Source organism: Pipistrellus hanaki, assembly GCF_964339955.1.
Source record: "Pipistrellus hanaki genome assembly, chromosome: 7".
Taxonomy (NCBI): Eukaryota; Metazoa; Chordata; class Mammalia; order Chiroptera; family Vespertilionidae; genus Pipistrellus; species Pipistrellus hanaki.
Window position 1 is genome coordinate 67,858,670 of NC_140509.1, and position 144,179 is coordinate 68,002,848.

At 38.2% G+C, this 144,179-nt stretch overlaps 2 protein-coding genes across 4 annotated transcripts; both read left to right on the forward strand.

Moving 5' to 3' along the window:
- The first annotated feature begins 22,700 nt into the window (after positions 1–22,700).
- HBS1L (HBS1 like translational GTPase) lies at positions 22,701–93,184 on the forward strand. Of its 3 annotated transcripts, none has more exons than XM_084889501.1 (18): positions 22,701–22,895; positions 26,752–26,817; positions 30,950–31,069; positions 32,498–32,692; positions 62,982–63,078; positions 65,139–65,401; positions 65,862–66,027; positions 68,867–68,984; positions 70,744–70,890; positions 71,842–71,916; positions 72,443–72,560; positions 73,210–73,278; positions 77,412–77,516; positions 80,639–80,729; positions 81,745–81,853; positions 88,354–88,454; positions 91,215–91,359; positions 92,514–93,184. In XM_084889501.1, exons 1-18 carry the CDS (start codon positions 22,853–22,855, stop codon positions 92,523–92,525), a joined length of 2,040 nt encoding a protein of 679 aa, XP_084745627.1. In that variant the 5' UTR covers positions 22,701–22,852; the 3' UTR covers positions 92,526–93,184. The 3 variants fall into 3 exon arrangements, with proteins under 3 accessions (XP_084745627.1, XP_084745628.1, XP_084745626.1); XM_084889500.1 differs by having other exon boundaries at positions 22,709–22,895; positions 62,970–63,078; XM_084889502.1 differs by lacking the exons at positions 62,982–63,078; positions 65,139–65,401; positions 65,862–66,027; ... (9 more) ...; positions 91,215–91,359; positions 92,514–93,184 and adding an exon at positions 33,975–36,029 and having other exon boundaries at positions 22,707–22,895.
- Positions 93,185–97,168: 3,984 nt separating this feature from the next.
- ALDH8A1 (aldehyde dehydrogenase 8 family member A1) lies at positions 97,169–116,961 on the forward strand. The gene is made up of 7 exons (XM_084889503.1): positions 97,169–97,374; positions 102,780–102,927; positions 104,484–104,639; positions 106,366–106,515; positions 108,165–108,421; positions 109,479–109,640; positions 115,813–116,961. Exons 1-7 carry the CDS (start codon positions 97,237–97,239, stop codon positions 116,263–116,265), a joined length of 1,464 nt encoding a protein of 487 aa, XP_084745629.1. The 5' UTR covers positions 97,169–97,236; the 3' UTR covers positions 116,266–116,961.
- Positions 116,962–144,179: the final 27,218 nt, after the last annotated feature.

Consider the following 144,179-nt stretch of genomic DNA (forward strand, 5'->3'; position numbering starts at 1 on the left):
ATAAACATTTAATGAGGACTTACTATGGGCCAGGCACTTCGATAAGTCTATTGTCATACAATTTCTTCATTTGCAAATAAAAAAAAAAATCAACCTCTTAGAAACTGAACGACTTTCTCAAGGCCACACAGCAAGTATATGGCAGGGGTGGAATTCTAATATTCAAAAAGTATAATAGAGGTTCCTGTCTTGAAGTACTTGAAATTTTATTGGAGGAAAAACCATGAATTCCACACATCAACTATATTAACAGAGTTATATAGCACAGAACAAACTCGTGTCCAATTAATGATCCAAAGAGTGAATATCTATGGCCTGAGCTAGAGTGATTAAATCTTAGAAGAGGTGGAAAACCTGAACTGACCCTTGAATGGTGAGTAGGGTTTAAATAGTGCACATGTAAGGGAAAGGTGTTTCAGGTAAAATGAAATGCATCAGTGAACTAACTGCCAATGCAGGAGTGAACATAACTGAGTTTAGGGACAATAAAACACCTGGGAATATATTCATGATCATTAACAACTGGCATATTAGATGGTTTAGGGCATAGTACTAGATAAGTTAAAAATTCAGAGGCATTTGGCATGTGATACGAGGGGTCAAAGAGGGCAATCAAGGCCCAAGTTGGTTGATAAAGGCTTCATGAATGAGCTGATTTCAGTTCAATTCTAACAAATTCCTAGAACTTAAATATGCATAGAAGAACAAAAGAAGAATGCTGTCAGTAAAGGCACTCAAGGTTTATGTTTTGTTTTTAGGGAACAGCATTGCTATGGGTCTTTTAAAAGACACATACATATATTTTTCATTATCTTGCAGATTCCTGGCTAAGGGGATTGTGTTTTTTCAGTCAAAATGTATACCATTAAAAGTTTGGAGTTGCTTGTCAAGAAAGACAGACACAGACAAAGACTTTGTTTTTGTAAAACTGGCAGAAGAGCTAGAGTTAGAATCATTAGGAGGGCTATTAAGATAATTAAGCATTGGCATGTGAACGGGCAGTGGGAAAAGAAAGGATAGATGGAAAGATCTAAGGCCCAGTTGGACAGGGGTTGAGGAGGAAAGGGAAAAGGGAAAAAAGGTGCTAAGATTCCAGTCTGCTAACTAGCAGCCTCAGGGCATCTTGGTCATCTGCATCATAATTTGTAGTATTCACTGGTCTCCATATTCATGATGTTAATTCAGTCTTCAACTTTATTATGAACCTATGGAATATTGATCATTTTTTCTATGTATGAAATAGGAAACTGAGAGGTTAAACCTGGGACCCAGAGGCCAGGCCAATAATGCAGTGGACACAGGAAGTTAGTGGTAGGGAATGGTGGAGATTGTGAAAAATGGGGAAGCACGGATCTTATTGTCCATATTTCACAGATTCTATTTGTTTGCATTTTAACATTCCTGAAATTGGGGTGCATCTTACAATCCTATAGTCGCTGTCAGTGAGCAGTTGTAATGTAGCTGCCATTGCCTGGGCATGCACGAACTTGTCAGAGCTGTTTGTGTTATGATTGATTCAATTTAATTACATGCATTGTTGACACTACATGTACTGAGCTTAATTGTCACATATAATGTCTTTTAAAAGAGTATAATATTATTTAGCCTTGAAAGTGTGTGCAAAAAAGGCAGGTAAGCAAAGCACTGGGACATACATTTGATAATGGCTGCATTCATGTTCTATTGCTTCTATAACAAATTTAAAGAAACTTTGTGGCTTAAAACAACACAAATGTATTATCTTATGGTTCTACTAGAGGCCTGGTGCATGGATTTGTGCACTAGTGGGGTCCTTTGGCTTGGCCTGCCGGTATCAGTGCACCAGCCTTCCCTGCCAGCTGGTCGAACTCTAGCCTGCTGTCCAGGTAAATCCCATACAGCATGAAGTAGTGTGCAAAGCAGTAGGCAGGAGGGGCGGATCCCTAGCATGGCCCTGCCGCATCTGCCACTGTTGCCACTGGGGCACACATGGGGAGTGTCTGTAGGAGAGGCTTGCACTGCTGCAGCTGCATTCCCCAGTTGTTAGCTGAATTCCTGTCTGTCAGCTGAGAGGAGCTCCCAGTGTGGGAATACACACTCCATCACGGGACAGCTCCTATGTTGAGTGTCTGCCCCTAGTAGTAAGTGTGCAGCATAGCTACCGGACGGTCATCCGGTTTTCCAGTCACTTAGGATTTTATATATAGAGATTAGAGGCCCAATGCAATCCTATAGTCACTGAAATTAGGGTGCCTCTTACAATTCTATAGTCACTGTCATGAGGTGATGATTGTAATGTACCTACTATTGCTTGAGCATGCATGAACTTGTCATAGTTGTTTGCATTATGATTAATTCAATTTAATTACATGCATTATTGACACTATGTGTGCTTACTTGTCACATATGATGTCTTTTAAATATACTAGTAGAGGCCTTCCTTTCCCCTGCTGCCAGCACTGGCTTCCCTCTGGCACCCAGGACCCAGGCTTCCCTCACAGCCCCAGCTACATCCAGAAGGTCGTCTGGAAGGATGTCCAGTCTAATTAACATACTGTGCTTTTATTATTATACCTAGATCAGAAGTCTGACACAGGCTTCACGAGGCTAACATGAAGATGTCAATAGGGCTGCCTTTCTTTCTAGAGCCGCCAGGAGAAAATATGTCCCCAGCTTCTAGGGCCGCTCATATTCCTTTGGGGCACATGTCTCTTCCTCCATCTTCAACACCAGCAGCAGTGGATTGACTTCTCAAAGTACATTTCCTAACCTTTCTTCTATATTCACATTTCCTTCTCACTCTGACCTCAGCTGGAGAATGTTCTCTGCTTTTAAGGACTTGTGTAACTAGGTTGGGTCTACCTAGTTGATTTGGGATAATCTACCCATCTTAAGTACTTCACTAGTAACCTAGATCTTTACATTTTTAAAAAATATATTTCTTTATTGATTTCAGAGAGGAAGGAAGAAGAGAGAGATAGAAATATGATGAGAGAGAATCATTGGTCAGCTGCCTCCTGCTTGCCCCTTACTGGGGATTGAGCCCCAAACCCAGGCATGTGTCCTTGGCCTGAATCGAACCTGGGACCCTTCAGTCCGAAGGCTGGTGCTCTATCCACTGAGCCAAGCTGGCTAGGGCGATATTTACATTTTTATACCTTAACTAGAAGTCCAGTATGTGAAATTTGTGTATAGGAGGTGGGGATGTCCATCAGCCCAGCCTGCATGTTCTCTAATCTGGGATTCCTCTCACAATCCGGTACTGCTGGCTCCCAACCACTCACCTGCCTTCCTGCCTGTTTGCCCCTAATCACTTCTGCCTGCCAGCCTGGTCACCCCCTAACCACTCCCCTGCCAGCCTGATCTATGCCTAACTGCTCCCCTGCTTGCCTGATTGCCCCTAACTGCCCACCCCTGCTGGTCTGGTCACCTCTAACTGTCCTCCCCTATAGGCCTTCTCACTCCCAACTACCCTCCCCTGATGGCCTGGTCACCCCTAATTGCCCTCCCCTGCAGACCTGGTCATCCCCAACTGCACTCCCTTGCAGGTCTGGTCCCTCCCAACTGCCCTCCCCTGCTGGCCTGATCACCCACAACTGCCCTCCTCTGCCGGCCAACTTGTGGTAGCCATCTTGTATCCATATGGGGGCTGCCATCTTTGACCACAAGGGGGTAGCCATCTTGTGTATTGGAGTGACAGTCAATTTGCATATTACTCTTTTATTAGATAGGATCTTCCTATCTGTAAAGTCTCTTTTTTCCATGTCAGCTAATCATATTCATGGGTTCAGGGGATTAGGATTTGGATGTCTATGGAGGCCATTATTCTGTTTTACCATGTTCTGTAAAGCAAATATTCATCTTTTGAGAAATGACCACAGTTCCATATTTTCTTGCAATACTTTATGGGACCCAAAAAAATAGGTTATCACAAAGCAGATGCAACTAGATTGTATTTGGTTACTGAGATATTTGCAGATTTTATTGTAAGCCAAGCAGTGCAACTAAATAAAGGAGAAAGTACCTAATCCCTCAGAATGGACATAAAGTATTTCAAAGCCAAGAGGCTATCCTGATAGAGATTTAGAATAGTAGAAGGATAATGATTTTCTAGACTATTTAAAATCTGGGCTGCATAACTTCTCACTGTTTTGGTGTCTGCATTTGTTCAGTATTTTTTGCCCAGTTAAATTCTTACCTATTTTATCCTGCCTTTATTAGAATTGTAAATTGCCCTCTTTTGGCCCCATGACCTCTTACTGTTGTGAGACTAAAGGAACCAGACAAGCTTTACAAGTCGGAGTACGTGTTATTCCTGGGCAGAAGTACGTTACTGACAATTTCCAGTGTGGGTGGATTTTAGCTTCAGAAGGATGACTATTTTCCAGTTTGACTTTCTATCGACATCAAAGACTCTATTGTCATATCTGCCCCCATTTACTGCCTCAGCCTTGTATCTATTATAAAATATGTTCTCAACCTTAAGATCTTTTACACAGGTCTTGCTTCATATATTTGTTTATTAATAAATAAAGGCTTTTTGAGTACATACGTGTGCTAGAGGCTTCCATATATGTCAGTGTATGGCATTAACCCTGAGTGTGTCCAGGAGGTGTATATCCTGTTACTGGGAGCTGGGTCTCATTTGCTCCCAGTAGTTTTCACCAGGTTAACACTCGCTCCAGCGATAGTCTAGAATTGGTTCCATGTGCTATTGGTTGTACCCAGTAATCAATCTCATTCCAATTTCAAACTCAAAGGTTGGCTAACATGGAAAATATTGAAAGCTCTAAAGATCCTAGTAAATGTTAGAAATATTCTAATACATATAGAGCCTCCCAATGCTTTTAAGAAAAACAATGGTCATTTAGTTATTTGGCTTCTGGTGCATTTTTTAGCAAAAAAAAAAAAATAATAAAAAAAATCAATATTAATTCTTAGTCCTATTAGTGTGAGAGTTGCAAGTGATTAAACAAACCATGTTTTGGAGCTAAATCTCTAGCTCCTATAGATTTTCTCAATAAATAAGATCATTCAATAAATGTTAGCATAAATACATGACTGAAAAGTAAAATACTGTTAGGCACTGCAAAAATCTAAAGAGAAGTCGCCTGTTAGGTTGTGAGGAAATAAATAAATAAATAAATAAATAAATAAATAAATAAATAAATAACAGATAACCTGTTTATGCAAATTTCCAATTCCCCTTCCAGTACTTCTGCACCCACTGAGCCTATTTCTACTGGGCTAATAAAGGATTAAAGTGCTAGCTTCTGGAAAGCTGGTTCACCAGCTCACCACCGGCATGGGTAATTTCTATACCTCAAAGGAATAAATATGCACTATTCCCCAATTAATATTAACTCACTTCATCTCAGCTGACCCCAAGCCCAGTAGGCTGAGCTATCACCTTAAGAGCCTGTAAGATTGTAGGCAACATAAAGACCTGCAGTAGTTAATAAATATATATGGAATGCCTGCTACACACTGTGGGTACAGTGATAACCAAAGTCAAGTACAGTACCTGTTCTCACAGTGCTTACAACTTGGTAGTGGAGACTGATGTTATTCAATGAAGAACATACCTAAATGTAAAATCCAGTGTGGTAAGAGCTATGAAGGAGGTATAAATATTATAGTTACGAGCATGCATGACAGGAGGAGGTGACCTGGCCAGAAAGGAAAGAAAGGCCCTTCCTAAGTGATGATTACCTGAGATTTAAAGAAACAGCAGGATGTAAATAGGTAAAACTGGGGAGGTACACAGTACTTGACACACAATAGATGCCCAATTAAGATAAATGGTGGCTAAATGGTGTCCTGCTCATGTACTGGAATCTCTCTTCAACCTTGATAGTAATTTTCTGGGAAACCTGGGTTTCTTTCAATTTCAAAAGCATCTCATTCTGGGATAAGAACTAGAGGTGTCTTTTTGGCTTCTCTATTGTCTCTTTCAAAAACTGTTTTCCGGGTCCGTTAGCACCTGCTCACTGGAAGTCCTCCAGCACTGTGTGAGATCATGTGATAGGAGAGACATGTCCTTTAGCTACACACCAACCACACAAGTAGCTGTGGTTTGCCTAGTTTAAAAAAATTCTACTTCAAAAGCCCAGAAACTGCCAGGCTCTGGAGTTGTTGTGACGCTGCCTGTCTTTATGTCTGGCTGTTTGTTTCCGTGTGTCCTGTGACTCTTGTTCTGTCTTGTCCCTTTGCCATGTGGTTTTCAGAGGTAAAGTTCTTTCAAGGAAAAATCAACAACCACCACACGATCATTATTAAAGTAGTGGAGCTTAAGGTTTGTATGTAATTATATGTGGGATATCAGAATATTTTGCTTAAAGAAATAAAGCATACTAATAATATTCAAATGATGGGTTGAGAATAAATTTCCTTTTCCCTTTCCAAATGTGGCTGAAGTTAAGTAAAAATAAGTGTCATTGTTTTTTTGAACACATCATTTAAATATACAGATACTTAAGGGTTTATGAGTGCCTGGCATGTTTAAGTGAAAGTCAACTGTGCCAAGCAGGAACTTAACATGATTACCTTTGAGGCTTTAAAATCCAGAGTGTAGAACCACAACAGTAAAAACAGACACAAGGTGTGTAATATAGAAACACAAAATTGAGAGACTTTATAAAATTCATAATAAACTCAGATCCCAGTCAACCTGGAGGAAATCTATACTGTAATAATAAAAGCATAATATGCTAATTAGGCCAGACATCCTTCAGGACGACCTTCCGGACAAAGCCAGAGTTGCCAGAGAAGCCTAGGTTCCCGGTGCTTGCCAGCGGCCAGAGGAAAGAAAAGCCTACTTTTGCACGAATTTTGTGCATTGGGCCTCCAGTTATTACGTAAACAGAAAGAGAAAATGCATTAAGAGAACTATCTTGTGGGAAAGCAAAATGAAATCAGTTAAATTTGTCTGTCTGTGGCATGCTTGCATATGCAGAAATACATTAAAGCATAATTCTGAATTAGGTGATCTTGATAAGGTGATTCTTAGAGTGAAGTCAATCCATGGCAGCACATCCCTCTGTGCCTGTCGCCAGGGGTAATACTGGAAAGAGGTGTGCCAAAGATGTCAAGTCAGCATGTGCCATCCCAGACTCCCCTGCTGAGGGGCTCCCTGTGGGCCCCTGGAAGGATAAGGCAGATATGAAATTGGCCAGGGACCCTCAGGCCTAAACCAAGAGCTTAATTGGAAGTGATCTTAAAGCCTGGCTTATTTATTTGTGCGGAGGAGGGAGGTCCAAGTTTGACTCAAAGACATATACTAGTGTTGCTGTTTTAAAAAGTAATCCTCCTCCTCCACCCCTAGTTTATCCTGGATAACCTTTGCTTTGACAACCCAAAGCCAATAACCTAGATTGTTGTTCTTGAGAGACATAAGAAATTTTTAAAAATAAGCCACTTTTGCATAGTCATTAACTGCAAAGAATATGGTTTATGCTCTTATAAATAAGTGATTTGAAGCATCCAATGAAAAGGGAAGTGATTTGGATCACAAAAACAAATTATGCTTTTCTTTATTTTACTATTAGAAACACTACTTGTACTTAGGTTATTTTCATGAATATTACATTATCCATAAAATATATTGATTTAAATAAATATTTATTTTTTCTTCTGACTAGATTAAGGATTCAACAGTTATAACTGATACCTACAAAATACTGAAGAAAGTATTCTTCAGATTTTTAAGCCATCATATTTACTGATCAAATGTATGAAAAGACTAAAAAAATTATGATTGTATATATCTTTCACAGAGGAATCAAGCTAGTATCTTCAGTGATTAGACTGAAAGGTTACCTCAATAATAGTCCTAGGAATTCTGAATATTTATAAGAACACCTTGCAGTCTGGGATTCCTGAAGTAGAAATTATCTCTAAGAATGTACTTAGCATTAATTTTAAGCATATTCTTATATAAACTCTTTGGGTTATAGCAAAAGATGAGGAAATAGAGTAGTTATGAGAACTAGATACTAGAGCAGAATAAGGACATTTCAGGCAAAGGGGTGTTAGATAAAGGGAAAAAAAAGGAGTTTCATTATAATTATAAGAATTTAAAACATAAAAAATAAATAATTAGCTTGTTTCCACAGTCCATGCTGTGTCCTTCTCTATGCCCTCTTTTGAGACAGTTGTCATTGCTTCTGGACTTCCCTTTTCATTGGATGCTTCAAATCACTTATTTATAAGAGCATAAACCATATTCTTTGCAGTTAATGACTATGCAAAAGTGGCTTATTTTTTAAAATTTCTTATGTCTCTCTATTTTTTTTCCTCTCTGCTATGTCTTCCAGATAGTAGCTGTTCTAAGAACCTGCTATAAATCAATCTTATGTGTCAAGCCTTAGGAAGATAACTTTAGCATGCTGTTGATGGCCCCGCAGACGATCTGACCATAATACCTCTTTACTTTTATTAGAAAAATATTTCAATATTTCTTCAAAGGACAATGAAGTCTATAGAGCAACAAAAGTAGACTTTTAAAGTGATACCTAGTGACATAATGAATAATTTCAGATTGCATGCAACACTAAAAGCATGTATGAAAGAATGTGATACAAGGAGATACATGGAAACCATGGTCATCTCATCACCTGTCGGAATAGTTTTCTTTGTTTTTGTTTGTTGTTTTTCTTTTTAAGAAAGTAATAATGGAATAAAGGTAGACACCAAAGTTTTAAAAAATATTAGTAACAGGTAAAATAAATACATTGTTGTATTTGAGTAAATCTTATTGAATAAGTCATAAAAAGTCTGGTAATTGAATAACAAACTGAGTAACCATAGTTGTATGTTCATTATGAAAATTCAAAAAAGACAAATACTTGGATACCACTTCTCACAGCTTTAGGACAAATAAAAGACAAAGCTTCAGAAAGAGTAAAGGAGTTTTTACTGTATAGTAATAGGTCTTTAAAATTTTTTAGTTTTCAGAAAATATATTATGAAATCTAGAAGTGAAATATTAATGTACTATATATTCCTCTCCTGAAATAGATTTTTCCTATAGATCTGAGAAACCCAATCAAGCTAGCTTAAACAAAGCGCAGATGTACCACAAGTTCACCACTCACCTGTTGTTATATCCATGTCATTTTATGCCATTACAAGTGAGAGCTGCAATCAACATCTTTGTTCATATATCCTTATACTGGCTATGAAATAGATTCCCAGTTCTGAGATTGTTGAGTTAAAAATGTATGTACATTTTAATTTTAATAGAAGCTATAAAAATGTTTTCCAAAAACATGTTTTTAATATGTCCTATTAAAGTGTCCTATTAAAGAATGTATAGAAATCACATTTCTAAATACAATTTCTCTGCATCATCACCAGTAGTAAGCTTTAGTACTTTTAAATCTTAACGTTATCTGACAGAATACAATGAGATCTGTAAAAAACTACTAGAACTAATAAGGGAATTTATCAAGGTTGCAGAATATAAAGAGTCCATATAAAAAAAATCAGTTGTATATCTTTACATTAGCAATAAGCAAGTTGAAAACATACAAATAACAATAGCTTGAAAAGCATGAAACACTTTGGGGTAAGTTTAGCAATATATATGGAAGAACTATATAATGAAAATTACAAAATAGTTCTCCTCAAATTGATCTATAAATCCAATACAATCTCAAACACACTAGTTACTTAATAGCAGTTGTAGAGGGCTGCCTGGGAAGGCACATGGGCAATTTTCTTTAATTATCTTTAGCTGAATTCAAGGTGTAGGCAGAGCCACGCCTTAGCAAATGTTTTCCCAAGATGGAGGACATCTTGTCAGCTTGGCCTTTCTATTGGCAGGGGCGGGACTAGATATGTAAATCCAGGTATGCTAGGGCCTACTGAAGAATGCAAATAAGTTGGTGTTACTTCCTGGTATTGGGGGTATAAAATAAATGCATTGGAAGGGGTTGTCGTCTTCTTCCTGCCTCTCCAGCAGCCAGGATGGCGGCCCACCCAGCTCCCAGCTTAAAATCTATCTCTGTGTCTTCTCTCTTTATTTCTATTACTCAATCCCTGGCTGCCTCCACTTAGAACCAATTCGTTCTTCTCTCTTTCCATGCGGAACACGGAAAAGGGAGATCCCCGCCATGCTTGGTCCCCGCTGCATCAGGCCCCCGCAAGTAGTGGCCATATTTGGATAATTAAAAGTAATTTCTCATAATCAGATTGTATCAGAATGTTAAAACATAATGCCTAATTTGCCCTAGGAGTTAGTAGTCAAATATGAATACCAAACACTGTTTGATACAGTGCAAACTAAATTATTTGAAATGAAATACCTAAACATTTCTCTTAAAAAATAGGGTAATTTTACATTCTTTGTTAGTCAGAAAGAGTTCCAATATATACCACTTGTCATAATTATTAATAATGTTCTCTGTCACTCTCAAAACTACTTTGATTTTGATGATAAAGTATATGGTCCTCTTAACTAATAGTAGTGTTTTAATTTCACTACATTAAGCAAAAAAGTTGAATGAAATTTAATAATAATTACCTGTTTTTATGTTAAATTGCTATATTCTCATGTAACGTTTTATTTCCCTTGTTTATACTGGTTAGGGCAGTGGTTGGCAAACCACAGCTCTCGAGTCACATGCGGCTCTTTGGCCCTTGAGTGTTCTAATGCCACTTCTTCAAAATAGACTTGCCCAGCCTGAAAACTGACTTCTGCGCATGGGCCACGAAGTTACAATCACACTGTAAGTGTGCACCCGCACGTGGTATTTTGTGCAAGAGCCAGACTCAATGGGCCAAAGAGCAGCATGTGGCTCTCGAGCCTCGGCTTGCCAACCACTGGGGTAGGGCAAAAGTAAGTTTACAGTTGTGGGTACATGAAACGCAAAGTTAATTCTTATATGATTATTTATTAATTATTGTATTATTTTTTTATACAAACTATAAACCTACTTTTTCTCTACCGTGTGTGTGTGTGTGTGTGTGTGTGTGTGTGTGTGTGTTATTTTCTTAGTGCTTTCTTTAGGGCTTATCATTAGCATGTAAAATCTTTTTTTTTAAGTAACAGTGATTTACATTCAATAGTATACAAAAATTTTGCTTTAATATAGCTCTGATCCCTCCACTTACATTGTGCTGTCATTGTTTTAGAAATTACATCTTTATAGATTATAAGTCCCTCAATGCAGTCACATGATTGTTTTTTATACAGCTGTATTTTAAATCAAATAGGAGAAAAAATGAATTACAAAAATTGTACATATGCTGTCCTTTTTTATTCACCCATTTTTATAATTTCCTTTGCTGGTGCTTTTTTTTTTTTTTTAATATATTTTTATTGATTTTGTACAGAGAGGAAGGGAGAGAGATAGAGAGCTAGAAACATTGATGAGAGAGAGTCATCGATCAGCTGCCTCTTGCACACCCCCTACTGGGGATATGCCCGCAACCAAGGTACATGCCCTTGACAGGAATTGAACCCGGGTCCCTTCAGTCCCCAAGCCGATGCTCTATCCATTGAGCCAAACCGGTTTTGGCGTGTTTTTGTTTTTTGTTTTTTTTTTTTAGCTTCCTATGGATTATAATTATTGTCTAGTGTTCTTTCATTTCAGATTGAAAGCATATTGTTGGTATTTTTTATATTTTGTTTATTTTATAATGTCTTCATTTTTTGAAGAATAGTTTTGCAAGGTAAATAATTCTTGGTTGACAATCTTTCTCTTTCTATACCTTGAATATGTTATAGGTGTTTCATACTTCCAATGTCTCTGGCTTTCATGAATTCAAATGTTGTTACTGAGGATACCTTGTACATGTTGTTACTTTTATCTTGTGCTTTCATAATTATTTTCTTATCTTTGGATTTTGACCGTTTGATAATGATTTACCTAGGTCATAAACTCTTTGAGTTTATTCTACTTGTATTGAGCTTCTTGAATGTGCAGATGGCTTTTCATCAGATTGGAAAGTTTTACACAATTATTTCTTCAAATATTTCTTCTGCTTTTTTCTCTCTTTTCCTTCTGGAACTTCCATTATTATATCTATCTTGGTATAATTAATGTTTTCCCACATATCTCTAAGGCTCTATTTATTTTTTCTTCATTCTTTATTCCTCTCTGTTCCTTAGGCTGGATAATCTCAAGTAATTTATTTTCAAGACCACTAATTTTTTTTATTCTGTTAGTTCAAATTTGATATCAAATACGTCAGTGAAATTTTCATTTCAGTTTTTGCACTTTTCAACTCCAGAAGTTCTCCTTGGTTCATTTTTCATAATTTCTACTTATTTATTGATATTTGTTACTTGATGACACATCATTATCATACTTCCCTTTAATTCTTGAACATGGTTTCTTTTAGTTCTATAAGCAAATTCATAATATTTAAAGCCTGTATAGGCAATTCGATGTCCTATAAGTAAGCCATACATTTCTATTTTGTGTCTTGTAATTTTTTATGTTGAAAATTGGACATTTGAAATACTATAATGGGGCAATTGTGGAAATCTTGAAACCCAAGGGTTTATTCTTGTTGTTACTTCTGTTTGTGTATTTAGACTTCCCAATCTCATTCTATGAAGTCTATTTATTTTGTTGAGTGTGGCTCTTAATGTCCCTGCTCAGTTAACTTTTGGTCACAGCAAGCAATTGGTCACAGATTTTCTTAAAATGTCTTAATTAATAAATTTCTTCCCTTTGCTGAAGGGTTCTGTGTGCATGTACACTTATATGTATATGAGTGTGGAGAGGCATACTTTCAACTCTAAGGCAGAGAGTTTTTATTATGTAAAGAGGATTACTTTTATACCATATCATGCACCTTCTGTGTCTTAAGTTAAAAATCAATGTAAAAATCTCCCAAACATTTTTATATAACAAAACTCGATGCTCCTTCTCTAGCCTATGCATTCATTGCCTTTGTTTTCTAATTTTAAAAAAAATGACTGTCTTACTGCGTTCACACATCAAGGACCATGTGGCAATGCTTACAAATAACCTTCTTTCTACAGAAAAATACTTGCCATTCACAGAAATAAGTATGTTATGCTTACATTAGACTAGAGTGTAATAATTGAGCAGGCAGAAGTCTTGAACAGATTGTCTATTTAAATATCATTATTAGTACAGTATAAAAAAAATCTTACAGGGAAACCATGCTCCCAACAATTCACTATTATACTGCAATATGCCCTCTGGCATATGGAGTGGCAATGTTTCAGAATGTTTTTAAGTGTGCTGTTGCATTTGATGTCTTTTTGTGTATACCCCAAAGCATGATTAGACTTTAATGTTGTTTAGATTAATAAAAATTCTGAAGACACTAACTATGAAGAGCATCCATAAAGGCTTATTCCATCTAATTTAAGTTTAAAAGGTTTTAAGGGAAACTCATGTTTAGAATTTGATGGAACAGCTTTCATGTTTCTTTTCAGAAATGTTTGCACACCACTGTTTATAGTAAAACACATGCTTAATGCATAGAAGCTGCTGGCTTTTGCAGTTCCTTATGTATGAGACTAAGTGGGAGAACGGCTTCCCCCCAAATAAAGATTATTGTAATTGCAAGCATGATATTAAATTAGCTTCAATATTTGTGTCTTTAGTTTCCCATAATTAGTAATGTCTAATTTGATTATCATATATTTTGACTGAATCAAAATTTCATACCAGGGATGTGTATTAGCAATGGGAACCTACAAAGGTTTCTGAATCTTATCCAAGAGCTAATGCTTTAAAAATTATTTTACTATTTCAATCAACCTATTTATTAAATAAATAAACTTTATTCTTCATAAATGTTGGATTTCATCTATTCATTTTTTAATTCAAAAAGTACTTATTGAGCCGTAGCTGGTTTGGCTCAATGGGTAGAAGGTCAGCCTGTGGACCAAAAGGTTCAGGTTCTGGTTAAGGGCATGTACCTCGGTTGCAGGCTCCTCCCAAGTCCAGGCCCTGGTCGGGGCTCCTGCAGGAGGCACCTAATCGATATGTCTCTCTCAAATCGATGTTGCTCTCTATCTTTCCTTCTCTCTTCCACTTTCCCTAGAAATCAATGGGAAAAAATCCTCGGATGAGAATTAACCACACACACAAAGTATTTATTGAGCATTTTTCATGGGCCTGTAAATGTGTAAGGTATTAGGGATATCACTGAAAAAAACAAAACAAAAAACAAAAACAAAAAAAAAACAAGATGTTTTCTGCTTTTGACTTCTAAAAATAGGCACTAAAATTGTTGGGTTTAATTATAAGGAAAATTGTAAGTTTATAGCTGATGTATTTAATCAAGTTTATGGAGTTGGAGGCCTTTCTGAAGGTGAGGTTTAAGTTGAAACCTGAAGGAGGAATAGGAGTTGAACAGGTGATGGGAAGTGAAATGGGAGAGTGCAGGAGGAAGTGGGGCAGTGTGAGTTTAACGGGGAGTGGAAAAGAATGTTCCAGGTACCGAACAGTTTCTATTCAATGACAATATTGTTTTCTCTAGACTGCAGTCTCCTCACAGTTTTATATTATTTTTCATTTTTTAGTTTGTATCTCTAGCTTCTAAAGAGAGGCTTGCCATATAGGAGATTTTCAACAAAGGAATGAAAAATACATGAGTGAATGTTTTCCCTTTTTCCAAAATATTGAACCTCACTGATTTTCCTGGTGACCAAGAATCCAACTATTAGGCACTCATATATTTAGGTTTTAGGAAGCCCAGGTTAAAATCCAAAGATTCCCCCCCCCCCCAAAAAAAAAAAAAAAATAATACATTGAGTCATATTCAGTCAATAATTTAAAAAATGTGAAACATTACTAGTATTTGAGAATTGTCTGAGGCACTAGAGGTTTAGGACTTCAAAGAAAAATCAGATGTCATATTTAACTTTACCTAAAACTTTCAAATATAAAATATCAGTATTATTTGCTCACTCTTCTGAAATGGAATTAGAAAACTTTGCAGCTAATTCATTGAATATTTATTTGTTTCCATTTTAAATGGGTATAGGAATGGAAAGCTACTTATTAGTCTATATGTTAATTTTTCTAACAAGATTCTTAAAAAGCTAATTAGTGAAATGTTATTCTATGAACATAATAATAAAAATAACATATGACCTCTTTCTCAGGTCTATATAATCTAATTTTTATCTAGACTAAACAAATAAGCACAAGCACAATAACCAACCAACCAAAACAACTCCTTTAGTTAAATTTCTAACTACTTAAACTAGAGTAAGTAACAAAAAAAGAAGGAAGATAAAAAGGAAAGAAGGAAGGAAGGAAAAAGGGAAGGAAGAAAGGAAGGAAGGAAGGAAGGATAACTTCTCTTTCTGTCACCTAGTATAATAAAATCAAGTCAGGGTCAAGCAAATACGTATAAGAAAAGTCAGGTGAAGAACAATTATACATTTACAAAGTAAGGATAGAGAGCTTAATGTACTATAATTAAAAAATATTAAGTCTCTAGGAATAATAGACTACCCTGACCAATATATCCTATATAACGAAAGCATAATATGCAAACCAACCGAACAACCAAACAGCAGAACGGCAATCTAGATGGCCACCCGGGACCACACTTTGACACCCACTGGTGCCAGGCCAGCCAAGGCAGGTTCAGTGCGATTGGTCGGGGTCCCAGCTATTGCCCCATGATCACCCTGCAGAGAGAGGCCCAGGCCACTGGCTGGTGGGGAGATCAATCAGCAGGGAGCTGTGGGCTCCACGATGGCCCCAAAGAGGGAGGCCCAGGCCATCAACCAGAAGGCTGCTGTGGGTGGGTGGGGCCTTCCTCTGCAAGGGAATTCCTGGTCCTGGGTGCCAGAGGGCAGCCAGTGCCGGAAGCTGGGGGAAGGAAGGCCTACTCTTGCACGATTTTCATGCATTGGGCCTCTAGTCAAATAATAATACTCTTACTTTATTGTCGATCTTGTTTCTGAGGTAGGGAGATGCTGGTTGAGTAAATTAGGAAAGTGTGACTTTGGGAGGCTAGACTGCAAACTTTCAAATATGTTATCTTAGAATAGTTTTGCTTTCAGAGGAACAGTTTCTTATGTAAAATTGGACATAGTTAAATTAAAGTGTCCTATTAAAGAATGTATAGAAACTAATCTTCACTTTCAGTTATAGGTGATTGGACTTGGCCAATAGTTTTTACAGGTAAAATTATATTATAATATATTCAACCATAACTAAATAAAGATTCTGAAGCAAAAAATTAAAATTAAAAAAATAAAAGAAACTGGGAAATAATGTTGGGGAGATGGAATACATTTTCTATAAATATAGTTAAGAGAAAGCCTTTTCTCCCCATGAGTATACAAAATTGACTACAATGTTTGAAGCAAGGAAGAGTTATATTTTTAATTTCAAACATGGGATTTGAGAATGAATCAGGACAATACGTATAACCTCAATTTAAAAATAATGATAAAGTCCAAAGTAAACAAAACCTTGCCTAAGTTTTACTAATTTCTCGGGCAAATTGATAGTTTGTCTCTTTGTACTCATGTAATAAAGTCTTAAAAAAAAAAAAAAAAAGAAAAAGATGACCTTTTGCCTGGGTGTTTTAAAAAAATGTTTCTTCTTTTCATCTTGTGGCTAATGCTTTCCTATTATCAAGACATTGCATGTTTTTTCACACCCACCCAGCCCCATCACATTATTTTTTGGGGGTTGAGGTCTGAGTGACAAGTACATTGATACAACTGAATCATCCTTCTGCAGGCACGTCTTTATTATCAGATTGGTTTTCAAGTAGATTTGCATTTTAAAAGTGCATCCGTTGAACAAGATTAGTCTTTGCAAAATATGACATTTATCCTAGCAATGGATGATAGAATTTTACACTTTAGACATGTGAACCAAACCAGATAGTACGCTGACATGTTTTTAAGTAGTTCCTTTCTTTCTGGTTATCAGATAAAACCAGCCAAATGAAGCTGAAAGGGTGTTATCATGAAAGTTAACTGGATTAGGGCCAAGTTTCTACCCTCCTAAGATGCCTGGATTTTCCTACAACCAAGCCAAGTTAAGTCTTGCCTTAATATAATGGAGAATTCAGAAAAACTGACAACTGAGAGGTGAAGTAAAGAAGCAAGCAGAAGTTGACGTTTTCTTGATTTTCTATGGTGAGCCTAAGAAGCATTCTGAAGAGGACCAAGTAAAATACAAGATAGCATTAAATATACTGTTGAAGTGTATTCCCGAATCATGATGCTCCATAAATATATATCACTAACAAAACAAAGATCTGAAATGTTATTACTTGAAATAGAATTTAGTCAAATAAAAATTTTTGGTCACTTGAAATGTTATTACTGGGGAAAATGCTAACAACTTAAATATTATTAGTATTTGTTGAGGGATAGTTTGTGGACTTTAAAAAAATCTAACAATTACATGATATCTCATAGTGTGAACAACTCCAGACATATTTTATTAGCTTTTAAGGAAGTTGAGCCCTACCTGGTTTTGCTCAGTGGATAGAACATCAGCCTGCAGACCAAAGGGTTCTGGGTTCGATTCTGGTCAAGGGCACATCCCTCAGTTGCAGGCTCCTTTTGGCCCACGCGTTGGTCAGGGTGCGTTCAGGAGGCAACCAAATGATGTGTTTCTCTCAGATCAATGTTTCTCTCTGTCTTTCCCTCTCCCTTCCGTTTTCTCTAAAAATCAATGGAAAAATATCCTTATGTGAGGATTTAAAAAAAAAAAGAAGTGGAGTGAAGTATGGCTTTCCTTAAACAGCAGAGGATTTAGGCAGGGAGAATAAAATTTTTAGAGTTGAAATTTGACCAGGATGTGAGGATATTAGCACACCTTGCTCTTGACATAATGTGTAATCTTTAATAAATACAAATGTCTGAAGGGTTCAGATTTTTATTTATTTTCCCGAAAAGTACTTCCTTTTGCTTGATGGAGAAATAATATTATAAAACAATAGCAAAACAAACAAACAAAAAAACCATGTGCAAAGTATGCAGGCCTTTTGGAAAGTTCTCTCCCTTAACTTCACAAAATCCTCACAGATACCTTTCCTTCTCCTAAATTCTCACCTTCCTCCTCCTCCTACCACATCACATATCTCATTGGCATATATTATGCAAAAATGTATGGTCAAGGATTTAGCTCACATTTTGGTTTTCCCCACCTAAATTGCTGTAATATCAGTCACTGGATGTCCCACCTACCTTCAGCACTGGGCATGTCTTAACAGTCATTAATATGGCATCACATTGACTTTCGATTTTTCTTCTTTCCCTCTGGTATTTTAGAGCAGGCAAAATGTGAGGCAATGTTATCCCCACATTCAGAACATATTAGAATACACACATCTGTTTTAATGTATGTACAGGTAAGTGTAAGTAAGTGATAACCTGTTGATAGTTAATTTAAAAGGAGAGAAAACAATAAAAATTTAAGAGGCAAATAATATTGGAAATTATCAATTTTTAGAAGTCACAATTTGGCCAACAAGCTCAACAGGAAGAGCCAAATATAGACTGAATTATCTCTCTCTCTCTCTCTCTCTCTTTCTTTTTCTCTCTCTCTTTCTCCTCTCTCTCTCTTTCTCTCTTTTTGCTGGGCTTTATATCAGCCCTCTTTCTTCTTCTTGCTCTGAACTCTTTATATAGAGATGTTGCCTTTTGTCTGGCTCTTTCTGAAAAAGAACCTTTAGAGCATGTACTGATGCTTAGGGAGGGAACATTCCAGTAGGTGATAAATGGGGAATTTAGAAAGAATCTAGATCATTGTGAGCCATGGTAGACTGAATTCTAGAGTCCTTAATGTCAAAGAAAATGTCCAGTATTTAGGGAAACTAAATACAGTATTTCATTTATCAGTATAAGCAATGACTAGAGAAAACTTTGTCAAGAAGAAATGCATGTCTTTTTCTCAAGATTCTTTTTTTAATAAAAACTTATCTTTATTGTTGGAAGTATTATAGATGTCCCCTTTTTGCTTCCTTTCAAGGAGCAACTTGGTTGAAGGGAAAGAATCACTGACTGTAATGTTATGAGTTCTGGTCTTGTCCAGGTTACTAATAGTAACTATATGTTAGGGTTACTCACTTTACCCAAATTTGAAGGGACACATGAAAATATAAAGTAAACAAAACACCCATCCCCCTTCATGAATGAAGAATATGCTGGAAAATATTCCCATTATAATATGTTTTTTATGTGATAGAATTATTTGTTTTCATGATCAGTAGAATAAAGATGGCTAACATTTATTTAACACCTGCCATATTTTAAAAGCATTGGTTTGTTTTGTTTTCAACATTTTAGGAGGTAGTTCTGCGTGGATGTAATGGTCCCCAAATCTATACTAATAAAAGGATAATATGCTAATTAGAGTGGGCATGTTCCAGAGTCTTCCATATAAAGCCACAACAGCAGCTGCGAGAGTCAAGGCTCAGGCGTGGCTTTGAAGGGCTGAGGCTCAGGTCAGCAGTGGCAGCAGCAGTGGGGTAATGGGGGCGGTGTCTTTCCCTGATCTGCCAGGTTGCCTCCCACAGAGGGGGCTGAGGCAGAGGCAGATAGGGATGATCAGTCTGGCAGGGGGGCAAGGTAGGGGTGATCAGGCCACAGGGGGCAAAGTGGGGTGATCAGGCAGGCAGGCAGAGGGGTTTAGGGCGATCAGGCAGGCAGGCAGAAGGGTTAGGGGCAATCAGACAGGCAGGCAGGTAAGCAGTTAGGAGCCATGGTCCCAGATTGTGAGAGGGATGTCTGAATGCCAGTTTAGACATTCAAACTGGCAATCGGACATCCCCCGAGGGGTCCCAGATTGGAGAGGGTGCAGGCCAGGCTGAGGAACACCCTTCCCCCTTCATGCATGAATTTCATGCACCAGGCCTCTAGTCTAAATATAAAACTCTTCTATTTTTTTTCTTCTCAAGAATCTTTCTGTTTTATGAAGTTCATGACCTTACCAGTGCCTTTCCAAGTTTTTGATATGTTCTGCATTAAGCTCTATAATGCTACACAGAAATTAAAAATCACCCACTGAATCTTTGAAGATCGGGTTTCAGCTTCCCTGAACACATCCTTGTTTGTTTAGTTATGCTGTCATTGCTTCTGTCAAGCATGGAATCCTGGACAGCCTCAAGCCCCTTTAGAGCAAAGCTTTGTCTTGATAAAGGACCTGTTCACTGTTTCTTGCCAATTTTCACTCAAATTTCTGCCTTAAATTTAAAAAAAAAGAAAGAAGAAGAAAGGGATAAAATGAATAATATGTAAAGAAAGTCAGGGGAAATTCCATAGAGGAGGGTAAGAATATTATTACATCAGGCATAGGGTTATAGAACTAATTTAAGAAGATCAACAAGAAAATTAAGTCATCTGTTTACAGATTTTATAGATATTTGGCAATAATAATCAGGACAAAAATATTTGTTATTAATGTATAACCACAATCACAGAATTGCAAAGGACCCCGAAAGGACATTTCTATACACCTAAATCATTTTATAGTTTACAGTATATGCTTTACTTTTCTGGATATTTAATTAGAAAACTCTAACACTTCCTTAATGAGGTGTTTAATGTCGCAATTATTTATCTTCCCTCCCTCCCACTTTTTCTTTCCTAATGATTAAGGTCAGAAGTTCCCATAATTTATTAAAATTCTTATGAGTGTTTAAGTAGTTACCAAGAGAAACAACAGAAAAATTTAAATTTAAATTGCTCAGTTTAAAATAGAAAATAAGGAACAGACTTTACTCTGGGAAATATTGATGTATTGCTGAATGAATTCTAATCCAGATATAGAAAAGTTCTTAGTTGGCATTCATATTTTAAAAACAGGATACTATGAAGGTATAAAGGAAGCACTTGAAATATTATATCAAAGATGTTTTGAAAATTTAATTGAATATTCCCCCCCCCCCCCTTTTTTTTTTTTTTTACTGTGGTATAACATATACTACAAGTTGCAGAAGTCTTAAAAATACAAAACAGTAAACATTTACACATATATAAAACCTCCCTAGTGATTTTTCAATGCTATGTGGATTCCTATTAAATGCAGATATCATGATTTATTGGTTTATTATTGATAATCATTTGGCTTGTTTACATCTGAGGGCTACTGTGAATAACATTTCTAACATTAGTGTACATAAGCACTAATTTTTGTTGGGCATGCATTTAGGAATGGCACTTTTGGGTCACAGGGCACACATACATTTGGTATTTGAACAACTGGCCAAAGTTTTTCAAAGTGTTTGTTCCAATGTGCACATGCTCTAGCCATGTTTGAGACTTCCACTATTTACACAGTATTCCTTGCCACTACTCACTATTGTCAATCATTTTCATTTTAGTCATTCTGGTGGGGCAAACCATATTTATTTTATCTGCATTTTTTTTTTATGATTAGTGGATGTTTAGACCCTTTACAAATGCTAAATGCCCATATGTATATTCTCTTTTGTGATGTATCTATATGGGACTTATACTTATTTAAAAATTAGAGGCCCGATCCATGAAAATTCATGCACTGGAGCTCTCAGCCGGGGCTGCCCCCTCTCATAGTCTGGGATCCCTCAGGGGTGGGAGGCAACCCCGCTATCAGGGGAAGGCTACGCCTCATCACACCTATGCTGCTGCCAGCAGCGTGAGCCTGGAGCCGGCCCTGGGAGGCTTGGCAACTGCCATCCGAGGCTTGTCCATGCCTTGGGCTGGCCCTGGTGGAACTGAGGGGACTGGGCACCATCTTGTGGCTGTGGGTGCTACCATCTTTGAGGGCATGATGGCCAATTAGCATAGTCCCTCCTTATTGGCTGTGGATGCCACCATCTTTGCGACTGCATGAGGATCAATTAGCATATTCCCTCTTTATTAGATAGGATATTTTTTATTTGGTAAAAATTTGAGGGGGTACATAAGCTTGTTTGTGAGATGAGTTCTTTGTGAGATATAGTATGTGCTGGATATATCTTCTTCTGAGCTGAAACTTGCCTTCATAATTTTTTAATGTTGTCTTTTGATGAATAGAAGTTCCTAATATTTTATTGAGATATAATTGACATATGATACTGTATTAATTTTAGGTGTACAACATAATGATTTGATATTTGTATGTATTACAAAATGGCCACCACAAAGTTACTGAAATATCTCAACAACATTCAACATTACCATAAATGGCCTTAGATGTGTTATGTCTAAAAAGCTATACTTAATACTCTTAGCATGTTACACAGGATTGTTTGTTAATGAATGCTCAGAGAATCATGGAGATAATCCTTTATGTGGCCAGATAATTGTTTACTGGATGTACTAATGCAAGAGTCATATACATGAAACCATGTATTACATGAAAGCCTGGTGATTTACTGTAATCAGATTTTCAATTTAAAAAAGAGCATTTCCACTCTCTCTAAAGCTTGGGCTAATTCTTAAAAATATACGCACAAGTTTGTTAGTGCTTATTATGGGCCTAACACTAGGCCTCAAAGACAGAGTGCCAGCATGCAGTCAGCTTTTTCCATAGCTTATCAGAAACCAAATCTGGAAAATAATCTGGAACACGGGTGTAGGTCTAGGATACTTTCTACCATAGTAACTGTTGGTCCAAGTCAACACATTGTGAGCAGCGGAATTCCGCCTCTTTGGAACACCTGTCAGTCAACCCCGCCTGTAGGCGGGGCCACGCCGAAAAGGAACCGCCCAGCTGCGCGAATGCGCATGCGTTCCTCTGGAGGAGCGTGACCCTGAGAGGCCGCCGTCTCGCGCAGTGCGCAGACAGGACGTCCGGCGTGCGCAGGCGCACGGCGCAGAGGCCTGCCGGAAGCCAAGATGGCGTGTCGGTGTTGTCCTGGCCGCAGTTGGCGCCTGGTCAGTTTCTGAGCGGGTGTTTTGGAAGAGGCTGTGGCGGACGCCCTCTTCGCCGCCATGGCCCGGCATCGGAATGTTCGAGGCTATAACTACGATGAAGGTAGGGGGAGAACTTGTGCCGCGATGTCCTGTTCTCCGTCTCAGGTGGAATCCCAGCGTATTGACATCCCTAGGATCTGTTGATTCCTCGTCCGTGGTGCATGCCTGGCATTCAGAGGAGGCTGGGGAAAATAACAGGCTGTCCGCGTGCCGGAGAGAATGGCACTGTTTTACGTCGCGATGTCTGCCTTTGGGGTTGAGCTTATTGAGGGGAGGGGAGGTGCAGTACCGCGTCAGGTTCCGGCGGGGCTGGGACCCGGGTGTTTGTGCGCGTAAAGCGTCGTCACGTCTCCCTCGCATTGTTTCCTCCCGCCCTGCCTGCTTCTGGCTCCCTTTCCCGACCCCCCAACCCCCATCCAAACATGCCCATGAAACCTTGCTTGTTTGTAACACACGGATTGACCGACTTGATGGTTACATCCAACTGTTTCAACTGTGCTAGTGTTACATGGCAAATCTCTTTTGTGTTTTCATACATATTTAGAGCAGAATCTGGCGAGCTCACTGTAATTTATTTTCTATGAGTTTCAAATTAACTTGGAAATGTAGGGGACGGTGGAAAAGATACCTATGAAAAAGACCCAAAGAATAAGTCGATTAGGTGATCTTAGGTGTATACTTAGTTCTTGCTTGAAAGTTCTCAATGTAAATGCATTTGGGGATGTGGGGGTGGGGGAAGCAGTAGTAGAAGAAAGAAGGCTTCGAAAAGGACTTAGGGATTTTAAAAAATGAAATAAAATGTATTTGAATGTTGTCTAGGAGTTTTAAAAAAAGAATTAGTTTAGGACAAACACAACATCTCTAGGCAGTGGATAATTATGGGCTACGCTAAGCATACAAATTATAGACAAGTTTGACTGAGTGCAGAAGAGGAATGAAGACCCATTGCTTTGTAGAGTGCAGAGAATGTAGTATGCTTGATGTGTTGGTGGTTATTATTGGCACTCCCACGCTCCCAGTAGATTATTGTAGAGCTATCCATAGCATCCATATGCTCCCACCATACTGGAGGCTAACATTCTGAACCGCTTTTGGAAGCCTCAGCCTGGCATATGTATATGTGTATGTATATGTATCTGTTAATGTTAGGTTCCTAGAATGGAGGCGGTTGTTAAGTATTGCAGTGGATATAAGTATTGCATGTCGACCATAGTTACCTAGACATGACTTCAGCCTGGGATGTATTTTTGCAGATATGCTACAAAACACACGAATAGGCCTAATTTCTTTAATAAAGTAATTAATTTATTTAATAATTTATTTCTTTAATAAGTTTTACTTCCTCAAACATGAATAATTGTTTATTCTTCTTTAATTGAATGCTTGGTGTACTGTTCTAAGCTTTGGGGACTGATAGTAAAATGTTTGAGGGAGCCTAAAGGGGGAGATGAGCAAGTTACAGAGGATTACAGTGAGTATGAGAAGCTACAGAAAGTAAGCTATGTAAAGTAAGAGCACCTCATTCAGAGTGAGTTGGAGGAGTAGAGTATGAATTCCATGTGAAGGAAAGCTTCCCGGGGAAGTGCTTGGCCTGAGGGAGGGAGTGATAAACTCCTGGTCAGGTTGTCGGGTTTCTTTGGAACAATTGATGACATCATAACCAAGCTATTCCTATAGAATAGGAGGTTCACCCCCTTTTCCTTACAAAGTTCTACTCATTTTAAGGGTCCAGTATCTCTCTCTCTCTTTCCCAGTTAAGCTTTCCTTTGTACTCTCAGAATAATAATTTTAAAATTCTCAAAACTAATATACCTTCATTAGAGAGAGTTTATGCTCCAAAACCTATTGGTTCCTCTATTTAACTCTCCACTTTGTTCTCTGTAATTTGGCTAGCACTTAGCTATTAATTTAAAAGTGCCAGAAAGACAAAGTCCATATATTTGATATTTACTCCAATAGCCACCACATTGCTTACATGAAGTAAATACTCCCAAAATTTTGTTGAGAAAAAGATCCACTTTACAAAGATACCAGGAATGAATTCTCTTTATCTTTCTATATTGTGGTACTTTTAGGGTCAATGTCAGCATTGAAAAACAATGGAAAAGATTCTTTCTGTTTTTATATCTAAAAATATTTTTTTGTGAATGGCTCATTTATTTGCTAATAAGTTATTAACTCAGAATTGTGATCTAATTTATTGAATTACACATGTTAATCCAATAGTAGCATTTGTTTATTTTTTTCTTTGCCATAAACAGTTGGTCTTAGAATTAGAGTTCCTGCTTCATGAATACCCTCAGAAACTAGCTAACTATCCTTTGGAACTGGTTTAAGTATTATATTCCTGGGATTTTTCCCTAGCCACCTCACTCCCAATACATGTCAAGTCAAACACTTGCTATGTGTGTTTTGTAATTGCCCATTTTTTGTCTTCTCTGGTTCATTTCAGGTTTGTGAAGATCTTGGGAATGTGCCTATTACTCACTCTTGTACCCCAAATGTCTCTAATGGTCCCTGAAATAGTGCTAGTATTTGTTGAATGAATGAAATACTTTTGCAAACATTTATATTCTTTGTGGGTTTTTATTTTAAATTGCTTGATTCATTTATAATAAAACAAGTTTAAATTTAGTACCAAACATGTGCCAGGTAGTTGGCTAGACAGAGTCTTGCCCTGAAGAAGCTTATCTTGTGGAGTGACACAGGTAAAGTGCTTAAAGTGCTTTGAAGACTTTGAATTCCAGGAGTGTGCTAGACAGTAAAAAATGATGGGGGTGGTGGGATGGGGGTGGGGAGGGAAGAGAGCAGGGGTTGCTGCTTATACCCAGAGGGGTCAGGGAGGACGTATGTAATTAGGTGGCATTTCAATGGGAACTTAGCCAAGAGGAGGAAACAGCCTTAAGAAATTTGGTTAAAAAACATATTCTAGTCAGTAGAAAAAAGGCCAATAAGCCTGAGCAGAGTGATTTTGAGGGAGTTTAGGATAAGCTTGTTTTCATAGATTACCTTGTTCTATGAAAATCTACATGAAGACAAATTACTCTCTTGGTCTGATTTTGTATTTGAATGTTCTCTAGGAGTTTTTTTTAAAAAAGTTAAAATTAGTTTAGGACAAGCACACCATCTTGTCCTAATTATGTGGATAATTATGGACCATGCTAAGCATCATACAAATTATAGACGAGTTTGAAAAAAATTCTTCTATTTAATTTTTTAAAGTCCCTAAGTTCTAGAATCTACATGAAGACAAATTGCTTTCTTGGTCTGATTTTACAACCTGTGCTTTGGAGACCGATAGTAAAATTAAAATTAGTTTAGGACAAGCACAACATCTCTATTAAGTGGACATTTATGGGCCATGTTTTAAGTTATATGAAAAATAAATGCTTTGTTTTTAGAGAGCATTGGTGAAAAAAATGAATGGATTTTATTTGGATATTTGTCAACTCCAGAAAGCCAATTTAAGTATGTGGTCTGTGGGATTACTTTTTGATCACCTGAGGTGAAAAATTGGACCAAATTATCTTAAAAACTGAAGAACCATGTATGTTCTATCTATAATAATTTAATAATAAAAGCATAATATGCTAATTAGACCGGACGTCATTCAGGACATCCTTCCAGATGAAGCCAGGGCCTGAGGGAAGCCTGGGTCCCCGGTGCCAGAGGGAGGCCAGTGCCAGCAGGCGGTGGAAGAAAGGCCTACTTTTGCACGAATTTGGTGTATAAGTGAAGAAATTCAGTAAATATCTCTCTTTTAGGTAAAATTTTTAGAGGAAGTAGACAATCCAAGTTCCTTTAATTTTGATGAACAATTTAATTTCTTTTGGAAAGAATCCAGATACTTTCTTGTTAATATCTAAGAATATATAAAGAACTTGTAAATGAATTTATCTCTTGTGTTTTTATTTTAGATTTTGAAGATGATGATCTCTATGGCCAGTCTGTAGAAGATGATTATTGTATTTCTCCGTCAACAGGTGAATTTTAAAAATAATTTGATTTTCATTATTTGGGTGTTTAAAAATGTTAAGTAAGTATTAGTGTCATTTTGTCACTAGAGTAATTCCATAAGACTAATATTAAGTAATATTTTAAAAAGTAATTATATATTAACTTTTAAGGGTGAAAAAATAATTTCTTTAGCTGTGAGTAGAATTTAAAATTTTGATTACATCACTTTGCTTTAATCAATTAGAAGAAAACTCTGAAAACTAGCTTTTCTAATATTCTTTGAAAATGCAATTAAACTAAATTGTATTGAAAAGATAATCTTATCTAAAACTAAAATTTCTGAAGGCAGACAGCAGTTTATTATATATTCTCAGGAATATTTTGAATATTAGAAACATTGATGTGTTATGCATAGAATTTCCTTTATAGTATTTTATCTTATCCACTGTTAATTTGGTAAATAAACCAGATAAATGTAGTTCCAACTTCTGATGGAGCCATAGATTAATTTGGAGTTCAGATTCCACATGAGAGCTGCATCTTCTGTCTAATCTGCTGAAAGTTTGCTTTTTTGCCACTGTATAAAAAAAATATTCATGTGTTCTTTGCAGTAAGACTGAATCTTTAATCCAGACTCTCCTCTCACTAATTTCTCAATAATACATTTGTCTTTAAATTCCTTTTTAAAAAAATATATTTTTATTGATTTAAGAGAAGAAGGGAGTAGGGAGAGAGATAGAAACATCAGTGATGAGAAAGAATTATTGATCGGCTGCCTCTTGCAAACTACCTATTGGGGATGGACCCTGCAATCCGGCCATGTGCCTTTGACCCTAATCAAACCCGGGACCCTTCAGTCCTCAGGCTGATGCTCTGTCCACTGAGCCAAGTGAGCTAGGGCTGTCTTCAAATTTCATTCTACTCTGTAAACAGTAAGTTAAAAATATCCTGCTAATTTTACTATGCTATAAAAGGGAGTGTAATTAAACATAGGTTCAGCATAAATACTGGTATAATTCATAAAATTCATTTTCCACAAGTTTAAAAGATTTAATGTGATTAACATTTTTATCACTCTGCCTTTTTTTTTAATACTGTGGTCTGCTAAGTTGTCCTATAGACCCATTACTTTCCTTAAACCTGACCTGTCCTATAAACCTGTACCACATCATTCATTCATTCATTCATTCATCCATCCATTCATTCATAAATTGAATTTATTGTGGTTACATTGATAAAATTATGTAGGTTTAAGGTGTACAATTCCATAATACATCATCTATAGTGTGTTCACCACTCAAAGACATGTCTCTCTTTTTTTTTAATGTGTGCAATGAACTCTGACATTTTCTTTTTTTAAAATATATTTTTATTGATTTCAGAGAGGAAGAGAGAGGGAAAAATATCAATAATAAAGTGAATCATTGGTTGGCTGCCTTCAACTAGTCCATGCTGGGGATCAAGCCTGCAAACTGGGCATGTGCCCTTGACTGGGATTGAACCTGGAACCTTTCGGTGGCAGATGCTCTATCCGCTGAGCCAAATCAGCTAGGAGGTCATGTCTCTTTTCATCATCATTTATTCTTCCTTTACCCTTTCCTGCCTCTCTCCACCCCTATTTAAACCTGTGCCACTTATAGACCAAATATGTCTCTTCTAACTTTTTGGAAGTCTTTCTTTATTTATAAAACCACTAGTGGTCTGGTGCACGAAATTCATGCACATTAAAAGGGGATTAATTAGAGGAAATACTTTAATATTGCTATTTGCCCTTTCTCTATAATAGAAGTGTCAGAGATGAAAGAAAATTAGTAAAATGTATATGAAGATCTTCCTCCTGTCAGAGTCTGGGACACGCTGTGGGACCCAGAGTCAAGTCCCCACACACCCGCGCCACCTCAAAATCATGCTAGACCCAGACTCAGCTGGCCTCACCCCCATTGGGCGAGATCCAGAACTGGCTGGCCCCACCCTAGTCAAGCCCCATTAGGCGGAGGGCGCACCCTCAGGTCCCTACTGATTGCTCGTTAAGGCTTGTTACAGGAACTCGGCCTCTGTGGGTGCAGCCATCTTGTGTTATGGAGTCCCTGCCTCCTCTGTGAGTGCAGCCATCTTGATCATTATGGCATGACAGTCAATTTGCATATCCTCTCTTTATTAGATATGTCTTCTAAAAGTTGTCTTAGCACTTCCATTCTTCCTGTCGTTGTCTTTCCTGTTACTCTGAAATACATCTAGCTCTTAAAAAATAAATAAATAAATAAATGTGAGATATAAATATAAATATAGATATAAATATAAATATAAATATAAATATATATATATTAGAGAGGAATGGGGGGTGGGTGAGAGAGAGAAAAAAAAAAGATAAATGTGAGAGAGATACTTCTGTTGCATGTTTCCTAAACATGCCCAACTAACTGGGGCTGGGGATCGAACCTGCAACCCAGGTTTTGCTTTATTACTTTGCCTTTGAAGTTAAGAGAAGATACTGTGGAGCTGGGTCTCAGACCTCTGAGGAGGTGAACACTGCATAGCTGGCAGGTGTTCCCCTGTTGGAAGGATGTCTGTGAAGCTGGAATCAGTCTTTGAAGAGACAGTTCTAGCCAGCTGGCTGATTGTAGTGTCAGAAGATGTAGGTTGGGGGCGTGTTGATGCTGTTTCTGGGAATTCACCTTAAAGAAGCTGATATTAATTGATGTTACTGGAACAAACTGCTTCTTTAAGGTGAATTGTTGCTCAGGTGACTGACTGGATAAGAAGCAAAAAGGAAAGAAGCACATGTTTTTCTCCTCCAGCCTTCCAGTCTTCCTAAAAGAGAGCCAGCTGTCCAAGAAGAAAATATGTGTAGGCTTACCCTTGGCATCAGGAAATAGAGTATAGAAAAAGTCTGGTTAGAAGCTGAGGGGTGGCTTGATCTGCATTTCTTTAAAGCTCATTGGGGTTTCAAAAGACCACCTGTAGAGATTAAGGATAATACTTTTGGGTTCCTACAATTCATTATCACCTTTGACCTGGGTAGATGATGTAGCAGGATAATTAGATAGGAGATTAAAAAAAAAATCTCTTGTACGAGATACTAGATTGAAGGCCTGGATTGAAGGCCCTACTTGGCATATAGGTAATAACTTTCTGAGAACTTTCATGGGTGACAACTTTCTGAAGACATGCACAAAAGTCAAATGTAGTTCGTTTTCCTTATTTTCATGGTAATAACTTTCTGAAAACATGCACAAAAGTCAGATGTGGGAATGCTAAGCAATAGACTTCCATGTCACATGCTCTTCCAGAAAGCCAAAGGATATAAAATCTCTAATAATACCTTGCCTTTAGAATATTATGTTGATATTTCTATCCTTCTTCCCTATTCTTTAATTTTATACCTTCACAATTGAACACAGTCTCTAAGAATTGAACTCAAGTCATCTAGTCAAGTCAACACTTTGGGCATGCATGATATTTTCTTTTTTGCTCACTTGTATTTTGTATGTGATATTCATGCATATATTGGCACTTTGATGTTTTGTCTTTCCTCCTTTTAATGAAATATATAATACCCATTTACATACTGAAACTGTGCCGGTACTACAGAGTAGCAGAGACTGAGGTCTGAAAGTCAAAGTTTAGGAATATGATACTAGTGTACAGTTATCAGTGTGTGATTGAAAGAATGAGTTGTTCAAAAGTTAAGACCTATGATTTTGGTCAACTCCTGGGTTTAGGCAAATTAGCAATTTTTGGAAATTGAAGACCTAGTCTGTTTAATATTTTCATAATTATACAAATAAGCAAGTTTGATATGAGGTTTGGAATATTTATACCAAAGAAGAGAAATTTTTAAGGAAGATAAAATAGTAGACAAGGATGAGAGATTAAGAAAGGTAGTTTTTGAAAACTAGAGAAAGTAAACTCAGGGTAATGGTTTTGAAAATAGGAGGAGATAAGGAAGATGATTATAAGAAGCTAATGAGTAGTTAGTAAGGACATTTGAGAAGGTTTGGGGGAATGTTTTGTCTTTGTTTTTATCCAATATTATAGAATATAGATTAATGGCTATATATTAGATCAGAATCCTTAATTTTTGCTTTAACTTTTGTAAAAATAAAGTTAATGAGAAATGACTATATAAAAGCATTCTTCAATCATTTTATATTCTAGCTGCTCAATTTATTTACTCACGACGTGACAAACCTGCTGAGCCTGAAGAATATGATTATGAAGATCTGAAAGAATCCTCCAATTCTCTTTTGAACCATCAGCTAAGTGAATTTGATCAAGGTATAGTAAAAATAGTCTGAGTTTTTTATCTGAAAACTAGAGGCCCGGTGCACGAAATTCATGCACTAGGGTATGGGGTAGGGAGTGTCCCTCAGCCCAGCCTGCACCCTCTCCAATCTGGGACTCCTCAGAGGGATGTCTGATCGCCGGTTTAAACGGGCAGTCGGATATCCCTCTCACAATCCAGGACTGCTGGCTCCCAACTGCTCACCTGCCTGCCTTCCTGATTGCCCCTGATGGCTTCTGCCTGCCAGCCTGATCAACCCCTAACCAATCCCATGCCAGCCTGATTGATGTCTAACTGCTCCCCTGCCAGCTGTTTTTATTTGTTTATTTTTTAAATTTTAAGTTCAAATTAACACTGTGCAAGTGTCCTAGTTAATGTTTTAAAAGAGACTGTGATTTGCTTGAGCTGTTAAGGAAAATGGGTAGAAAACTTTGCATGGGTCATATCCATGTACATTAAGTGTCAAGATAGAACTCATAAATGGTAATGACATTGGTTCTGAATTTGCATCTTTATAATTATCTTAAACATTTAACAAAGATATTTGTATTTAGATTTTCCTCTATTGTATAGTAGATATTAATGTATACAATTAAATTTTTTTTTAAGCATTAGTCATTGTTATTTAGGAGACAGTTATTACAGTGATTTCTTAATTAATGAAATTTTTCCTTTGATAGAGAAGATGGGTATGTTTGGATAAAAATATAAATCATCTATACTAATAAAAGAGTAATATGCAAATTAGTAACAGTGCCCTCCAGTAACAACTGAACAGCAGGCTGCATGGAGTGACCAGGCTGGCAGGGGGTTTCGTGAGGGACGACCAAACGACTGACCAGCCCAGGTCAGCAGGGGGGTTAGCAAGGGACCCAAATGACTGAACAGTAGGCTGTGCGGGGCAATCAGGCCAGCAGGGGGGGCAGTGAGGGGCAACCAGACCAGCGGGGGTGGGGGGAGGGGGCATGGGGATTACCAGGTTGGCAGAGGGGGCAGTTGGGGGCAACCAGGCCAGTGGGGGGAGCAGTTGGGGGTAACTAGGTTGGTGGGGGGGGCAGTTAGGGGTGATCAGGGCTGGCAGGGTGGGGGGCAGTTAGAGGCGATCAGACAGGCAGGCAGATGAGCAGTTAGGAGCCAGCAGTCCTGGATTGTGAGAGGGATGCCCAACTGCCAGTTTTGAAACCGGCATTTGGACATCCCTGAAGATGTCCTGGTTTGGAGAAGGTTCAGGCTGGGCTGAGGGGACCCCCCTCACCCTGTGCACGAATTTTGTGCACTGGGTCTCTAGTTATAAATAAGTTGTAGAGAGAAAAGGAGAGTTGAACATCCTACTATGGTTTCAAATTCTTTCAGGTTTGAAGATTGAGGGTTCTTTCATGATATCATTTAGCATAGCTTTTAATTATTGCTGTCTGTTCTAGCTCGTCTTTATTCATGCCTTGATCATATGAGAGAGGTATTTGGAGATGCTGTGCCAGATGACATATTGATTGAAGCAGTTCTGAAGAACAAGTTTGATGTGCAGAAGGCTTTGTCAGTGGTTCTGGAACAAGATAAAATGCAGAAATTGAAGGTCAAGAATGAGGGAGCAATATCCACGGGAAAGACAGCAAAAGGTATGCTTTTACTTGTTCTCTTTTAGTTAATGTTTTAAAAGAGACTGTGATTTGCTTGAGCTGTTAAGGAAAATGGGTAGAAAATTTTGCATGTTACAGTAACTCATTTGGTTTTCTAGTTAGTGAAATTTTAAGCTTAGTGCTCTGTTCCCTCTGTCAAAGCCTTTTTGCTCCTCTGCTTGCTTTTATAACTAACAGGATATAAGGGAAATTAAGTCCTATTAAAAACAAGACAAGACACTTCAGCCTTTTGATAGTAGCTTAGAGAGCTTTTAAATTACTCTTGTTTTTTTTTTTTTTAACTCTAATGGTTCAGGAGCTGGAAATTAATAACCCGACAATGTAAAAAAAAAATCCCTTTATGCTTATAGTATTTACAAAAGCAATTTAGTTTTATTTAACGACTTAACTGCCATGATATTTTTTCTTTAATTTAGAAAGGTCTGCTGCTTGTGTCTATAGATGCTTATGGCATACAGATGGTTAAATATCATAAGTATCAATTATATTACTCTTGCATTTATAGCCAGATGTTTAATTTTAAGTTTGTAGAATTTGTGGTTAAATTTGGGTTCTAGTTGACATAAGAAGGGAACTGAGGTACTTTTATAGTAACTGGTATGAGATCTATCAGTAGGAACATGATGATTTGCTAATGGGTTGATAATTACTGTAAGCTGAGGACTAGACTTTTGCCACAACAAATTTATATGTAGTCTGCTACCATTCAGTAAGGGTGATTTTTATTTTCTTTAAAAATTGTGTTTTAATTTTGTGGTAAGTGCTTTTAACCAAATATGAGAATGGTTCTGTAATATGTCATCTATATCAATAGTTTATTCCAGATCATTGTAGATCTTGAATTATTAGAATGATGTTTGCTTGTTTTTAATAGATTAAAAATACAGAAAATGAGCCAACTTCTTTCCATTGACTTTTAAGACATTTTGAATTTGAGACATTCCTGACTATAACTTAAGTGTTAGAGCCTCACATTATAAAATTTATGGAAATAAGAACATTAGTTAACTTGGTACTTATTTGTATATGTCAATGGACAAAGTAGGAAGGTCACTTTGGATAGTTAAGGTAAAATTCTCTTATTGATTTTTAGAGTGTTCACTTTTTGTTAAATAATGATCATTTATCACTTCATTCAAGTCATAATCAAAGAAACATTTAGTAATTAATGCCTCATTTCATGTTTCCTTTTGGTTGCTGTGACTATCTTCTGCATATGTGAACCTATTCATCTGAAAATTAATGGCTCTTGTAAGGTAAGGAGTCTTATTATCTTACTCTGAAGTTTCAGCTGATAATGTTCAAAGCTCTTGTCCTCAGTCTGAAAACCATTTGGATTGCAGTAGCAAATCATTTGATTTTTCTGGTCCAGTAGCAAAATGTGGATTATATCATAATTCCTCAGTTGTACCAAGTCACTTTTTACTCCATAAAAAAAAGAAACTTGACAGGCCTAGAAGTGAAAAGAAACTAGAATCATGTAAGTTAAAAGAGCTATCACTAGCTGAACTAATTGATGATATGCCAAGAGATTCTTTTAAAAGTCAGCCATCTGTCAGATTATCATCTACAGATAGTCTGGAAAGTCTAGTTTCAAAGAGTCTAGATGCCAATTTGTTAGGATCTCATGCATCTGAATGTGTCCCCAAAGATGATTCTGCTTTCAAAGGAATTCCAGATTTAAAATCCTTAATGATTAAGAACACTACACCGAATAACTCTTTATTTATTCAAAATAATTCACTACCTGATTTGCAAAACATTCCATTAAGAAGCAGTTTAGAAAGTTTAAATAATCCTTTGCTCCTGACTAGCTCATTGGAAAATATGGCTCTTGATAATTCAAACGCTCATAAAGTGACTGAAGTTGGAAACATTTCTTCAGTTGAACAAAGTCCGAAGAATTATATTTTAAAAAATGACAATTTGCAGTTTTTCCAATGTGGAAGTCCATCCCTAGCTGAACTGTTTCAGGACCACAAAGAAAACAATCCAACCCAATGCTGTACTTTATCTGATCTTTGTAACCAGTCATCTGCCAGTTTGGGATCCTTTCCCCTATCACAACTAGCAAATCGGTGTATGTCTTCAACTGGAGTATCAGAATTAACAGGATCTCTGTCATCTTTGGCATTTCATAAAACTACTCCTACAAGAGACTTTGAGAATTTGTCACTTTCTGATTTGATTGCAGAAACCATTGATATAGACAGCGCTCAGAATAAAAAAGATTCCGTTAAGCTCAGTTTATCTGAAACGAGGTCACCTGAAATAGCTTCAAATATTGACCTTAGTGTTCTTATAAAAACTTCAGATTTTGTTCCAAAACCTGTAGTAGACCAATCAGTTGCTCCAACACCAGGAACTAAAGTTCTGAGTTCAAAGCTAGGGAAACATTCCATTTCTGCTAAGGATAATAAGAAAAACAATAAAGGCTCTCTGAGTAGGAAACCACCCTTTTCTCTGTCTTGGACCAAGGCCCTTGCTGCTAGACCTTCAGCTTTTGCTTCAACACTGTGTCTTCGTTACCCACTGAAAAGCTGCAAGCGACGCACCTTTGACCTTTATAAGACTTTTCTTTATAATAGACAAGTTCAAGACATAAAGGACAAAGAAATAAGTCCTCTTATAGCAATAACACCATTTGACTTCAAATCAGCATCTCCTGATGACATTGTAAAAGCTAATCAAAAGAAAGTTTTTACTAGAGAATAGTCACAAAAAGGAAAACTTGATAACTGTTGTAGAGCGTTTTATTTTAAAATGATTTAAAGTCTTTATAGAATGACTTTATATTATGAATTTAGGTTGTGATTTTCATATTAAAATTGTCTTAAGTTGATAAGTTTAGTTGATATGAATTTTTGCACTGAAATTTCATTTTTACTCTTTTTTAATGATAACTGGCTTTATTTAAGTTGATAGCTTATACTGGGTGTATGTTTACAAATTGCATATGAAAACTTGATATTGTGAAATCAAATCTCAGATACAATATTTTTGTTTGAAGCATTGAACTTTTTTACAATGAGACATTTTCTTTTATAAAGTATTTTTGTGTTTTGTTTTTAAATAAAATGCTACCATTTAGGATTATTATAGTTTAGTGATGAATATTTTTCTTATATGTGGTATAGCATAGCTGAGACAGAATTACATTTTAAAATATTACTGGTATCATTCCAAGTTTCATTTTTTTCTGGAGGTGAAACTAAAGTTTTTCTATTAGAAAAATCTTTAAATTCCTGACTTTTCAGAATACTGTGGAGGTTGTTGAAATACATTTTTTTGATGAAAATAAAAATTCTTCAAGGGATTGTGTAAATATTAAAGTTGAATTAAAACATAAAGTATTTTTATATATTTTCAAGACCATTTGTCCTAAATGCATACTTCAAAATAAATATATAGAAAATTTTTAAGTATGTTTGTATGTTCTTTGAATAGATAGTTTTATCTGATCTCTAACTTTTTTACTATAAGTAATGTGGAGTTTTCCTCTTTGCTACTGATAGCTTTGCATGCTATATAAGTTTCAGCAATGCCAGACCAAATAAGAGCTCTTTTGAACAGTAGTACAAGTATGTAATTTTCCCCTTAAAACAGTTTTTCTAGCAATCAGAATCTCACTGGGGAAATTTTTTCAGAACAGATATTGTGGCTTCACTTGAGACGTGGTCAGCTGCTCTCTGAGGGATGGCATTTGGACATGTATATTTTCAAAATAGTCCTATGTGATTCTGATATGTTATTTCTGCTGAGGAACTACTGCCTTAGAGAAAGAAATAAGTAGAATGAAAGGAACTAAATACTACTAATGCTTAGAATAACATCTGACCAACTGGAATTCATAATTCATATTTTCTAGTAATCAGGAATACCAAGGAAAATTTCTGAGTAGAAATTATGGTCTTTTACATACTACTAAGAGGATGCTGGTATTATATTATTAATATTTCCTGAAGAAAAAATAGTATTTAAAATATTATGTCTTAATGAAAATGAAGTAGCTGATCTTTTTTTATTTATTTATTTTTTTTACCTTTTTTTTTTTACCTTTCTCTTTATTTCCTATTAACTAAACTGGCATCTTAACCTCTTTTTCTCTCTTTGGCTTAGAACCCTTCTTTCTTGAACTTTCCTTCACTTTTTATTTTTTATTTTTATCATATAAGTAGTAATAACTATTCTCTCTTTTTTATACACAGTATTTAATTTTTTGTATTCAGTGGGATGTCATGCACCCAATTGTCACACCAAAGATAAAATTAATACAGTACATTCTGATTATTTACCTTTTAAATTGACCCTGAATCTCTGTGTGGCCAATTGCAAATAAACAAGTACACAATTGTATATTCAGGAAGGACTATGTATCAGTTTTCTGTTTCATACAAGTATATATTTGGTTATAAAATCAGTTTTGTGGTAGCTTAGAAATTGTCTTCTGTTACAAAGATAAAGAAAGGGCTGAAACTGGTTTGGCTCAGTGGATAGAACGTCGACCTGCGGACTGAAAGGTCCCAGGTTCGATTCCGGTCAAGGGCATGTACCTTGGTTGTGGGCACATCCCCAGTGGAGGGTGTGTAGGAGGCAGCTGATTGATGTTTCTCTTTCATCGATGTTTCTAACTCTCTATCTCTCTAACTCTCCCTTCCTCTCTGTAAAAAATCAATAAAATGTATTTTTTTAAAAGATAAATTAAAGGTAATGTTGTCTGGACAGAGATAGATGAGTATCTTTATTAGGTTTCTCTTATAATTATATAAGGCTCAGTGTATATAGATGTATATTATAATTTTTAGTTTTTAGGTAATAAAAAAGATGTAACTTTTTGAGGGTATGTGTACATTTTTATAAAAATTACATAGAAACAATGATAAATCTGAGGTTTTCTTAAATCAAGTATGAAAACATGCCATAATTTATTCCATTAGAATTTTTTATATAAGGTTAATATTTTAGAATTGTATATTAATAATTTATGTATCTGTAAACATTTTAGGAAACAAACAGCCTGATTGTAAGATATTCGTTATTTAGACTTCTTGCTTTCAAAAAGATAAAATTATATACATTTTTACTTTTTAGGACTCACATAGAAACACTGTTATAGGCTATGGTGAATATGAGTAATGTACTTGACAAAGATGGCAGTAGAAGGTAAAATAATTGATATAGTGTACATTTCTGGTGTTGACATGCCTAGTTTATATGACTAAAGGAAAGCATTTAGTTGTAGGAGATGTGAACAAAGATGATTCTTAACTCTCAAAAGGTGGGGGATTTGAGTCCTAAACACACAATTATATTTATTATACTGTGGCATACATACATTACATTGTTCAAAGCTGACATCTTTGCCTTCCTGGTCCAAGCTGCCACCACCTCCTGTTTCCTATCTTTATTAGTTGTACCAGAGGCCCAGTGCATGAAATTTGTGCACTCGGGAGCAGGAGGGGCAGAGCGTATCCCTCAGCCTGGACTTTGAGAGGGCACAGGCTAGTCTGAGGAACCCCATTGGTGCATGATCAGGGCCAGGGAGAAATGTGGGAGGTTAGCCAGCCAGAGAGGACTACGGAGTGCTCAGCTCATCTCATCACCCCAGCAGTAGGCTAACCTATCGGTTGGACCGCCTGCCCCCTGGTGGTCAGTGCACATCATAGTGACTGGTCATCTGGTTGACTGTCCCCTGGTTGTCAGTGCATGTCATAGGGAGCAGCTGAGCTGCCTTAGCATATCATTAGCATATTGTGTTTTGATTGGTTGAATGGCTGACCAGATGACTGGACACTTAGCATATCAGGCCATTATTATATAGGATTACCATCTTCTAGTTGTTTAGGCCAGAAATCTAGCTAAAATAATCCTTCATTTCTCTCCTTCATTTACTTCTTATAACTGATTACCAATCCTATTCTTTCTGCTTTACAAATAAGCAAGTATATGTATGTACATATACAGTTGATTGTCATTTGTGTAGTTATATTTTGTAAAGTCATAAATTAGTGAACACTGAATGAAATGTGCGAATACTGAATCATTGCTCCTACAGGGTTAGGTTCCTGTGATTGGTCACAACATTTTTGTCAAACAATTTAATAAATAACCTTAATTTATCTATCTATTTAAAGATACTTTAATATATATTGTTTATATATTATTGGTTCATTAACTTTGAATTCATAGCCAATAGCACTATAACTCTTGCCTGAAGATTATCTTAACACAGGGGTCCTCAAACTTTTTAAAGTGGGGGCCAGATCACGGTCCCTCAGAGAGCTGGAGGGCCGGACTATATGAACTACTAATTCCTACTGTAACACCTCGGCTGCGCTCACTGCCCAAAAAACCTGGCGGGCCGGATCAGACTCCTCTGCAGGCCGCATGTGGCCCGCGGGCCGTAAATCTTGTACTCATCAGGCCCATCATAGCTGCCTTGTTCTTGGGGACACTAAATAGTGCTTTAGCACTATTCTTGGAGGCCATTTTAATCAGCAAAATTATAAGCTAAAATCACAGTGAAAAAAAATGTGGCACAATCAAGTCATGAAAAGGACACTTGTATACAGTATGAGAACTGAAACAAGGCAGAGTGTTACCTTGTGCGACCTCAGCTGAGATGGTCAAATATTTTGTTCCTTTGCACTTGTTTCTCTGAGTAGCTGTGAAAGTGCCGCAGGTGACCTTAGGGTTACAAATAAGTTTTAGCGGATAGGTGAATTAGCAAATTTGGTATCTGTGAATAATGAGGATTTACTGTACGTTTTTCGACTCGCTACACTCTGTCCTATTGCTGCGTCTTCTCATAAAGCCCCTTAGCTTTGGACAAAGTTACTGAGACATTTAACTGGTTTCTTTTCAGTTTATTTCCACCAAAACACTTAGTGTACTTCCCAAAATATAGCTTTAATTTTCTATTCTCTTGTATAAACACTTTAAATTATTTTATATGACCTTTTCCGAACTGGTTTCTTTTTGTGTACACTACGCAAATCCACCCAAGAATATCTGAGTTTTCTCTGCTTTTCATCCTCTCTCTTCCACCATTATTTCCCTCCCCCTGACTAATTGCTCTTTAGATTGTAGTTTACATATCACTTTACTCCCAATCTTGTGATAAGGAAACCTTCATATGTACCTGTATTTCACTCTATTCCTTTTATAGTTCCTGTATTTAAGTAGTCCCTTTCTTTTGTAACCCTGCTTGATTGTTCCTCACATAACTTACATCATCTGCCATTGTGTGTGTGTATAGTTGTTTTTGTTTATTATGTATCATCACTGCAGAGATTTTATGTTTTCTCTGCCGTATTCCCAGCTTAGAATATGTTTTCTCTGCCGTATTCCCAGTTCACAAATGCAGAAAATGATTTAAAGAAAAAAGTGAGTCTCATCCCTGTACAGTTTCATATTGTTTCCCATGCGGAGCTATAAACACGTCTGTAAGCAAATTGTTTCTTTATTCTTCTAGAAACTTGACGTGCATATTTTATATATGTGTATGTATATAATTTTTTGGCACTCTGATCATTAGAAAAAAATTAATTTATATTTAATGAGTGAGGCTGACTGCTTTATCATATACTTAAATTACTTGTATTTCTTTTACTTGGAACTGTCTATTCCTAATCTTTGCCCATTTTTCTGCTAGTTATATTTCATGACTTTTAGGAATGTTTGTATGTATTTTATATATTTATATTTAATTTATGGATTTAAATAATAAGTAAATACATCTTTTGTGATATACATGGAAAATACATTTTCTGATTGCCATTTTTCAAGGTCATTAGAAGACAAATTGTTAATTTTAAATTTGAATTTATCAAATCTTTCATGGGATTTTGTTTCAAAGTTCCACTGTACTATAATATAATTTTTTAAAAATTATTTGTTTCTTCTAATGTGTTTGACAAGTTCATTTGTGGTTTTTAAAATATTTGAGTCTTTGACCCAGCTGTTATTAGGGGGAAAGTTAGGAATTCACTTTCTCTACTGGCATTATTCCTCTTTCCAATAGATGTATTTTTCACTGTACCTGTTATTGAATTACACATCCTTTTTCTCTTCTAATCTGATGATTTAAAATGCCATCTTTGACATATACTAAGTTCCTCCCTGTTTCTCTATTTGGTGATTTATTGTTTTTGTTTTGTTCCATCCTAATACCACATTTTTAATTACTGTAGCTTATTATTATTATTAGGTTTTTAATATTTTATAAGCTATCTTTTTTTTCTCTCTTTATTTTTTTGTTTGTTTTTTTGTTAATTCTCACCCATGATATTTTTTCCTTGATTTTTTTTATATAGTTTGGAGCACAGTTAGATAGCTGTATTTATTTACATTTTTCAAGCATACCACTTTTACAAAATGGATTAGAAGGTTTACCTTAAACTAGACAATTACAGAATCAGATAACTTTTATTGACCACTTATTTTATAGTCATTTTACTAAACCAAAATTAGGAGGTCAATAACATTAAAAGGCACATGCTGTTTTTTAAAAAAACAAATCTATTTACTGTTATGATACGACATACATCCAAAGGCATATTTATGGTGTCATAAAATAATTGTACAGTGAGAGCAGATAGAAGAGTTGCACTGGATATTTTAAAGTGAAAGGGAGGGGGAGAGACCAAGAGAAAGAAACATCTATGTGAGAGAGACACATCATGATTGCCTCCTGCACTGGCTGTTCATGGCTGGCTGGGGTGGAGCCTGCAACCAAGGTATGTGCCCGTGACCTCAATTGAACCCAGGATCCTTTCAGTCTGCAGGCTGAAGCTCTGTCTACTGAACCTGCTAGAACTCTATCTATCTATTTATCTATCTATCTATCTATCTATCTATCTATCTATCTATCTAAATTTCCCGAGTTATTGCACATGGCTCTTCACATATGAGCTTTAGAAACAGCTTGTTGAGCTACTGAAAAAATCCAATTGTAATTTTTATTGAGATGTTTAATGTTATAAAAATATTTTTGGAGAAAAATATACTGTCTTCATAGATGCAAAAGGCTTTAGACATTACCTTATTAAATGGATTTTCTAGTATTGATTTAGTCTTGTAATTTTGGAACAATCCTAATTGCTCATAATTGGTTATTCTTTTAATTTGATGAAACTTATATGTTGCTAAACCAAAAAAAAAAAAAAAAATTAACTTCCATGTCTAAAAGTCTTTTTTTTTTTTTTTTTTTAAAGGGTTTAAGCCACTGCTAGCAAATAAAGAGACCTGTCTTGGGACATAGAGTGTACACCACCAGCAGTGTGGCTAGATAGGAAAGACATGTCCATCATCCCAGAATTTTGCAGCATTTTTAAACATCAAGTGGGCAGGCGACAAATAAGTAGTTCTGAAAGGTTTTACATTAGCTATAGGTGAGGGGGATGGAAGAGAGTAAAGCAGTGCTAATTCTGGGAAAACACCAGCAAAGTCCACAAGGAAGAAGTGTCCTCCCCTTCTGCTGTAATTTTAATTTAGAACATCTCAGAATTTCGTTTTTGTCATTGCTAATATTTTACTTAAGATTATTTTATCTATTTATAAAATTAATTATAGTTGTGTTATTTGTGATTTTTTAAAATAGAACATTTAGAAAGTTTTTCTTTGTTCTTATATAACTTAAAGGACATTGAAATTATCTCATTATAGGATTTATCCTCAATATTCTATGGTCAATTTTGAAGATTTTAATTTTCTTGGAAAACCATAGTCTCATACTTTGCTACTCCTTTATTTCTCATAATTTTTGTTAATATTTTCAGTTATTAGATAAGGTATTTGCCTTTATAACTTTTATACTATATTTAAACGTCGATTAACTGAATTATTAACTTTAAACAGCTATTTAATGAGTCCTGGCTTTAAAAGTTGAGCTCATCAGAGTTATACTTTCTCATACTTGACCTCTTCTCTCCCTTTTTCTCCTGATATTTTGTCATGTTATTTATTTATTGCCAAGATTATAGCATTTTCATTTTATTCTATATTCAAAATTTCTTTAGTTTTAAACCAACTATAGTTACTTAAAAATTGATTGATTCTCATGATTAGGCTTCTGTTTGTCTCTTGTTTGACATCTGTTCAATCTTCACCTTCTCCTCCCCTAAGATATACATGTTTGAAATACTCCTCAAGTTGTTAAATATATGAAAATGATTCTGTGACCTATATTTGCATGTCATAAACAGATCATAGTCTTTGGTCCTTCTTTGCTTCTGGTGCAGACATTGCTGTACCATTTATTATTATTGCATTGCTCCTAGTCCTGTGCTGTTTCTAGTGTGGCTTTTACTTCTGTAGAAGTTCCCTCCTCTCCATATTTCTCATGAGCTCTCTGGCATACTTTTGAACTTGCTGTTGCTTTTATCTTTTATCACCTTTTCTTTTATCTCTCTGTGTTTCTCTCTTTGGGAGAAAAATAAGATAGAAACATAGAATTGGATAGAAGCATCTTTGCTGTCTCTTTAACTGGGTATTTTTACCCGTAGGATACTTGATAAGATTAAATCCTTTTTACTTATGAAACTAGGTTGATTTGAAAGCCTTGCTATTTCTCTCTACATATGTGATAGGGCAGACTTTGTCCCAAAGGGCTTAGGTATAATGATTCCACTATCCATATCAACCAGACTTTATCATGACAATCTACTGAAGATTATGGAAGGAAATTTCTTTTATTACTCATTTAGAGAAATTTTCAATATTTTTATATTTTAGAATGAGAACTTTATATATATATATTAGCTTTTTATCACTTAGTAAGTTGGAACTCTAATTTCTGAAATATATGAAATGTTGGTATCTTTTTTTTTAAAATATGTTTTTATTGATTTGAGAGAGAGAAAGGGAGAGGGAGAGATAGAAACATCAATGATGCAAATCATTGATCGGCTGCCTCCTGCACATCCCCTACTGGGGATTGAGTCTGTAACCTGGACATGTGCCCTGATCAGCAATTGAACTGTGACCTCCTGGTTCATGAGTCAACCCTTAACCACTGAACCACACCAGCTGGGCTGTTGGTATGTCTTCGTTTTGTTTTTTTTTCTTCAAGAAATATTTATTGAATCAATATGTGAATACATTTATTTAAGTTACATTTATTCTAAATAGTGTGTTATGATTTTGCTGGAAAAAAGTTAGAGTATAATAAGTTTTTAAAGTTGATTTAAAAATTTTTTTTAATTGTCTAAAGTTTTACATAAGTCTCCTTTTTCCCCAATTGCCCGCCCCGTGCCCCCCACCCCCATCTCCCAAGCCATTTCTACTCTGGAAAGCCCCCACTGCCCCAGTGTCTGTGTCCATTGGTTAAGGTAATATGCATGCATATAAGTCATTTGGTTGCTGTCATCTCCCCTCCCCTGCCATTATGTCTTCTTAACTTAGATAGTATTTTGGTTCATTCATTAACACATATAATATTGAAAGTTACCAGTATTAAGTACAAGTAAGCTTAGAATGGGTTGACAGTATACTTTTGTGATACATTTATGTGAATGGACTGCTAAATAAGTGAATATTTAGGGAGTAAAATCGTGGGGAAAACTTGGACTTTTCTGATGGTCATTTCTTTGCCATCTTAAACCAACCAAAGGGAAAACACTCCCAAAACTATAAAACTAAGTATCAGAGTCTTATTTGTTATTTCACACACACACACACACACACACACACACACACACACACACACACAAAACAAACAAACAAACAAACAAAAAGCTTGAAATATATATATAGTATTGTTTGAAAGAAACATTCTTTGTAGAAAAATACTACTTATGGTTTAAAGTTTTATAGTCAACATTAGTTGAAAGAGAAATAGTTTAGATAAAATGAACATTATTGTGAGAAGTGAGGTTGAACTCTTGATTGCTGTTGAACCTTTTTCTGAAATTGGGTTTATTTTGATTATTTTGGAAAAGTAGTTGATTTAAAATGAGTAAGCATTAAGAAAAAATAGTTACAGATATGGCAAAGGAATAATGTAATTTAAATTTAACATTTTATACAGTTCTTAAAATTGATATTTTTATTGCCTCACCATAAATGTAGCCAATACTTTTTTATATTAATCAGACCATTAAGAGAATTGGTTGTTTATTTTTGTGTTGGAGGTTTTGGTAATTATACTTCAGTACTGTACTGCACAATTGATCTATTTTTGAAAAAGTTTGCCTTTACAATACTCGTTTGCTCATACTGTTTAGAAAACTATTGTGCCTCATTTTCCTTTTTCTTTGAATTTTATCTGGTTTTCCATTTAAGCTTTCATTCAGAAAATAAAGTTTAATTTTACAAAATGAGGATATAATTATTTGGTAGCATTGTTTTGCTAGTTTTACAGTGTCAGCAGTTTATTTAACTTCACATAGTATATCTGTTTACTGCTATTTTAATATCTGTAAAATATTATTTATATCTAATACTCAAAGTTGATTCTCAAATTTTGAGTCCTGATGGCAGGTTGTTCCCTGGAGAAGGTACAAGAAATTAAAAAGATCCAGCAGAGCTGTAAACACTTCCAACAAGATTATTTTTTTCTACTTGTTTATTGTTCTGTGTCTCTTTCTTTGATGTTACCTGAGTGACTAACTGGAAGAGAGAGTAAGATTTTTAGGAGGAGATCTAACTTCTCCTTATCCTTATTCTGGAAATAAGTCTTTGAATTTGCAAAGTCTATAATATGAATAAATTGTATGAGAGATTATGAATACTTATAAATCCAAATGAACTTTTTAATAATGTACTTATACATTTTATTTTACAAATGAACCCTCTTTTGTAGGCATATTTAACTGCAATTTCTTAGGTGTTTTAAATGTATTTTTCTTAGCTAAATTGGTAAAAAAAAAAAAATTTAATCACTAATTTTGTGCAAGCAATTATGTAAAATAATTTTATATATACAGAAAATTAGAATCATTTGACTTTCTGCTTTAAAATTATGTGGGCTTTTGAAAGGAAGTGGTTTATTTGAGTGAAAAAAAAACTAGTTCAGAATGTTCTCAGATATCTCTTAAGATTCTCTTTGAATATACACCTACACTGGAAAAACTGAAACACTAATTGCTTAATTTAAAAATAATTTGCTACAAACTCAAAACACCTTATCTTCATAACAGCCAGACCATATTTGAATTTCATGAATGTTAAGTGCAGAGTTTTCTTAATTTCAATTATGTTTTTTTGACCATATAAATTGTAATCAGATTACATCTGTTTTAATGTACTTGCTTTTTTTTAATGTATTTTTATTGTTGCAGAGAGGAAGAGAGAGGAGGAGAGATATAGAAACATCAATGATGAGAGAGAATTATTGATTGGCTGCCTCCTGTATGCCCCCCACTGGGGACAAGCCCAGGATCTCCTGGTTCATAGGTTGACACTCAACCACTGAGCCATACCGGCTGGGCTGTACTTTCCTATTTCATTCCAAGGCAATTATAAATCTTTTAAAATATTTTTTGAGTGCTTGGTATTTTAGTAAGGGATAGAAAGGAAGGAAAAGACAAAATTCAGTTTAGTCAGGATTTATTGCATGTTTACTTTTTATCAGAAAATTTGTGGTAGCCATTGAGAACATAGATTTAAGTCACAGACTTTCCCCTAGGCCTAGGGCTTTATAGTAGTCCTTCAGGGGTTAGGTCTGATTTAAGAACAGTACCCGATACAGCCAGGCGTTTTCTCACTGAACGTGTTACCAGTTTCTTTTTGTTGGCTATGTTTATAATCTGTGCCAGGAGTTGCTATCTCTCAAGGGAAGTGAATTAATAATGTTGAATGTAAACAATGTGTCAGACTTTGTATATGTTTTATTTGGTCATTATGAGACTGTAAGAAAGATTGAAGAAACTGAGGCTCATATAAATAATTTGCCTTAATTCCATATGACATGAGGCAAATTGTAACTCAAACTGAGTTCTTTTGCACTCCAATGTCCTTTTCATTATATATTACTTGTAACAAAATTTTATGTTAAAATGATTTGACCTTGTTTGTTTTTTGTTAAGTATCTTAAGCATAAATGCTGGTTTGTTAGGGAAACCAGCTTTTTTATTAGTGAGATATGTAAAAGCTAATTTGAAGTATTTTTTCTGCTAGTATTAAGAGACTGACATTCTGCTGAAACCGGTTTGGTTCAGTGGATAGAGCGTTGGCCTGCGGACTGAAGGGTCCCAGGTTCTATTCCAGTCAGGAGCATGTACGTTGGTTGCGGGCACATCCCTAGTAGGGAGTGTGCAAGACAGCTGATTGATGATTCTCTCTCATCGATGTTTCTCACTCTCTATCCCTCTCTCTTCCTCTCTGTAAAATATCAATAAAATATATATTAAAAAGAAAAAAAGAGAGACTGACATTCTTAGAGAATGAGTATCATTTTCTAAATACTTACACATTAATAGTCCTAAGAATTGAAGTCCTTTTTTAGGTTATTTACTTTTATTCAGTTTGTAGTCTTGATTCCTTACTTAAACAACAGTTCTGGTTGATTTAAAATCCTGAGTAATTTTTTATAGTTGCTTGCACAGTGCCATTTTAAACACAAGATTCAATAATTAATATATTTACATTTATTGAGTTTATGTTTGTTGAGTAAAAGCAGAAAATTCAAATAAACCAGTGGAAGGAAAACATATAACTAATTTCATTAGGCAGAATTAACTACTAGCATTTTGATGCTTTTAAGAAATAATAGTAGATCCTATTAATGAACACTTAACTTCACACAAAATATTGTACTTAACTTTTATATCTGTTACCTCATTTAATATTCAAAATATAATTTAGAGTAAGGATTATTTTTATCTTAGTTTTATAGTTGGAGACTCTGATGCTCAAAAATGGCTAAATATCTTGCCAAAGGATAAAAAACTAGCCAATGGAACTAACATTCAGAATAAAATGCTTCTAAAGCAAAGCCCTCCTCTCTTTAATACTTTATGTGTTTTTCACATAGACAATGTATTTAAAAAAAAAATGTGAACACTTCACTTTTTAAATCCCTTTTAACGTAATCATGACCTACTTACAATTTTTAAAAGAAAACTTGGTAAAATTTTATTTTTAATTGTGGTAAGATACACATATATATTGTACCATGTTAACTTTTTAAGCATACAGTTTAGCAATCTTGTGTATATTCACCTTGTGCAATATGTAAAAGTTCTGAAGGGTAACTTAACAGTTTATACTAAAACACCTAAAAATGCCCATACCTTTTCATCTTGGACTTTTTCATCTTGCAAAACTGAAACTCTATACGCATTCAGCAACTCTTCATTTTCCCCTTTGCCAGCTCCTAGCAACCACCCATAGACCTTTATATATATATTACCAACTAGAGGCCCGGTGCATGAAATTCATGCACTCGGGCAGTGGGGGGGGGAGGGCGCATCCCTCATCCTGGCCTGCATCTTCACACAGTTTGGGAGCCCTCGGGGGGTGTCTAACTGACAGCTTCGGCCTGCTCCCTGCCCAAACTCACCAAAATATTCTGAATGGGGAATGGGCTTAAGCTGGCAGTCAGACATCCTTAGTGCTGCTGCAGAGGTGGGAGAGGCTCCTGTCACTTCCACTGCATTTGCCAGCCATGAGCCTGGCTTCTGGGAGCTCACTGACCACCAGGGGGCAACTCCTGCATTGAACGTCTGCCCCTGGTGGTCAGTGTGTGTCAGAGTGACCGGTGGTTCCACCGTTTGGTCGATTTGCATATTAGCCTTTTACTATATAGGATAATTTTAGGTTTCATAGTACTGTAGTCCATTATTTCATTGAACCCAACACCTATTATAGGAACTTTAGTTTTTCAATTTATTATTTTAAAAAACTTCAGTAGACATTTTGTACATTTGTGCATTTTAAAAATTATTTTTTAAAAGATATTTTACAATAGTATTGTTAGAAAAAAAGCATGGGTATTTTTAAAGGTTTTAGTACACATTGTGAAGTTACCCTTCAGAAAGATTGTAGTAATTTACTTACAATTTATTGTTAATTATAATAATAGTGATAATCTTATAAAGGGTATTATATTCCACTCCAGGACTTTATATTCCTACTGAAATTTTCATTAATAGAATGGATAGCAGTCAAAGATGCTTTATGCAGTTTTTGGGAGTGGGGTGGACTTGTGGTGACAGTCATCTAGTATATGTCCCTGGAAATTGTATCCATGGTGCATGATGTATGCTGTCATAGGTTGGCAGTGTCTAGAATACCATTTATGAGCAAATCATACCTAACTTAGAAGATTGTGGGTGCAGCAAAATAACCCATGTGATGCAGTTAGCACAGTGTGTGGCACATAGAAAATTATCAACAAGTGATAACTGAACTTAATTCAAGAAGTATCCTTTTATTACCACCCAAGGAACAAGTGCTATTAAAAAGTGATTATATTAAACTCTAATGAATTGAGGTACTTAATAGTAAATGACTTCTACTGACTGACTGTTTTGGGCTTTAAAAAAAATCACGATTTTATAAAAAATAATACCCTTGGGGATTATCCTCATTCTTTGCTCTTAGCCATTTAAAAAATAAATTTTATATTTATTGTTGATGTTTTATTTGTATATGTTTTATTTGGTCATTATGAGACTATGAGGATGATTGAAGAAACTGAGGCTCATATAAATAATTTGCTGAAAGTATTACAGATGTCCCCTCCTCCCCTTTAATCCTCTCCACCCTGATCCTATCCCCTCTCCATACCTTCACCACACTATTGTCTATTCATGGGCCACACATATAAATTAATTGGCTAATCTCTTTCTACCCCCAGCTTTCCTCTGGAATATGTCAGTCTGTTGCATGCTTCATTGTCTCTCAATCTTTTTTGTCAGTTTATATTGTCCATTAGATTCCACATATAAATGAGATCATGTGATAGTTGTCTTTCTCTGACTGGCTTATTTCACTTAGCATAATATTCTTCAGGACTCTCCATGCTGTCTTAAAGTGTAAGAGGTCCTTTCTTTTTTACAGCTGCATAATATTCCATTGTGTAAATAAATATACCACAGTTTTTAATGCATCTGCTGATGAACTCTTGGGCTGTTTCCAGATCTTAGCTATTGTAAATAATGCTGCTATGAACATAAGGGTGCATATATCCCATTTTTAACAACCTGATGTAGATTTTTCTGTGTTATAGATGTTAACCTTTTATTAGTTGTACGAGAGGTCCAGTGCACGAAATTCGTGCACAGGTAGGATCCCTAGACCTGGCTGCTGATCAGAGCCAATTGGAGCCTTCCAGCTGCTGACCAGGGCCTTCCTTCGTTCCGTGCCGCCTTCTGGTGGTTAGTGCATGTCATAATGAGCGGCTGAACTTCCAGTCAGTCCAACTCCTGAGGGGACAATTTGCATATAGCCTTTTATTATATAGGATGCATTGTAAATAATTTTTCCAAGTCTTTTTGTTTTCTTTGCTTAGTCCTTTTTATAAAGAAAAATTTAAAAACTTTATATCACTCTCATTTATAACTTAACAGATGAAATAAATAATAACAAACCTCAACCTCTAGGTTATACCTATTTTTGGGAAAAATTATTATATTCATTTTTACACTTAATACTTAATTCTTCAAAATTTATTTTTGTTTAGAGAAGTGTCAAACTTTTTTAGATTTTCATTAGAATTTTAAAGATGCACCAGTGTGTATGTTATGGCAGGTAGTGTGGAAGAGGATGGTAGCTTTCAAATAGATCCATATTTGCATCTGACTCTATCATTTACTATCTGGATGATATCGGCAAAATTGCTGAGACTTGGTTTCTTTTTCAAAATGGCAGTAACGTCTACTTCAAAGTTATTTTTTTTATTTCAAAGTTTTACGATAACTTATCCTTTAACCCAGCATTTACCATATAATAGTATCTTAATACAATGTTAGTTTCCCTTCATTTTACTAATTGCTTTAAAAGTAATTTTAAATTATTAAATAATTAAATATTTCTGGATATTAAATAATATTGGGTATTACCAAGTCTTTAACCATGAATGACTTTTGGTCCCATATATATAAATTCAACATGATGTCTAGAGATATAGTGTATGACTTATTCAAATATGTTTACGATTATTCAGGTACAGTAGTCTCTTCCTGTCCTTAAGGTCTTTGAGAAATGTTCTTTGAGAAATTCTCAAGGCAGAATTTAGGAAAGAAATTCAGAACTAGGTTGAGGTAGGATTAGGTTGAATCTGTGTAGGTCTTTGTGTGTATCCATGTGTGAGTATTTTATAGTCACTAAAATAACAGTGAAAATGACACCTAAATAATGAAACTATTAGTGAAATTTAATACCTTTTTAGATTTTGTTAATACAGTTTAATTTTTATTTATCATTTGTTGCTAGTTGGATCCCATCTTAAAATTTTCAACTTTCTTATAAACTTTTCTTATTTTAGCTCATGTGCATACTGTGAGACTTTTATTTTTCCCCTGTACCTTTTCCTCTGTTCAATTCAGTGTTTTTCTGATTTTATGACTAGAAGTTGCTGAGTCTCACTGTTAGTATCCACTGGAATTTGGAAGTGCACATGTACTGTGTAGACTGCTAGGGTTTATATTCCAGCTGAACCACTTAGCACTTTACTTAACACCCTGTATCCCAGTTTCCTCATTTGCAAAATTAGGATAATAGTTCTTATTTTCTAGGGTAGTTGTGATATTAAATTGATATTAAATGAAGTATATATTAAACCATTTTAGCATTTCTTGACCCCTAGTAGCTCATTAAATTTAGGTTATTTTGTATTGTTGAGATATTTCTCAAATATACGTTCTTAGTTTTGCCCCTAATAACATCAAGCCTAATTTAAGACGTGACAGATTAACATCTTTTGTGAGGGAGATGCTCAAGGGTAGGTAATTGCAGGGGATAGGGGTTTAGATGAGATCTCTTAGGAAGAGTGTATAGTAAGTGAAACGGGAGGCCTAAGGAAGAATGGTGAGCAACATGGATATATTTGTGTAGTATTTTTTAAAGGGTTTGATTATATACAGTTTCAGTAAAATAAAAAGGTTTGATTTTGTAGGCTGCCCTCTTTCTGGTCTAACAAAAATTTTATCTTAGCACTAAATATTTACAAATAATATGTAAATGGTTTCTCTCTCTCTCTTTTTTTTTTTTTTTTTTTAAGAAAAATGATTAGTGGCACAGTATTGCCTTTATTCCTAAACTCTTGAATTCCTATTGATATAGAATGGTCATAATATCATAATTAAAAATTATTTCCTACATTAGATTATAAATTGTTTATATACTACCTCAAGGTATATAATCCAGTCTAATATACAGGTTGAGGTTTGTTAATCCAAAGTTTATTAATTTTTAAAAATTGCTGGCTCAGTTATAGTTATAGAACATTAAACTGATCCTAGTGAATCTTTTGGGGTATAAAGTTTTTTTCTTCTGTAGGATATGGATGCCGCATGATGGATTTGATGAGGCAAATTATGCAATAAAGGATGTTTTACAGTGAAAAAATAATTCTTACTGAATAAATCACAGTGCAGCTGTAATTTCTAAGGAAGTGGTTTACTCACTATAGCCTGTTGATGTACTTTCTGAATGTACATCTGGTAACTAGAACTTAAATGTATAGTCAGATTCATTGAAATGATTTCATATTTGAAGTCGTTTTTCACTGAAAATTTAACAATGATTTCTTTGAATTTTTGAGAATCTTTTCTTTGCATGTATCAGTATGTACTAGCATATTGAAAATTTTATAGGAATAATATGACTGATAGCAAAGAGTGAACTTAGTTAGAAAATTTTTTCTTTTTCTAAATAACCTGAAATGTTTTTAGCCCAAGGTGTTTTGATCTGAATGACTTTATATTGTGAATCTGTTTTATATTAAGTCTATTGTGAATTTATTTTGAATATTTCTCTTAATCTTGTAAATATAAAAAATTACTTCCTCCTTTTGAAATATTTCAAGTCACTTGTTAACTTTTTTTCTCAATATCAAGGTAATATATTCTTAATGTAGATAAAGGGGAAAAAGTTACTCATGATTTTCTCATTCAAAGACAACAGTCTTGGGTTTTGTAATATTTCCTTCCAATGCATTTTTATTCTTTGTGTTATTATGTTTTTTATGTGCAATTATTGTATATACCATTTTGTATCCTATATTTTTCCTCTTTTTACTTTACATCTTTGTCTATTCATCTATCTGCCAATCTGCACACACATTTTTAAATGTGGAATCATTTTTTAGATCCCAATTTGATTCACAGTATACTTTTAAACATTGATTAAGAAATTATAGAAGGCATTTTTTATTTACCACAAAAAATAGTGTTCACATCTTTATTGGTACTTTTCAAATCTGAAATTACTTAAATGCCACCAGGTATAAAAGCTCACTTTTAAAAAATGTCCTTAGTAATATTTATCATGTTTAGTTATGGATTTTATATTTAAAAACCCCAAACCTTGGTTGTTTTTTTATTGGATTTAATAATATATTTCTTTAAGAACAGTTTTCATTAACTAATATTCTATTTGATGTGGATGATAGTATTAAACAGTCAAAAAATTTTTAGTTGATATCATTAGTGATTACTGATACATATGTGTATAGGAGAGAGATTCTTACTGAATAGGCTAAGTAGTTATTTTTTAAAATAGGATTATGAGGCCAGGAATCTTAAGACGTCATCTGAACTAGATTCCTGATTTGTGGCAGATTTTCAAGCATCTTTTTTAGTTATTAACTTAAAACCAGTCAACAAGTGGCAAATAGTTATAATTTGCAAAGTATGTTAAACTGGATTAGACGAGTTGTTTAACTTATAAGAATCTCACTTCATCTATAATAATTAGTTTTATACACTGTAAGTCATTTTTAATCATTTTTTTTTCTGTCCCAGGACCTCTGATAAATTTAACACTTTCTTGTCAGCATCATTATTTGCCAGTGACAATGATTTTCAAAGGGGAAGAGGCAATATATCTTTGTTTGTTATTTTTTGTCTGTTATTTTGATCCAACATCTGCCAAGCTGAGAATCACTGTCTTAGATAATATATTACTTTTTTTCATATATAATGTTATCAAATATTTGAGTGACTAGTATGTACCAGGTACTGGATTGGATACTCTGGAAAATATCAAAAATTCCCTTCTGGTGCTCACAGGTTAGTTGGAGAGGTAAGGCATATTCTTTATATGGGTGTTTTAAAATATAAATGGAAATAACTTGCTATATGAGGATATACAATAAAGGCCTTTTAATCTCAAGTCATAACATTTTGGACTGGAGCTTTCATTTTTAAGAATTTGAGATTATGAACTAAAATTGTTATAATTATGCTAGATGCATGCTTTATAACCTAAGTATCCCATTCCCCACCTAAAATCAGCATAAGCAAAAGGTAAAAAGATAGTATCCAGATGTTATTAGAAACATCAGCGTAGCTTTCTGGCTTCCCATCAGAAATTAAATTATAGTAGCAATTTTTTCTTTATTAAGCAGAGAATGATTTAACTGCTAAGCTCTAACTATGTATATTCCTAGGAGATTTTTAAGATGCAAATATTAAAACCAAATCAGAATTGGTGATTTTATTTACTATTATCAGAAGTATCTGAAATCATGATTAGCCTTATCAAAATCACAAAATCATGATGTAGACAAAGCATTGACATTTTTTTTTTAAATAGGAAATTTATTTTTATTTTTTATTTTTTTGTTAATCCTCACCAAGGATATATTTCCATTGATTTTTAGAAAGTAGAAGGAAGTAGGAGAGACACACAGAGAGAAACATCAATGTGAGAGAGACATATTGATTGGTTGCAGATTTGGTAAGGGTCTGCAACCAATATATGTACCCTCGAGCCTGCAACCAATATATGTACCCTCGAGCCTGCAACCATTATATGTACCCTTGACTGCACTCAAACCTGGGCCACTTCAGTGCATAGGCTGATGCTCTATCCACTGAGCCAAACTGACTAGGGCAAGCATTGACATTTTATAGAAATACTTGATTAAGCAGTTTTTATATACATTTAGCTTCAAAACAAACCTGGTTCATTCTTATTGGGAAAATCTCTTCTATGAAGCTCTGAGGAGGTATACCAGACACAGTGGGAAGGGGAGGTGGGTGCCTTGGAAGTAGCCTGAAGAAGACAAGAGAAAAATTTCCTGATTAGACATATGACCTTTAGACACATACTTAATTTTCATCTCTAAGATAATGGGTTGAACCAAATAACCTCTTAGAAAAATAGCCTGCAAAACTGCATGATTATATGAATCTCAGTTCCTGTAAGGACTTTACAAGGAATGTGAATACTTACTTTTCTGCCTTCCTCTTAATCAGAGTTCCTTCATTGGCTGCCTTCTCCTATCGCATCCATTCCCAAGCCTTAAGTTGCTTTACATATTTTAATGATGCCCTCATTTCTTCTTTGTAAACTTGATTATCAAGGTTTCTATCCAATTTCTGTTTGTCTTTGAAAGAATCTCAAACCTAATATGTTTTACGTTCATATCTAATCTAGAGTCCTCAGGATTTAGATTTCATCTATTTTTTGTGGGTTCCCCCCCCCCCCTAATATTTAATTCATTGTCATTATCTCTTAATGTATGTCTCTCACGCCTGTACCCTCTTATTCATTTTCTGTGCTCTTGTACTTGCTCAGCTGCAGTCATAGCATTTGTGGTCTGCAAATTTATCTTTTCTTGGTGTTTTCTTTAAATCTTGTCTGTTACATCTAGTTACCTGAAAATAGAGACAATTATTCATCTTTGTGTCTCCAATGCCAAGAACATGTTACAATTTATCTTGAAAAATGGAAAAACCTTTAATAATATCTAGGCACTTTAAAAAAAAATTTATTTCAGAGAGGAAGGGAGAGGGAGAGTGAGGTAGAAACATCAGTGATGAGAGAGAATCATTGATCTGCTGCCTTCTGCACGCTCCCTAACTGGAGATTGAGCCCGCAACCAGGGCATGTGTCCTTGATGGGAATTGAACCTGGGACTCTTCAGTCTGCAGACCCATGGACTGGACAAAATCACATAGGGCTTTGGGCACTGTTTTTTGCTTTTGTTTGTTTGTGTGTTTGTTTTTTTGTTTGTTTGTTTTAATCTTTGGTGGAAATTACCAATTATTTAGGAGAAAGCATTTCCTCTGTGGATCTCTATAATTTCACATTACATAAAAGGACCATCCAAGAGGAGTAATATCCTGACCAACAGACTTCTCTTAGTTCTCCAGAATGTATTTTCCACCTGGTGATAACATAATCATATCCTTGCTAGAGAAATCTGGGAACTGTCCTTTTTCTCACCTCCCTTTATATAGTAAGTCACCAAGTTACCTAGTAATTTCTTAGATATCCCTTTCTCCATTGTTCTTTAATCAGTCCATAACATTTCTTACACATATTACTATAACAGTTTGCTGACTGCTCTGCCCTCATTCTTGCTGCCACAATCCATTTTCTATTCTATGGTTAAGAGTAAGTTTTAAAAGCACAGTATTCCAATGCTTAAATTCTTTTTATGGCTCTTACATTTCAAAATCAAGTGCTTACATGTTGTCCATGGCTTAAAACCTATCTTTATGTCTCACCACTTCATCTCTCACCCTATGTCTCAGCCATGCTGACCCACTGGCAGTAGCAAGCATTATGTTGTGTCCCCTGATCTTACTTTCCTTATTTTTCCCCCTCTTAAGTTCATGAAGAATCTTTTGAAGAAAACCTGGCCTGATTTTTTAGTATGGGCGGGCTAGTCCTTTTTATGTGCATCCTCGTGTCTGCATTATAGCAGTTCACATGATAAAAATATGCTTGTGTGGTATCTCTTCTAGGTTATGCTTGAGGATAATAATCACATCTTATTCTTTGATCTGTTTATCCCATTACCTAGCAGTGTCACATTGCTGGCATTCCCTCGTTTCCATCATGAATTAATATGTGTTTGCCAGAGAGTACTTTGTGTATGTACATTCCCTGGTGTCAAATGAGGAAAAGAAAGTTGGCATTTTGGTGATATCAGAGACCCGAAAATTAAAATATACCAGGCATTGCTATAAACACTTTACATATATTAACTCATTTAATTCTTTTATTATTAAGTAGGTTTTAGTATTGTTATTTTATGCATGAGGAAACTGGGCACAGAGGGAAGTTAAATGATTTCCTTGAAGTCACATAACTACCCTGTTTCCCTGAAAATAAGACAGTGTCTTATATTAATTTTTTCTCCCAAAGTTGCACTAGGTCTTATTTTCAGGGGATGTCTTATCTTTCCATGCACTAGGTCTTATTTTCGGAGGATGTCTTATTTTCGGGGAAACACGGTAGTAAGTGGCAGAGCCTGGATTCAACTCAGGCTGTCTGGCTGCAGAACCTACTTTACCAGAGTAACTGGTGAACTGGCAGTTTTGACATGTAGTGGTTTTCGGGTCTCTCCTGTGGTTCCATAAAAGTATGCAAGCAAATTTACATCTGCTTTATTTAGTGTTTTTGCCTCATAGGCTTGGTAAATCTTTGTGGAATGAATCCAAGAATGTTTCATCATGTAGTGCTGAAGTTGGCCTCTTTGTTTCATGTATTACCAAGAAGCCTGGCTTCCTCATATTAATAATTCTCATGAAAATAATGATAATGGTAGGACATTGTTTCATAAGAGTTGGAAAGCAGAGAGATGCCATATCTAACACTAAGGGCCTAAAGGCCTGACTTAAGTAGGTGGGAAAGGAAAAATTTGAGAAATATTTATGAGGGAAAAGTCAATATAATTAGTGTTAATTGGATGTAGAGATTTCAAGAGAAAAGGGAATCAGAAATCAGTGGCAGGTTTTAAGTGTGGCTGGATGGGAAAAGACTTCAGAATGTCTTTTGTTGACAAGAGGGTGAGTTTGGATGATGTATGCATTTGATATGGTGAGGATATGTAGGGTTTGTATTATACATTCAATTCTTTTGCTAATAACTCTTCAGAGCAGTAGCTCTCAACTGAAGGTGATTTTGCCCCACAAAGAGACATTTGGCTATATCCAGAAACATTTTTGGGATGCTGCTAAACGTGTTGCAATGCAGAGGACAGCCCCGGACAACAGAAATATCCTGCCCAAAATGTCAGGTTGAGAAATCTTACCCAAAGAATACAAGAAGGGCTTGATAGACTTTACCATGATTTTTTTTTTTAACCTAGTAAAAATACATGTTCAAAGAGGTCACATATATAATTCCCTTTTAGTTTTTCACCTTAATTTTTTTAGGAATTTATCAGAACATTGACAGAGTTATCAGGAAATGATTTAGTTTGTACACATTAACTATTTGGGTTATGGAAATAGAGAAATCGAAAGGATGCAGTCCCTGCTGTCAAGGAGCCTGAGAGTCTAAACAAGGGGATTGATTACTTAACACAAAATACAAAATTGTTCAACCTGTGTGCTGCAAGAATTTTTAGAACATGCATTACTTGATTAGTCAGGGTCACCTCATTTCCTTTAGATTGTCAAGTAAAAAATGATACCTTCCAACTCAATAGCTTCCAGTGTGAATGAATAAAAAATTATACCTTTTTTGGTGTGTCACAGAATTTTAGTAATTTATGTGGGCCATGGGATGAAAAAGGTTGAAAATCGTTGTTAGAGCATTACTTTCAGTCTTACTAGAGCATTCTGAATATAAAGTTGTCATTGAATGATTGATTGGATGAACTTGAAACTCTGTTTCAAATCATGAACTTTCCAGCTCAGCCGGTTGAAACAGTTGGTTGGAGCTTTGCCTCCTGTACACCAAAAATAATAAATAAATAAATAAATAAATAAATAAAATACATAAAATAAAAATTAAAAAAGGTTGCAGGTTCAATTCCAGGCCTGGGTGCGTAAAAGAGATAGCCTATCAATATTTCTCTCTCACATCAACTTTTCTCTCTCTCTTCCTTGCTCTTTCTCTCTCTAAAGCATGTATCTCAATAACAGTCTCATGTGAGGATTAGAAAATAAAACATGAAATTTCTAGGGGATGTTTTCAGTATTATGTTGTAGTCAGGATCATTGATGGGAAGTGTTGGGTTGTGGTACACTAATTCTGAGTGCTATTGCTAAGTAGGTTTTTACTTTATTCTAAGAAAAAATCGAGAGAGAACACATTCCTAGAAGTATATAATAATACTTTTTTAATTTTATCTCATTTCTCCCTACCAGTGGTGTTCTAGGCTGAACTCTAGCCAACAGTGTCAGATAGCGTTCTTCTCCAACCCCTTGCTTTGGCAGCACTAGATGCTAATAAAAAAGTAGAAATAGCCTGACCAGTGTGACTCAGTGGTCATGGCACATGCCCGGGTTGCAGGCTTGATCCCTGGTAGAAGTGTGCAGGAAGCAGGCGATCAACGATTCTATAATTGATGTTTCTATCTCTCCCTCTCCCTGTCTGAAATGAATAAAAATACATAATTTTTTCAAAAGGAGAAATACTTTTGCTATTCTTCCCTCCTTCTCTTGCCCTCCATGTCCCCTCTTCCACTACTTTCTCTTTTCAGTCCTCTTGCTGGTCCTCACCTCTCCACTCCCCCCCATTCCTGTCTTCCCTTTTCTCTGCCCCATCTTTCTTTGTTGTATAGTTTGACCTGGTCTATTGATTGCTCACTTTTTCTAAGGATTTTTTAAAAAATTATTACTGGTTTGTTGGAGCTCTTTTATTATATTTCCCCACATACTTTATGTCCACTTGTGGTATCCTTAATCATGGAGAAATTTAAAATTTTTTATGTAAGACTCATAAGTCTTTCCTGAATTTATAAGTATATTTTTACAATAACTCTTTTTAAGTTCATATTTTTAATCAAGAATTTATATGATATACCATAGCCTTTTCCCAAAATGAATAGCCAATATTCCCAATACAATATTGGATAACCCATCCTTTTCCATTGATTTGAAATATCTTTGCATATACTGAATTTCTGTTTATAAATGTATATAACACATTCCTATGTATCCCTGTATGTTTTCCCATATACTCAAGTATTATTGTGATATATAACAAATAAAAATATATTCCTATTAATGGGTCCATTTGTACTTCATTCAGATTCATCAAGCTACTCTTGTGCTATTACCATGTTAATTTACTTCAGTTTTATAGGAGGTCTTTTTGTTTTTTTGTTAATCCTCACTTGAGGATATTTTTCCATTGATTTTTAGGGAGAGTGGAAGAGAGAGGGAAAGAGAGAGAGAGAAACATTGATGTGAGACAAACACATTGATTGGTTGTCTTCTACATGAGTCCTGACCATATGGGTCTTCTACATGAGCCCTGACCATAACATACAAAGCACATCCACAAAGTACCATATTGTCCAATAACATACATAGGTTATGTATGGGCCAGGGAGGAGCCTGCAACTAAGGTACATGCTCTTGACTGGAATCGACCCAGGACCCTTTGGTCCACAAGCGATTCTCTTTGAGCCAAACTGACTAGGGCTATAGGAGGTCTTGATATCTGGCAGTGCCTCTATCATGGTTTTTAATTTAAAATTTTATTGATCATCCTGTCACATTTACTCTTCCAGATGAACTTCAACATCAACTTGGTTAGTGTTCCCCCCAATAGTCCCATTGATTGGATTTTGCACTTTTGGGTCTTTTGTGTGTGTGTGTGTGTGTGTGTGTGTGTGTGTGTGTGTGTGTTGTTATGTACTCCTTAAACTTACTTGTATGACACTTAAAATAAATCAAAAAACAAAACACAACTGGGTTCAAGCTGAGGTATGGCACACTTTTTGTGTTACTGTCAATGGCTAGGTACATCTAGCATTTGTTGGCCCTGTCATCTATAATCATTTTAAAAGGATAAGTTAATGGGTACAGCACTATTCAGTCAAATTAAAAATAATTACAGTAAACATGTACTGACCACAAACTTATGATTTAAATTATTTTTGATTTAAGAGTTTTCTGGCAAGAATATTATATGAACAATGATAATTCCGTAGAATGAAGGTATCTTTTTTTTTTTTTTTAGTTTTGTTTGAAGAATACTAGGCATTTTTCCTCTAAGAAAAGTCTTGCACTTACATAACCACATATTTGAAATACTACATCTTGTGTTTGATGTCCTATAAATAAGAATCACCAGAATCAAAAATAATGTACTGCATCCTGAGAAATACTATAGGATCACATTATTTTTCTCTATGCTTAGTGACCTTTTATGTTATTTCATGACAAACCTACTTTTTTTTTTTTAAAGTCAAATTTACACTATTTCAATGTACTAAATGTTTAAGTGGGTCAAGAAATTTTCCTCATGCAAAATGATTGGAAGGTATTAAAATTAATCTTAATGGGAAGTGGGAACATATCACCTGGATGGAGACATTTTTGTGCTTTTATGGTTCTTTCCCCCTATTCTTTTAACTGAGGCCAAAATCCACAGTGCCTTTTTCTTGCCATAGTCCAGGGGTCTTCAAACTACGGCCCGCGGGCCACATGCGGCCCGCAGAGGAGTCTGATCCGGCCCGCCAGGTTTTTTGGGCAGTGAGCGCAGCCGACGTGTTACAGTAGGAATTAGTAGTTCATATAGTCCGGCCCTCCAGCTCTCTGAGGGACCGTGATCTGGCCCCCACTTTAAAAAGTTTGAGGACCCCTGCTAGTCAATTAAGGTGTCCTCCCGCCAGCCCTCATACACAAAACATCAGGATAATGCTTTCAGTTTCCTCTTTCCTAACCTTCACTCACCTTTCACACCTTTCTACATTTGCTATAATCCAAGGAACTGTGTTTTTTATGAGAAGCAAATACCTCAATGTTTTTCTAGTATTTTTCTTCTTCCTTGCCTTACTTCATTGACATCCTTTCAAACTTCAGGGTCTGGAAAAACAGCTTTGTTCTTTTTGCTGCCTTTCCCAACATTGCTATTCCTTAATCCTTTTTACTTTATTTTAAAAAAATCTTTGTTCCCTTTAAATTCCTGTCTTTTTGCCTGTAGCAACCTTATATTAGTCCTCATGCCCTCATCTACTGGCTACTTTTTCTAATCTATTGAAGACTTTGGCAGCAGGTTTACAGTTTCCTTCTTACTCTAAACTCTTCACAACTATTGCTTGCCTGTGCATCACTGTGGAAAAATCACGTCTGACACCCTGGACTTTCAGTTCCTTGACTGCCTCACTTCTAGTGACCTTCACCTCTCATCAGCAATACACTAATGCCCCCTCCACCTTCAACTACCTTCTTTTTCTGCTCTTCTTGCACCTGTTGGGTAGAAACTTAACCCTGAATGAAGCATTTAATAATGTCCTCTTTGTGCCTGGTCCTGAGCTGAACATTGCTAGGGAAAGTCACAGAGAAAGGCAGATTGATTCCATCATAAATTCATTATTACAAGTCTTAAGTGGGCTCTCAATATTATCCAACAGTCCTCCTAATTTTTAAATATTCAAATCATTCTCCTTTGTGCAACTATTGTTGAAAACTTTATTTGCTTCACCAGGCTTTTTACTTTCCTCATTTATCCTCAGTCTCAGCAGGCAACTGGCTGCTTGCTATTTCTTGTTGAAAATTATAAAGTTACATTCTGAGCAATTCCATGAATTCGTGTGTGTGTGTGTGTATTAAAGATCAAATATGCATTAAGTCTTACTTGGATGTAGCTCATAATTTATCCTCCTCCATGTTCTTAATTCACTTTTTCTACAATGACCTTTCCTCCATATTTATAGATAGCAGATGTCTTACTAAGTTTATTATTGTGTGCAAGTAAAATAAATGCAGTGTTCAGCACAATTCAGCAGACTCTCAGCTTTCTCATCAGATTATAGGTATCACAGGATTAAAAATAGTTTAGCCATCTGCTAACTGACCAAACAGTTTTAGTATTGTGAAAGGGTGTGGTGGGAGAGGGAGATAGAGGGTCTGTGTGTATTGTCTGTACAAGGTGCATTGTAGAAACCGCCTCGTGACCTCTTAATACTGAAACTTAAGAGTCAATTCAAAATTAGGAAGAGATTTGGTGGAGGTTAAGCCCAGCAAAGGCCTGATATAGGGGATTTTCCAGAATAGGGTATCAGAAGAATTTTTTTTTCAGCTTTTGAATATTTCATTAAAATGTTTCAAAGAAAAGAATATGTGTTTATAAAGACATGAATTCTATGAAATGTAATTTTTATTATATATTTAATATATATATTTCTAGAAATGAACTTTAATTAAACTTTTGTATTTTACTCTTTAATTAGGAAAATCAATAGATTCCCAGTCATCTCGAAGCGAATGTGATATTGTGCCAAAAGTTGCTAAAATGACTGTATCTGGAAAGAAGCCAACCATGGGATTTGAAGTGCCTGGGTAAGATTTATAACCCTTCCCCCCACTTTTCTGAAATTAGTTTGTATCCTGTTAGACTATCAGAAAATATATTATTAACATTGAGCTACCCACAGTCTTCAATATATCATAGTACAAAAGAAGAGGATAAGAAATTAGACTTAATTCTAGACTTACCCATGTATATAACATAATCTGTCTCATTATCAATTTCCATATTTATTTAAATTAAATTATTTATAGCTACTTTAAAAACATGATTTTGTGAAATCTAACACTGTTGAGATAGGGACTCCTTGTGCCACTAGATGGCATAGTAAGTAGCATTTAGGAATTACTTGCACGGGATGGGCAAAAGTAGGTTTACAATTGCAATACAAATATTGTAAATAATGCAATAATCCTATATAATGAAAGTCTAATATGCTAAGTGTCTGGTCGTCCATTTAACCAATCAAAGTATAATATGCTAATGATATGCTAAGGCTACTCAACCACTTTCTATGACCTGCACTGACCAGAGGGCAGGCAGTTGATGGGTTGACCAGTCGCTATGATATGCTCTGACTGGTAGGTTAGCTTGCTGCTGGGGTCCAGCCAATCGGGACTGAGTGAGATGGGCCAGGCACTCCCTGGAACCCTCCTGTGGTCCCTCCTTGGCTGGCCCATCTCCCATGTCCCTCCCTGGCCCTGATGATGCACTGGTAGGGTCTCTTGTCCTGGCCTGTGCCCTCTTGCAATCCAGGACCCCTCAGGGGATTGTTGGAGAGTTGGTTTTGGCCCGATCCTGCAGGTCTGGCTGAGGAAACCCACTGGTGCATGAATTCGTGTACTGGGCTCTAGTTAATAAATAAGAATGATATAAGGATAAACTCTGTTTCACATACTCATAACTGGTTTTAGAGCTAGCTCTGGGCATTCAGGTAAATGTTTGCAAATTATAGTCTAAATTTGATCTCACTTAATTTAGCCTGTTGGAATTTTTTAAAGGATGGGAGCATTTTTTACATTAGTAAATTTTTTTCCCTGTAGTTCAAGATAAAACTAATTTAAGCATTATTAAAAAAATGAACACCAAAATTGGCTATTGGAGATTTTGCAAAGCAAATTAAAATGGGAATGGATATGAGGTTTTTATAAAGTTATAGATAAAACAATCTGACTCTTTCCTGAAGTATAGGATTAAGTGTGGAGCATATAAAAATGCCCTGAGAGGGAAACGTGACTTGCAGTTTAATCTATTCTTTGTCCTAATTCTATTTATCTATAGTCAATGATGGAAATGTAGGGCATATCACAGTCTGGAGGGTTAAGTCACATTCTTTATAGCTATCCACAGGATAGCACTGCTACAGTTTCCACGTAGAATAGTCAAAGAGGCATCTTCATTGTCAAGGAGAGAATAGATTAAGCTAGAATGGTCTTGTTTCTACTTTATGTGTCTGAGCCCCTTGCTAGATTCTATGCTTCTGAGAGTAGTAGAAACTTTCTCATTTCTATATCATCTTTTCAACATCAGTGCCTAGTATGTGTTGTAGTTTTCAGTAAATCAATCAAGTATTTTTTGAATTGAGACTCCTTTGCCAAAAGTATTAAGAATATGTAGACATTTAGAGGTAGCTCCCTTAAAGATAGTTTAAGCAAAAGAGATTGTAAGTCCTCTTGTTAGAATAAGTTAGGGGTAAAACTAATTTTTCTTTACTACTAATTTATCTCCAGGAACACATTTTGTGTCAATCTTTTAAAAATGCCCCCTTTATGCCATCTGTTTTGATAGGATTATATGGCTAAGACTATGGGATTAATTAGACTTTGAATTTCAGTTATTTTACAGGATATTTTCTTCTTATCATAGTTTTGGTAGACTGTTTTTCTTCTGAGATCTTCCAAGTCTGTATTTGTGTGGTTTGGGTCTAGCTACTTATCATTTCTACCTTAACAGACTCTAACCACTTAGCAGAGGTCATTTTTAGTTTGCAAGTATAAGGAAGATGAAGAGAGGACTTCTCTGCCCTTCTGACATTATAGGACATCAGTTGAGTTGGTTTTTAACACTCTTTTCCTATCTCTGCTTTCTTTAGAGTAACAGCTGAAGAAAATGGTCATGTTTTCCACACACCTCAAAAAGGACACCCTAGTGACGATACCAGCTTGGCTTCTTCTGATGCTCTCGATTCCGTTTCTAAATCAGCTGTTCCACCCCACACCATTCAAGCATCAGAGGAGCAGAGTTCAACACAAACACCAGGGAGAAAGTCTGGCAAGCTGAAGCAGCAGATAGATGTCAAAGCAGAGCTGGAGAAGCGGCAAGGAGGGAAGCAACTCCTCAACTTAGTGGTCATTGGTAATGTCCTTTGCCCCACTGGACTGTCAGTCAACTCTGCTTCAGTCTCACAGCTTCCTAGCTGCAGCATGGGAACTTGTTCCACTCTGCGTCTCTCTATGGGTTAATAGACATGAAGCAAGGGGGCATTGCATCATAATGCTTTCTAGTCACCCAGGGTGAAATAATGCCAACTTACCAAGGTCCTTAGACTTCACTGTGACCTTTTCATTTGTGACCATTTTGAAAATGGCATGTCTTGTTGACAATTTTAATTTACAAAGATCAGGAAAATTCTCCTCTCTAAAAAGACATGCTCTTTTCCCTCCACTTAATTGTTTTAAATATCATTTAATAAAAATTGGTATTTATTACTCTAAACACTGCTGTGAACTATTGAGTTCCATGTTCATGCAATGCCTCAATGTGAACAACATCTGGAAAATGTACCTAGTATTAATCCTGAATCAATTTTCCTTAGGTCATGTTGATGCTGGGAAAAGTACTCTGATGGGCCATATGCTTTATCTTCTGGGTAATGTAAACAAAAGAACTATGCATAAGTATGAACAAGAGTCTAAAAAGGCTGGCAAAGCTTCGTTTGCATATGCATGGGTCTTGGATGAGACTGGAGAAGAAAGGGAAAGGTAGTCACTATATTTCAAAATTTTCAGTTTGAAATTATATCTTAATTAAGTATGTAAAATGTGTTGAGTATATGTGAAACACCATGAAATATTTTAGACTATTTTTAGAAAAAAGATTTCTATTATTTGGGAAATATTTTTACTGTATTTTTCATTACTACATACATAATGAATCTATATGTTTTTACTCTTCCAATTTCTCTGAGAATAGTTTAAAACGTTCTTTTAAAGTAAAAATGCTTAGCTAATAATTTACTGAGTGACATTTCTGTTGTAACTTCCCTAAGTATATGTCAAATTGCCTTGATTTTGAATTAAAATTATGAGTAAGACTTTTAATTTTATGTCAGATTATAAAGAAAAGGTAACTTCTTGTAGTAAAATGTCTAGCAAATGCAAATGACCAGACTTAATTTACTTTTATACTTTTTGTACTATGTTTCATGAGACAAAAGTCAGCAAGTGACTAAACCTATCTCCTACCATATAGTCTTAATTAAGTCAGTTACTTCTTCTGTATCTCTTACTGTTTTCAGTGCTAATATTGGGGATATTCTAGCAGGAGAATGCAGCCAGGAATACTCATAATATTTCTTTTGAAGCCTTTTTAAAATGGTGATATATATCCTGTTAGAATTGTAGGGATGGAGGAGGCAGTGGCACCTTTGTGAGGAAAGAAAGAGAACCTTAATAATTAAGTGAAATGGCAGATGTGTCAGCTGTCTCAAAATAATTACTTTTAAGACCTGAAGTCCTCTGAAAGTCCTGAATCAACAATGGTTATTCTCTGTGCCTGTGTCTTCATTCTGAATGTGACTAGAGAATATATTTGGGTTTTCATGTTTTTTAAAAATGTGTATTTTTTTCTTGGACTCTTGGATAGTCTATATTATAATATATAAGGTAATTCTCAGTAAAGGGGATATTAATATTCCTTAGCTGTTTTGATAAATAGGAATTTATGTTACAGTGTTTTTTTCTCTTATAGGTGTCCCTTTTATTCTATGTATAGTATCACATGCTTGTTTTCTAACCTAGTAAGAAACGTTAGTGGAACAGCTGCAAATTTTTAAAAAATTTATATTGGAAAACAGTGAAATTTATGTGTGATATCAGAAGACTAAACAAATTTTTATTTACCAATTTACTGTGCAGATTATTAAAGTGTATATATATATATATATATATATATATATATATATATGCTTGTGTCATCTATTAAGTATATAAACAAATTGAGGACGCTATAAGTTAGAATGACTTGTGTGAATTTTCTTAAGTGAGTTGAACTGGGAAGAGACATAATAATCTCATTCCTAGAGTAAATATTTTTAGTGGTTTTTAAAAGAATAGATCTTCTAATTATCTGTCATATTTCTGCTGCTGCTAGTTCTCTATTATTCAGCATGATGCAATTTTTAGAATATTCCTTTATTCTGTAGCTAGGAGAAACTTCCAGATATAGAATGGGAGTTTTAACTTGCTCTTTTATGCTCCTTAATAACATTTCAAAAATACAATGTGTTGTTTCTCCCAGCATGTTAAATATTTGTGAATCCTCCATTCTAATTATGTTTGGAACAAAAATTAGTAAAATTAATGACATCTTTAGGCTTATAAATCTAGACCAGAGCTGAGTGAAGATTATATAGTGGTCAAAGAAGTCTAGGGAGAATCTTGGAATAAATATCTCATCATCACTAATCTAAAAGCAATTATTTGGGGATTATTAAATAGAATGAAGAATAATTTCAGAAGTTCAAATAGCCCATGGGTTCATATTAAACTAGAATGGGTTGAGTAAGGAGACCATAGTTACCTTACTGTTAGGGTAACCATGTAATTTATCATTATTGTTGTTGGGATACTAGGTAGTAAAAGGAGGTGCTCATTCATTACTCTGGATTATTCTGGGCAGAACAGATAGGCAATTACCTAGTTCATTGCCCAACTGATTTCTAAATTCCTGAAGTCTAGAATGACTTAGTACCTTTGCAGACCGTCCCTGGGCTTTCTTATAACCCGAATCTGCATTTGTGTGGCTGTCAAGAGGCACTGTATTTGGTCTTTAAGAAGGATGAAATGGGATGTGAAAAAAAACCCCATCTTCCTTAGTTTTTAAAAAATGGGGCCTCTCCTTTAGTATCTCCTGTTTTCTAATGTGTAACATACTGACTGGTCTTACAGATGAAAGTTTCCTAAGTTTGTTTCTATAATTAGTGAAACATAAACATAAGAAGGTGAGGAAAACTACCCCCTGATAGTGGTCATTCTTCATTTTACCTTTTCTTCATTTTACTGTTTTCTTTTTTGGAGATGTCCCCACATATCCTCCTTTGTTTCCAATCTACATTGCTTACAAAAGAAAAAAAAAATCTTTGCTGCATTCACACTTTTAAAAAATATATATATTTTATTGATTTTTTACAGAGAGGCGGAGAGGGGGATAGAGAGCTAGAAACGTTGATGAGAGAGAAACATCGACCACCTGCCCCTTGCACACCCCCCACCGGGGATGTGCCGGCAACAATTGTACATGTCCTTGACCGGAATCAAACCTGGGACCTTTCAGTCCTCAGACCGATGCTCTACCACTGAGCTCTACCGGTTTCGGCTGCATTCACACTTTTATTTTAAAGTTTTATGGGTGTAATTTGGTCACAGCAGAAATTTTAGCCCAAATTGATAGCTTAATTTCTCAAAGTAATAGGCTATATAATCAAATCCCCATTATTACTTAAAAATATAGACTGTCATTTAACTTAAATTATGAAATAATTTAATCCATTACACTGATTATTTATATAGTGCATTCTAACCATTTTATGTTTTCTTTAAGGGGAGTAACAATGGATGTTGGTATGACAAAATTTGAGACTACAACCAAAGTTATAACATTAATGGATGCTCCAGGCCATAAGGATTTCATTCCAAATATGATTACCGGAGCGGCCCAGGTACCAGATATTTCCTTAATGATAGTGCACTACATGTATATAAAATTTCCTGATGCTGATATTGTAATTCTAGGTTATAACGTTTAAAATTTTAACTTTTAAAAAGTTAGAAAAAAGAGAAATATTTTTCATGACCTCTTTATCAGTACTTCATAAAATGTTTTCTAATTCATTACAAAGAAACAAACATGTAAAAGCTATGAATTTCTTTATAGTAAAAACTAGAGGACTGATGCATGAAGATTAGTGCAAGAATGGGCCTTCCTTCCCCTTGCTGCTGGCACTGCCTTCGCTCTGGCCAGAGTCGCCTTTCCACCTTCCCACACTGTCCAGAGGCCCGGAGTGGCTGGGGTGGTGGGGAATGCCTGTGTTGTCCCCATGGTGATGACGCAAATGTCCCGCCCTGCCCCTGGCTGCTCGGCGCCTGTGTATGCAAATTAACCCACCATCTTTGTTGGGTTAATTTGCATACCCATTCCTGATTGGCTGGTCTGTGTCATGAAGGTACAGTTTTCACGAAGGTATGGCCAATTAGCATCTTACTCTTTTATTTGGTAGAGGATAATGATAAAAATGCTTGATGAGATATACATTTCATTTGTTAAATTGGAGTGATGATTTCAACATCTGCCTTTTTGCAAGTCCTATATACTCAAGTCCTATATATTCAGAGTGAATTTATGCATAAATAATGAAGGTTGGAAGTTTTCCCCCTATGGTTTATTTCCATTCTTTATAGGATTAAAAAGTAATTAGTTTGTAAACTTACATGTAACACTACATATAGGACATTAATTTTTTTAATAACAGATGATTATTGGAAAATATGGAGAGTTCAAAAATTTGCCCATGCCACCTGACAAAAGTGTGACATCTGTTTTAATTTTGTTTATATTTTTCCTCCTGATATTCTAATCTATACTAATAAAAGGGCAATATTGTTAATTGGACTGGATATCTTTTGGACGTCCTTCTGGACAAAGCTGAAGTGGCTGTGAAAGGCCAAGGTCAGCCACCACAGCTGCAAAAGGCATGTGAAAGGCCGAGGACAGCCATGGCGCAGGAGAGGCAATGGCATGGTGGGCCTGGTCCGGTCCCACCTGTGCCGCGGCCCCTCCTTCAGCAGAGGCAGCGCTGGGAGAGGTGGCAGCACCATGGTCCCAGAGCCTCCGCAGAGGCTGTATGGTGTGCGACTGCGATGCCTCAACCTCGCACAGCTCCTCCCCCAACTGGCCTGGCCCCTGATTACCCACCCCACCAGTGGGCAGGGGGCAGGGCCAGTGCTAAGAAGAAAGGGCTGAGAGTCGGCAGCCTCAATGGCTGCCAGTGGCAGCAGCAGCGGGTTGATGGGGGCAGGGCATTCCCCCTGATCGCCCGGTGGCCTCCCGCAGAGGGAGGCTAGACTGTGGCTTAGGCTTGCTCCCATAGGGACATCCCCTAAGAACTCCCAGAATGTGAGAGGGTGTAGGCCCTGTGAGAGACCCTCCTCCCCAGTGCACAAATTTTTGTGCACTGGGCCTCTAGTAATATAATCAAATATGAAAAATTTTTTATTCTTTATTATGCATGCTGGTACTCTTTTAACTGAAAAATTGTAAACCATCTGTGTAATTCTTTTGTTATATTTGCTTTGTTGTTTGGTGTCAGCTTAGAATCTGCCTTTCAGATCTGACCAATACACAATTAGCTGAAAAATCTGCCCTTTGAATTAAAATTCTGTGACATTAATTTCCAGTTTTGATTGTTTTCTCTTCCTTAGGCAGATGTAGCTGTTTTAGTTGTAGATGCCAGCAGGGGAGAGTTTGAAGCTGGATTTGAGACTGGGGGACAAACGCGAGAACATGGCCTCTTGGTTCGTTCTCTTGGAGTAACACAGCTTGCAGTTGCAGTCAATAAAATGGATCAGGTATGTAAAGGGTTTATGAGGATTTTAGATGATAATTAAGATGTTATTCTTCCATATTGGGGACCTTAGATGTCACTAGTGTATTTTAAAAGTCCATTTGCTGTATCTGAAAAAGAAATTGTTTTCCAATTTGATAAATAAAACATGGTATTTCTTTTCCTAACTTGCTTTTTAGTATTTACCATAATATGTAAATATACTTTATATATTTATTGACCATTTATATTTTTTCTTTTGGAATTATTTATAAATTTGCTCATTTTTAATTTTTTTTTCTTATCAATTTGTAAGCATTACTTATTAGCTTAACAATAACCCACAACCTTCGGACCAACTATGTAAGCATTACTTATTAAAGATATTGATTTTTTTATTTTACTTGCTTGATCACATTTTTATCTATCTTCCCCTGTATCTATCTTAATGCATTTCATTTTGATATGAATTTCCAAGTAAGTTACAGATATTGTTACCCTTACCTCTAAATAATACAGTATGCATTATGCTATCTAGAGTTCATATTGCATATATATTTTTAGTCTCTTTGGTTTTGTATTATTTTCATCAGTTGGTCCAAACACAATGTAATAAATTATCCATTTTTCTCCCCAAATTTGAAATCACTTTTAATATATACAAAAATGTCTGTGTGTATTAGTTTGTTTCTAGGCTTTCTGTTGTAAAAATTACTTTTAGATCATATAAATAGTGAGATCTTATATTCTGAATTTTAATTTTAACCAGTTAACTGGCACGATATTTTGAATTTAGTTAAAAAAGCATCTATGTATAGATGCTTATGGCAGTTAACTGGTTAAAGGATTTTATATTTAATAGATTTTATATATTATAGTCTTGATTATTTACATCTTATTGTATAAATTTAAATTTTATATTAAATTCAGCCTGTGTCTGAATCATAGTTTTAAACTTAAATTGGATCTTTATCAGGTTAATTGGCAACAAGAAAGATTTCAAGAGATTACTGGAAAACTTGGGCACTTTCTTAAGCAAGCAGGTTTTAAGGTAAGGTAATTTTAAATTTATTTATGTAGTTACTTTCCTTAAGTCTCATTTTATTATTATGAGAGAAAAAACAAATATGTTGGTGTTCTTGTTAAATATCATGAATTCTTTTTGTTTTTGATTACCCTGGTATCATGTATATATTATATCTTAGTTCTTTGGATTACGTCACCTTAAATTGCAAATTGTAAATTGGCTTGGACTTAATACAAGTAAAATACTTTTTTTCCACCTATTCAACTAGATGTATGGTTTACGGCAATCACAAAGAAAAGTGGAAAACAATAGAGAGGAATTTCTCCAGCAAAAATGTCAAATATGCCTATGTTGCTAAGTAAAATGCTTGGCATGTTTTGGAACGTATTTGTGAATTTCCCACAAAATCAAAAAAGTTGAAAATATTGGATTGAGATCAGGATTGTAGTACTATGATTTCTATTACTTTTAAAAAAGTACATTATTGTTGCTTTTAACTTTTTAGAAACGATGTTGTATTAAGTTTCATATATCCAATCTTTTCTAATAGGAAAGTGATGTTGCTTTTATCCCTACAAGTGGTCTCAGTGGTGAAAATCTAATCACTAGATCCCAGTCGAGTGAACTTACAAAATGGTATAAAGGACTTTGTTTACTAGAACAAATTGGTAAGAATATTGCCTTGCTAATTTTGAAGCATTATAAATTTGCTATTAATTATTGTTTAGAGTTCTTTATGGTAGACAGTGTTGTGTGTGCAAAAGCATAGGATTTGTAATTAGAGGAGCTATGTTACCAGATTTGAAATAAAATGCAATATTTATTTTTTTATTTTTTAATATATTTTATTGATTTTATACAGAGAGGAAGGGAGAGAGATAGAGAGTTAGAAACATCGATGAGAGAGAGTCATCGATCAGCTGCCTCTTGCACACCCCCTACTGGGGATATGCCCGCAACCAAGGTACATGCCCTTGACCGGAATCGAACCCGGGACCCTTCAGTCCCCAAGCCGACGCTCTATCCATTGAGCCAAACCGGTCCCGGCTAAAATGCAATATTTAAACTAATACTTTTCCTTATTGAATTAATGAGGCTAATATCTACCCTACCCACCTCACAGACTGTTGTTGACATTAAATGATTTAATATCCGTGAAAACATTTTATAAACTACAAAGTATTATATGAATGACTGTCAATTTGCTATTTTTATATTTATAAAAAATTATTATTTTCTAAGAGAGATGGGGCTTTATTGGGAGATGAGTCAAAAATTACTTCTAAATTAAACCTAGCTTTTTTGCCATTGTTTTAGATTCCTTCAAGCCTCCTCAACGATCTATCGATAAGCCTTTTAGATTATGTGTATCTGATGTTTTCAAAGGTAAGTGCTACTACCTCTGCAGTACTGTTGCAGTATGACCCCTGCCTTTCTGTTATCTCCTGACCTCTTTTCTTGGACAAAATTATTATATTGTCTTTCAGATTCTCCCTTCTTTATGCCAATGTGAGGATCACTGCCAAATTTAAGGGGCACAGTACTAGTTTCTTAACTCCCCTGCCCAGAAAAATCTTCAGTTTACTCACTATTTCCCCGTCTCATTTATTTTTCAGGTATGAAAATACTTTATCCTTTATCTTTCTAGCCTCATAATTTTTTCTCACAGTAGATCCCCTTAGTTTCTGTATTCTTCAACCAAACTGGATTGTTCACTATTTCTTAACCACATTGGAGGGTCCCTATTGCCACAGTGCCTACCCATGGTTTGTTCTCTCTCTTTATTCATTTCCTATCTATCTGTAGGAGTCTGGATTCAATCAGGATATATCTACTACACATAGGTAAAATGGCAAGTTCAATATAAAGAATTTTTAATGTGATGAAAAAGAGTGATATAAGATACTAGGGGCCCAGTGCACAAAATTTGTGCATGGAGGATGGGGTCCCTCAGCCCAACCTGCACCCTCTTCAATCTGGGATCCCTCAGGGGATATCTTGCTGATGGTTTAGGCCTGTTCCCCATGGTTCTCTGCTCTCTGCGGTCCTGCCTGCTTGACGCCACTGCAGGCCCTGGTGTCAGCTCTCTGTGGGGGCCCTGCTGTCTACTTGCTCACTGCAGGGCCTGCTTGCCCCTTGTTGCCAAGGCCAGGGGCAAGCAGGGCCCAGCTGTCTGCTCCCCCACAGTCTGCTGTCTTCTCGTTCGCTGTAGGGGGCATTCCCACCCTGCGCCTGGTTGCTTGTGTGCACGTCGGCTTGGAGTGCCTGCATCCCAGGGATGTCCTCACCCTGCCTCCGGCTGCTCGGTGGCTGTGAGCATAGGCTCAGAGTGGCCAGGGGCATTCCAGGACCCCTGCTGCTCCAGGCTTACATGTGGGCCTAGAGGCTCAGAGTAGCCTGTCTCCCGAGGACGCCCTGCGTGTGTAGGCCCTGGGCCTACAGGCCTAGTGTGCAGACCTACAGGCTCAGATGGCCTGAGTCCTGAAGACACCTGTCTTTGGGACCCAGGCCTCTTGGTGCCGGCACACACACAAGCAGCTGCCCTGCCTCTGGCTGCTTGGCACCTGCATATGCAAAGTAACCCACCATCTTTGTTGTATTAATTTGCATACTAACTCCTAATTGGCTGGTAAGCGTCGCAAAGTGATAGTCAATTTGCATCTTTCTCCTTTTTTTTTTTTTTTTTTAAATATATTTTTATTGATTTTACACAGAGAGGAATTGAGAGGGACAGAGAGTTAGAAACGTCGATGAGAGAGAAACATCGATCAGCTGCCTCTTGCATACCCCCTACTGGGGATGTGCCCGCAACCAAGGTACATGCCCTTGACCGGAATCGAACCCGGGACCTTTCAGTCTGCAGGCCAATGCTCTATCCACTGAGCCAACCGGTCTGGCAGCATCTTTCTCTTTTATTAGTGTAGATAAGGAAACTATGTGGTACCCTATGGCTGAGGGAAAGTACCCAAACACAGAAGGTACAGACATTGCTGGAGGAGGTGGTATATTAAATACCTAAGAATATACCTCACTTAATGAGTGTGAGACCCTATCCAATATAATAAAAACCTAATATACTAAGTGTCGGTCGTCCGGTTGGCCATTCAGCCAATCAAAGTGTAATAAGCTAATGATATGCTAAGAATGCTCAACCGCTCGCTATAAAATGTACTGACCACCAGTGAGCAGACACTTGACTGGTCGACCAGTCACTATGATGTGCACTGACCACCAGGGGGCAGATGGTCCGACTGGTAGGTTAGCTTGCTGCTAGGGTCTGGCCGATCAGGACTGAATGAGACAGGCTGGATACACAATGGAGCTCTCTCACGGTCCCTCCCTGGCTTGCCAACCTCCCGCATTCCCCCCTGGTGCTGATCATGCACCAGTGGGGTCCCTTGGTCTGACCTGCACCCTCTCGAAATCCGGAACCCTTTGGGGGATGTCAGAGAGCTGGTTTCGGCCCAACAGCAGAATGACCAATTACTATGACGTGCATTGACCACCAAGGGGCAGATGCTCAAACCAGGAGCTGCCCCCTGGTGGTCACTATCCTCTCACGTGGGGGAGCGCCACTCAGCCAGAAGTTGGGCTCATAGCTGGCGGCATCCTCCCAAGGGCTCCCAGACTGGGGGAGGGCACAGGCCGGGCTGAGGACTCCCCATCCCCCTACCGAATGCACGAATTTCATGCACCAGGCCTCTAGTATAGAAATATATAACAAGGAAATGGAATAAACAATCTTATAAACAGAAGGATGTAACATTTATATATTTAAAAAGTTAATACAGTAAAAATGTCACTTGTCCTCCATATCTCCAGAGCAGGCAGTAAAGAGTGGATTTGGAACTGAGAAGCAGTAAATTGATGACTGGCGAGTTCACCAATCACATCCTCTGAGGTGTTTCTCTGTGTTCTCTGTATCCTCTGTCATTGCATTGCTCATGCAGTAGTATAAGTGTCTGAGTGCTGTCTATTTCACTTAGATTGCGAACTCCCTGAGGGCAAGAACCATCTGTTCTCTCTCTGCATCTGCAGGACCAGGCTCCTAATGCGGAATAAATGTTTAATAATGAATGAATGAATGAATGAATGAATGAATGAAGGTGTCTCACAAAAATCATTTTAACTGTTCGCCACAAGTATCGGAGCAAGCAGCGAATCTTTTTTAATTCAAAATATTGTGGCAGTTAGCTGGTTAAAAAGCCTAAATTTATTATTGTTATTAGCTTCTAACATTCTGGTAGTAGAAGAGTATATAAGGTAATGCTTTCCAAATTACTGTTATCTATTTAAAATACAAGAGGTGCTTAAATTTCTTTTTTGATTAGCAATGTTTGCTGACTATTTTTTCATCTCCTACTCTGTCTTCTGGCTACTTCCTGGCTTCTGACTACACTGCTCTCCTCAATACGTTCCCACTGATGTTACCAAGTGATCACTTGGTTGCCCAAGTCAATAACATTTTTCAGTTCTATCTTACTTCCACCTTACTTGAATTTGGTATTACTTCTGAGAACACTAGTCACATCTGCCTTAAAACTTTTCTCCCTCGGTTTCTGTGACCCACTTTCTCCTGCTCTCCTTTCTATGTCTTTGACCTCTCTATATCTTCTCTGTGCTCCTCTTCCTCTTGTCTGTTAACTAGTGTTCTGTTGTTTCAGTCCTCTTACTCTATATGCTCCTTTTGTACAGACATGCATGAGTTCATCTGCCTCTAGTGTCTTGATGCTTCCCAGATCTGTATCTCCAACCCATCTGTTCACATTCTCTAGATAAATGTACTACCTGCTCCTGGACATCCTCATAGGGAATGTGCTCCCATGGCCCCATTCTTAGGGAATTTGGTGTGACTGATGCCCCCTGGAATGCGTCTTTCCCACATGTATGTCTTGTAGACACTTCATTATTTCATGTGGTCCCTGGAAATTCCCTATAAATGACACTAGGTCTTAGCACATCCCACATGTGGTTATAACTCTACACTTTTGCATATGAGGTTTTCTGGGTCAGCAGTGTTTTCCTGCTTCCCCTACCCATACACACAAGTTACCTGGTGATCTCCTGTGCCCAGCTAAACTGTACTTGTTCCCCCTCAACATGGATTCTTCTATGTACCTTTTTCCATTTCTAAGTGTTCATTATAAGTAACATTTGTTTCTGGACAATGTAATTGTTTTTGTCTTCCTCTTCACTGGTGTAAACTCCTTATGGGTAGGTGATTATATTTTTATCTCTTTATCCCCAGAGTGCCTGGTACTTAGTAAACATTCAATATATATTTGAAGAAGAAATGAATTTCCAATTTTTAAAAATAAGAATATTTTTATTTGTAAGAAAATCAAAAGTAGAATGTGTTATGCCATATTAGTAGATATTAAAAATTCTGAGATTAACATTGATGTTCATTGAACTACAGTTTTATATATAACTGCTAGGGAACTAAATAGAGCTAATAGCATTAATCATCAGATTGCATTGCTATGTGAATCATTATAAGCTTTGGGTATGTTTTACAGATCAAGGATCTGGATTTTGTGTAACTGGGAAAATTGAAGCTGGTTATATCCAAACTGGTGACCGACTACTAGCAATGCCTCCTAATGAAACCTGTACAGCAAAAGGTATTCCTCTGCAAAATTCTTCTGCTAAATAACCCTTACGTTGAGACGGCAGATTTTAAAAAGTAGTGCAATTATTTACTCTAGAGTAAATAACCTCTTACTGAAATTGTAACTGACTGTCAAAATGATACTAACTGTTGAAGATAAAAATGTGAAAACATTAAACGATTTTTTTCTGTTGTGACTGTGTGTGTATATATGTACCTATAGCATTCTAACTATGGTAGCATTTTTTTTTTTTTGGACACTGATGTGAAAAGTCTGTTTAGGATTTAGCCAGATGTAGAGACACCTGACAGATACATTTAAAATAGTATTCGGTAGCAGAAATTAAGTCCAACTTAACTGGGCACTAAACATACCCAAAGCTTATAATGATTCACATAGCAATGCAATCTGATGATTAATGCTATTAGCTCTATTTAGTTCCCTTGCAGTCTGTTGTTTTGAAATGTATATTTCAGAATCACTATATGGTAACAGCTTTGATCATGTTTATACCCCCCCAAAAATTATAGGGAGACCTAAGAAAATAAGATGTAAATGTAGAGAATCCTGATGTTGAAAAGAGAAATTGTGAGCTATTGTAGTTTAAAGTACACCAATTATTGCTTTTGTACATAATCTAATACATGACCTTTCATGATGGCTGATGACTGTTCTCATCTTCTAATCATTTGATCTTACATGTATACATGTTATTATTTTCTAAATTCTGCTTACATGTTATACTTACCTTAAGATTAAATTTTTCAACTAAGTCTCGGACTTCAACTTAAAAATGAAGATCTGTTTATACTATAAAGTAATAGTATTTGTAACAATTTTAAACTAAAGTGTAATCTACTGGGAATGTTAAAAATTTTTTGAAATTTCAGTTCTTCTGTTAATCTTGTTTATAATTTATATCCAGAGTTGTTTATAAATTTGAATGTACATTAAAAAATTAATTTGCTTATTACTTTAAAAGCTAATTTTCTAATGATTAGAAGAAATTAATGAATATGTGTCTAGATAATAGTGTTTAACCTACATTTAAAGATGAATAGGGGATGAAAGATAAAATTATTTCCATTTTACTTTTTTCTTTTGACTTGCTTAGGGATCATGAAAATTCTGTTTAGATAAACAATAATACATATACATTTTTTTTAAAAAGTTGCAGGTTCAGATATCTTATTTTTTAAAATGATCAAGAGCTACAATAGTTTTGAAATACTGATTTATGTTAGCAAGCTTTTTTGAGAATAGGAAGTGTTTTTTTTAATAACCAGTAGACATGAATTAAAACCATGTTTTTAAAATTATCCATGGACCTTACAGATTGACTACTTTGTGACAACTTGGTCACTTCTGAAAGTCCCACATTCTATGCCTTACTCCTTCCTGTCACTTCCCTTCCAGAAAAACGCTACCCACTTGTCTTTAATTCACTGGTCTTAAAGAGACACTGTATCAGAAGCCCCTGGAGAGTATAGCACCCTCTCCTGAGAGCTGTGCTTCTACCTCAGCATGGAGGCTCTCCGTTCTCAATTTCTAACCCTGTGCTTTGCTTCATTTATTTGGTTGTTTAATGCATACTTCTATCTGAACACTTTAGGTGCTACTGTGGCTCATTAACCAGCTGTGTCCTAAAAGAGAGAAGTGACTAAATCTGCAACCAACAAGTGGAAATTCTTAATTACGTTTTTGCCTTATTAACATTATCAAGTGCATGGAGTGTTGAAAAAGAACTTTTTTTGTGTGTAATGTCTGTCTAGTGAAGAAGGTCTTCAAGAAGATAGATATCATATATAGGATAGTATAACATGTCTGGGGGCAGAAAATTAGATTATATATTATCTGTAGATTTTTTATATGGTTAATTGAACTTCTGGTATGAATGCCCTTCCATCTTAAATTAAAGCAATCTCTAGTATATGTTAAGTAGCTAGCTCCTTCAATGCCACATTTCATAGAAAAATCATGGCCATTTAAAATCTACATTTAAAAACTAAATGTAATTAGTTGAAAATTTAGCAAATATTCCTTAATATCTGAATTGTTAACAGTTTTAGAGTCAAGGACCTCTTTGATACCTTGATGAAAATTATGGCTCTCTTCTCAGAGTAATTCAGATGTGCATATAATTGAAATTTTGAATAAAAGTATAGGTTGTTTTAGAGCCCTTAAAGTTCTTGAATTTTCAAAAAGTTTTAAAGAAACTCGCATAAGTGTATTCTACCTAGGAAAAATAAGTATTTTCAGAAATATGTGGGTAAATTATAATTTCTAAAAACATGTCATTTAAGAACTATTCCACAGTTGTTGCCTTTCATACTGTTTTCATCACAAGACTAAAGTCCCAGTGGGAAGGAGCTTACCCCATAAACTTAACCCATGGAATCATAAAGTAAGATATTACTTTTAAGTCTTTGAATAAGGCAGTGGAGCATTGCCCTTGCAGTTGTTCTCCAGGCTAATTCCTAGGTAGTAGAGGTATGTGGCAGCACCTGGGATCATTTTTAAATTAAAATTTTACACTATTAATCTCTTTTTATATAACCAGTTATCACTGTGCATCTCTCTGTCTCTGGGCAGCCATTCTTTTGAGACAAGAATTAGTGAAAGGGTCTGCCACGAGCACATCTGACTGAGCAGTGATGCCCGTGGCTCCTTGGTGAACACTGGCGTTGGTTTAGGTGGTTGTCTAATTCTACGTAAAACAAGACTAGACAGCTTCCCCAGTCCCATTTTTTATGTTATTAAAAGTAATCGGAGCTGTATTGTTATACCTACATCCATTAATATAACAAAATATAACAAAATATTTGAATGGCGCCTGTTTAGTTAATATACTCAGTTGTGTAAATGAGTTTAAAATTCTTGATTGAAAAAACAGAAATCAGCCTTTTATGGACAAATATAAGTCACTTTATGTTTAGGGTGGTTTGCCAGGGGAGTCAAGTGTAGAGGAAGTGCGTCTTCCTTAGCATTCACAGTTACTCTTCTCACTCTCGATCCATTCATATTGAAAATGATGAGTAGTGACTGATGAGGCACAAATCAGCCAAACTCTCTTGGTTGTTATGGTTCGATATTGAGGTGTTTCATTGTATTCTTTGGTTCTTACTCATTTCCAGGAATCACTCTGCATGATGAACCTGTTGATTGGGCAGCAGCAGGCGATCATGTTAGTCTTACGTTGGTTGGGATGGATATCATCAAAATTAAGTGAGTGAAAAACGAATTTAATCAACCATTGTTTTAGATATAGGACCTCAAAACATATACATTTTGCATTTGACCAGTTCAAATGAAATAATAAGTATTAATTCTGAATTTTATTTTGGCCAAAATCAGGCACTGTGGAAGTATAAGAATAATAAGCAAACCTACTTAAAATTAAAATCAATGCATGTCAGCTCACATACTTTGAGTGAAAGGTGTTATGTATGAAAATGATAGCCTATTTAATAAAAGAGTAATATGCAAATTGACCATCACTCCAAGACACAAGATGGCTGCCCCCATATGGTCAAAGATGGCCGCCTCTTGTGGACACAAGATGGCTGCCACTAGATGGTCTAGGGGTAGAGCAGTTGTGGGCAATCAGGCCAGCAGGGTAGGACAATTAGAGATTATCAGGCCTGCAGGAAAGGGCAGTTGGGGAGGACCAGGCCTGCAAAAGAGGGCAGTTTGGGTGACCAGGCCTGCAGGGGAGGGCAGTTGGGGGCAACCAGGCTGATAAGGGAGGACAGTTAGGGGTTACCAGGCCACCGGGGGAGGGCACTTCTGCGTGATGAGGCCTGCAGGGGAGGGCAGTTAGGGGCAATTGGGCATCTATCAGGCTGGCAGGGGAGTGGTTAGAGGGTGATCAGGCAGGCAGGCAGGCAAGTGAGTGGTTGGGAGCCAGTACTCCTGTATTGTGAGAGGGATGTCCGCCTACCCATTTATGCCTGATTCCAACCGGATTAGGCATAAAAGGGCAGGCGGACATCCCTCAAGGGGTCCCAGATTGGAGAGGGTACAGGCTCAGCTGAGGAACACTCCCACCCCCGGTGCATGAATTTCATGCACCAGGCCTCTAGTAAGGTATAAAGCCAGACTTTGACCCAGAAGGGAATATTTAGAAAAAGACCCTAATTTGCTTGCTTGTTTTACTTAGTAAATGATTGTAGGGGTAATCCTATTAGATATATATTTATTTGTCCCCCAACTACCTTCTCTTCTTTTTTTTTTCTTACAGTGTTGGCTGCATATTTTGTGGTCCCAAAGAACCCATTAAAGCTTGCACTCGGTTCAGAGCCCGAATTCTCATCTTTAATATTGAAATTCCTATCACTAAAGGATTTCCTGTAAGTTTCAGAATGTTCAGTGTGTACTGTTTTTACAAATTCAAAGTCACTTTATCCTAAAAAATAATATATATATATATATATTTTACAATTGATAGTGCTGTGGTTATTTTCAGCTAACATCTTATTACTCTAATCCAGAAAAATATGAAATTAGAATTTGAAAATCATTTTTATTTTTACTTTTTGTTTTGATCCTTGAGCCTGAATATTTTTCAAAGAGACATTGAATAGATATTTCATAATCAATAGGATACAAATTGATGTTAAAATATATCTCATCTAGGGAAATTGGTAGATCCTTTTTCACTGTGTTCTAAAGGTTACCTAATTGTAAATTGTTTTTTTTCTGTTTTTTTTGTTTGTTTGTTTTAATATGCTTATTTGTAGTTTTTCTTTTTATAAAATTGATACATTGTTAGAGAAAACCTTGAAAAACACAAGAAAATAAACTTAGTAAGATTGTTCTATACTTGCATAATACATGAATATATACTCTTTACATTTCGGTATGTTTTTCTGTGTACGTGCTGTCTACCTATTGGTATTTATGGATATATTCAACTATGCTTGCCATAGGGTAAACTTTTTTGGGGGGAGAGAGGGTGAGCAGCCACTAATTTGGCGGCCAATTTTATTTATTTATTTATTTATTTATTTATTATTTTCCTAGTTAAGCCTAAACCTAGTTAAGCCTAAGCCTAAGCCTAGTTAAGCCTAGTTAAACCTAAGCCTAAGCCTAGTTAAGCCTAGTTAAGCCCAAGCCTAAACCTAAGCCTAGTTAAGCCTAAGCCTAAGCCTAGTGAAGCCTAAGCGTAGTTAAACCTAAGCCTAAGCCTAAGCCTAGTTAAGCCTAAGCCTAAACCTAAGCCTAGTTAAACCTAAGCCTAAGCCCTGTTAAGCCTAAGCCCGAGCCTAGTGAAGCTTAACCTAAACCTAGTTAAGACTAAGACTAGTTAAGCCTAAGCCTAGTTAAACCTAAGCCTAGTTAAGCCTAAGCCTAAGCCTAGTTAATCCTAAGCCTAAGCCCTGTTAAACCTAAGCATAAGCCTAGTTAAGCCAAAGCCTAAGCCTAATTAAACCTAAGCCTAAGCCTAGTTAAGCCTAAGCCTAGTTAAACCTAAGCCTAGTTAAGCCTAAGCCTAGTTAAGCCTAAGCTTAAGCCTAGTTAAGCCTAAGCCTAAGCCTAGTTAAGCCTAAGCCTAAGCCTAGTTAAGCCTAGTTAAGCCTAAGCCTAGTGAAGCCTAAGTCTGAGCCTAGTGAAGCTTAAGCCTAAACCTAGTTAAGACTAAGACTACTTAAGCCTAATCCTAGTTAAACCTTAGCCTAGTTAAGACTAAGCCTAAACCTAGTTAAGACTAAGACTAGTTAAGTCTAAGCCTAAGCCTAGTTAAACCTAAGCCTAAGCTCTGTTAAGCCTAAGCCTAAGCTAGTTAAACCTAAGCCTAGTTAAGCCTAAGCCTAGTTAAGCCTAAGCCTAAACCTAGTTAAGCCTAAGCCTAATTAAACCTAAGCCTAGTTATGCCTAAACCTAGTTAAGCCTAAACCTAATCTTAAGCCTAAGTCTAGTTAAGCCTAAGCCTAAACCTAGTTAAGACTAAGACTAGTTAAGCCTAAGCCTAGTTAAGCCTAAGCCTAAGCCTAGTTAAGCCTAAGCCTAAGCCTAGTTAAGCCTAAGACTAGTTAAACCTAAGCCTAGTTAAACCTAAGCCTAGTTAAGCCTAAGCCTAGTTAAACCTAAGCCTAGTTAAGCCTAAGCTTAAGCCTAAACCTAGTTAAGCCTAAGCCTAAACCTAGTTAAGACTAAGACTAGTTAAGCCTAAGCCTGTTAAACCTAAGCCTAGTTAAGCCAAGCCTAGTTAAGCCTAGCCTAGTTAAACCTAACCTAGCTAAGCCAAGCCTAGTTAAGCCTAGCCTAGTTAAGCCAAGCCTAGTTAAGCCTAGCCTAGCTAAGCCAAGCCTAGTTAAGCCTAACCTAGCTAAGCCAAGCCTAGTTAAGCCTAGCTAAGCCTAAACCTAGTTAAGCCTAAGCCTAAGCCTAGTTAAGCCTAGTTAAGCCTAGCCTAGCTAAGCCAAGCCTAGTTAAGCCTAACCTAGCTAAGCCAAGCCTAGTTAAGCCTAGCTAAGCCTAAACCTAGTTAAGCCTAAGCCTAAGCCTAGTTAAGCCTAGTTAAGCCTAGCCTAGTTAAGCCAAGCCTAGTTAAGCCTAGCCTAGCTAAGCCAAGCCTAGTTAAGCCTAGCCTAGTTAAGCCAAGCCTAGTTAAGCCTAGCCTAGCTAAGCCAAGCCTAGTTAAGCCTAGCCTAGTTAAGCCAAGCCTAGTTAAGCCTAAACCTAGTTAAGCCTAAGCCTGGTTAAGCCTAAGCCTGGTAAAGCCTAAGCCTAAGCCTAGTTAAGCCTAGCCTAGCTAAGCCAAGCCTAGTTAAGCCTAAGCCTAAGCCTAGTTAAGCTTATCCTAGTTAAGCCTAGCCTAGCTAAGCCAAGCCTAATTAAGCCTAGCCTAGTTAAGCCTAGCCTAGCTAAGCCTAGCCTAGTTAAGCCTAGCCTAGTTAAGCCTAAGCCTAAGCCTAAGCCTAGCCTAGCTAAGCCAAGCCTAGCTAAGCCTAGCCTAGCTAAGCCTAAGCCTAGTTAAGCCTACGCCTACACCTAGTTAAGCCTAAGCCTAGTTAAGCCTAGATCTAAGCCTAGTTAAACCTAAGCCTAGTTAAGCCTAAGCCTAGTTAAACCTAAGCCTAAGCCTAAGCCTAGTTAAGCCTAAACCTAAGCCTAAGTCTAGCTAAGCCTAAGCCTAGTTAAGCCTAAACCTAGTTAAGCCTAAGCCTAGCTAAGCCAAGCCTAGCTAAGCCAAGCCTAGTTAAGCCAAGCCTAGCTAAGCCAAGCCTAGTTAAGCCTAGCCTAGCCAAGCCAAGCCTAGTTAAGCCTAGCCTAGCTAAGCCAAGCCTAGTTAAGCCTAGGCTAGCTAAGCCAAGCCTAGTTAAGCCTAGCCTAGTTAAGCCTAGCCTCGTTAAGCCAAGCCTAGTTAAGCCTAGCCTAGTTAAGCCAAGCCTAGCTAACCCAAGCCTAGTTAAGCCTAGCCTAGTTAAGCCTAGCCTAGCTAAGCCAAGCCTAGTTAAGCCTAACCTAGCTAAGCCAAGCCTAGTTAAGCCTAAACCTAGTTAAGCCTAAGCCTGGTTAAGCCTAAGCCTAGTTAAGCCTAAGCCTAGTTAAGCCTAGCCTAGCTAATCCTAGCCTAGTTAATCCTAGCCTAGTTTAGCCTAGCCTAGTTAAGCCTAGCCTAGTTAAAAAAGCCTAGTTAAGCCTAGCCTAGCTAAGCCAAGCCTAGTTAAGCCTAGCCTAGTTAAGCCTAACCTAGCTAAGCCAAGCCTAGTTAAGCCTAGCCTAACTAAGCCAAGCCTAGTTAAGCCTAGCCTAGTTAAGCCAAGCCTAGTTAAGCCTAAACCTAGTTAAGCCTAAGCCTGGTTAAGCCTAAGGCTAGTTAAGCCTAAGCCTAGTTAAACCTAAGCCTAGTTAAGCCTAAGCCTAAGCCTGTTAAGCCTAAGCCTAGTTAAGCCTAAGCCTAAGCCTAGTTAAGCCTAAGCCTAGTTAAACCTAAGCCTATTTAAGCCTAAGCTTAAGCCTAAACCTAGTTAAGCCTAAGCCTAAACCTAATCCTAAGCCTAAACCTAGTTAAGCCTAAACCTAATCCTAAGCCTAAACCTAGTTAAGCCTAAGCCTGAGCCAAAGGGTAAACTTAATTGTGCTGAAGCAACACCTTGAGACTGCATGCTGTGAGGTTGGTTTGCTGGTTTCATGGACCAGCTTCATTTGAAACATACACATTTATGGGAAGAGGATGATTTTATGCTATAATGTTACTTATCCAGAAAAGGTACTGCTACTTGTGCATAGCATGAATTCCTTGTCTTATGTGTAATTTTTTTCAGATATTCAGGCCATATTCTGTTTATAGGTTGGTAACTTGTTTTTGTCACTTAATAAACAAGCATTTTTTTTCCCATCAGACTTTTTTTTTCTTCTTCTTGATCAGCTTATATAGTACAGATTCTGCGTGACAGTAAAAAAAAAAAAATATATTCCTCAGTGGAATTAAATGGCTTCCCTTTGAAAATATAAACAGTTCACCATTCAGTGCATCTTTGCAATAAAAGTAAGACAGTAATAGTAATGGATCTTTAAACTTTAAGTTAGTGATAGTACTTAAGGGGTTAAACATACATTTATTCAGCTAATTTAAATTCATTTTATATTTACACCCTTTTATTTGAATCATGTGCTTTGCTGATAATTTTTGTAATCCTATGTAAATTAGATCATATAAAATGTTTATAAGATACTGTTTAAGTATTTTAGTTTTATAATTATATTCCATTTCTCCCATAAGCTAAAAAAGGGAGTAGAAGCTTCTCTCCAAAAAAAACAACAACCCTGTTATAGATGAAAATATTTAATTTTTAAATATTCAAAATGCATGTATTGATAGGCAAAGAACTACAACTTAATTGCTATGAACAAATGGCGCTAATTCTTAGAAAGCGGTATGTACAGGAGAAGCTGGAGAGGTTGATTTCTGCATGTTTTTACTCATGCAGCAATAATTTTTGCCAATGGAGAGGTACAGAGGTCAAGAAGTCAGTAGTTACTTTGAATAGTAATACTGTTTTCCTGTCTACTGTAGTTTCTTAAAAATAAGTTTGAATTGAAAGTTTTTCAGTGTTTCTTAATGAGATCGCTCTCACGTGTATTGATTCACGAATGTAGGATGAAACGTGTTTCAGAAAAGCAGTCACATTTTGTTGTTGTCCACTTCCTGGGGGAAGAAACCTTTCCAAGTGTAATTTTTAACCAAGAAAAGGCTTCCTATGTAATTAAAATTTTACTATTTAGGGAGTTATTTATTATTGCTATATAAATACAGGGTGATGCAAAAGTAGTTTACAGTTGTGAGTATATGAAACACAGTTTTTTATTGTATCAGCCATTCTTAAGTGTTTAGTTTAGTGACATAAAGTACATTCACATTGTTATATATTCACCAACACCGTCCATTTCAAGATCCTTTTCCTTATCCCAAACTGAAACTCCCTACCCATTAAACATTAACTCCCCTTTCCTGCCCCTGTCCCCTGGTAATCACTATTCCACTTTCTGTCTCTGAATTTGACTATTCTAGGTACCTTTATAGAATCAAATACTATTTACCCTTTTGCACCTTGCTTATTTTACTTCATAGGATGTTTTCAAGGTTCATCCATATTATAGCATGTATCAAAATTTCAGTCATTTTTAAGGCTGAATAATATTCCATTTTATGTAAATGCCACATTTTGTTTATTTATTCAGCTATTGATGGTGCCCTGAACTCCTACCTCCTTCTTTGGGAAATAACCCTTAAATTTTTCTTTAAGAAATTTCCTTTTCTCATTGACTTATTATGCTACTTAACAGATTATGTAGCTCATTATAGTTTATAAAACACTAGACAATTTAATTATTTCAACCCACATGAAGTACAGAATCTTAAACCTTATCTGAAACTCTTCAGGCTTCTGTATTCAGAATATGCAAACTATTTTAGCCAGGAAATTTCAGAATAGAAGTGTCAGTGTTTCTTCAGGAAAATAGCATAATATGGCACTTATAAACCACTTAAACGTTTGGTAGCTTGGCCACTTCCTGGGTATTTGATTTTTCCACTAACCTAGGCTGTAGACACAGTATACACTCAGTCCTTACTATTTGAATGGAGGACAGCCTAACTCTGACTCCAGTTGACCTCAGCAAAAATTTGTCTCTGACACACGTCACCATAACCACATTAGGTTACTTAGCCTTTTTTATATTAAATTTTCTTATATACAATATAAAACATGAACAATAATATGTAATATTTGGCCATCAATTAGCTGAAGTTTACCATTTTAAAGTGGCTACGCACTACTTTAACATCTGATTTTCCTCATTTTAGTGATAAGGATCCTGAAGCTGGGCTGTTGGGGATAAAGAGGGGTTAAAGGACTTGTGACAGATTGTACAGCTGGAAAGTGTGGAGTTAAGATTTGAACTCGGATCTGTCTGACTTCAAAGCCATTCTGAACTCCCCTGTAATATTTTATTCTCATTATCCAACAGTGAATATATTAATTCTTGCTTTAATGTCACATGATTCCCCTCCCCTAATTTTTATGATTTTTGTTGAACATCTTTTGTACCAGTCACTGTCTTTGATCCTTTTTAATTCTCATCTCACCCTATAAGGAAGGTTATGTAATTCACTAAAGTATACACAGTGAGTGGTGGTGATGTTTGAACTGCCTCCCATGACCTTTTCCCCCTCGTAAATTGGAGAACGAGCTAATTAGAATGGTGAGACAACGAGGAGGCAACTGGGAATCCTAACAACCTTAGGCAGTAGTGCTGCATTTAATACAATTAAATGTGAGCAAGTACTAGGCCAGAGATGCTGTGGTAAGCAATTATTCAGGGTTACAATGCTTTGTTTTAGGTGCTGTTACACTACCAGACTGTCAGTGAGCCTGCTGTTATTAAACGATTGATTAGCGTCTTGAACAAAAGCACGGGTGAGGTCACCAAGAAGAAGCCTAAGTAAGTGTTTTAATGAATAAGTAATAAACACAAGCAATTTAAGCAAATTTCTTATAGTTTAATTATTTTGTGTAATATTTTTAGGGGTGGTAAATAAACTCTCTTTTTACTTCTTCCAGAAATCATTTTTAAGAACTAGATTAAAACAAACACAAAAATAAATATTTAAGCTCCTATTTTGGTATGAATGCTAAATATAATTTCTGTTCTGCATGGTGGTAATGGTGAGGTGTGACTGTAAATAAAATGGAAATATATGTATCTAGCAATGTAAAAATAAAGGCATTTAAAAACAACAACAATCCTACATTTTAAAAGATGAACTTGAATTATGCCTAGCCACTGGTTCCAAATCCCAGCTGAGCGTTCTTAACTTCCTTGTCTTCTCCTTACAGAGAGTCATTCCCTATGCTAGGAACACCAGGGAGAAAGCGCACTACACACACTGTAGCTCCCAGTTTCTCCACCTGGAAAGTATTTTCCCTCTGCTCAGTGTCCACCTGGAACCATAGCTGAGCTCACCAAGCACGTTGGTCCTCTCTGCTTACTGTTAATATCTAGGCCGAGGTGGGGACCATTCCTCTTTGGCTGGGACAAGGCTAGCACTTTCAAAGGAAAGAACTTAAGTTCTTACCCTAAATCAAGGCTAACCACAGTTTGGCTTGGCTGCTTCAGCCTTGGGGTTTTCCTCCCTTCTTCTCTATGGGGAATCCCACCCAAAATCCCCTTTTTTCTGTCCTTGGCTGTTCCTCCTCATCTGCACCTGTGTAAGAGGCCAAAGGTGGTTAGTGGGTTAATAGGTTGGCTGCAAGTGGAAGAGAGAATCTTCACACTGCTCTAAACCATGCCTGTTCCTCCATTAGTTATAAAGGGCTTCTTGTCTCGTAAAGATCCTTGTTTATTTTTAACCTCAGCCTTCAGTTCCTAGCGTGAGTGTCTGCTGTAATGTGCTGCGAAATGTGCTAAGGACTAACATTTCTGGAGGACTGTTGTTTCATAGGCTCCATCATGAATGCTTTCACATGTTTATATGCTCAGGAACCATATGAAGTAGGTGCTATTATTTCCCCATTTTTTGGATGAGGAAACTAAAGGTTAGAGAGGTTGTATCACATGTTCAAGATCACAGAACTAGCAAATAGCAGAGCCAGCATTTTAACACGGTTCACATAAGTCACATTCTTTTTGACAGGAGACAGGTTGTTTGACTCAGACAAGTGATACAGAGAATTCTCAATCTGAAATTGTCCCATCAAATCTACTCCTGAATTCCCCATCCTGCTATAAGTCCTAGCTCAGTGATATTAGGTCTTAATATATTCTCATGTTAGCTTTCCCTGTCATCTTATTTATAATTTAGTCCTTTCCTCCTATTTTGCACCAATGCCTTTTTGGCCTTTTTTTTTTTTTTTTCCCCCACTAAAGGCACTTTGCTTTATATGGAATGGAACTGAACTTTCTAGAAACTAAGCGCAAATCATAAAGTATTGGATCTTCTCCTTCCTAAGGAATGAGACTTTGGCCTGAAACTGACTAAAAACAATATTTGGAAATTTTGTAATACTAGTAGCTTATTCTGTCAGTCTGTCTCTGAACTAATTTTTCAGAAGATGAGTCTGTGATTGTTGTTCTCTGTCTTTCTAGAGCAGATAAAAATTAAATTAGAGAACAATGTCAAAATGTCCCCTGTTGGGTTCTGCTTCTTGTAGTAAATAAGGGTGTTGTGTCAGTGCATTTTTTAGATTTTTGTTGGTTGGCTTATCTGTGTGAACCTGCCCATGCCCCATCCCCTTCATTTCCTACAAATATCATATTGTGGGAAAATCTTTTGTGATTATGTCCTGAACCTTTGTTAAAGAACCGATTTCTGTGTTCACACTAGGAGATGACTCTCTCTAAAAAGATAACTTCAACACATAATTTATTAATTAGAATTTTACTAGGGAAAACATAGGGCATTGCATTCCTCTTGTAAAGTATAAGTGCCTCCATTTCTTGATTAGATAATTGAAACTGTTTCATTGAGGGAATGACAGGGAAGGCTTTGACAGAGGAGGTTTGAGCATACTTTATGTTATAACATCCTCTCAAGGATAGCTTTACATTTAAAAGATTGGTAAAATAAATATATTAGAGAGATACAGAAAGATGAACTAATATTTCTTAAAATATATGTATAGTCTAGCCGGCATGGCTCAGTGATTGAGTGTCGACCTATGAACTACCGTGTTTCCCCAAAAATAAGACATTCTCCGAAAATAAGACCTAGCACATGGAAAGATAAGACATCCCCTGAAAATAAGACCTAGCGCAACTTTGGGAGAAAAAATTAATATAAGACATTGTCTTATTTTCGGGGAAACAGGGTAGGAGGTCATGGTTCAATTCCATGTCAGGGCACATGCCTGGGTGGCAGGCTTCATCCCCAGTGTGGGACTTACAGAAGGCAGCCCATCAGTGGTTCTCTCTCATCATTGATGCTACTCTTGCTCTCTCCCTCTCACTTCCTCTCTGAAATAAATAAAAATATTATATATATATATATATATATATATATGAACTAATCTAGAATTTCTGATTTTTTTTCAACCTAGAAAAATTCAAAGAACACATTTTCATTTTAAGAAAAATTTATTTTTTTAAGTTTTTGAAAGACTAAGTTGATTTGTTGATTGAGTTTGAAATATTTATTTTTCAGATTGTTTATTACATTTACTTACCTCTATTGAATATTCATTTTTTCCTTTCTTTTCTTGATAGGTTGTTGACTAAAGGTCAGAATGCGTTGGTAGAGCTACAGACACAAAGACCAGTGGCTCTTGAGTTATACAAAGACTTTAAGGAACTGGGAAGGTTCATGCTACGCTACAGTGGTTCTACAGTAGCTGCTGGGGTAGTCACTGAGGTATTGTAAAGTGACCCATTGTGTGTCCATGGTTCTGATGTATTTTTCTACTTTTTAAGGTTGACTAATGAGATTTTTATGGATTAAGGAAAACACAATTATGGTATTATAAAAATGTTTAAATTTATATAAAAAACATTTTAAAAATGGGAAGAAATGTTTGGTCTTAGAATTTCCCACAATGAGACTTCCAAACCATGTTTTCCATCAGTAACATGGCTCAAAATTAAAGGAAATCCATTGAAAAGTCTGTAAGTGTGCAATCCAAATTATGAGAATACAGACTTTGAAAGTCAAATAAGTTGGGGGCTGTAATTTCATTTAATAGAAGAGCCCACATTAACATTTGTTCTTTATATGACTGGCTTTCAGGACATTTGAAATGATTCATTCAAAAAGTTCAGTTAATATATTAGTAATGTTTCTGAAGCAGACCTGTTATGTAATGTGAGGTGCACCTGAATTATGGAGAAAATAGCCAGAAATGAACCAAAAAACTTCAGTAATTTAAGTTTTCTTCTACACTATCATGATCAAAATAAGTTTGATGAATATTATATTTTAAGGGGGATTTACTCATATAATTATTTTCTGCATGAATTGTATTCGTCACTTAATTGTATGTATACTTTGAACAGAAGGCTTTAGGTTGTAGCACAATCCAGTTACATGTGTGTCATATAAAAGACTCCGGAGTTAAACTGCCCAAGTGTATGTTGCTGCTCCGCTGATTCCTAGCAGCATAAGCACAACACTTCTCCCTGGATTTATTCTTCTCTAAAGATGGGTAATGAGCTCTGCCTCCAGGAGCTGTGGTTGTGAAATGAAATGATTAGTGGAAAGACTTGGCACAGTAATTGACACACATAAACCATTCCATAAATGCTGTCTCATATCATTGTCATTAACATCACATCTAATCTGCCAAAGCACTCTTTATAAAAGCACATTCTAAAAATAAGATGCAGTCCCTTGTGGGAAATAATGGAGTGATTATAGTTAATCTCAGAAATATATGACTAGGGAAGGGAACAGTGACAGGAAAAAGGAAAAAAAAAATCATCTTGATAAAATGATTTCACTGCCATTTGCCTGTTGTTGGTCTTTTAATATGATTGATTGAATTTTAGAAAATATGTTTTTCTCCTTTACAGATAAAAGAATGATGGGTCAGAACTTCTCCAGTGTTTCCAAATGCAAGGATATAACTAAGCTATGTTTTTAAAGAATCCAGCTATTCAACTAAAGGAACAATGTGCAATTGGTATTATTTTTAATGAGAGAGAAAATTAAAGCTCTAATTAGCAGCAAAGAAGTGTTGATTATCACTCCTGCAAAAATTTCAAGTTGCCAAACCATCTTTCCATTTGAAATGTTAGTAAATGGATTAACTTTGCTAAGATTTATGGAAAGGAAACATATCTGAAATATGTATTAGAAGAATTGAAATATCTGAAATATGTATTAGAAGAATTGAATCATCATGAAATGAACTCAACTTCCAGCCAAACTACGGAATGTTTACAGTTTTCTTTTGGTTTTCAACTCTACTGCATACATTTTGGAAAAATAATTAAATTGGGTGGTTGAGATAGTTAATATTTGACCAGTGCAAATTTTTTTTTGTTAACTCTAAGGAAAGATTTATTGAAGGTTATAATCATAAAGGTATTTTGTGTTGAGCATAAGAATGTTCTTTCTCCAACAAGTAAACTTTTGAAAGATTAGGTTGGAATTAGTGGAAACTCTTCCTTTGTTATCCAAACTATTATTTAAGGTGTAAAGCCAACTAATAAAATATCTTAGTTTGAGCATAATAGCAAAATGTGTTTTGTTTCTTAAATGTATATGAGATTCTTTACTACTGACTTTGGGGTTTAATGGGATCTTTTTTTCTTTTCCTTTTTAAAAAAATGTTTTTATTGATTTTAGAGAGAGAGCAAGGCAGAGGGGGAGAGAGAGAAAAAAATCAATGTGAGAGGAGAACATCGATCTGCTCCCTCATGCAAGCATCCTACCCTGGGTCTAGCCTGCAACCTGGGCATGTGGCCTGACTGGGTATCAAACTAGCAACTCTTTAGTACATAGGACAGTGCTCAACTAACTGAGCCACAATAACCAGGGTTTATGGGGTCTTTTTCACTTATGAGTTTTCCAACTCTTTCTCATGAATTCTTGCTTTTTAGCTTACTAGCAGATCAAATTTAGTCTCATCCATTTTTTAACCATAACTTTTTTTTTTCATTCTAATTTTTAAAACTACATACGTGATAATTTTATCTTTATCTAGCATGCCTTATAGACTGTAAGTCCCTGTACGAATCATGTTTTTATTTTAAATATATTTTATTGATTTTAGAGAGAAAGGGAGAGGGAGAGAAGGATAGAAACATCAATGATGAGAGAGAATCATTGGTCGGCTGTCTCCTGCACACCCCACACCTGGGATCGAGTCCACAACCCAGGCATGTGCCCTGATCATAAACCAACAAGAGTCAAGGTTTTCTTAAAGTGTCAACAACAAACTCCAAGGCCTTTTTACATAATAAGTGTCATTGGGCTGCCTCCTGGGTACAGGTTGCTTTTGGGTAGATTTCATCCGCAGCTGAGCCTAGAATTCTGATTTGATGGACCATATAACTTTTAAAGTTGGAGAACGGTGTGATCAGGCTTACCATCAACAATAGCAATTTTTTCTTCTTAATTGAAAAATATCATTCATGATAAAGTGCACAGAGCATAAATGTGCTGCTTAGTGAGTGATCACTAGGTGAACACACCCATATAATAAATATATTTCTTTATTAAGAAGTATTTGTGTACCTGTTACTTACAGAGTGAACTTGCTAAGGCAAGAAAGTGTTTGTTTATTATACAATATTTAGCAGGAATTTAATAGCTGCACCTCACAGAAACTTAATTTCAAGTGACTTAAGTACCATTAGCCCCGGCTTTGACTCAGTCTTGATGGAGCAGCTCACAATGTCTGCAAGGACTCATCTGTACTCTGCTTTCTCTAGGGTTGGTTTGCACTCAGACTCCAAACAGACCTCCTGGGATTCTACATTTAGATCCTTTGACCCTCATTCAGGGCAAGGACAGGCTAATATAACATGTCTTTTTCCAGAAGCCTTAGAAACATGCCATCATTGACTATAACTGAATTTCATTACTTCCTTGGGGCAATCTTGGGGTTGGATGTGAAATGAATATCACTCAAAATGCATAGGCTTGCTTGCTGCAGCAACAGAGACCACACACCTTGGTGCTTCTTAGTAAGAAGGTGTTGGGGGCGGGGAGAGCTTAAAGAATTTGAGCGTGGTTAGGTAATTTTGAGGAGGGCTCATGTGAGCAAGGGTTTCTTCTTGTCAGAAAGTGGGAGGAATTTTGCAATTGGGTATCAATTTTTATCTAGCACAGAGAAATGGAACAAGGTAAAGCAGCAGTTGCACAGGTTAGCCACCAGAGGGGGTTGCCCAGTCATTTTTGTGGTTTGCACAGTGACTTGGTCATTCTCACTTCAAGTTCCTTATCTGACAGGAGATCTGGGAGCTGTTCCATGTTCAGCCGGAAAACAACGTGGCCTTGCTACAAGTGCCGGGCCAGCTTTTAGTCTCTCTCTCACATTGAAACCCCTGAAATGTGTGTAGAAACAAAATAATGAAATAAGTCAATGAAATTATACCTCAAATATGGGGACATAAAGAATGGAAGAGTAGGCAATATGTTTAGATTTTCTCTTAAAAGGATAGACTCACACTGCAAAGCGAATGATATGCTATTTACCAAAGATACGCCTAAAATAAAATAAGAGATTGCAAGAAAAAGAGGCACAAATGTATCAGAGAAGTAAAAGTTACTATATGGCAGTGGGTGTCTATCAGGTGCCAAGCAATTTTCACACAGTAGTTCAGTTAATATGACATTTTTATAATTATATGAGGCAGGCATTATTAACCTCAATCCTTAAGTGAGAAGACTGAAGTTGAATAAAAACAAATCAATTACAGAGCCATGATTTGAATTGGTATTGAAGCCTGACTGATAGGCATGTCATTACACTGCATTGTCTCTAGACACCAGGAATAACAGTACTGGACTAAGAATTTAAAGCAAGCAAACAAACAAAAAGCCCTGTGATAAAGAGATCCATTTCATATCGATAAGAGGCACAACCATGGGTACAAAAATGAAACTAAAGTACCAAATAGAATCAAAATGCATAATGAAAATTTACTAGAAGTAAAAAAATTAAAAGATATAAATAAAATTATCAAGAGATTCTCAACAGCCCTGTCTCATACATACATCATGGAAACAGAAGGTCACAGAGGACTTGGAACATAATAAGGTAGAAAGATTGAGCATATAGTAAAAAAATGCAGATATAAATCAGGTTTCCTTCAAGAATTTGATAATGAGGTAAATACTACTCTTGAAGAGTTATGTTTTCAAGGCAACTCAATAGATGGCGTTATCTATCAGCTTTAGAATGTTTTAAATAGGTTAGGCTCCCTTTCCTGTATTACTGGAATTATTGATTACATAGTATAAAATAGCTGAAATAATTTAATCTTTAATATTTAAATAAAAGATGGAAATGTGAATAAGCAAGAATATACTATAAAATGACCAGAGAAGTTTAAAGTCAACCAAATATAACTCTTAAAAATGAAAAATATAATTGAAATGAAAAGCTGGTACTAGTATTTAGATAAATTAGATACCACTAAAAGAATTAGTGACACCAAATATATAATATATATGTACAAATATATATTGTACTAATTACACAAATATATATGTACATATGTGTATTATATAATACAAAGTGGAATCAAAATATAACCTTAAATATTATCAACATATATTAAATAAATTAACTAAACATTTAACTGAACAAAACTTAGAAAAGATACAAAGCAACTATCCTGGAGGTTGTGTGTGTGTCCAGAGCTTATTTTTTTTCTGCTAGGTTGTTCATTTCTCTTACCATTTTGTAGAAATTGTTACAGACACCATGGATAGGTGTCCAGGGTACAGAAGCCAGCCAATGAGCAATGGAAAAGAGAATCTGTCTTTTTTGGATAGGTATTCTTTTTTTGTTTATTATTTATTTTATTTCTCTCTCTCCATTTATCCCCTCTATGCCCCCCTCCCCACAATTACCTCACTGTTGTCCATGTCCATGAGTCCTTTTTTTTTCTTTTCCTTTTTTTCTCAGTCCCTCCATGTCTCCTACCCCCTACTGCCCTACCCTCACCCTTACCAGAGATGTCTGCCTGCTCTCAGTCACCTCTGCAGGCTGAGGGCAGAGAAGCAGTGAGGAAACAAGCACATGGTTTAGTGACAAAAAGATTAAAGTTCATTCTTTACCAACTTTGTATTCAGCCTTGGACACATTAAGCTCTCTGAGGCTCAGTTTCTTCTACAACGTTGCGGAGGTAATGACACGCACTTTATAGAAGGTTGCTGTGTGGAAAAAATGAGTAAATTCCTGTGAAGGACTTGCTTCATGGCCTGGCACTCCGTCAGCGTTTGAGCCATGTATATAGCTGATAGCGTGAGTCCAATACCATGATACACACAGACGCCTTTTGAGAATTTTAAAGGACCTTGAACACAAGCTGATATTAGTTCAACACTGTTAATCCACTTCTTACAATGTACTGGAAGTCTGTGAAGTATTTGATAATTCTCTTCACTCAGAGTCTGGAGACTGGAATACTGTCTGAGAGTGGCAGACCACCTCCCCTTTCGCTGATTGGCAGAGGGAGACCTGGCTGGACAGGAGGAGGAGACTAACTCAGCGGTGGGGGAAAGTGGTGGGGTAACCTGGCTGAACACTCTCAAGGGGAAAGGCAGGAGTTTCTCACGATGGCTGGAACAAAGACACTTCTGATGCTGGAAAACTTCATCGGTGGAAAATTTTTACCTTGTAACTCGTATATAGATTCTTACGACCCATCTACAGGCGAGGTGTACTGCAGAGTACCAGACAGTGGAAAAGAAGAGGTGAGTGTGTTCACTCAGGAGACTGAAATGGTCTGAATAGGTCGGTGAATTATGTGTAAATTCATTTCTAGAAGAAAAAGTCTGAAATGGTCTTAATATGTCAGTGAATTGTGTATAACTAACTAATTTTCTAGAAGCAACGGGGAGGATGTGGGGGTTGGAAGAAGGTTAAACTTTAGCAGAAGGCAGATTTTTAGTTCTAGAAAGATGTACTTTGTAACTGGTCATGTATGGTACATGGAGCAAATCTCAGGTTAATTATATGTTAGAAGCAAATCATTAATTTAGGCCCCCTAAGACACAGGCACAAGTTTTAGACATTTCTTAATAAGGGTCTAGTAAAAAGTATTGTTTGAAAGAATTGTCAGTATTACGTGCTCCCTTTCTCTACCGAGTGTTACTTAAACTTGCCAGTATATCCGTGGCTTTCTAAAAAACTTGTTACTTTGCTAATACACAAAATTAGAAAAACCCAGGCATCTATTTTAGACGAGGGGCCCAGTGCACGAATTCATGCACTTTGAAAGGAACTGTGGGCCGAGAGGCTGCAGTAGGCACAGGGGTGGTCTTGGCCCATCCTCTGCTTCTCCGCTCAGCCCCTCCCACCTCTGCCCTGGTCCCCTGTCTGCCAGCAGCCCTGCTCCCGCCCCCGCAGCTCCCATGCACTGACGGTGCCAGCCACACTCACACCTACTGATGGCACAAAGCAAATGGGGCCTGCGTCAGCAGTGGGTGTGAGTGGGGCTGGCGCCATCAGTGGGTGAGAGTGGCGGCTGCTGCCCTGATCGCCCCTCATGAGCAGGGGAAGGTGGAGAAGCCCTCAGGGGCTATCAGGGCCAGCAGCCGCCACTCGCACCCACTGATGGCGCCGAGTGATTGAGACTGGCGCCAGGCACCAGCAGCGGGTGCAAGCGGTGGCTCCAGCACTGGCTGTGGGTGCAAGTGGCAGCTCTGGCACCTGCCACAGGTGTGAGCACCTGGTGGGACCATGATGCGCAGGAGCTAAGAATTTTCAGTAACCACTAGAGGCTTGCTCTGATGACAGCGACTGGCACCCCACCATGGTCTAACACCCCCGCTCACCTGCTCCACCATCCCACAGCAGCCAAAGCCCACCATGTTCCGCACATGCCCTCTGATGGTCAGCGCACATCATAGCGACCGGTTGTTCCGTTGTTTGGTTGTTCTTGTTACTTTGCCCTAATATTTGCATATTAGCCCTTTATTATATAGGATTATCCTCTAATACTTCTTCAAAAATATCTAGTAAAATAAGCCGGGACCGGTTTGGCTCAATGGATACAGAGTCAGCTTGGGGACTGAAGGGTCCCGGGTTCGATTCCGGTCAAGGGCATGTACCTTGGTTGCGGGCATATCCCCAGTAGGGGGTGTGCAAGAGGCAGCTGATCAATGACTCTCATCAATGTTTCTAACTCTCTATCTCTCTCCCTTCCTCTCTGTATAAAAATCAATAAAATATATTTTAAAAAAATCTAGTAAAATAAAACTGGCCATTTCAATGGGGAAATTAAAAATCAAATTTCCATTTTTTTAGAATTAAATTTAACAGCATCCTTTTTCTTACTTGAGAGCTTCATGTTACACACATTAAAATTTTTACTGATATAGAATTAATTTTATTGGATGCATTTTATAAAATATTTGAAGTATATTTCATCAGTTATTACACTGAGAATGTAAATATATCTGGGGTGATAAATGTGGGTGATGTGTGTATACTCATCTAATGCCTAATGTACTCCAAATTATTTATTTTTGTTTTTTATTTTATTTATTTCCATCACCATTTATCTCCCATAATTTTTTTTTTAAGTTACAGAGAACTAGGTTATTTAAAGACTTGAGGCATGGGGGTGGTGTCCCTCAGCCTGGCCTGCACCCTCTCCAATCTGGAATATCGTCTCACAATTCGGGACCACTGGCTCCTAACCACTCGCCTGCCTGCCTGATCTCCATTAACTGCCTCTGTCTGCCGGCCCGATCACCCGCTAACCACTCCCCTGCCAGCCTGATCGCCACCTAACTGCTCCTCTGCTGGCCTGATGACCCTCCCCTCCCCCAACTTCCCTTCCCTGATCACCTCATTAGTGTTCTCCCCTGCCAGCCTGATCTTGCCCCTAACTGCTTGCTCCCTTGCTGGCCTGATTGCCCTTAACTGCCTCTGCCTTGGTCCCCACCACTGTGGCTTTGTCCGGAAGGAAAATGTTCAATTGACTCAGTCTAATTAGCATATTACCCTTTTATTAGTATAGATAATTGTAACCTTAATACAATATATAGTATTATATGCAAGGTTTTTGAAGGAACAATTATTTTCTATTGTTAATATATTTTATATCTGCTGAAGCTGGTTTGGCTCAGTGGTAGAGCGTCGGTCTGCAGACTGAAGGGTCCCGGGTTCGATTCCGGTCAGGGGCATATACATTGGTTGTGGGCATATCCCCGGTGGGGGGTGTGCAAGAGGCAACTGGTCGATGTTTCTCTCTCATCGACGTTTCTAGCTCTCTATCTCTCTTCCTTCCTCTCTGTAAAAAATCAATAAAATATATTTAAGAAAAAAAAATATATATTATATCTGTATTGCATTAAAAAGAACCTTGTCTTGTGGATTAAAGTTTGAAAATATTGGCTAATGTTGGTTAAACTGTACCCACACTTTTGTTTGCTTCTAATGACCTTGGATAGATGTGGGAAATTCATCCTTGTTTTCTCCAGTCTTCCTCATTTTTAGTGTGTTTTCCAAAGGGAAGTTAAAAATGAAAAATAAGACAAATTCAGTTGAAATATTTTTTGCAGCTAATGCTCATGCATTTTCAAATTATGGCTGCACCTACTAGTAGAGGATTAAATATTTTGGAGTTCCCAGCAAACTACCATGCAAATATTCTATTTGATCCCATAAATATTTGGTCACCATGTTTGAAATATTTGGTCACCATGCAAACTACATGCCCAACTTCCCCCAAAGTCACTCACAGAAAGTGCAGCTGGTGCTGCTCATAGTGGTTCCCATTTGTTCAGTTTCTGAGATATACTTTGCATCCACAGCCCCTTATTATAACTTGTCCCAAATAGAAGTCATAACCTACAAATTGGACTCTGTCATCATCCTTATTTTACAGAGCACAGTATGCTAACACTCATCTCTGCTGCTTGGGCTCAGACAGTGGTCTCTCTCTCTCTCTCTCTCTCCCTCCCTCCCTCCCTCCCTCTCTTTGACTTACAGCACTGCAGACAGAAGCACAGACTGGAGTCAGACAGCCTGGCTTGGAAGACGAGCTATACCACTTAGTACCTACGGTCTTGAGCTTGAGTTGAACCTCCTTTTGCCTCCTTCTCCTTATCTATGAATGGGGGGAAATCATATCTACTTGTTCTGAGAATTAAACAGACTGACTTATGTAAAACCCTTAGTGTCTGGCATCTATCAAAGCTTTCTAAGTGTTAGCTTTCTATATTAAATGGACACAGGACATGTAGCATTAAACCATTTTAGAAGGCATTACTAAAATTGAGTTTTCTGCTTCTCAAAAAGATTAGAGTTTTATATTGACAGCTATCAGAAGATTAGAATTTTACATTACTGAAGAAATGAACTCTTTTCCTGTTGCCTTGGCAACAGGGTGTCCACGAGCCTGCATCTGTGGTGAAGATCACTAAGGCCCACATGTCTTCCTTCATCCTGTCTGCAGGTCCGTGGTAGAGGCTCATTTTTTGAGGTGAAACCATCATCTTTCCAGACATTTCTAATTAAAGCGAGAATCATTTTATACCTTACCTCAGCTCATCTGAAAGTGACTTTGCATAAAGAAAGCAGGAGAGAAGTGTGATCAGGCTTTTGGTAAGAGGGCCTAAGCGCTGATGGTGGAATTGATCACATGATACAAGAAATAAGCTGTAGCATCAGGAAGCCTGTGAAGAGGATTCTGGGGCTGAGCCTGTGGGCCCAATGGTGGGGAAGACTATGATTATAATTGTTTGTCATGCATGTGAGAGAGGAGAGGGCAACACACTGTATGGATTTTCTATCTTACACATCGCCTAAAAGAGGAGAAAGGCAGCAGGTGGTCTGAAAATGTATTCTGCCGTGCACGTACATTCCTATACACTACTTCCTTTTGGAGTTAGCTCTGAAATTGGGTCCCCAAGCTCTCTGTTCAATTGCAGGTACCCTTCTCTCCAAAAGAGGCCTCTTTCCCTGGGCAGAGATAGGCAGGGAGCAAGGAGCTGGGGTGGTTGTTATGCCATAGCAGCCTAGCTCGTGGTCTTGGCAGCCACAAAGATTTGGGTTTGAATCCTGACTGCCAATTATTGGCTGTGTGACTTATGGCAAGTTACTTGAGCTCTCTGTGCTTTAGTGTTTTTCATCTAAATGGCCAAAGCAATACTCGTGTTACAGAATTTTAAAAGGGGTTAAATGAAATGATTTGTGTAATAGCACTTAGCAGATTTCCTTATATGTAAAAATCCTATATAATAAAGAGTTAATATGCTAGTGGTCATCACGCCATCATGCTGTAACAACCAGATCAGCAGGAGGCTGCATGCACTGCAGGTGCATGTGGGTGGGAGAGGACTTGATGCTGTGTCCTTCCAGATAAAGTTGCAGCGGCATCCTGAGGTCCAGGCCAGCTGAGGATGGCAGCTGCCAAGGCCCAGGGCCCGAGGCTCAGGCAATGAGGGCTGGGCCGAGGCTCAGGAAAACTGCGATGGCTGCGAGGGCTGAGCCTCAGGCAGCTGTGTGGCTGGCAGTGGCAGCAGCAGAGGCCTGATGGGCGGCGCCTTCCCCTGATCAGCCATGGGGAGCAGGCCTAAGCCATCAGTAGGACATCCCCTGAGGGCTCCTGGACTGTGAGAGGAGGCAGGCCAGAGTGAGGGACACCCCCCCCCCCCCCCCCCCCAAGCAGTGCACAAATTTTCGTGCACCAGGCCTGGAGTTAGTCAATAAATTACCAATATGACTGGTCATTCCAAATGGGATGACAGTGATTTCAAACAAAATTATCAGATATGTCTGAGCTGGATTAAGAGTTTAGAGATTCTGTGGATCTCAACTAAGTTTCCCCTCTCATAGGATATTTTTAAAAGTCTATATTTTGAAATGACTGAAAATGTGCATCTGTTAAAACTCAAATTGCTTCTTTCTAATTATCTGATTGCCACATTCTGGATATGGGGCTCGGAATGGAGCATTTTTGTTTTTGTTTTTGTGGTTCTTCTGCTTTGCTGGTCACATCAGCAAACCCCTGTGGGTAGATCAGCTCTGGGACTATTCGGAATTAGGCAGGGAATAATCTTGGCATGTATGGATCCTGGATTCCTGTGATCCCTGGGAGCAACCACGGTCCTAAGGGGTAAGACGACCCTCTTCCGTCTGCTCACAGGTAGAGGCTGCGGTGGCAGCCGCCAGGGCCGCCTTCCCCGGCTGGTCGGCCAGGAGCCCGCAGGAGCGCTCGCAGGTGCTGCACCGCCTGGCAGACCTGCTGGAACAGGCCCTGGAGGAGCTGGCTCAGGCCGAATCCAAGGACCAAGGTGAGCGGTGAGCAGTGAGCAGGTGCATCTGCAGGGCTGTCTCTGCCGGCCTTCCTTCTACCAGAGCACGGGATGGACTGCAGCTGTCCCTTACTAAATGCTTTTATGGAAAGTGCAGCCCATTATCAGAGGCTGGACAACCATCCTTCCTCAACTGTAATCGCTGGAACTGGGCACTCTTTTCGTGTTTCTCCACCTGGGACCACAGGGCCGCAGGCACCCAGGCTTCTCCTGAAGGAGGAAGAGGGGGAAGCAAAACCACCCAAGGCCTCTGAGGGCAGAGGCACCCCATTCTCATGGCCAAAGCGAGTCCCTGCTGAACCCAAGTTCAAGGGGCAGGGAAATAAATACGCTCTGTTTGGTGGGAGGAACTGCAAACATGCGTGTCAAAGGGCATAGAGCTGGGGAGGGAGGAAGGGTCGGTCACGTGATCTTCCCCCAATTCTGAGAGGCAAATTAGAAAGCAAAGGTCATTTGAAGAGCAGTTCACAGTCAAGTTACTTACAAAGTGATCTGAGACTCCACTGTTCTTCCCACACAATTGTCCCAATTTTCTTTTTCTTTAAAAAAAATATATTTTATTGATTTTTTTCACAGAGAAGAGGAGAGAGGGATAGAGAGCTAGAAACCTCGATGAGAGAGAAACATCGACCAGCTGCCTCTTGCACACCCCCCACTGGGGATGTGCCCGCAACCAATGTATATGCCCTTGACCAGAATCGAACCTGGGACCTTTCAGTCCGCAGACTGACGCTCTACCACTGAGCCAAACCGGTTTTGGCTGTCCCAATTTTCTTACCTGCTTCCCAGAAGTCAGGGTCATGGAGTAAATGCCTGTGGGTCTTTGCAATAAAATCTGTTAGGAAAGGCAATTGCTTACAATGATGTGCGTGCTGTAAACCAGCCTGCGGTCAGGCAGAGGCCTGCCTCCAAGCCCTTGGGAAGAAAATGATTCCTGCTGGAGCTCCAGGCAAGCTTAGGTCTCTGGTTTGTTCACCCAGGAGCTAGGATGTGCGTGGGAGACGTGATGGGTGATCGAGCGCCACACAGCTGCAGTGCCAGGGGTTTCCTGCCTACGTCTGCCACGTGCCCATCTTAATGACCCCTCCCTGAATTGGGGGTGGAGGAACATTTAATACACATTACGTGATTATCAAAGTGGTTTTTGGTGATGTGCAAATAGCAGCTACCTTTACACCCACGATTCCAACTCCCTCTTCGTGACACGTACAAAGCTTGCGATTTTGAAGGAGCTGGTGTGGGGGAAGTATTAGCATCTGGCAGATTTATGATGACAGCTCTGAATTGTGCAGCCCACAAAGCAAAGATCATTTGACTCAATTTACCTCCCCCACCTCACCTTATAAACCTCATATCTAATTATTTCATGGTTTTATTAAACCACGACCTATGCTCTGTACAGTCAGTGAATGTCTGTCCCAGGCTAGAAGGAACGGAGGCCCCTGCAGGGGGAGTGGGGTATGTGTGTGGTACTGTCTCCACTGTCCATGGCTAAATACACCGACGGTGCTTTCTGTTGTTGACTGTTTTCACAGGGAAAACCATAACCCTGGCAAGAACCATGGACATTCCCCGGTCTGTACAGAACTTCCGGTTCTTTGCCTCCTCCATCCTGCACCACACGTCAGAGTGCACCCAGATGGACCACATGGGCTGTCTGCACTACACTGTGCGGGCCCCTGTGGGGATCGGTAGGTGCCGCTCCAGGAAAGCCTGGACCATGACTGCACAGAGAGCAGCTCAGTCAGTTCTGTAGAATTGATCTAAAGGGACAGATTAAGGCAAAGGAAAGACTTGCACATCTGTCAAACACAAGGCCCGCGGGCCAAATCCAGCCCGCCAGGCCTTGCAATGTGGCCCGCACCGCGCTGTCATCATTGCACTCCGCTGTCAGTTTATGACATTGTCAGTTTATGACTGTTCAGTAAACCATTCGGCCCGCGATTTAGGCTGGATTTTAGATTTTGGCCCCTTCTCTGATTGAGTTCGACACCCCTATTCTAGTGTGACTAAAATACAATTTGGGCCATTTCTGGTTTATTTTTTGTGTGTGAAATTCTCTACTTATTCCCGGAAAATTGTTCTTGGGAAATCATAGGTAAAAGAACGACGCTGAGAGGAAATTCACGAAGGAGGATTTTCCCCCCTTTGTAACAACAACAACAATAATAACAACAAAAAAGTCTATTTCCAGAAAGTAGATTAAGAGTATGGCTTCTGGATGTGTGTGGGACAAATTACATAACATTTGTGTGCTGCAGTATTCTTATCTGAAAAACTGAAAGAATAGTTTGATTTTGTATTTATGTATTTTATATGAGTTAAATAAATTAGTAAGTGTAGAACATTCAGAACAGTGCCAGGTACATGGTAAATAAGCTATGGCTGAATTATCTGATTTCCTCATTCATTTCTTTGCTTCCTGCCTTTTGAAGACCCCTAATTATCTGCAATGACTGAAAATTTCCACTAGATGTCAATATTTCCTTTCAGAAAACCCCCACTGTTCATATTTTACCAGTTATGTTTTATGACAGGATAACAGAATATGTTAAAGGGGAAAAAAAAAAAATGGGACATCTTACCAATTTGATTATTTGAAGCCTTTGGAAATGATATTTTCAAGGCATTATGAACGATTCAGACATCTTCCTAAGAAGTATGCAAATACATTATGCTGCAAAAATATTATATCCTAAAGCAAAGAGTTTTCAATGGGAAATGTAATATCATAAACTATTTTTATATACTTTTATAGCACAGACTTGAAGGCAGATTATAAATTAAGTGGCTTTGCTTTTATTTTTGCTTGCTTCATCGTTGGGAGGCTGGGCAGTTTCATACTATCACATGAAAATACACTCTAGTTGTTGATTCTGTTATTTAAAGAGAAATCCCATCTGATCAGGATACAGGTGAGAACTTAGAGAAACTTTTTTAATGCAAAAGTCCTCTGGCCGATATAAGATGGATTTCACAACTTCCGAACCTATTTGCTCCTATTTTATAAATAATTCTAAAAAGCTTGAATTTTATGTCCCCACCCAATAAACTCTGAAGAAATGGCAGCTGGAGAGCTTAATGATGAGGAGGGAGAGATTTAGACACGTGTAAAGATGAGTCCATAAATCTCAAGACCCATCACATTATGGAACTGTTTAGCCCCCAAATTTATACAACTGTTGCTCATTAGTATAATTGTAAGCTACCAAGAAAAGACTGAACTGTATTGATTTATAGTATTACAAGGCACAGTTGTTGGTAATACATTTTGGAATGATTTCCCTGAAGTTGGCTACAGATAAGCAAAGTTGGGGGTTGTAGGAGCTTAGATTCCATGCAGCGAAAGGAGAACCCCGTAGGGCCAGTCTGCTCTGAGGGGCATGTCATTTTGGCACTGCTTCTGCTCTCGGTTAGCTGGTCTGATCAGTCCCTGGAATTTGCCACTCTACTTGCTGACCTGGAAGATCGCTCCGGCAATTGCTGCGGGCAACACCGTGATCGCCAAGCCCAGCGAACTGACTTCAGTGACTGCGTGGATGATGTGCAAACTCCTGGAGAAAGCAGGTAATTACGTGTTAGAGTTTGAGGGGGGATTGGCTCTGGGGCTGCACATTGTGTAGGGCTTTAGCCCCCTTAGAGTCACTGACATTTGAAAAGTTATTTTGGGTAGAAACCTACTGAACAGCAAAACAGATTCCACAGACATCTTTAGTTTTTGTCTCCCTGTTCCTTTTCTGAGAAATCCCCTTCATCCGTGGGGCTTACTCATAGGGCTTCCTCTATTCAACCCTAGAACATGCCACAGCAGGACAGTTCCTCCCTGCAGGTTCAGCTGGCAGCAAAGGGCACATGATAGGGAGACAAGGAGAGGCTTAAAGAGCCCCAACGAGCCAGATACCAGCTTGCTCCAGGGGCTGTCCAAATCTGATGTTGGAACCACAAGTTAACCTTGATGAAAATAAGAGTACTACTGGTACTTCTCTGGTTTGGATAGCTATAGAATACCTGCTAAAAACAGTCCATTTTCAAGAGATTTTAAATACATCCCTCTGTTTCCCCTGCATTTGGAATCATTACTCAGGTGCTGCTATAACCTGGCTTTGTGTCCCCTTTTTGCTAATATTGTAATGACCACATTCAGGTTGGGTTTCTGGTTTAGTTTCAGGGTTTTCAGCCTGACACTGCACCCCACAAGAAGGCCGCTTGCTGTCAGGTCACTCAGTTCATATTTCCATGTCCTGGGGAGGAATGATGAGGGGGTGGCAGGGAGGGGGCTGTCTTTCTGGCTCTCTCTCTCTCTCTCTCTCTCTCTCTCTCTCTCTCTTTCTCTCTCTCTCTCTCTTTTTAAAATATATTTTATTGATTTTTTTACAGAGAGGAAGGGAGAGAGATAGAGAGTTAGAAACATCGATGAGAGAGAGTCATCGATCAGCTGCCTCTTGCACACCCTCTACTGGGGATATGCCCGCAACCAAGGTACATGCCCTTGACCAGAATCCAACCCGGGGCCCTTCAGTCCCCAAGTCGATGCTCTATCCATTGAGCCAAACTGGTTTCGGCAATTTCTGGCTCTCTTGGTCTCTGTTGTGTGTATTTCCTTCAAGGAGGATTGCCAGTGTCCATGGTTCAGGGTTCAGGTTCAGGGTTCAGGTTCTGGAGGAGGCCGTACAAAATTGAAAGAGACAAACAAGAAAATACTAATTTGGGAACTGGGGGCTAGGAGGAAGCCCAAGAGAGGACTCCCTTTGCTCTTTGATCCCTTTTATTCAGGTTCTGGGATACATCCATAGCCCTTTGACAGGCAATTCCAAAAATAGCTCAATGATAGCCCATCAGCAAGGATTTACATGAGACTAAAAGGTGGAAGTTGCTTCAGCTCCATTTTTCTCCACCGGACAATGGGTGTATGGCTCTCTGTCCTTGCCAGAGCCTCCATGTTGACCAGCCTTCTGGACTCCTTGTCCACCCCTTTCTGCGCGTGAAGGCAATGGGGAGCTGTACCCTGCATTTTCTGGGCCAAAGCATCTGGAGAAATTCAGCCTAGAGTGTATGCTAGGCAGAGGTGGTACTGTAGTTTTTGCTTTACTACTAAACTAGAGATGGCCATAAGAGTTGAATCCCACCTACTGGGCTTTCAAGGAGCATCTCTATGTAACCTAAAGTTCTCAACATGCCGAGGATACTTACTGTAACGGATACTGTTTCCCATCCAGGTGTCCCACCAGGTGTGGTAAATATTGTGTTTGGCACAGGGCCCAGGGTAGGCGAGGCCCTGGTGTCCCATCCAGAGGTGCCCCTCATCTCCTTCACTGGGAGCCAGCCTACAGCCGAGCGGATCACACTGCTGAGTGCTCCCCACTGCAAGAGGCTCTCCTTGGAGCTGGGGGGCAAGAACCCTGCCATCATCTTTGAGGATGCCAACCTGGAGGAGTGTATTCCAACCACTGTCAGGTCCAGCTTTGCCAACCAGGCATGTCCTCTGGGTTTTGGTTTGCTTGTTTGTTGGTCGGTTTTGAACTCTGCTGCCCTGTCAAGTAGGATCTGTTTCATCTTAATGCACAGCCAGGAGTGAGTAGATCAACCCGGTGCTGTATCAGTGAAAGGAGAATCATTACTTTGTGTTATTCCATTGACCATCTGTTCAATTTCAGTGTCAATCCATAGCCTCGTAGAGTCACAGCTTCTGTTCAGCACGTTCATTTTCTTGAATTACACAACTTTTATCAGGGGGTAGTCATGGGCAAAATTATTGATTTTTGCTACTTCAAGCTTATCCATACTGGTATTCATCGATTTCCCCAGACATTTCTTGCTCTCTAGATGCCCTACTTCCAGTAAACCTTTTTCTCCTCCCAGAAGCCTCTCAAATGCATTTTCATCCTTAGAAATAAATACTAGAACCGGTCTAGAGCTGGTTTCTTACCTTAAAGTCACCGATGAGTTTCAGGGCAACTCTGCATCTCCTGAAACTGAAACAGGTGTTTTCCTGGGATCCATAGTTCTCACCAAGGTCTTCAAGTCCATAGCATCCCAGAGGGTGAGGAACGTAAGGTCAGATACCCTACACTGTAGGCTTCGTGGAGAGGGTAATAGTGCCTGCTTCAGTGCAACATATGAGCCTCAACACCCAGGACAGTCCCTAGGATGGAGCATACATACTGAATGATTTTCTCCAAAGCTGTGTTCTACATTTTTAAGATAAAAAACCTAGACTTAAGCCAAAGAGTTAGAACTTCCATAGAAGGAAAGATGAGTGGAATGAGATATATCTTTATTCAACCTAACTTGAATAATTTGCATAATCTTTTGAACCTTCACTTTTTTACCAGTAAATTATGGCAATTGTAATAATTATGCCTTCCAATAGGGTTTTTGTGAAAAACATTCTGTATAATGATTATTTTCATGATCACTATAATTGTAATTAATTATCTCTCAGAAATTTCTAGAAAAAGTGCAGCATGATCTGTCCATGAAGGAGTGTGTCCTGCAGTCTTGTCATTTTCCTCATGTGTCATTCTTGGCAGGGTGAAATCTGCCTCTGTACCAGCAGGATCTTTGTCCAAAAGAGCATCTATAGTGAATTTTTAAAGAGGTTTCTAGAAGCTACCAAACTGTGGAAAGTAGGCATTCCCTCCGACCCATCCGCCAGCATGGGAGCTCTGATAAGTAAAGCTCATTTGGAGAAAGTAAGTAAATCTCTGCCATGTACATCACAGGAAGAGTTCTTGTTTGGAGAGAAACTCAGTGCAAGGCATGCTTTGGAATATTATTAATTACTATCTTATATTTGAGCAGTTATGACCTGTGGGAAATTATCTATGGATAGAGTCTAAAAATGTTGGATGTGAATAAACAAATGTAGTGCAGATTTAGAACAGCATCTGTGTGAGATGAATGCGCTTGAGAAGTCAGCATGAAGATACCACGAGAAGAGTGAGAAAGGCAATTTTCAAAGTATAAAGGTCAAAATCTCCATAAGTAACTGTTCCCAGTGGAGAGGGTGCTGCCTCTGGCTTATATCAGATAGCATTTTGTAATTTCCAGAATACACAGTCCGAATTATGTGGTCTTTAGTTAGTGGAGTGACTAGCAGTGGCCTATGTGGGAGAAGCCATTGATGGTGTATGGGTGGTTTATGAAATTTCAATTTCTAAAAGTCATTTTAATTTATTACCTGATGTGACCCTTCCCAAAATCAGTCATAGATTCTGGTACTAGAAGGCTCTTGTCTTCAGCTGCAGTAACTAAGACCCACCACGGAAAATGTGCCTCCGTCATCAGTCACTAAGGGGCGAAGCCGTTACTTAAGTTTGTAGAAATCTGTGGCACCGCACTGATTTGGCAGACTTAGCACTCAGTTTAACATTGACCTTCACAATATTGTGAAGCACAGAGGTCACAGGTGGGAGGGTGATGTCGCTTGATGTTCTCTTCTTTTTTTTTTTCTCTCAGTGAAATAGGAAGAAGGTGTTGGGGTTTTCAGGAGAGAGAAGGAAGTATGGAATAGTTTTGCAGATCAGGAGAGAGAATGGACTTTGAAATGATTGTGTTATCAGCAGGCAACTCCAAGGGCTCATTGAGGCTTGCGGTCACTTATTTAAAGTGAGGCTAACCAGCATGCCTCTTTTCTTCCAATCCAACTCACCTGTTAGATTACAGGTGCCTAGGCAGCAGTCCTCAGAGCATCCATGGGACTCATAGTTGTGGATGTCGCCTCCTTGTGGAATGAGGAATCACCAGGTGTAGGAGGCTTCTTTGTTCTCTCTTGTCCGGCTGTTCTGGACACCAGGCCTCCAGGCCTGCCCACCCATGCAAATAACTGTTGCAAAGCAAGTGAAGCATGTTCTGAATGCTTCCTATGGAGCAAAGGTTAACTTCCAGAAGCATTTTTGCAGTAGGCTAGGGGCTTGGTGCAGGCTGAAGTCCCCTTTGAAATTCACCACTCACCTGAAGTTTAAAGTGCTCTCTAGGAAATCAACAGGGAGACTTTTTTTTTTTTTTTTTTTTCTATCTTAGGCCATTATTCACCCAATAAAGGGATATATATCAGTGAAGGAAATAACATTATGTGATTTTCCTGTGGGCTTTAACATAATATTTTGAAAATATATTTTTTATTTATTTCAGAGGGGAAAGAAAAGGGAGCAGAAGATAGAAACATCAGTGATGAGAGAGAAACATTGATTGGCTGCCTCCTGCATTCTCCCACTGGGGATCAAGCCCAAAACCCAGGCACATGCTTTGGGAATTAAACTATGACCTCCTGGTTCATTGGTTGACACTCAACCACTAAACCACGCTAGCTGGTTCTAATATGATATTTTTGATGCTCAGCATGACCCTACTTGCACACAGTGGCCTTTTCTTTAGGCTGCCTCATGGTTCTTCTGAGCTCCACCCAAGGCCCCCTTGTAGGCATCTCGGCTCTCTGACAGCAAATAGCTTCAGCCATGTGAGTTACTTGTCCCCACATGGGCAATAGGCCCTCTTCAAAGCAAGCCTCAGACCCTGTGGGTGCTCACTAGATGTCCCAGGATGCTGATAGGAATCACGAGGAGGCAACTTAAAACCTGGTTGTGCTGAGCTCACACGCTGTCCTTTTAAGAGGATCCTGTGTCCATGCTGATATTTCAGATTAGCCAAGTTACTTTTAAACCTTGCTTTATTATCATAGTTATTTGATATACATGGCTGTGATGTATCTTGTTATGTATGGTCACACCTCACCTGTTCACAGTCAAGCCTGAGTCTTTAAAGTGGCCCGGGAGTCTGTTACCCATTACCACTGTCCCTATTACCTCTGTCACCCTTCCCCTCCCTCATTCTGCTGCTGCATGCTAACCTCCCTATTCTTCCTTGAAAATATCAGGCCACTCCTTCTTGCCTTTTACTCTTGCTGCCCTGCCCCATGGAACATTCAGAGATTTACTTGGCTTTCTTCTTAGATCAAATGTTACCCTCTGAATTAGAGCTTGCCTTTATATAGGGTGCTATATAAAGTCACACCTACCAGAACTTCTCTGTCTCTTTGCAGCTTTATTTTTCTCCCTGACTCTTACTACCACCTGACATATAATATGCATTATTTATTCCTTTATTGACTATTTTTACTTGATTAGAATGAAAGCTCCATGATCACTTTCATTCACTGCTAGATCCTTACATCCCCCCAAAATGCCTGGAACATAATAGGTGCATATTATTGTTGGACAAATGTTTGAATTAACACTGCATCTTGTGTTCTAGTTATACCCCCAAATTTGAGGATTCCATTTTCCTTGAACACTTGAACACAAGCATCTCATATCACTGATCATTAAATCACAATAACAATAAAAAAATCCATATAAACACATACAAGGCTTTGAGGTTTTGCTTCATCCTCTAACTCTTCATCTTTCCATTGGTTTTTCAGCTTATGTCACAGGCAACTTTAGAACTGAATTTTAGTTTCTTAAAAATCTTTGAAAAATATTGGTGTTCAACTCCTCATTATTATACAAATCCAACTTCTTACATGCCAACTAAGAATTTCAAAAAATATGATCAGCTTATTTTCTAAATTCATTAGAGGTTTTTTCAGAATTACTACAAATAGGCAAGTGGACCGTTTACTGTAGGTCCACAAACCCCCTCCCCCAATGTTCTTGCTTTCTCAAGAACCAACTTATAAAGAGGTACCACAACTTTTCAATTATAATACATTTTAGTTGAAAACAACATATTCCTCCAAATTATCAAACTTTTGTTTCATTTTGTTTTTGGTGATTCCCAGCAACTTTAATTGATCCCCAACACGAACATAGATAATTTAGCAAGTTGTAGTATCAAAATATTTTAGTATACAATTTTCAAAAAAATTTCTAGAGTTAAATACACACCTTAAACTTTGTGTATTTGAGTGACTCCACAGAGAAGACCTTAAATCACCTTCTTTTCAGTATGCTGGTGGTCGGGGTCCAATGACAGGGATCCCCATGTATGGGGTGTCCTGGTGCATCCTGAGGACTTACTTGCTGCAGACTGAGAAGGTATCAAGGGCAGGTGGGAGCTGAGGCCTCCTTTAGCATGTGTGTGTCCACTTAGCACCTGTGCACAGAGAGGAGTGCACCACCTGCAGGCTCTGGGTAACCCCAACCCCAGGTCCATCTCTGTGAGTTTCACCAAGTGAGCTAGTACTCATCTGAGTTCAGGCTAAGATATGAAGGGAAAGCTTGGTTTCCCACCCCCCCTTTCTTCCTCTTGGCCTTTTCAGATTGTGATTTTTCAGTTCAGTCTGCCAAACCACGTGTGATCAGGAGAAAGGGGACAACTTTCCTTGCCTTTTGCCAGAAAGCTCTGGGGGCTGTGTGCTAAGGAAGGTCTATTTGTGATCTTTGCATTCCTCATCTCCTCTTCTGCATTATGTCTATATCCTCTCAAAATAGAAATAGCCCTGCAGAGTCTGGGGTCTTTATGTCCATCCTACCTCTGTGCAATTGTCATAATAGAATGGTGATGCAGTGACAGAAGAATCCAAGTAGAATGTGTAAAGGTTGTGTTGTACTGGCAAATGTCTCAGAAACTCACAGAGACAGAGTTTCTCACATGTTCCTAAGTGGAAATGTCACATCCCAGGTTCCTAGTAGCTGCAGGGGATGCAAAGTAAATAGCAATGATTCTGTCCTCAAGGAATGAAGAAAAGTCTCCCTTGCCTATTTCAGACAGTTGCTTTTTCTTTCTATTTTTACCCTCCATAATTCTCCCCTACTTGTCTGTCTGGAGAATCTGGCTGTATGCCTACCTTCCCATACATGCACGTAACTAGTGAGATAGAATTCTCGAGTGTTTACAAGGAGGCTGAGGAAGCCCAGAGGATGTTCACAGATGCATCTCCCAGTTGGACCAGGCTATGAGGTCCACTCTTAAAGTTTCCTATCTCCTTTGTCACCTAAGCAAACTGACACACAGAGGGGGGACACCTCTGAAGTCTTTTAGCTAGTAAGTGTCAGATCATGCATGCATTGTCATCTGCATCAACAGCAATGGCCGCTGCTGGCATTCAAGAGACTTACTGTGCCCCAGACATTATGCTAACTATTTTACATATTTTATTTAATCCTATGGATAGATGGCAGTGTTAAACTTATTTTCAGGTCATGAAACTGAGACACAGAGCATTTAAAATTCCTGAGCTAGTGAGTAATTTGAGCACAGTTGGGCTCCCAAGTCCACTCTTCTCTATGCTCTGATTTTATATGCAAAACTAGTAAGTACTAACAATTCTCCACTCAAGAAAAGATTTGTAATAATAATTCATTATATTTCAAAGCATATTACCAGTCCCAAGGTTGTTTTCCCCCCAGATTTTACTGAGCTGCTAGTATAGATAACATTCTATCATCCCTCTAAAAAATAAATTCAGTTTAGTATGAGTCACCTTATGCATTAAATATTTTGATAAATCTACAATTTGAAACTAACACTTCTCTTCATATTTGATTATCCCAAATTATTTCTAAGAGATAATATAATCCTGTAATTCTGTTTAGACATGACAATGTGAAGCCAGAGCACTCCTTGTACATGGTATTGTTACATATTTCCTGGCACTGCCTCCAGAATGTGCCACTGGAGACCCTGGCCTGGACTTCCTTCATTCACCCCAGAGGCAGCCTTTGTTATCTTTTCATTAATGTGGGTGGATTGTTTTAAAGGGAGTGAGAGAGGAGGGAGAAGTCCAAACCTATTTTAGTTTCTACCCACAAACTGGCCTAGGGGTTTTCTGGGAAGGCTTTGAGATCATCATGCCAGCTGGGGGAGGAGGTGTGGCAGAAGGGAGGATAAATTGAACCAAATGTTCTGTTTTTAAAAAGTGTTTGACTTTTATGGCATATTAAGTGTGCTCCAAAATGGAGCAACAAATAATAAGATAACACCACCTTTTTTATTTATATGGCAAATATATAGCTCTATTTTGAATATAGTTCTACAGTGGAGTTCTAATTTCAATACTGGGACAGAATCCTCAGATAATAAATGATAAGTAGGAATCCAAAATGCCCCTTCAAAATTGACCCTGCCTTTGATGTACTACTTGACTCTTGTTCTGTACTTTAAATTTTGGAGATTAATTTCATATTTCTCTTATGCTGATAATGCTGCTCAGAGGCAGACTCATATATCATTGTGACTTAAACATTTCCATATATAAATACATATATAATTATTGTAAGTCTACAACCATTAGTAATAAATATCTGTTATTATCTCTAAGTCACTGGGTTAGCTTATTACATAACTTATTTTTCTATTATAGTTACCTAAATATATTTCTGAATATAATCAGTAATGAGACTAGAAATTATTTGTTCTGGAAGTTCAGATATTTGAAGGATATCCTGGACTTTAATTAAGTCTTGTACACCATTCCACTTCACACTTTCTACAATGGACATAGTCCCTCAAAAAGTGATAAAATATTCTTTTTGTGTATTTAATTACTGAATATGGCTGAATGTGAATTCTAGTGTTCCAGTTTGCTAGTTTTATGAAACATGTACCCTTTCTGAGGCTCAGTGACATCTTCAGCAAGTAGAAGATAACAATACATTGCCAACAGACTTTTGAGAGTATATGTAAGGCACACATTTACTTAAACATTAAGTAAATTACTCTTTCCCTTTTCATATGAGGACTGAATGCCCAAGTGATGAGCACTTGTGCTCCTCAGGCTCAGCAGCCGAGTGATAAGATAATCAACCTTAGATTTCTTGGCAATGACCTCATATGTCTTTCCTAGATGATTTCAAAATACCGGATTTTGTGTTGCTTTGTGTGAAGGTAAGATGTTACTAATCATGGTTTTCACCCACCCAGGTCAGAAGTTACATCAAGAAAGCTCGTGCTGAAGGGGCCCAGATTCTGTGCGGTGAGGGAGTGGACAAATTGAGTCTTCCCCCCAGGAATCAGGGAGGCTATTTTATGCTTCCCACCGTGATAACAGACATTAAGGACGAGTCCAGCTGCATGAGGGAAGAGATATTTGGTCCTGTGACGTGTGTTGTCCCCTTTGATAGCGAAGAGGAAGTGATTAAAAGAGCCAATAGTGTCAAATATGGGCTGGCAGCGACCGTGTGGTCTAGCAACGTGGGGCGTGTCCATCGGGTGGCTAAGAAGTTGCAATCAGGCTTGGTCTGGACCAATTGCTGGCTCATCAGGGAGCTGAACCTTCCTTTCGGGGGGATGAAGAGTTCTGGAGTAGGTAGAGAAGGAGCCAAGGACTCTTATGAATTCTTCACTGAAGTCAAAACCATCACCATTAAACACTGACCTTGGCCAGTGGAGAAATTGTTACGGTCAATGCCTGGCTAAGGACAATCAGTGGTTCAGTGTGGTGAATGGAAATAGTGACAGAAATTCCAGCCAGGGTTTGACTCAGCTGAAGGTTATCTAGGTGAAGAAAAACAATGTAATACTTCTGCTTGGGAAGACACAAAAAGGAAGCCAAACAATTGTTCTCCTATGTTGTGTGTTCATAGGATTTTAAAAAGTCATTTTGATTGTATTCTTGGAAATTCACAGATAATCAGATTTTTTTTCCCCATTTGCAAGTGATTAGTTAAAAAAAAAACCTACAAAGCCAAAGAGAAACAAATCACCATAATTTCCTACCTTTAGGGAGATTGTCAAGATGGTCTCCTATCCATCAGTCAGCAGCATGGCTAATTATTAATTGACTGTACTTCATTATGCAAGAGGACCGTGAATATCAATGATAAACACAGCATGGGATTTGTCAGAGAAGGAACATATGGAATCTCCCAATAAATGTATCTGCATATGCACAAAGAAAAATAACATAACTATTACTTTTGGAGGAAACTTAGGACAAGAAGAAATCGATCAATTTCTACTATGTTGTCTAATCAATTCCAATTCTTAGTGTGTGTACCTAATGAGATGTAACAATTTATTAATCCTAAAGGAAACAATAAATGTTAAGCAATTTTAGTAACCAGTATGGCATATATCTACTTTTTGAATTGTCCTTTATTCCTCCTTATCCCCATCCTTTTAAGGAGTATGGCCTTATACTAAGTAATAAAGTATTTCTAGTGCTTTCTTTTCTAGATCCTTGGTGATCAGAGGAGAAGCTTATTTTGAGCGTCTTCTATGTGTCAGGCACTGTGCTCTGAGGTTTATAGACCTTAAAATAGCACACCCAAGATTACACGAAAGGTATGGGCAGAGGTAGGTCTGACTCGAACACCAGGGCTCTGACTCCAATGCCATGCTCTCTGACCACTTAATACTTGCCTTGAACTGTGTTCCAGAAGCAGCCAAGTACTATAGTTCATAGAACATCACCGTGTGTCTCCCTTCCTTATGTCCTCCTGCTTTTGCCTCTTCCCTCTTCACCTCTAGCACAGCCCTTTCCATACTGCCTGAAACAGTCCGACTTCCCGACAGGACTGGAATCACTGATGGCCAAGCAGGTGTTCATCTCCTCTGAAGTTTCCTTTCACAGCACAGTGCTTGGCACATAGAAGGTGCTCAAAACAAGTTTTGGAAATGGAACCAGGTCTTCTTGGAGCTCTGGGATATTGACTGGATGGTATATAGGGGAGCTGGAAAGGGATACACATTGATATTTATAATTTTGCATAGAGTTTTGTTTTTATAATTTTGCATAGTGTTTTGGATATGTTGGCTAATTCACAAATGCTAAAAAACATAAATCCCCTTGAAGCCAAGTGATGGTATCATATCATACCTGATTCCTAAGGTCTATCTTCCTTTCCCCCTCCTTTCCCCACCTCCCGCCTTCCCTGGCTGAGACTTCTTGACTTTGGTTAATTAAATCTAAGACCAATTCTGAGTATCCAAGGAATTTCAGCAACTCTAGTCTCTAAGAATCTTCATTCTATTTTTTTTGTTTGCTTGCTTGTTAATCCTTATTCGAGGATATTTTTTCATTATTTTTTAGGGAGAGCAGAAGAGAGAGGGAAAGACAGAGAAAAATATCAATGTGAGAGAAACACATCGACTGGTTGCCTCCTGAATGATCCCTAACAAGGGCCTGGACTAGGGAGGAGCCTGCAACTAAAGTCTGTGCCCTTGACCAGGAATCGAACCCAGGACTCTGGTCAGCAGGCTAACGCTGTATCCACTGAACCAAACTGGCTAGTGCTCATCTTTATTCTTGTCATTGGACTGGCCAAGCTCATCCTTACTTCTCAGACCTAAGCATATCTTGATTCCAAATTCTAGCAGCCTATTTGCTCCCTATGCCTGAAAGCCCATCTCCCACTCTTGTTTTCTGCCTACAAGTATTTCTCTCTAGGACTTGGAGCCAGCCCAGCTGTTGTCACTTCTCTCTGGGCTCTGGATCCTGCCTTATGAAGGGGCTTGCTTCTCCTGACAGACACTCTGGATACCGTTCCTTGCTTCTGTGTCTCTTTGGACATTCAGAAGCTACTCCTGGGTTCACAAGGCAGTCTGATTAACATGCATTTGACTAAATGCTGTTCTCCCCATGCCAACATTATCCCAGTTCTCAGTCATTAAAACCAGTGGCTATTATGTCTTAGCATCCCATTTGGCCTTTCCTCCTTTATTTGAGTCCATCCAACTGGGTGAGTATCATGCCAAGACACTACCTGTTCCAGGCCATCCCACTGTCTCAAGCCCCACATCAGTCCTGTTTTGATGGCCAGGTGCCATTTAGGTCTGTGCCCACCCTAGGACAAAGTACCCCGAAGAAGTGCCTCCCAGCTGTGGGGCTGCCAGGGCCCCTGCAATGCTGTGCTCAGAACTGAATGAAGAAAATTTGGGTGGTGATGGTAATCACAAGTTTTAATTATATATATATAACTTTTTATTTATTTTTAGATTTTTAAATTTAATAAATCTTTATTGTTTAGATTATTACAATAGTTTCTCCTTCCCCCCCATAACTCCCCTCTACCCAGTTCCCACCCCACCCTCTGCCCTTACCTCCTCGCCACTGTTCTCATCCATAGGTGTACGATTTTTGTCCAGTCTCTTCCTGCACCCCCCCCCCCCTATACTTTTTTCCCCCCTGAGAATTATCAGTCCACTCCCTTTCTATGCCCCTGAGATTTAATCATGTTTATAAAGTTTTATTTCTAAGCTGGATGGTGGGTATTTGGGTGTTTACTATACTATTTTTTTAAAGTAGGAAATATTTACATAATATGTTTGTGTGTTTTTTTTGTTTGTTAAAAAATTAGTGATCATCCAGCCAGCAGGGCTCAGTGGCTGAGCCTCGATCTATGAACCAGGAGGTCACGGTTGGATGCCTGGGTTACACATGCCCAGGTGCGGGCTCCATCCTTAATGTGGGGTGTGCAGGAGGCAGCAAATCAACAATTCTCTCTCATCACCGATGTTTCTATCTCTCTCTTTGCCTCTTCCTTCCTCTCTGAAATCAATAAAATATATTTTAAAATGATGATTAATGAAGGATCATCAAATATTTGGTAAATGAGAAGTACCAAAATGTGTGAACAAGCAACTATCCATGGGACAAAAAGGTAAAAGAAAGAGGGAAGGCATTAAACACTGAATTACTCCACAGAGAGATTTGAGGGGATGGTGTGTCTATACAAGAAGAGTAGCTACTAAAAAAGGAAGCAAGGAGGAACATGAAAGAGCCCTTGAAATATTGAACATTGGTTCCCCAAATGATTTTTAAAAATTAATAGACTTGAGTCATTGATACAGCTAAAAACTAAATAAGTAATAGAGAAGATAAAATTGAAAAAAATAGCTCAGAACATAGAGAATGACAGAAAGGAAAGCTATCAGAAAGAAGTTGAGATGGAGGATAGATCTAGAAAACTATTACTATGTAACTAATCCAAGTTGACAGAACAGAGATGAAGAATCAAATAAATAAGAAAAGATAATTTACCTGAACTAAAAAAAAATATTTTCAGAAGAAAAATATTCACCATGTGCCAAGAACTATTCTGTTGGGGGGAAAAAATTCCTAGTATAAAGCTTGTGGAGAGAATTAATAGAATACCTGAAAAAAAGTGTCATCACTTTTTTAAAATATATTTTTTAATTGATTTTTTACAGAGAGGAAGAGAGAGGGATAGAGAGTTAGAAACATCAATGAGAGAGAATCATTGATCAGCTGCCTCTTGCACACCCCCTACTGGGGATGTGCCCGCAACCAAGGAACATGCCCTTGACCGGAATTGAACCCAGGACCCTTCAGTTCGCAGGCTGACGCTCTATCCACTGAGCCAAACCGATTTCGGCTGTCATCACTCTTTGCATTGGTGTTAGAAGACAATGGAATAAGACTTTAAAATTCTCAGAAAAATTATTTTGAATCTAAATTTATAGCCAGCAACCTGTTACTTAAGAATGAATGCAGAGTAAGGTATATAATGACCCAGAAAACTGCTCCTATTTACTCTCCTTGGAATGACGTAGGGATGCAGGAAATGTAATCTAATAAACAGAAAAAACTGCCGCAGGAATAAGATGAAAGTTTTCAAGTTGTTAGCTGTAAAACAGGCCTAGGAAACAATTGGCCCAAATTAGAACAGGGAAGACAGAAGGTGGTGATTAAAAAAACATTGATTGAAAAAATATGTTTAATAATCTGAACGATCTTAGGTATGTAGAAAGGTACATGCATGTTTATTCTATCAATCACAATAAAGGAAAGAAAAAATTATTCTGAAGTCATGATAAGATGAAGCAAATTGAAATGTGACATGACTTAGAAAAATAGGAGTGTAAGTAAAGGAAACCCATTTTCAAGCATTTTTTGAATGCATATTATGGTAACAAAATCACATTTCCATGTTTATGGGTCTTGATTCTGCAATTACTATTTATATATTATGAATATGTCTTATTGGTTTTCAATTTTTAAAGTCAAGCTATAGACAAAGTACAGAAAACGAATTTAAAATTACAGAACAGAGTGCGAAAGGTTACAAGCCTGGATGATATTAGTCAGGAGACAAGCAGGGAAGAGGAAAGGGTGGGGGGCCAAGGTTGTAGGCCGTGAGCTGCTTTCCTCATCTTACAGGATGGGAAGCAGGTTGATAATGTTGGAAGCTGAAGATAAGAATTTGTGCATATTAAAATTATACATGGAACCATGAGAGACCTTAAAATTAGAAATCTTACAATGTCACTGTAACTCATAAGAACAGGAAGGTGAAATGCAGATATCTGAGAGGTAGGGCAGTGCACTGAATCCCCACACCTTTCACGGTTGGAAACTATTATTTGAAGCTGATAAGGCCAGAAACACAGGCGCACACATATGGATTAGGTCTATGATGTAGAAGACCTACATCAGAACTATTTAAAAATGGGTCTTCAGGGAAATAGAACTAAGGATGGGGGAGTTTATGTTTTAAATATGTTAGAACAACCTTTTATAAGTAATAGTATTTGTATTTACAAACTCCCAGTGAAGTTTTCCACATTCGTGGGAACTGGGAAGGGGACTCCAGGTCTAGAGTGGTCCGACCCTGTTGCTTTATAAGATCTGAGGTTACCTGGTGCCTGGGAGACCCAGCCAATTGGAGAGAACCTGGGGAAGCTGCCACCCTGCTCAGCGGAGCTTCTCAGAGGCAACCCAGGGACCCTCTCCCACTGAGCAGGGAGGAAGGCCTGTCTGGGATAGTTCTCATCAGATCAGATACTCCCCTACCCCTGAGCCCTGACTTTTGAAAGAAAATTCCAAAGATGCGGCCCTTCTTTGCTTCACACTTGCTTATCTCCTGGGAATTTCCCGTGTCCTTTTCTTGGCAGTGCCTACAGCTGCCTGTGACCCCATCCAGGGTGGGCGGATCCACCCCTAGGATGTCCCAAGGCCCTTCACTGCAGGCTTTGCAAGTGAGGGTTCAAGGGTTAGTTTTAGGACATTTTGTTCATGGGTGTCTACAGCAAGCCTTCTGGAATGTGTCCGGGTGATCATCAGCCTAACAGACCCGGCCTTCACCTTGTCGGTCTCTGTTCCCACGCTTGTCAACCCCCCGGTCGGTGCTGACTCACCCAGGGACTGAGCAAACCACCGGCGTCGCTGCTCTGAGGCTCCTGCCAAACAGAGGATAGGCAGCTCTTCAGGGAAGAGTCATGTTTCCGATGGCAGCGGATCATTCATCAAGTGTTGGGAATTTGCCTAATCTTGTCTGTGGGCAGAGGATATGCCATCACTGCACTCTGATTTCGCTTTCCCACCCACACCACATTGCATTCCTGATCCTCATTCCTCAATCCAATCTTATTAAAGAGATATGAGTATACTCCAACCTCATCTTAAAATTATCATCCCAGTGTGACTCAACCATTTCCACAAAGCATTAAAAACCACTTCTTGAAATATTAAGGACTGCCAGAATCATTAAACCTTGACCAGGCACAGGTGCCAGGGATCTTCAGATCACCCTCTGTAGCTCTCTCCCCAACGAGGCACAGAGAGGTCAACTGACTTATCATAGATCTTACAGCGAATAGTGCTTCTGGTGGGGTTTGGAGATACGGGAATGTGCATATCTAGCAAGAGGTAGAGGTAATATGAGGACAAGGAACAATAACTGCAAATTCTGGAGTTTCCTCCCACAGATAGCCAGTGGCTGGCCTATGGCCTCTGTCTCCACTGTGGACAAGATATTGGGGGGATAGGGGGTGGGAAACAGTTTCTTAAATACAGTTTGAATTTATATAAAAACCTAGAAGTACTTTATTTATTTCTTACTAGAGGCTTGGTGCATAAAATTCATGCACTGGGCGGGGAGGGGGTGTCCCTCAGCCCAGCCTGCACCCTCTCCAATCTGGGACATCCCCCTCACAATCTGGGACTGTTGGCTCCCAACTGCTCGCCTGACTGCCAGCCAGCCTGATCACCTCCTAACCACTCTTCTACCAGTCTAATCAAAGTCTAACTGCTCCCTGATGGCCCCGATTGCTCCCAACTGCCCTCCCCTGTTGGCCTGGTTGCCCCTAACTGCCCTTTCCTCCAAGCCTGGTCTCCCCCAACTGCCTTCTCCTACTGGTCTGATCCCCATAACTACCCTCCCCTGCTGGCCATCTTGTGGAGGCTATCTTTAACCAAATGGGGGCGGCCATATTGTGTCAGGGCTTGAGGGTCAATTTGCATATTACCTGTTTATTATATAGGATTGCAGTAGCAGTATTTCTTGTATAAGTCACCCTCCTTCCAAAAGCCTCTTTTCTGGATATAGTACATACTCACAGAAGTGCTTTATTTTCAGGTCAGAGAGAGTGAATGGTGGAAACCCCTTTTCTGAAGGACTATAAGCTCGGAGGTGCTCCTGTTTGGTGTGATTGGGCTGCTGGGGTGGGGTGGTGGGAACTGTCTCTGACTTGAGTTATTTCCGTGGCAGCAGGAGCTGTGGGGCCCCTCTCTGCCCTCGGTACCTATTGCCTCTGAAGGAGCTGATTTCTGTGCCGGCATCAAATGCTCTAGCCACAGTGGCTCATCAAGGTGTCCATATATCAGGTCATAAGGTCTGCCACGAGAAAAGAAGCAGCAGGAGACCACCAATTTCTAAAGAGGAGAAATATGATTTCCATGCAACTGCCTAGAGAAATCACAGCATGAGACAGGTTAAAACGGGAAGATCAGCTTATCTATCCCTTCTGAGACATTGCAACTATTTCTCTGATATTTAAAGTTCAGCCAGAAGTGTGCTTCTAGAGCCCTTTTTGCATTCACTTTAGGGATCTTCCAGGAGTGCACGCTCCCACTTGGTAGTAACAAGTCATCCAAGGCAGTTCTGGGGGGCTGTCTATAGCTGCGTGGGGTCCTATGGCCGCTGGCTGGGACGTGGGCTCTGTGCTGGGACTGAGTTCCATCACCAGTATGGCTACTGCCCAGTTGCGGGTGGAAGCGATATAAAGCGCTTACTGAAGCATCCGCTCTGAGCTGAGGTGACTGAACTCTCCTCCCCTCTCCTGCCCCTTCCTCTGATATCCTGAATAAAAGGAGAGAGTTCATATCTGGACAGTGTTCTCAGAAAATGCACTGCACCCTTTCCTCCGGATGTATTTAGTGCATCCTAATCTTGAGAAAGACTAACCCCCTGAACTTTAAGATTAGAAATTAATAAGACAAGAAAATCCCTTCTCTTGATTTCTGGTAACTGTCAAAAATGATAAGTAGTGGAAAAATAGCTTCAGGTCAGACTTCTCACTCTCCCTGAACCTTTGCACCTTATTGTTCATTGAAAGAATGTAACATCCCGTGGCAAGATGAGGTGAGCACTGCAGTTTCTGCCTTTTGGCTGCTTTGCTCTCAGAAGCAGAGGGCCGGATAAACGCAGAAACCTAGACACATGTGATTCCTTGGGAGTTCAACACTCCCTCCCATTCACCTTCCCTTCACCACAGAAAACACTTCCTTTTATCTTGGCAAACCCATTTTGGAAAAATGATTTAAATTTAGCAGCAATCGGTAGCTTTCTATGTCTTATTCTGATTGCCTTAGAGGTCAACCATACAGAAAGCAACATTTAATTTTAAGCTCTGAAGGATCTTAAAGTGGTCTAGTCCTGTTTTTTCTTTTTCAATGATTAATTGTTTTGAAACATATGTAAGAGTCACCTTTGTCCTTCAGATGCAGTGCTCTGAGAATTTTCCATAGAGTGCAAGATCCTTAAAGTCAGGGAATGTTTTCCCTGTTAGATGCTTGTCAGCGTTTTCTTTATCCCTACAGATTCTAGACCCATGCCATTGACAGAGTAGAGAATGAACAAAGGTTTGCTGTACTGAATTTCATAAAAATAGAAATCACTCTATGACTGTATGCACTGTCTCGTTACCTGGAGAAATGACACATGTAAAACCAAGTGGTAATAATGATGTTAGTTTTTACTGATTTCTGAGTAGGCACATTTATCCCAGAAGCAAGAATACAGAAGCCAGGTGTCCTGGCTTACCAGACAAGGGAAAACCTAATGCCAGGTGCTTGTTTCTTGGTCAGGAGCTATGGCCCAAGTGGTGGGGAATGAAGCCAGGGCCTCAGGCCACCACTCAAGCAGGATTGACCTGACTTAGCTGTTAGTCAAGAATACTGTGTTCAGAATCCATGAAATGGGACTCCAGGGGCCTAGGCTTCCTTATGTGACTGAAAGGCAGTGGCTTCCTCACCACTGCCTTGTAGCTTTAGAATGGATATTAGAATTTCTGTAATGCTCTTCAACTTGTGTGCCTGGGCTCCGAGGCAGAAAATGATGCTTTGTAGTTGAAAACCTCAGAAAGATAAAGTACCAATAAATCAATCTAATAAGAAAAAAGTCAAATTAGGAGCATGAACTGACATTTTTGTAGGACTTTAAAATTAGGAAAGTACTGATTCAAATGTTTTGTATTAAACTCACTAAAGCAATGGATTTATGTGTTATAAAATGAAGCTTTCTAGTTTCTGATACGGCCATTTAATGAGGAGGGGACATCCTGAATCAGAAAAGTCCCTGAAGCCAGAACATGAACATGTCTTCCACAACTTCTACTTTTAGCTCTTGAAAACCTCAAAGCCATTGTTTCTTCTTTCATTTCCTTTATTCCTGTGTTAGCTCTGTTATCATGGCAAATGAAAAGTTCTGAATTTGATCCATGCCTGAGAAACAAAAATTAGATGAATGTATTTTTCTTCTTATTTCTGCAGGGGAGAAAAAGGATCTGGACCTGGGGCATGTAAATTTAACTGAAAAATAAAACAAAACATATTAACAAGAGAAAAGACACAAAATTTTTATTTTTTATTTTATTTATACAGGAGTTCCACAGAAAAGAAATGAAAACAAAGAATCAGTTAGGCTTAGAGGACTTAGATACCATTTTAACAAAAGCAATAAATTCTGGAGAAGTGACTAGACAAAATTATGTTAAGGTAAATATATGGAAAAATTTAATGGTAGCTAAGGGTTATTTACTTTTTTAAAAAAATATTATATTGATTTTTTACAGAGAGGAAGTGAGAGAGATAGAGAACTAGTAACATCGATGAGAGAGAAACATCGACGAGCTGCCTCTTGCACACCCCCAACCAGGGATGTACCCGCAACCAATGTAAATGCCCTTGACCGGAATCGAACCCGGGACCTTTCAGTCCGCAGACCGACGCTCTACCGCTGAGCCAAACCGGTTTCGGCTATTTACTTATTTTTATTTATTTCAGAGAGGAAGAAAGAGAGAGAGAGAGAGAGAGAGAGAGTGAGAGAGAGAGAGAGAGAGATCAATGTTGAGAGAGAATCATTGATTGACTGTCTCCTGCACACTCCCTACTGGGAACTGAGCCCACAACCTGGGCATGTGTCCTTGACCAGAATTGAACCCAGGATCCTTCAGTCCACAGGCTGTCGCTGTATCCACTGAGCCAAACTAGCTAAGACTAAGGGGTTATTTATTAAGGCTTGTTTATGCAGACTTATTTAAGTGCTGTCTCCATGTTTGATGATCCTCTTCTTGATATGGGAGAGGGCAGGGATTCCTTCACAGGGGAATTTATGCCCTACTTTTAGATTTAAAAAAAACGGAGGGAAGAGCTCTCTGGTGTCTGTTTTTTCTCAATTGTTTTTAGTTTAAAATAATCTTTATGCCAAAGTGGTATATTTTTGTGGTGGCATAGTCTAGTCCCCTTCATTTCCTGTTTCCCACTTTTAAAGAAAAACAATCCACAATAGTTTAAGTGAAGACATATTTGGATGTTATGCTTGGGTGAGTATTCTGGAAGGAGTACATGCCAGGTTGGAGGGCTTGTGATGTGGATGCTGTGGGAATATTGGGGTTTCTAAATCCTGGGAGGGGCCTCGAGACCCTGTGTACTCAGAGAGCAGTGCATGAACAAGGATAACATGCAAGTCTGAGAACAAATTCTGCCCTTCAGGATTCCAGGCTTATTCTAAGAATGGAAATGAAGAGAGTAAGTTCCAGTGGGTAGTCATCATGTTAAAGTCTATGGAAAAGGAGTTGAACTGACCCACAATGACTCTACCATGACTAAATTTTAGGAGTCAACCTCGAGAAAGTGGACAGGAAGTTCAGATCGTGAGTGCAGAATGGAAGTGGATGTTTTTCACACTTTTTCAAGACTTTTGTATCTGAAAGAAATCTTTTTATGTAACAATTTTTACTGTTATGTTTTCAACGTTCAATAACGATACATATTTTGAATGCCCCTTGTCTTCATAGGAAATAACAATGAAGCACAAAAGAAACACAGATTCTGAGGCTACCAAATCACAGCATTTTCAGTGAGGGAGAAAGAGAGATGGCTGCCGAAACCAGTTTGGCTCAGTGGATAGAGCTTCAGCCTGCGGACTGAAAGGTCCCAAGTTTGATTCCAGTCAAAGGCATGTACCTTGGTTGTGGGTACATCCCCAGTAGGGGGTGTGTAAGAGGCAGCTGTCGATGATTCTCTCTCATCGATGTTTCGTTTCTAACTTTCTATCTCTCTCTCTTCCTCTCTGTAAAATATCAATAAAATATATTTTAAAAAGAAAAAAGAAAAAAGAAGAGAGATGGCTGAAGCATAGAAGCAAAATTAGTAATACCAACTCCTATAAGTAAATAAAATATAAAACATGGTGAATGTATTTTGTAAGAAAAAGCTTCCTTTCTTTTAACAATTTCTTAAGGCCTTTCTAGATTAAGTTTGCAAATGGTTACATTTATTTCTCTAGCAGGGTTTTTCTTCAAGTGGTCAGCACAGGATTTTAGAATGCGACTATTTCCATACCTACCACCCACTCCTGGAGCTTCGAAATGCTCCACCCACCTGAACTGGCCAGATGTAGGGGCACTTTATGCCTGCTAAATCCTATTTGATCTCACCCAGGCATTGTACAGCCACTTGGCTCTCAGCTCTCTCTCTCTCTGCCTTACTGTGGATGGAAAATACCAGCAGGCTGCCTGGGAGTGCCCTGGGCCTGCTCTGAGGGTGTTTGGTTACAGAGGTTTGGGCCATGCTCAAATGCCTGGCAAGCAGCTTTAAGCTAATGGGAAAAGAGAATCTGGAGTTGAACTACTTATCCCTGCCCCAAACCCTCCTCAGTGGGAATAACATCAATGAACTGCTTCCAGCAACTGCATGGGGCTCAGGACCGCAGCTCCCATGTTTGTCATTGTTTTTCCCCCTATCCTGGGGACATCTGCTTCCCAAAGTTGAGCAGGTGAGGGTGGATCATTTAGAAAACACGGTACACATTCTCTCCAGGATAGAGGATTTGCAGTAGTAACCGTGGCCATGTGTATGAGGCCTGTATGGGCGACTCATTCAGCAGCGGGGCCTCTTGCTTTCTACCATTTTGCATTTCTTTCCTTCCTCTTCCTCCTTGTTCTTCTCATCCTACTTATTACTTTTTGTTTTTAGGTATGTTTTACACAGTAATTTTATTAGGGTGCTGTTGTCTAGATTTTAAAATTCTCTATCTGCGCTATCAAACATTCCTTTCCCTCCTCCCCCTCCCCCTTCTTAGGTATTTCTCAGATGCTGTCAGAACAGCCTGTGCTCAGCGCTGTGCCAGGTGCTCCCTGCCCTCCCATTGCTGTCACCCAAGTAGAGCTAAGTATGATGAAGTGTTAAGATGGTGCGATTGGTATTAAGTTCAGATTCTGAGCCTTCCTGGAAGGTGGTCTGAGAACTCCCATTCCCTGGCTCATTTTTTGAGCTAGGCCTTTCTGCAAAATGCGCAGTTTTCAAGGAAATGGCTGAGAGGTTTTGTTTTGGTCCGGTGCTGGGAATGAGGACATATGAGGAGACATCTTATCGGCTCTTCAAATTGTGTCAAAGAGCAGGAACAGAGGAAAGAAAAAGTCCAGCCTGGCTAGTCATCCTTCACATTGACTCAGCCCCTGAGCTCACACCCACTAAAATACCCTCCTGGTATGATGACTGAGAGGGCTGGGAAACCGGGCTCTGTTTGAGCTGGGTGTTTCCTTGCATAGGGCTGCTCAGGACTGGAGAGCTGGTGCTTTGAGTGCCCCGGGGAGGTAGGGCCCTGGGGTGCCACAGCCGGGCCCTGAGAGCTGAGCAGGGAAACTGCAGTCAACTGTAGCCTCTCCCCATAGGAATCCTGGCTGACCTCAGGGAAGGGAAGTGGTCAGATCTATTTGTATGTCCTGATCTAATCATCATGGATCCTGGCCACTTGGTTTATGGCTCATGCTTTCGGTCAATCTGTTGACAGTATGAGTTTCATTGACAGAAAATCACTTCATCACAAATGTTTCTTGAGCAGCTGAGGAAATACATACTGAAGATGACAGTGCTCCTTAAGTAATGATATCCCTCTCTAATCACAAATTATTTATTACAACTAAATCAGAGTGCACAAATCCCAGTTAACAGCTTGTTTTATTTACAAGGTATAGGACTTGGATGGAGTATGATGATCCCTGGACCAGGAAGTCAGAAGACGAGGTTCAGCTGTAGTGCAGCCAAGGGTCTGGTCTGAGTGGGGTATGACCTGGATAATTGTAGAAGACTAGTAATACACAGGACCCTTTCAGGGCTAATGCCTTGCAGAGCTGAGCTAGGAAGTAAGAGCGTGATTGTAACAATGACCACCAGGGGGCGGTCACTGCACACAGCTAGAAGCAGAAGGGTGACTGTCCTACCAGGACGGACTTTACAATGGGATGCACTGAGAGAGTCCCCAATCGCTGGCAAGCAGATCTTGGCCTCAGGGAATGCTGTTGTAGATCAAAGGACTTGACTGGAATTCAGGGGGGTCTCTGATTCCCAGCAGAGAGATTTTAAAAAGCAAGGCTGCACCCAAGGGGTACACAGAAATGGGAGGGCCAAGGTTACCCAGAAAGGGAGTAGTCACTAAGTGTGGGGTAAAATAGTCTTATTTTAGCGACATGGTTATGAGAACTGAGACACAAGGTCAGGGTTAAACTAGTCATCACATTGACTTGAGCACAGAACTCCTTTAGTCCCTTCTTTCTCAGGCCATGTGGGGCTCAACTTGCCTGTAAAGTTCAAGTGGATGCTGTGTGTGTGGAAGAAGGGAAGGAGATGGGTTGCAGATGCTGGGACCCAGACAAAACCTGATATAATTGGTCTAACGGAGCTGTTGTGAGTTAAACATTAGATATGTTATATTAAAGCATTTTCCAAAAATCCATATAATAATTATTAGGCTAAATAAGAATGAAATTCTGAAATTTTATGAGACAGAATTGCCAGGTCATGTTCAAACTTTTGCTTATACTGGCTGTTCTTTTGCCCAAATACTTCTTTCCTCAGACCCCACTAATTCCACATAGGTAACTCCTATTTATACTATTTAACTTAATTTTTTTTTTCTTTTATTGATTTCAGAGAAGAAGGGAGAGGGAGAGAGACACAGCAACATCAACAATGAGAGAAAATCATGGATCAACCGCCTTCTACATGCCCCACACTGGGATAGAGCTGCTGGTCATATGCCCTGACTAGGAATTGAACCATGACCTCCTGATTCATAGGTCGATGCTCAAGCACTGAATCTTGCTGGCTAGGCTCATTTTAATCACCTTTTCTGCATCCCTGACCAGGTGACAGCCTTCCTCAAAGCTGCTCAGAACACTTAGCTGAGTTAGAGTTTCACAGTTTTGCCTGATCATTTAATTACCTTTGGTCTCCCCCACTAGAAGGTAAGCTTTACAAGGGCTAAGAACATGTCTATCTTGTTTGCTGCTGAGTCCCCAGAACCTAGCCCAGTGGCTGGTATATTTCAGGTATGCAATAATTATTTGTTGAATAAATGAATATTTGGAGAAAAATAAGACCTTGTTTTGTAGATGAAAATAAAAGCATACCAGTTAGGATTTGGTATTAAAGAGCACTTAAAAGAAATGGGTCATCCTGTAGATCCATCTCAAAGACCCCCAAGGAATTTGGGAAGACTAGATTGGAGAGAGTTATAAAGCCTCTTGATACTGACAATTAAGTTCTTATATAATAGGCCCATAATTGACATATAAAAATGAGTGAAAAAAAAACCAGGTTTTTAATGGAAATTCAAGTTCATCTATAGGGCAGATAGTTGGCAACAAACTTCTGTTTTTCCTTCTTCTTACCCCCTACTTTCTGTATCCTGTTCTTGCAAATCTATGTAGGTAAATAATGTAAAAATAAACATTGCATACTTTCTTTAAGGGGAAAAGAAATCAAGTCCATAGCCAGAATGGAGGATGTAGAAGTGGGGTACCCTTCATTTGCTCTTAATGAATGTTAAGAGTTCTTTGGTTTTTAGCAACAGAATCTTAGGTGACCCTGCTAGAGGTTTTCAACCTGAGTCACCACAACATGAGGAACTGTATTAAAGGGTCGTGGCATTAGAAAGGCTGAGAACCACTGTTCTGGCGGATAAGCTTCCTGCCCTGCAGCTGGCAGCTTCCAGCAGCAGCTGAGTCTTGTTCTGTGATTGCTTCTGGAGGTGGCAGCTGGCATGTGGCTGAACCTTCAGGCATATCCACTCTAGTTCCCTACAACCACATCAGAATTACAATTAAAATACAGAAGAATCAGGTGGTTGTGGGAGGCAGTGAGCACTGGCATTTACCTACGCTGCCATCCTGGTTCTCTCCAGAAACATCTTTGACTCCTCCCTCTTCCTGACCAATCACAGCAGCTGGTCTCTGTATTAGCTCCCTACACTGCTTTAAGGTACCACAAACTGTGTGGCTTAGTCCAAAAGAAATTTATTCTCTTACAGTTCTGGAAGCTAGAAATTCCAAGTCCAATGTCGGTAGTGTCACGCTCTCTCTGAAGGTGCGAGGGGAGAATCTGTTCCATACATTTTCTTAGTTTCTGGTAAACTTGGCGTTTGTTGGCTTGTAGGTGCAACGTTCCAATCTCTGTCTCTGTCATCACATGCCATTTTCCACTGTGTCTCTGTGTCTCTTCTTTACTTAATATTAGGACACAAGCCATATTGGATTTAGGACTTACCTTTACTGAATGCGTCCTTGTCTTAACTTGATTACATCTGCGGAAAACCTATTTCCAAATAAAGTCATGTTCATAGGTACTGGGAAATAGAGCTTCAATATATCTTTTGAGGGATAAAATTCAATCCATGACAGCATCTAGTTCTGTTAATTCTACCTATTAGTTATCTCTCAAGTCCATCTCCTCCTCTTCCTCACTGCCATTCTCTTAGTTTAAGTTTATATCTGGATGTGTTCAAACCTCCCAACAGTTCTATCCATGTTTCCCAACTATCTGTGGAGGTTATCATTTTGTTGTTGTTGTTGTTGTTTGTTTTTAAAGATAGACTGCTAGAAGTAGAATTTTTGGGGATAAAGACATATGTTTCTAAAATTTTGATTGATACTGCCAGCTTTTCTCTAAAAAATATATTCAAATGTATATTCCTATATGTGAAGTCTGAGAATGCCCTTTTCCACATAATCTTGCCAACACATGATTTGATCAGTCCTTTAAATTTTGACCCACCCATGAGATAAGGGTGTTTCAATATTTACATTTATATTTTCCTAGTCACCAGGCATTCAGGTCACACTTCATTGCTCTGCTGAATGGTGGGTGTGCCCCACTGTGCTGCTGCCCCCTCCCCTTGCTCTGCCATCACAGGCAGCCTGGCTGCCTTCTGAAGCTCTAGTTGAAAAGTCGGTTCCAGTCTCTATGCACTCAGGGATACACAGCAAGCTCCCTTAGGAAGTCTCCTGGCTGAGTAAGGTGCCGGTTGACACCCCCCTGCTCTGTGATTGGTGCTCTTGGTGCCCACTCTGCATGGATTGGGTTGGGAGATTGGAGGGAGCATCCCTGCTCCTGCAAAAGCCCCTTTCCTCTGGGCTTGGACCTCATGACCTGGATGACTCCTTTTGTCCTTGTCTGAGTCTGACCTACTTCTGAGGGTGGATGGAGCAGTGGAGTAAGGATAAAGGACCAGTTCGGCCAACTCTGCATAAGGCAGAAGGCAGGCGGGGCAGCAATTCCACACTATATTAACAAAGCGTGACTTTATTGGCCTCAGCTTTGGAGCTTTAGCCAAGATTTCAAGAAGAGTCTTGCAGCATTTTGTTATATAAATGTTGCAAATGTGTATACGCATGGACAAACATGTCCAAGACACACTCATGCTCTTACTCTGTGATTTCTATGTTGCTTCTATTCTGCTTTATACAGTTTTATATTCATTGATTTTTAAGAATAACATTTGCTATTTTTGTCTATATAAAAATTTAACCATTTAATAATTCATTTTTGGGATCTCCCTTTCATTAGTTGTAGAAAGTAAAGGTATCAAAACATTGAAAGATTTTTCTTTCAAAATGAAAGAAAATAATTTTTAAATTATTTTCAAAATAAATAGATGTCAAATGCATACCTTTGGAACAGAGTCTGTTATCTTAGTTTCTTTTTTGAAATCCCACAATATCCTGTTTAAGTATCCCCAAATAGGGGTGTTATAGGCAGAAAGACCAAAAAAAAAAAAAAAAAAAAAAAAAAAGGGAATGAGTAAAGAAGGATGGTAGGAAGAAAGAAAATTGACTAATAAATGACAATGAAATCCTGAGCACAGAGGAAGCTGGGCTGTCACGTTCTCAAGAATCCTCTTTAACTCTACACAAAAGAGTTCATTGTGATTTAAATTTATCTTACAAAGATTCTATTGCACGCCTGATTCTTAGTTCAATGGGGAACTAAGTCACCTGAGTAATGCCCCCAAAACTCTGGCTTGTCTATCTCCTCAGGCACTGAGAACCCTTTGGAGTCTTTCAATTAAATGAGGTGTCAAGGGCTCTCTGCATCAGGAAAGTTGATTGTGCTTCAAGAGTTGGCAAGAACTTGAGAGAGGTGAAGAGTGATCCAGAGCTGCCTGGCTTCTGATCTCAGCACAACCTGGCTACCACTTGGGTTCCAGATTTTTAAAAATAAATTCATTAGCTAATGTCACTTGCTTTGCTAGGTTTTGGTGAAATGGGCATGCATATGCCATAATCATTGCCCTAAACCCATGGTCGGCAAACTAGGGCTCTTATTTGGCCCCTTGAGTGTGGCTCTTCCACAAAATACCACGGCCTGGGCAAGTCTATTTTGAAAAAGTGGTGTTAGAAGAAGTTTAAGTTTAAAAAATTTGGCTCTCAAAAGAAATTTCAATTGTTGTACTGTTGATATTTGGCTCTGTTGACTAATGAGTTTGCCGACCACTGCCCTAAACAAACACACAGGATCTTCTGTGTTCCCTGCCTGAAGCAATAGTTATCAAAACTGATCCACTCACCCTGGGACATATTTTACTTGTTGATTGGCATAATTATTTAGCTTTTATAATTGCTACTTACATTTGTACATTGTCATGCCAATTCTCCACAATGAATGATCAGGAATGTGTCTTACATTTCTCTCTCTCTCTATCCCTCAGAATATTAAATGCCTGTGTTTAGAAGAACTCAACAAATACATGATTTTCTCCATGTGGCTGAATTCTAGAGCTGGAGGGGGAGTGGGAGATTTAAAGGGTTGTTGGAGTCTGGATTGTTGTTTTCTAATAGAGTCACCTTAGAACTTTGAACTTAGTTATGTACTCAAAGCAGTTTTGATTAAGTGGCTTTTATTAGTATACTAGAGGCCTGGTACACGAAATTTATGCACAGGTAGGGTCCTTAGGCCTGGTGGGCAATCAGGGCCGATTCGGTCCTTCTGGTTGTTGGACTAAGGCCTTCCTTCCTGCTGCCAGCCAGGGCCTTTCTTTGTTTTGCACTGCCCCCCGATGGCCAACACACAGGATCTTCTGTGTAAGAGCGAGTGATCAAACTCCCGGTCTCCTGGTTGAATGCTGAAGAAACACTTGCATATTAGGCTTTTAGATAGATATTACTGAGCATGATTTATAAAGAAAGATGGATAGCCTGGATGAGAAGATCGATGCAAAACTAAACCTAAAACATGGCTAAAATCAACCCGTGGAGAAGTCTTTCCACAGAATGATGGTCATGCCAACATTTAAAAGCTCAGCTTCAGTGAAGCTGACAATTTGTCATGATTTATATTTACCACCTGCAAAACCACTGTGATCCAGCAGATGGCACTGCCCTACTACAGAAAATTTCCCTTATCTACTCCATTTCCTCAAATCTCACTGGTATTGACCCTGCAAAGGCTGACCCAGAAAACCAAGTTGAATGTTTTACTTGAATATTTTACACACATTGAGAGGACCTTTCAGATCTTATCAGCAGTTCAGACTGAGAGAACTGAGCAGGCATCTAGGCCCACCCTTTTTTTCTTCAGGTGAGGATCTTATGCCTCCCAAGTCAAGGTCATTCATAAAGTCAAAGGCAGAGCCAGGAGTGAAACACAGATCTATCACTTCACTGTCCCATCCAATCTTGGCCTTTAGCATGCCACTTAACAACAGGAATGCTGTGCCATTAACTGTAATGTGATGAAAGCTAAAATCGAGATCAATTTGAGAAGCTGCTGCGTCCCAAAATAGGAGTGTGTGTGTGCGTGTGTGTGTGTGTGTGTGTGTGTGTGTGTAGAAAAGGGATCTTGTACAATTATCTTTGTCTCATTCTTCTGTGCAGCATCTGACCTGTGGTTAAGCCCTCAACCAGTATTTTTTTAATGAATAAAGGATGGAAGAAGATGAAGAAATAAAGGAATAAAAGAAGGAAGAAAGGGAAGAAGAAACAGAAGGGAAGGAAGGAAAGGGAATAGAAAAAGAGGAGGAGAAGTAGGGAGGAGCAGGAGGAGGAGGGAGAAAGCCCAATGAACTTACAGCAACTCTAATTAGCAGTGACATCTGGTAGTTCCTTAGAGCATTCTTAGAAATAGGATGTAGAACACTGTCTAGCTAAATTAATTATTTTATTAGCTTTCATTTCATCTTATTTTGACCCAGATGAAAGGGTGGAGGTACAATCTGGCAGAGCTGAGTAGACTTCTCTCTTCCCTCTGCTGACATCATGGAAGCTGCCCACTCACGAGGGCAGATGGAATGTGGAAGATTTTGGGAACAAGTCCATATTCAGAGTTAGGAAAATTCCAGGGAATTCAGACACATGGTTTTATTAGATTCATGTCAAAAATGAGAATTATTTCTCTAAATTGAAGCAGAGCATGGAGGCTATGCCTGAGCCAGGAAGTACAGCCTCTCCCATCTCTGACTCAAACACGAATTATCTGTTTTTCTCTCTCATGATATATCTAGTTTTGGAGGCAAAGCCTAAATGTCCTGAGTTTTATTTCTGTGATTTTCCCTTCAAACCCTGTCCATCCATGGAGCAATGTTTTATGCCACTGATAGCCAATTAGGTTACCACAACTTACCTGTCCCATATCCCACTCAGAACCCTGCTAATTGATCAAATACATTTATCTGATGTACTGATTCTTAGAGGACATGCTTGATTTTTTTAAACACAGACTTCCTGGAAATATAAGGCTTTAATTCAGAAGTTAACTTCCATTTTGCCAGTGGAGATTTCTGGCATTATATCATGTTGTAGGGAGGTAGGTTTGAATTGATTCTGTACTCCATTTGGTTGCCTGCCAATCAGACCACCTGGGCAGCCATATGTTCTTGCAAATGTATGAAGAGGTTATATAAGAAAATCATTCATTTAGCAAACATGATTGAGGACCTGATAGGTGGCTGTTGCTGTTGTGTCAGGGACTAAGGCACAAAGATTATGTGAATGTAGAGTGGTGTCTTAGGAAAGAGCCAGGCAAAGATTTTGCACAGTGCTGAGTGCTGAGTGCTGGAGTCAGCAGAGAAGGGGATGGACATCATGGTTGGAAAAGAGGTAGAATACAGCAAATGATAGGGTAACCATACAGGAGATTCATTTATTTAATACGACTTTTTCCTTAGTTCAGGCCAGCCTTGACAGTCTTGATCCATTTGCCTCCTTTCAACCAGATCCCTCCACCATTGGACAAACTGCATGTCCATTCCCTTCCCCTAGGATCGTGGTCGGCAAACTGTGGCTCGCAAGCCACATGTGGCTCTTTGGCCCCTTGAGTGTGGCTCTTCCACAAAATACCACGGCCTACTTGAGTCTATTTTGAAGAAGTGGCATTAGGAGAAGTTTAAGTTTAAAAAAATTGGCTCTCAAAAGAAATTTCAATCATTGTACTATTGATATTTGGCTCTGTTGATTAATGAGTTTGCCGACCACTGCCTTAGGACATAGGTTCCTGGTCAGCATCAAACTGTTTTTAGAATAAAGCCTCAGGTCAGTTGATCAAGAAAAGAGAGTTTTGGTCAAACTAAAGATAACATCTTGACCTAAGTTGTTTTTCAGCCCCAGGCCCGAGCCAAAGGACTTTACAGAACACACCCCAATGAAAACCAGATAGAATGACATGATGGCTGGCATCAGGACCTGGCACAATGATCAACTATCCCCTATCTTAGCCCCTGACAGTCAGTAGAGCCGATGACCCCAACTTCCTTAGTCACCATGAGGAATGATTTCTCCCTGTATAATCTACCCCCTAGAGGCCATCTCAAAGCCAGGTGTTAGGGCACTAGCTCATCTGTATCTCTGGGCCTAGTATCATTTCCTTAAATAAACCTTTAGTTTATGTGCTGCAAACTCCTATTTGCTTTTTTGGGGGGGTTTTGATGTACACAGGCAAACAAACCCCTTCAGTTCAGTAATAGCCGTTCAATGCTGATGGAGAGGAGGAAGAAAGAAGAAAGCATTACTCCCAGTTTCATTTTGAAAACCAAGCAGGTAGAATGAAGAGTGCTAAGCAGGATAGTTGTTAGTGTCACTGAAGGAGGTATGCACGAGGCTGAAAGCAGTAAAGAATTATGAATTTATTAGGTCACCTGGAAACCAGATGGACTGAGCCCCAAAATGGCGTCAGCACCCAGAGGTTTTGAAGGACTCTAGGTGGGCTTTTTCAGCGGGGAATTGTCTGGGCAGGTCCAGAGGGGGAAGTTACTGGTCTTAGCAAATGGAATGTGGTCTAAGGGAAAGGTCCTCAGCTGAATACTGTATGGATTCCTCGTGGTTGGAGCGAGTGGTTGCAGCAGAATAATTTCCCTGAGAGACTGGTTGGTGAAGGCTGGAAAGCGGTACTGAAGGAAAGATGAAAAATTATGCAGAATACAATGGGCCAATAACAAGGATGAGGAATAAGAATGTTAATGGTCCAGCCCAGTGGTTGTCAAACTGCAGCTCGCGAGCCACATGAGGCTCGCGAGTCGAGGTTTGCAGCTCTGTTTGCTAATGAGTTTGTCGACTACAGACGTAGGGAAAAACACATTTTAATAACGTACTGATGTCCTTAATATGAAGTCAAAACTTCTAATGCCTTACGCAGTGTTTGGCAAACTCATTAGTCAACAGAGTGGCAAACAGCAGCTTGTGAGCCTCATGTGGCTCGCAAGCTTTAGTTTGCCGACCACTGATCCAGCTGATTGCAATCAAAGTCCATCTCCTTATGATCTCAATGTTCCCTCTCAGGAGGAAATAAGTATGGTAGAAATGACCTCTGACCCTAGTACATAAAACAAAAAGGCTGGAATGTTTGGTCTGATCAAGTAATCAAACTGATACCCTGTCCCCTGGAAAACTGACCTTAAGATCATTTCACAACAGACATTCCCTTTCACTTAGACCACATTCCTTTTGCTAAGACTAGTAACTTTCCCCTCCAGACTTACCCAGGATCTGGACCTGCCCAGACAATTCCCTGCTGAATAAGCCCACCTAGAGTCCTTTACAACCTCTGACTCCCCAGGCCCTGGGTGCTGATCCATTTTGGGGCTCAGGCCATCTGATTTCCAGATAACCTAATAAGTTTATAATTCTTTACCACTTCATAGAGGGAACCATAGTCACACAAAAATGTGTGTGTAAAAAATGTGAGTGTGTTGAGGGATGGGGACAATATATTTTCAGTTTAGAGGATGAATGACCTTCAGTCTAAAGAAAGGCAATGCATAGGCGGCCTCACTGTTACAAATTGGGAATATGGTACCTATCACAATCTTTACCATAGTCAAAACATTTAAATTATTAAAAGGCCTTGCTTGGGTTTGTCTTTACCCTATAGACGTTTAAATATGAACAGTTATTGCATTTCTAGCTCCTATGACCATGAAACACCATACAGATAAGGACCATAGGTCAATGAGCACGCAAACAAAGAGGAACAGGAAGCCTGAGAGAGGTCCTGAGGGAGCCTTCCTCTGCCAACCGGATCACCCCACACTGTTTCAGCGCTCACCACAGGCTGTCAAGCTGCTCACAGGGCACTCATATTTCTTGGTGGCTAGAAAATAACATCACTTACTTTGTCATCTACAACATCTGCAAACAAAACTTTTTAGCTGGCCATAAGGCATTGCTGAACAGACAGTCCCTCGGGGCTGATGGTCATTTGGGAGATGATAGAACTGTGCTTGTAGAGCCATTAGAACTTTCTTCTGGCCCAATAAGACTTTTTCGGTGTCACGTACCCAGGAGCCATAAACTTTAAAAATAATCTACTAGTATTATGCCTCAATCTAAAAAGAACAGCGAGCTGACAAACTGAGCACTCTGTGTGCCCCAAGTGGCTTTGCAGCTGGTTTTGGGCAGTGGAGAAGCTCAGAGGGAGTTTGTTGTCTGAAATGCTCTCTGTATGAAGTGCAGGAAACGTAGGCCAGACTCTTCACAGGTCTCTCTGGAATCTTGGTCTGGGACTTCCTGATGATAACAAAGAAGGCAAAGTAAAACAGTAGGGTCCTGCTTCTTCAGAGAGTCTATACCTCTGGTGGAAAGAATACAGTCTGTTACTTACAAGGAGTTTATAATGATGAGTGTTTATAGTTGGAACAAATTTAGGACAATCCCACGCCATTTAAACTATTCAGTGATTTCGTAAGTTTTTGAAACCCTCAATATTTTCTCTTCCTTGGGGAGCATCATTGACATCAGAAGGGTTCTGAGAATCTCTGCAGTAGAGAAGTCCCTGGAGGACTTCAGGCTAAACAAACAACAATATGTCCACTGGTGAATGTTTCCGTTATCTGCTCTGAGAGGGCATATCACAATCTTTCTCTTCTACCTCCTGCACAAACCTTTAGTAAATTGAAACTTGTTGACAAGGACAACAGTAGGGTGATCACCAGAGGAAGGGGCCAAATATAGGTTGCCCCCCAAATGTCTACACACACTTTGAACAATTATAAAGGCAATGTTTATTAAAATGCAGCTCATTTTCAAAACTGAGCTCTCAGCTGTTAAAGTGTGTATACATTTTGGGGGACACTCTGTATATGGTGACAAGAGATAATTTGGCTTTGATTGGTGGGCACGCAATGCAATGTACACACAGAAATGTACACTTGAAACCTATGTAATCTTCTTAAGCAATGTCACCCCAACATATTTAATTAATAAAAAACAACAACAATGCACTTAAGTGCTTTGAGGTGAAGAGGGTGTAATAGAGGTAATTTACTTAATTTCAAACAGAACATGGAAGGTGGTCTGGGGAGCTACTTTACAGGGTCTTCAGGGAAAGCCTCTCAGAAGAAGTAACATTTTTGCTGAGTCCTAAGGAAAAAGAAACCAGTTCATAGAGAGCTGAGCCAGAGCATTCCAGACCGAGGACACAGCAAGTTCAAAGCCCTGGGGCTGCCAGTGCTCAGCTTGTGTGAGGAACTCATAGGGTTCCTGTGGCAGAAGCATTGTGAGTGGTGTAGGAACACCCGAGATAAGGATGAGAGGTGTCGAATGACCCAGATTTTCTAAGGCAGGGGTTGATAAGATTTTCTGTGAAGAGGGGAGATAGTTAATACTTTAGGTTTTGCGGGACTACAATACATACTGTTCAACTCTGCCATCATGTGAGAAGCAGCCACAGACAATATGTAAATAAATGACGGTAGTTATGTTTCAATAAACTTTATTTCTAGATGTTATAATTTGAACTTTATGACATAGGCGTGTGCCATGAAACCTCTTTTGAATTTTTTCAGCTATTTGAAAAAGGAAAATTTATTCTTGTATTACAGGCTATACAGAGACAGGCAGTGGGTTAGCTCAAAGACCATAATGAGAAGCAAGTGCTTTTTCTAAGCAATAAGAATTTCTTGAAGCACTTTATGGGAATGTGGAAAGGTGGCTGCAACATTACTTCATTTCTACTTTTACAAATTTACCTTGGGGATTATGGAGAGCAAGCATAGGGGCCATGAATGAAAATGGAGAAGCACATTAGGAGGCTGGAGCACTGGACCAGAGGATAGTGGTGGGTGGACAAGGTGGCAGTCAGATCTACGGACATCCGCCTCTATGCATAAGAGAACTAATGAGGATTCAGACCTCAGTAGGCACCAGGCCCTGGGCTGGGACCTTCCATGTATCTCCTTTTTATTAGAAGCCAAGTGCAAATCTCCACCTTTCCTCAAATCTCCTATTTCTAGCTTTAAAGATTCCTGAAATTCTTGCCATTCTAGGACTGGTTTTCAATAACAGCATTGTCCCCAGAAAGTTCCTGTTACCTGGGAAATTAATATGCTTACAAATTGAAAGAATCAAATTGCCAATACTTTCTAATTTGTTAGATAATTTGCTTATACTACTTGAAAGTAGAAAGTATGGACTGAAACCAATGAATGACGCATGATGAGTGGCTAAGGTAAGGGAGCCAGTGCAAACGTGTCCTTTCCGGAGGAAGCTATGGCAGTGGTGGTGCAGGAGAAAAAAAAATTATGAACTGTTATTTGCTGAATTGTATCCCCCTCCAAATTTATGCTCCCAGTACCTCAAAACGTAGCTGTGTTTGGTGATAGGGCTTTTAAAGAGATAATCAGGTTAAAATTAAGTCATTAAGGTGGGCCCTGACCCAATGGACTGGTGTCTTTATAAGAAGAAATTGGAACATGAACAGGCCTGAAGGGAGGCCCCATGGAGACACAGGGAGTCATTGTGCAACAACACGGGGGCATTCATTAGCAGGTGACCATAAATAGGAAGCACAGGTGTGTTTGTGTTCTTAGTGGAGGTACCACTGCTGCTCAGTCATTCCAGGTTTCAAACGTAGTTGACTACAGCCTCCTGGAATCAAACTGTCTCTAAACTATTCTATGTGCTGGTGTATTACTGCAAATAAAGCTTTAATTACAGCTTAAGGGTATACTTTTCTCCGTTCTCAAATTAGTTTTATATCTACTTAGTAATAAGGGGGGGTGTGTGTAAAAATTATCTAAAAATTATAAAACAACAAACACTGTTTGATTTTATGTTCTCTGAATGTATTTCTGAAATGTGACCAAAATTATATAAGCAAATCTTGGAATCCAGAACCTGGGAGACAGCCCTTAAAATCTGAAAGAACAAAGTTGAAAGAGAACAAGAAGTGGAATAGTAATGGGAGATATTAAAGCTAGCGTACTCATAACCCCTAATGTGGGCCATGAGGAAAATAGAATAGGTTCCAAGGTGTTTAGAGAAATTCTGGGATGAAAGTACTATAAGTAATTATGCATAATTAGTTAAAATTTAAGTTAATGCCAAACCTCTTAAAGTGAAATAAGTGCTAATTATGATCCCCTACATGTTATATTGTTAAGTGAAACTTAAAACAAAACAAAACAACAACAAAAAACACACACCAAAAAGCCCAGTAGAGGACTGGATAGAACATTGGAAATTTATTCTGACATTTTTAAATTTGCATGCAAATTGAGTTTCTGCAATTATATGCTGTTTGGTAAGACTCGGTGGTGTGGTGGTGTTCTGAGGGTGAGGCGCTAGGAGCAGTCAACCCTCTGTGCAATAATACGGAAGTGCATTGTCTGTAGAGAGTTCAAAAACAATCATAAAACTGAATACAGGTCCATCTGCTTTTAGTCATCTCCACGTGCTAGCAATTCTAAACAATGTCAGGGATTAAATAATCCTTGAGAAAAAAAATCTTTTGTTGGTTTACATTCCAAACAATTTTTATAGTTACTACTAAGTTTTCATAATACAGACACATATGTGTACCTATATATGCTCCAAATTCTTAGGTATTTCTTATTTGTCTTTTAATAAACATTGTATTTTACATAGAAGTTAATTTGGAGGATTCCCAGTTCTCCCATTAAGACTTTGGAATTATTCCAGTCACTTCTGACAAAGTCTGTGTCTCCATACCCTGGGGTATTACATACTCCCGCACGGAAGTAGTAGATCTGAGATAAACAGTGGTGGTATGGAGATTACAAAGAGGAAGCAACAGAACTTGAGTGATTTTAATTCTTCAGTCTTTGTTTTTATTTGTGTTTAAATTAAAAACAGTGAAACAGTTTTAAATCTGTATTTGAAATGAAAAGCGGTGAAGCAGTGCTCACTAGAGGATGTAATATTTTAGTTTGGCTAGAGCAAATTAAATTCCTACATAATATAATTCTCAGGATTTGACTAATGTCTTCAACATAGAATTTTATTCTTATTAATTATTAAACTAAAGAAAAAAATGATGACATAAAGACATTACATTAGTAGTGTGATTTAAAAGGCCATGAAGCTTTAACTTTTGCAGATGTTTCAGCTTTATTAAAATAACTTATTTAAAAAAAATCTTTATTATTGAAAGTATTGCATAAGTCCCCTTTTTTCCCCATTGCCCTCTCCCCCAATATTAAAATAACTTCTTATTTTTATTGGTATGATATGTACTATATTCAAAGTTCAGTAAAATAACATGTTAACTGTCTGCATTTATTTTCTGTCTATCATTTATTTTATTTTGTATTCGTACTAGAAGTAATTTTGTCATGTGAAGGATGAGAGGGAAAGACAGTCTATGTTTCAGTGGTTAAATGCACTAGCTGAGTACACTAGGTAAATATGGTAGATAAGGAGGAGAGACTGGTATAAGTTATGTAAGAACCACTTATTATGCCTGCTTTGTTACTTTCATGTTTTATATATTCTTTAAAAAGATCATTCATAATAAGCATCTGTCTGCAGTGGGCAACTTGTCTTGAATGATGGAGCTTAAGGAAAATAAACTACTTTGTGTGTCAGGTTATTTTTTAAAGCAGAGGATAGAAAACAGAAACATTTCTCACAGGTTTCAGGGAGTATAATCTGTGTTTCTCTTGTTTCTTTCCCCAAGTAATCTTTAAATATAAATTTAGAAGTTTAGGAGTAAACGAAATAATTTTTTAAAAAAGAAGTACAATATAGGTCAGGGCATGAAAGAAATATCTTGTTATATTACTTGGCCATGGTATATTCATTATGTTGATGTAATCAAATAC

Coding starts and splice junctions, on each gene's coding strand:
- ALDH8A1 (XM_084889503.1), top strand. CDS start 97,237: ATGGCTGGAACAAAGACACTTCTGATGCTGGAAAACTTCATCGGTGGA. Junction 97,375..102,779: donor CAGACAGTGGAAAAGAAGAG/GTGAGTGTGTTC, acceptor GTCTGCTCACAG/GTAGAGGCTGCGGTGGCAGC. Junction 108,422..109,478: donor GGTCCAGCTTTGCCAACCAG/GCATGTCCTCTG, acceptor CATTCTTGGCAG/GGTGAAATCTGCCTCTGTAC.
- HBS1L (XM_084889500.1), top strand. CDS start 22,853: ATGGCCCGGCATCGGAATGTTCGAGGCTATAACTACGATGAAG. Junction 73,279..77,411: donor TGTATCTGATGTTTTCAAAG/GTAAGTGCTACT, acceptor TATGTTTTACAG/ATCAAGGATCTGGATTTTGT. Junction 80,730..81,744: donor ATGGATATCATCAAAATTAA/GTGAGTGAAAAA, acceptor TTTTTCTTACAG/TGTTGGCTGCATATTTTGTG.